The 142287-nt window shown below is 48.9% G+C and overlaps 2 protein-coding genes across 6 annotated transcripts in view; both read left to right on the forward strand.

Moving 5' to 3' along the window:
- Positions 1-29070: 29070 nt before the first annotated feature.
- On the forward strand, positions 29071-106587 carry Unc5b (unc-5 netrin receptor B). 4 transcript variants are annotated; one of them, XM_070020508.1, is made up of 17 exons: positions 29071-29203; positions 88240-88464; positions 90765-90908; positions 91243-91346; positions 91860-92040; positions 92708-92875; positions 93559-93723; positions 93864-93896; positions 95756-95950; positions 96108-96497; positions 97051-97138; positions 98160-98328; positions 98425-98658; positions 100446-100595; positions 101335-101499; positions 103201-103382; positions 104487-106587. In XM_070020508.1, exons 1-17 carry the CDS (start codon positions 29125-29127, stop codon positions 104650-104652), a joined length of 2838 nt encoding a protein of 945 aa, XP_069876609.1. In that variant the 5' UTR covers positions 29071-29124; the 3' UTR covers positions 104653-106587. The 4 variants fall into 4 exon arrangements, with proteins under 4 accessions (XP_069876609.1, XP_069876610.1, XP_069876613.1 ...); XM_070020512.1 differs by lacking the exon at positions 29071-29203 and adding an exon at positions 76786-76816; XM_070020510.1 differs by lacking the exon at positions 29071-29203 and adding an exon at positions 79060-79097.
- Positions 106588-116385: 9798 nt separating this feature from the next.
- Slc29a3 (solute carrier family 29 member 3) overlaps positions 116386-142287 on the forward strand; it is a 37080-nt gene continuing 11178 nt past the window's right edge. Inside the window, exons 1-3 of one of the 2 annotated variants that reach the window (XM_070020513.1) lie at positions 116386-116422; positions 119442-119740; positions 137764-137846. In XM_070020513.1, coding sequence (XP_069876614.1) covers position 116422; positions 119442-119740; positions 137764-137846 — 383 coding nt within the window. In that variant the 5' untranslated portion in view covers positions 116386-116421. Of the gene's footprint in view, positions 116423-119441; positions 119741-137260; positions 137389-137763; positions 137847-142287 lie in introns of those variants that run through there. The other variant, XM_070020514.1, reaches the window with a different exon arrangement.

A 142287-nucleotide genomic window follows, 5' to 3' on the forward strand; every position in this document is an offset into this window, starting at 1 on the left:
ATCTAATCATAAGGCTTCATAATGTTTTTCATTCTCCCACATCTGGCCAGCAAAATTGGGTACAACAAAGGATTGCAACAGAGAAGCTCCAGGACAATGGCTATTAAGAGTTCTTAAGGAAATCCAAAGAAAGGCCGCCAAAGCCTCTGTCCCTTACAGCTACCACTGTATTTAACCCATTGCTAACCAAAGGAACATACATCCTTCTACAAAATTCAAACACCATCAGCTCCTACTATCTATCCAACAGTTGATGTCTAGCTTTCACCAAAGTCAATGCTAGAAGAAAAATCAACTCCAAAGAGAATCAGCAACATAATTAGCTACAGATCTTCAGATTTGTCAGACAATATAAAACAGAGGCTTTATTTGTAAATCTCTAGTAAATAGACACACCATGAGAGAACAGATAGATGATATAAGGGAAAAGGTGGGGCTTCAAAAAGCACTCCATGTCTTAGTAACAGAGGACCAGAATAATTGAGTTTGAAGCTATGTTAATAGAAGATTCCCAAGCTAAAATGCAAAGAATACACAGTTGCTCAGGACATCTGACTGTGCAGCACTCAGCATCCCCACATTGAGATATATACACTTTCCCAGAGTGGAAAAGAGGTGCCTGGACTACCTGTGTGCCTCCCAGAGGCATTCCCAAGTCCTGTCTGTGGCCAAGAGGCAGAGCTCTAGAGCCTTCTCATGTTCTACACACTGCTACCTTTCATGCTGCTGTGGTGTTCCTTCTGAGCCTTTGCCATTCATCTGGGATTTTGCTATCTTTTCTGCTGGCCTTTGTTCCTTTTCTTGGTAGGGGAAATCAGGAGTTTGGATTCACATCCAAAGCACTGAAATAGTAAATATTTGTTTGCAGTACTAGTGTTTGAACTGAGGGCTTTTTGCTTGCTAGGTGGGTACTCTACTATTTTTAGCCCCCCAAACAGTAATTTTGGTAGATAAGAAAGCAGTCTCCCAGAATCCTAGAGATATTTTTAGATTTCCAGAATGTCCTGGTTTACCCCGCCCCTACCCCACCCCGCAGCAAAGTTCTTGACAGAGGGAGCTATTACAATCCAGAGATATACTATTCTCCTTTGTTAAAAAATATTTTACACACACACACACACACGCATATTCATGCCATTCCCTGTGAAGATTTCCTCTCTGCGAGGAGAAATAGGAAAGGATCAGCTGGCTTCTATAAGGAAAAGCAGGTTATCAAGTAAATTGTATATTCTTTCAGGGTGGATTCAGACCAAGATACCTAACAATACTTCCATAGCAGGCCTAGGTGGTCAAGAGCCACCAAGAATTCAAGACCCCAGTATTTGTTTATCCTTCATATGTGAATACACTTAAGTCCCATATCTCCAAGAAATAAGTAGCCAGAGACAGAATATTTTCCCTATGCAGAGGAAAGGAAATGAAGCCAGAGTTCTGCTTCAGATGTTAAGGTTGTAAAGCTGTGAGACACCAACAGACTACTACTGAGCCAGAAATGGGGGGGAAAGAGATCAGGAAGGAATGAACAACAGAATGATTAAAGTCAGGAGAGAATGGAGATTCAGAGAAAGTTGTTCATGCCCATGAAAAACTAAGAGAAAACCTAGGTTAGACCTACCAAGTCCTGCTGAAGGCTGAGCAACTCCATCTTCCATAGCCAGTTACCTCAGTGTTACCCTAGTAACCCTGATATCCTTCAGAATAATCTCTAGCCTCACCTATCCAAGATGGCACTAAACACACTTTACACTTTATACTTCCCATAGTCCACAGTGGTCTAGTCAGTCAAGGACCACAAAAAAAAAGCACAATCATTGCCAAGAATCTTATCTGGTAGACTGAAACCTGGCTTCTGTACCCAAGGAATAGTGTGTCCTATGAAATAGTCATATGTCCTAGTAAGGAGGGCAGCAGCATCTTTACTCCGCTACCACTTGACTTAAGAGCTAGGGATTCTAGGAGGAGGACTCAATTACAGAACAAAAAAGCTAGAGTTTTTTTTTAAGTGCTAAAGTAAAAATTTTACACAAGACCATTTACTACTTTTCCTTCTCCACAAGTACTGAAAACAAAGGTGAGTGTGCAGGTAGTCTTTGGAGAGCTTACCCCCAGCATAACTGGAGCCCAAACTAAACTGGAGTAAAACCATCTGTTATATTTGGTATGGATTCCAAGACAGGGGCTCTCAGCACTTCCATTTTCTTAATACAGGTAAGCTGTGGGCTGATCTAAGATCTCTTTTTCCAATCTTAGGCTGTCTCCTTCCCACAGAGGCATGGAAATATGCTATCCTGAAGATCTGGTTCAATCTGGACTGGATCCTTTTCTCTTCATTAAGATGCTATGTCCACCAGACACACAAATTTCTGTTCTCCCCATTATTTAGGAAGCAAGAAGACAGGCAGACACAACCCATTCTGTGTGGTCGCCAAAGTAATCGGAGCCTGGATTTAAACCTTGTGTCCTTTTCCTTCAGGACCTCCAAGTAGAATACATGAGCTTGCTGTGTCCCCTTTCAGCTGCCTGGCAGATCCCTGAGCTCAAGTTTAAGATTCTGTGCTATCCCTAGAACTGGTCCTCAGCCTCAGCAGGAGGCAATCACCTTATCCTCAGAGTTACTGGGTAAAGAGTCAAGGTCAGATCCTGCTCTCATCAGGCTCCTTGAATTGAGCAAGGACTATTAGGATCACCAAACACTTAGCTCAGTTGAGAGTTGCAGGGAAGAAAACAAAACCAAAGTTTGGAAACTTTGGCCCCACCAGTAAGGCAAAGGAAATTTTCTTGGGAACAGGGCTAGAAGTCAGTACAGAACAGCTGCATAGATTTATGTACTTCACGACAGGACTTTTAGTCCACATTACTGAGCATTTGATTTGCTTCTCTTTACTGGGACTTACCAAAGCAGGGCAAAGTCATTGCTCAGTAAGTCAGTACTTTCCTCACTAAATTCTTCAGCCCAAGATTAGACCTGGTTTTAGCCCTGAAGATTTTTGGCATAGTTGCCAAGCTCCCACTACCAGGGTCAGAACTAAAAAACTGGGAGGGAAAAGAAAAAGCCTCCAGATAAAGCGCTGCTTTGACCTGAAAGAGGGTGGCTCTTTCTAGCCCAAGCTGGAGGTAGTTTGGCACAGCAGAGGAGAAAGGACCAAGCCAAATTCAATTCCTGCTCCTCCCCAGATAGACCAGGATCTAGCTTGCTTCCTATCTGCAGGAACTGGTACCTCTGGGTGAGGATTTTTCAGGAAGACAATCAGTCAGAAAGCCTCGAGCTAAGGAAAAACACAGGTGAGAAATTCCCACATCATTTCTTGACAAGAAAGCTCTTCTAACCACATTACCACCCTTGTTAATACCACTCTCAAGGCCAGTGAGTTGCTGTATATTCCATCTTGGCTTCTAGTGACCCTCTGTCAGGTAGCCAAGAAAAACTCTGCTCAAGAAGTCATTTGACCTGTTTTCAGGATGTTCTGTCCCAAGACTCATCCCTCTCTACTTCTGTTCCCTGAGGATGGAAAATGCTTCAAGGGCTGAGGTCTGGCCCTCCTCAGATGTTGCAGGACAAGAGAAAAGCTCTCCAGGAGAAATGAGCTCAAACCAAAGTGAAACAGACTGGTTCAGGATAATTAACTAGATCACCTGCCAGAGGTGATCTAAGATAGGCCAATGCACTCAAGGCTATAAGCCAATACTAAATGAGGCCTGAAAATTCAAATATGGTATGAAAGGCTCTGCAAGACAAATTGATCCAACTGAAAAACAAGTGATCTTGTTTTTGGATTAACAAAAAGAGACAGAAGTATGTCTGAAGGGAATATTCTAAGGTTGAGAGAGATGAAGAGAGCACAAAGGCCCACAGCTCAGGCCAGCTAGCTGGTTCTGGTGTGCACTTTACTGTGCAGAAGATCAGAAGTTTGAAAGCAGGTGACTGACATCAATAGGCCCCTGGAGAGTGGGAGACCAGGCTCTTTGGAGGCAGCACCCTTACAGAGAACCAAATGCCTGCTGTCAGTATCATATAGGAAGTTTCCCCAGCCTGGGGATGCCACTTCCTGAGGAGACCATAGAGAAAAGAGTGGGCTAGAACATATACTCTAGTTCCCTGGAGCAGTGCAGCCTAGCCCATGAGCCCTAGGGCAGGAAAGATGCCAGGAGGGCCAGGGAATCCCACCTGGACTCTCCACACCCACTGGGAGCAGGCATTTGGCAAACACCCGATTTCGTTTACCCAGCTGCCTACACTTAGCTTGTTGCTAGCTTTACTCAGCCCTCTTGGTAACTGGGCTCATCTGTTCTCCTTGCCCTTGGTTTCTTGTTTCAAAGAAGTGTCAGCCTGGTCACCACTTTCATGTCCACACCACAGCCTGATTGGCGTCTTTCGATAAGGTATCAGTATCCTCAACTTGAGTCAGAGAGAGGCCCTACATGTTCTTCCCCCTCCTTGCTCCTGAAGCCATTTGTGCCTTCCCTCTCCAAGCACTCTGCCAGTGTTAGGTCTCCCCTCTTCACAAGAGCTAGAAACCTGTCATGCTACAGTAGAGACCTCAGAGCCAAAGTGGAGCTCTGACCATGCTTATATCAGGAGACCTGTCATGAACTCTGGTTAGCTATCTTCAGTGGTCCAGCTTAGGGAGTGCAAGTGGGGCAATTCACCCATCTAGGGAGCCCTTCAAGTTCTGGGCCCTGGCTCTCTCCCCGTCATTGCTGGGCAGCAGCTCGCAAATGCCAAATAAGATAGGAGGCACAGACAGTTCAGGTTGTCCACACTCAAAGCCTTGGGCTCAGTGCCTCCCTGAGCCACCAGGCAAGCCAGACTCCAGCACCAGAGCTAGATGGCTGCAATGGTTCAGAAGTAAACAAGATTTCCTGGCACCTAACAGCCAGCTCCCCAACTAGTAAAGCCTCCGTTTATAAGCCCCAAAGTCCTTTCCAAAGCCCAACCATGTTTAAAAAAAAAATGAAAACAACAAAAAACAACCTTGTTTCCAGGCCCAAAGCACCCAAGCCTGGGCTAGGAGAGGCCTTTTCCAGGCCCCTGCCTAGGACATTTCCTCAACAACTAGAGTAGCATTCAGCCCTTCTGGGAGCTAGACAGGGTTAAAGGACCACTCTTCAGGAACTGAGGCCCACATTCTTTCTCCCCATCCCATCTCCCAACTGCCAAAGCAAACCAGGCAAACAAGGCAGCCTCAGAAAGCCTCTTGTCCCATTGCCTGATGTCAGATCTGAACAGAAGCAATGGTAGCAGCCCCTCCCTAGGCTCCCTTTCTAGCCAATCCAGTAGCCAAAAGACCAGAAACTGCTAGATTTCCTTCTCCCTCTTCTTCTTTCACGTTTCACCAGGAAGGAGCCTACACTACAACTCACGCTCTGAAGGTATTTTGACCCCCAACCCCCAATTCTTTCTCCTTAAGTGACTGCTTAGCTGAGGACTGTCAGAATCAAACCCCACACACCCTGCTTCAGGCCTGTGCCCATAATCCCATGTTGAAGCCAGGCTGAGTATTCCCACACAATAGGCACAACTGGTCATCTAGCCACTTGTCTTCTCCCTGCCTAGAGAAAGTCTGTCTCCTGGAGAAGCAGGCCCAGACCCTTCGGAGGAGACAGGCCCCACTGATCCTCAGCATGCATTTGTTCATGGCTTCCCTGAAAGCTAGGAATCCCCTCTAGACCCAGCCAGGTAGGTCCATTCCCAGTCCAATCACTTCTTCTAGTTCATGGAAAGAGGTCTAAGAGACCCACTGGTTCAGTCGGACAAAGATAACTTCAGCTTCCACTGGAGACCTGCTTTGGCCTAGAGAATGGCTGGCTGGATTGAGTTGTAGGCAGCTGAGGTGGGGCCCTGCAGGAAGGTTTTTATAGACCTGCTTGGGCTCCTTCTTCTAGATCATCTGTTCTCAACACTGCAGCCTGCAGTAGAATCACCTGGAGAGCTTGTTAAAACACACTCACTGGGCCCCATCCCCAGAGTCCTGGATTCATTAGACCTGGGCTAGAATTGGAGAGTTTTCCTCCAAATGTGATTGGTTTCCAGGTGGTACTAGTATTACTATTCTATTGTCTCCACATTGAGATCCACTGTTCTCAAGTCTCCAGAGTCAACGGGCCAGTGGAGGACCATCTGCCGGGAACTGTATGGATAGAATGAATAGCTTCAGGATTTGGGGAATGGATAAGAATAATCCATTGGTTTTTCTGGGTGTCTTAATGTTTCCTATTTTTCTGGTTGTGGTGGTAGTAGTGTTGGTGATTGTGTGTGTGCCAGTCCTGGCCTTGAACTCAAGGTCTGGAAATGTCCTTGAGCTTTTTTGCTGAAGGCTAGAGCTCTACCATAGCTCTGCCATAGCTTCACTCCAGGTTTTTGGTGGTTTATTAGAGATAGGAGTCTCACAGATTTTCCTGCCTGGGCTGGCTTCAAATTGTGATCTTTATATCTTAGCCTCCTGAATAACTAGGATTACAGGTGTGAGCCACCAGTGCCCAGCTTGCTTTCGCTTTTGATTGACAACATACCTATTTGTTGGATACATAAGACTGTTTGATACATTATATAGATTATACAAAATATACATTACATATTTTGATGTTAAATATATATATTGTAATGAACAAATTCAAATATTTAGCATACCTGTACTTAAGATAAATGTACCATTTCTTGTTGCTAAGAACTCTCAAAAATCCTTTCTCCTAGTTATTTTGAAACTGACTCTCTATTTCATCCAATAGAACTGCAGAACTGATTTTGAACCCATTGTGATTTGGGGCTCATTGACAGATAAGCTTCCCAGCCTCATGGGTACTGCTGGGAATGGGAAGGCCATCTGGGTGCTTCCTGAGACCAGATACAGCCTGGACTGAAGAAAAGAAAAGCAGACAGTAGGGTAGGCTGCTGCAGCCATTATGAAGCAGGCGATCCACCCAGCTTTGGGAGATCACACACCAGCTCTCAGAGACAGAAGTGATGCTCAGATTGAATGCAAAAACAACCTTTGAAAACATCTATCTCTGGCACCCCAGGCTCACTCCGAGGTAGACTGGGAGCCTCAGCGAGCCCCACTGTTTCTGTTGTTTTTACCAATTTGTTAGTTTGCTCAGCATGGCAAGGAAGAAGATGCAGATACATCCCAAACAGTTAAGCAGAATTTCTGGAAGGGAAACCAGGCAGCAGGAAATTCTGTACAGAATCCTTAGATGCTAGAGAAATGGTTGGTGCAGTTCAGAAAGGAAACAGATTTCAACAAAGCAACTTGAGCAGGGGACCCTGGGAAGTAGAGCACCCCATAAACTGCTAGAAAGGAAGTAGTAAGAGACAGGATGGGTCTGGGAAGGTAGCTCAGTGGTAGAGTGCATGCCTTGCATGCATGAGGCCTGGGGTTCAATTCCTCAGCACCATGTAAGTAGAAAAAGCCGGAAGTGGCACTGTTGCTCAAGTGGTAGAGTACTAGCCTTGAGCTGAAGAGCTGAGGGACAGTGCCTGGGCCCAGAGTTCAGGCCCCATGAATGACACAAAAGAAAAAAGAGAGAGAGAGGAAGGGAAGCTGGGTAAACCAGACTTGCAAACTTCAGTTATAAAACTGAAGGAGTAGGTAGGCTCTTCTTCAAGGACAATGGGTAACCATGGAAGTCTTAGAGGAGAGGCATGATGTAAAAAAATTGGTAATAACTACAGCAGTCTCTGCCTGCTCCTGCTGTCACTTCTACACATAGACTTTATTATATTATTTTAAAATATTTATATTTGTGTCTGTCCTGGGGTTTGAACTCAGGACCTAGGTGCTGTCCGTGAACATTTTTGCTCAAGGCTGGCACTCTACCACTTGAGCCATATCTCTACCTCCAGTTAACTGGAGATAATAATCTCATAGACTTACTACTTTATGATGAAGGCTCTGGAAAAATTATGAATTAGTGGAACATTCCTCAACACAATAAAGGCTATTTATGACAAACCTACCACCAGCAATATACTTAATGGTAAAGCCATTTCCTCTAAACTCAGGAATGAGACAGGATGTCCACTTTCTTCACTTCTCTTCAATTTAGTATTAGAATACCTAGCTACACCAATAAGACAAGATGCAAACATAAAGGGGATCCAAATAGGGAAAGATGAAGTAAAACTCTCCCTCTTGGCAGATGACATGATCTTGTATTAAAAGAATTGCTCGGACTCCACTCCCAAATTACTCAAGCTGATTGGAAACTTTGGCAAAGTAGCAGGGTATAAAATTAACCCTCAAAAATCAATGGCTTTTCTGTATGCCAACAATGAGAAGAGCATGGCTAAAATCAGGAAAGCAACTCCTTTTGTAATAGCCTCACAAAAAATAAAATACCTAGGAATTAACTAAAGAAGTGAAGAACCTCTATGATGAAAACTTTAAAAACCTGAAAAAGGAAATCAAAGCAGAGCTTTAAAAGTGGCAAAACCTCCTATGCCTCTAGATTGGAAGGGTCAACATCATGAAAATGGCAATACTTCCCAAGGCTATCTTCAAATTCAATGCCATACCTATCAATATTCCAACCTCATTCTTCCTTCAAGAAAATAGAAGAGGCAACCCAAAAATTCATATGAAACAATAAAAGACCCTGAATAGCAAAAACGATCCTTAACAGAGAGAACAGTGCTGGAGGAATATCAATACCACATTTCAAACTCTACTACAAAACCATAGTAATCAAAACAGCTTGGTACTGGCACAAGAACAGACCTCAGGACCAATGGAATACAATTGAACACCTAGAAATGAACCCACAGACCTAAAGCCACCTAATCTTTGATAAGGGAGCTGAAAAATAGAATGGAAGAAAGACAGCCTCTTCAGTAAATGGTGCTGGCAAAATTGGTTAATCACGTGTAGAAAACTAAAGCTAGATCCTTATATATCACCCTGCACCAGAATCAACACCAAATGGACCAAAGACCTTGGAGTCAAAGCAGACACCCTGAAAACATTACAGGACGGAATAGGAGAAAGCCGAGGTCTCCTTGGCACAGACCGAAATTTTCTTAATAGAGACCCAGAAACACAACAAATCAAAGAAAGGTTGGACAAATGGGATTGCATGAAGTTAGAGTGCTTCTGCATGGCAAAGGATATAACTAGCAAGCTCAATAGAAAGCCCACGGATTGGGAGAAGATCTTCACTAGCCATACAATAGATAAGGGTCTCATATCTAAAATAGACTTGGAACTCAAAAAATTAAATCCCCCAACAACAAATCCTCGAAGAAACAACTGCCCAATAAATAAGTAGGTTAAAGACTTAAAGAGAAACTTCTCTGAAGAGGAAATAAGAATGGTCAATAGACACATGAAGAAATTCTCAACCTCTCTAGCCATAAAAGAAATGCAAATCAAAACAACATTGAGATATCACCTCACCCCAGTTAGAATGGCTATAATCAAAAACTCTAATAACAACAGATTCTGGAAGGGTGTGGCCAGAAGGGAACCCTACTATATTGTTGGTGGGAGTGTAAACTTGTTCAACCACTTTGGAAAGTAGTATGGAAGGACCCTCAAAAGACTCTACATAGAATTCCCCTATGACCCAGCAATCCCATTTTTGGGTATTTACCCAAATGATCACAAACAAGACCATACTCAAGCTACCAGCACAACTATGTTTATTGCAGCATTATTTACTGTAGCTAAGATATGGAAACAACCCAGATGCCCCTCAGTAGATGAATGGATCAAGAAAATGTGGTATGTGTATATATATATATATATATATATATATATATATATATATATATATATATATGAATTCTATGCCTCCATCAGAAAGAATGACATTGCCCCATTTGTTAGGAAATGGAAAGACTTGGAAAAAATTATATTAAGTGAAGTAAGCCAGGCCCAAAGAAACATAGGTCCTATGGTTTCTCTTATTTGCAATAACTAGCATATGTCTGGGACAAGCAGAAAAGGTCAAAAGCTATGTACATATGACCAGGTAAGATGATGTTAAGTGAAATGAACTCCAAGATAGGGACACAGTGGTTTATTTTTTCTTTCTTGATATTGTTTCTAACATATTTATAAAGTACCATGTGATTTTTTTTTTGGTTGATTTATATGTCCCTACCCCACGGTATAACCCCTGTTTTCACTGTATTTGATGTCGGTATAATTTGGGGAGGGGATAGGAAAAAACAAAATGTTTAAATAGGGATACAGGTTGACCCATTGTAACAATGAGATGTACAAGATAACCCAGATGCCCCTCAGTAGATGAATGGATCAAGAAAATATGGTATATATACACAATGGAATTCTATGCCTCCATCGGAAAGAATGGCATTGCCCCATTTGTTAGGAAATGGAAAGACTTGAAACATCGGTCCCATGGTTTCCCTTATTTGCAATAACTAGTATATGTCTGAGACAAGCAGAAACGGTCAGATAAGTGGACATTAGGCGAAATAAACCCCAAGATAAGGACTCAACTGGTTTTTCTTTCTTGCTATTGTTTCTAACTTATTTATACGATGATTTCTTTGTGCTTTGTATGTCTCTCCCCCATGGTATAACCCCTATTTTCACTGTATTTGATGTTGGAATAATTTGTGGAGGGGAAGGAAAAAAACAAATTGCTTAAATAGGGATACAGGTGGGCCCACTGCAACAGTGAGATGTACAAGACATTATGTTGAAAAACAAACTTTACAACTTTGGTGGGGGTGGGGTGGGGGGTTGGGGGGAGATGGGAAGGGATGGGAAGGGGAAATAAAGGAGGAGGCAACAATGTACTCATTACCTTGCTCATGTAATTGTAACCCCTCCATAAGGTATTTTCACAATAAAAAAATTAATTAAAAAAAAGACTGTTGAACAACGAACTTTACAATTTAGGGGGGGTGAGGGATGGTAGGGGAAAAACAAGGGAGGAGGTAACAAAGCTTGATAGGAAATGTACTCATTACCTTGCTCATGTAACTGTAACCCCTCTATACAGCACTTTTACAGCAAAACACACACACACACACACACACATATATATATATATATATAAAGAATTTCATAGACTTTCTTGCCTGCGATGGCTTTGAACTATGATCCTCAGATCTGAGCCTCCTCAATAGCTAGGATTACAGGCATGAACCACTGGCACCCTGCCTAGACTTTATTTTTATCATGTGATATAAAGAAAGGGGCTGGGGCTTCAGAACCTATTCTGCAGGAGAATGCAACTTTAGACAACATTAGAGAGATGGAGGGTACAGATAATCCAAACTAAGAGATTAGGGAATTGTCAGAGCCAACTCCTGCTCCTTCATAACATTAACCTATTCCTATGTGGCCTCTGGACAGGTAGGTTAGCATCTCTAAGCCCCAGTAGTCAAGCAAGGCTCTTTCCTTGCTTGGGAAGGGAATACACAGATTATGCTAACATATGCTTGGAATGAATGAAAGCCCTACCTAGAAAAAAGGTGCATTTTAGCATCCTTTGCTGAGCCTAGCAGGTAGTGCTAAGGGGGCCAGAGAATTGGATGGTTGGAAGAACATTTGAACAAGACACTTCCTGTTAAGTCCCAAACCTGAACAAAAGCACAAAGGCAGGTGGAGTAAACCCATCTATTTTTCATGCTCCTGATCTCAAACCCAAGAAGTTAGTAGCAGGGGTAATGTGGAATAGAAAACAGATAAAACATTGATAAGAACTGGATTAATATTGCAGGAGGGGCCAGGACCCAAGTGAGTGTTGGAAGAGAGAAAAGGCCTTTCAGGCAGCTCTCCCAGGTGTGGCCCATCTGGAAAGATGCAATGGACCTACAGGCTTTAAGGGATTGGTGGGGCTCTGGGCAGGGCTCTGGGTAGAGCTCCAGGGCTGCCTGAGAACTAGAGGAGCAGGATGAGGGTGAAGGTTAAGAGGAGATTCCTTTTCTGAATTCAGGCCCCAGTTTTGCTGTGTGACCTGGACACCTGTAGCTGTTTCTCTGGGCCTCATAAGGGTTCATGTACCTGTTCTCCCAAGTAAGACTAAATCAGGTCATTACCACATTGCCATGATCAGGCTGGGATGTAAAGTGGGGAGGCAAGCTAAGGAGAGGTGAGACATAAAAGCAGTTTTAGATAGCTCACTTCAGCCCCTGACCTGCCCCTCCGCCTCCTTTATTTTTTGTGGCCCTATCTTGAGTAGTGGTTGGTCCTGTTCCACTCCAATCCCCCTGGAACCCATGTTCTGAAAACTAGCTGTCCCCTTGGGTTCAGGAAGGGATCCCTAGAGACTACAAGATCAGGAGAGACTCTGCAGCCATACTCGAGGCTCAGTCTACAAAGCTTGCATCTCCAAGGTGTGGACACAGGGGTGTCCACACCTCAGTGTTCTGGCAGGACATCTGGAAACCAAGGCCTCTACTCAGTTCTTGCTGCTTTTACGTTTTCAAGCTTGATTTGCAAACCAGCATGTCCTACTAAAATGTAATCACATCAATGCCATCAGGCATTCCCTTCATTTTAACAATTGCTAACCAAGACCCAAGGAGATGGAGTGGTGATGGAGAAGTCAGCTGTGTTTTCCTCTTTTTCACGCATGTGTTTTTTGAGTGTACAGATGCCAGACCTGCTACACAAGCCATGAACAAAGCAGGAGCAAAGCAGGGAGTGACTTCCCTAGGGCCACAGTGCTACAGAGCCAGGAGCCCAGCATCATCAAGGCTAAGCTATGCTTGGATCCCCAAATCTCCTGAATAATGGGTGGGGTTTTGCTCTGATCTACCCATCATGGGTTGATGGAAAGCTCAGGAGGAAAACCTGAGAATCTCACTGGGTTCTTTACAATTCCATCCCAGCTCTGCAGATGAGACAGATGTCCCCCATAGCATGGGAGCAAGTCCCACAGCCTGTAGAGAGCCACATGCCAGGGCTTTCTACAACCCACTTTGGAGCGGTTCAGTAGCATTTGAGATTTGAAGTGCCATATGCTTAGGTTTGAATTACAATTCCCACATTCATTGGCTGGGTGACTTTAGGCAAGTTGCTTAACCTTTCTGAATCTTTGTGGGTTTTTTTTTTCCTCAAATGAAGCTAATACTATTTCCTGGGGTTGTTGAGAGGCCTAACCAGTGGACCAAACTGCTTAAGATCAAATAGACTCTTGGTTCCAAGGTCTCACTGTGAGAAGCTTTCTTAAAATGAACACAGGACTATAGTCTGTAGACCTGGTGGGGCTTCATCTTTTAGTTCTAGGGGTGGTCTGACTTAGGCTGCCGATTCCTCTTATGTTCCAAGCTTCCTGACCTGTGACATAGGTTGAAAGCTAAGCTCCCAGATGAGAGAATGTCTCTACCCACACTGGGAGCTAACAGGAGGCTCACTGTCTACCTCATCTAGCACTTCAGCTGCCAGTACACAGTCTCATGCCACAGCTGGAAGTACATGGACAGGACCACACCCTCAAGGAGTGACTCCAGGCCTGACTCCAGGCCAAACCACCTGCTTGCTGGAAATGTCTTTTCCTGGAAAACCACAGAAAAAACTATCTAAATGTAAGTCAAACTGATGGCTGGGTCAGGTAACCCATCAATGGAATTTCTTTTACCAGAACCCCAAAAAGACATATTTTCAGTGTTTCAATTATTTTTTGCCAGTCCTGGGGCTTGAACTTAGGGACTTAGGCGCTGTCCCTGAACTTCTTTTGCTCAAGGCTAGAACTCTACCACTTGAGCCACAGCACCACTTCTGGCTTCTTCTCTTTATGTGGTACTGAGGAATCGAACCTAGGGCTTCATGCATGCTAGGTACACTCTCTACCACTAAGCCACATTCCCAGCCCAATATTTTAACCCCTGTTTAAACATCAGCATCTTACTAGGCTCTGCTGGCTCACACCTATAATCCTTCCTAGCTACTCAGGAGGCTGAGATCTGAGGATTGTGGTTTGAAGCCAGCCTGGGCAGGAAAGCCCATGAGACTCTTATCTCTAGTTAACTATTTAAAAAGCCATATGTGGAGCTGTAACTCGTGTGGTAAAGTGCTAGCTTTGAGCACAAAAGCTCAGGGATAGCCCCAGGCCCTGAATTCAAGTCCCAGGACCAGCATGTGCATGTGCATGTGCATGCATATGAACACACACACACACACACACACACACACACACACACACACACACACACACACACAAATATACAAATAAATATCAGGATCTTTTGCATAGAAAAATCACATTTCCAGTTCTTCTTGATAGGTAAGTGAGTGGGACAGGTACCTACTTAGTGGTCTCTGCTAATGTCCACTGGCCATTCCCTATTCTAGGTAGGATACAGTCCCCTCAGCCTCCCATCCAGCTGGCTCCATTCACAGTATATTACTTACCTGTCTACAAAAGCCATGCAGGCACAGGTGCACCCTGTGTTCCCTCCCCTTTCTGCCTGCTTAGACACTGCTTGGAAGGCATGAATGACCTTCACCCTGCTCCAGCTCTTTGTGTGGTCTGTGATGGCCTCAGAGTACTCTAAGCCCTCTGTCAGCTTCCTAAACAGGTTCCTACCTACTTCCTGGCTGCTGTGGTGTAGCATGGTGTGGCAGGTATAAGTGGGCACTAGCAGTCACTTTACAGACAGACCACTAGCTCGCAGCTTGGGTGGTGGAGTTGGGACGAACCACACAAAAAGCTGCTTGGTTAGGCTTTGGGGTAGAGACACTAAGTAAGAACTAAGGTCTATTCCTGCTTGGTGGGTGGAAGGAAGCAACTAGGCAAGGTGAGCAGAGCTAATGACACCCTACACTCTTTCCTTGGCCAGCCCAGTGCTCCTCCTGAGCCCTGGAAATCCTGTTTTGGGGAAATGGGTCGTGGGAGACGAGCAGGACCCAGCCTTGCACACATGAGTAGTAACAACTGTATGGAGATCTGTAGAACATTATTGCCTGTGCATTATTGATAGTTATTATACCCTGAGGTCTATGAATTATTGAGAGGATAGCAAGGTGAGCTGAGGCTGGGCCTAGGGACAATGCTGGAGGGGTAGGGTGGGGGGCTACTTTGGGAAGGTAGACTCTAGGCAGGGAGGAGGGTAAACCTGAGTTTTTTCTTCCCCTCCTGCAACACCTCTATCTTTTCACCCACTTCCCCTTTCCTGGCACTGCCTCTTCCCTACCCTTCCCTTCTCTTTCCTAGTGTCCCCCTTATATCTTCCTCATCCTATTGGACCTAAAAGAGGATGTTAGTGAATTGATGAACAGCCAACAGAAGACTGAAGGGCAACTCCACATGCTTAGATACCAAGGGCTGGGCACCTCATTTCCTGAGACAGAAGAAGACTAGTAGACAAATATTTGTGGGGACAACTGGACAAAAACCCCTGCTCAGCCAAATTAAATCTGAAGGCATTGTCAGACACCCAGTGGCCAGATGGCCAAGAGGTCAAAGGTCACAACCATGGCATGCATTCACTGGACACTTTCTATGTAACAAGAATGTAGGGATCCTTACTTGGTCTTCCCCCCACAAGGCCAGAACACACACTATCTTCATTCTATGAAGTGCTTAGGGTTAAGTGCTCATTTCTGGTCCCACAGCTTTGGCAGAAACAGGATTCCAGCTCAGGGAGTCTGGCCAAGCCTGTGTTCCTGACCAACACATTGGATGTACAAATGTCTGCCTCTGTGTGGGGAGATTAGGAGGCAGTTTTATTTGCTTTTTGTGCGCTTATCTCTATTTTCCAAATTTTCTACAATGAATATGCATTGCTTTTATAATCAGAAAAGGCACATATAACAAATTACATTTTTAATAGCATCTCCCCTCCTTCCCAGTCCCTAGGTGCCTCTAAACTCCTCCCACCCCCTCCAGCAGGGTGGGGAGGAGGGGATGTGTCCTCTCTCACAGGGTATGGGGGTGACAACGTGGTGTCCTCTCTTCTCTCTACCTCATCCAAGTCCTGAGCTGTAACCTTGGGTGTTGAGGCCAAGGCCCCCTCCAGCCTCTTAAAGGCCTAGCAGCTTCCCAGATCTGGGGTTTCACCTCACCTCCATCTGTCCACAGCAGCTGGGCTGGCAGCTGGGTCAAGGCCAGGCCCTCACCAATACCCACTGTGTCACCCTGAGTTCCACCTCCATCTCTTGGTGCTCATATGGTATTTAGTACACTGACTGGGCCCACAGGGATGCTGTTTGTTCCTCACATTCACAGCTCCAGATGAGGAATTTTCCCAGGACCTCATGAAAGGCTATTCTGGAAATACGGAAGGAAAGTCAGGAGGGAGCCAGCAGCGGGGAGGGAGGACACAGTCTGAGGGCCCTACGCCTATTCACAAGGCTGGTAGCAGTAATACCAAGGACTGCCAAGGGGTGGCATTGCTTGTCCTATGAAACCAATTGATTTAGGTGACCTGGAAGGACTCTTTTACATACAACTCACAAACACACATTTAGGAGCAACTCAAATGCTTCTTGAAGAATACCTAGCACCACAATTTATGCTATAATAAGAAGCCCCAGGTGTGGCTGAGTGAGTACTCCTGGAGTTATGAGCCAGGTGTACCCAGCCAGGTGTGTGCTGCGTTGGACAACACTACTGTCCTCTCAAAGGTCACCATCTTCAAAGAACTAGAAGATTCCATTGGACTGATGGGAAAACTGAGGCTCAGAAAGCTTGAGGGCCAGGGCCTAGAGGATAATTACTTTCCCATCTAGAAGAGCCTTCCTTGGTGAACTTTAGTCTACATTCCTGGGACATCCTAGCAACACCCCAGACCCTGAGCAGCTCATCTCTGAAGAGGGGAGCAAGGCTGAGGGAAGCTCCCTTCCATTACCCCCACAGGCCTAGACAGTCCAGAGAAGGAACCAGTAAGCACAGTTGCTTCAGATTCTGAACACCTGCACTAGCAGACTAGACAGGGCACCTAGAAGATGGGAACTGAGTCTTGGCCCTGCCAGCTTCTCATGTGGTGGCAATTGTGCTGGATAGGTCAGAAGCCATGGACAGTCAAACCATCAGGGTATGGTGTGCAAGCCCACCCTCTCCTGTAGTCATGAAAACCCAGGTTTGGAACTGGGAATAGAGGAAGAAGACCCTTTCCTAGCCCTTTAACCAGGCTTTCTGAAAGAGATGGGGTCTGCCAGTCATACCACTTCTAGGCATCTACCCTGAACAACAGGAACCAATATACAAGGACATGTGCACCTCATGTTTATTGCAGCACTGTTCACAATAGCTAGGATATGGAGACAACCCAGATGCCCCACCACAGATGAATGGATCCAAAAATTGTGGTATCTATACACAATGGAATATTATGCAGCCATTAGAAATGACAAAATAATGGCATTTGCAGGGAAATGGATGGAGCTAGAAGGAATCATGTTGAGCAAGGTAAGCCAAGAACGAAGAGACAAAAGGTACATGGTCTCCCTGATAAGTGGATGCTAAATCCAAAATGTTAGGTGATATGACAAAACTAACAGGACTTAAGAAACAAAGAACTCCCACTCATCTGGTTGAACCACTACTAAATATCCCCATGCTGCTGATCACATATATGGTATATAACATGTGAACACCGTTATATGTTACAGACTGTGATAGACAATTTGCTCCAGGAAAGTTAGAATGAACTTGTGACTTTAAATGAGCATCATTATTCCACAATACTGTGAAATTCCGGAAATTATGTAATCATTTAATCACAAAAAAAAAAAAAAAAGAACCTCGGGGAAGGGAGGGAGGGAGGGGATGGTAGGGGGAAAACAATGGAGGGGGTAACAATGTTCAAGAGGAAGTGTACTCATTATCTCACTCATGTAACTGTAACCCTCTGTATAGTATCTTTACAATAAAAAAAAAAGAAAAGAAAAGAAAAGAAATAACTTAAAAAAAAAAAGAGGTGGGGTCTGGACATGGGGAGTAGCCTAGGAAGGGCAGGGTAACCTGGGGAGAAATCTGTGTAAAGGGACCCAAGAAGGTAGGAAGGCCCAGTCCAGAAAGCTCAGCAGAGGCTGGGGGGTGGCAGAGGAGGGGGAGGAGTATCTGCTGTTGGGGCCAGGGCCACCTGAGCTTCAACCAACTTTTAATTCCCTGTTTTTTCTCTTTCTCTCATCTACGTATGTATTTATTTTGGGGTACTGGAGTCAAACTCAGGCCCCTTTGCATGTTAGGCTAGTGCTCAATCATTTAAGCCATAACCCCTTCCCTGCCATTTTTGTTTGTTTGTTTGGTGTGTGTGTGTATATGTTTGGGTGTGTGTGTGTGTGTGTGTGTGTGTGTGTGTGTGTGCCAGTCCTGGGCACTGTCCCTGAGCTGCTTTTGCTCAAGGTTAGTAGTCTACCACTTGAACCACAGTTCTACTTCCAGCTTTTTTTGTAATTTATTGGAAATAAGAGTCTCGTGGATTTTTCTGTCCAAGCTGGCTTTGAACTGTGATCCTCAGATCTCAGCCTCCTGAGTAGCTAGGATTACATACATGAGCCATTGGCACCTGATATGGTTATTACTCTCCCACTTGAGCTACACTTCCAGGTTGACTTTTTTTCTGGTCAATGGGAGATGGAATTGCATAGACTCATCTGCCTGGCCTGGCCTGGCCTAATCCGCCATGTCCCAGCCTCCTGAGTAGCTAAGGATTATAGGTATCAATCACTACCAGCCAGCTTGCATTTTGTTTTTGATATACAGTCTTGCTACTTTTGCCTGGGTTTATGTCAATTCTCCATCTTTTCCCAGTAGCTGGAATTTACAAGTATGTACTACCACATCTGACTTCTATTTTATTTTAGTTCATTTATATTTAAAAATTGATTCACTTGATTACTTATTAGAAAACTTGATTACTTGATTCACTTTTTAGGAACATTTTTTTATATTAGAAACCATGTGAGTACTTCCTTGCTGTAATTTTATGAAATTTCAACACCATGGTCAAATAATTCCAATGAAACTTTAGTGCTCAAATTGAGATGAAGTTTCCAAAACTTAGCATAAACAGAATGTAATAACTATGAATAATTTTATATTGATTACCTGTTATAATGATAATATTTTGGGGCATATTGAGTAAAATAAGACAACTAAAATTAATTCTACCATAATTATTTTTACTTTTTTTTTAAGTAGCCACTAGAAAATTTAAAACCACACATAAGATTTGTTTTAGGAATTGTAAAACTTGCATTGGGGTATGTTACTTTTCTTTAATCAGTGCAGCTATGTGTTTGACATTTTCAAAGAGGCAGCTTTTTAACTCTGTGAGTTCTATTTTGTTGGTGGTCTGGCTTTGATTTTGTTATTATTTTCTACCTTTTTTTCCCCAATGATGTTTCTTTTGCTCCATATGTAGTGAAGGGACTTAGTGAAGGAACTTAGGACTTAGAAATTCTAAGTTCAGCCAAGCATGAAAAGAAAGCATTGCTACCCTTCCTACCTCCTTTCTATCAACTGATCTCCACCTGGGCAGATAGCACAGACCAGACTGTTTGCCAGCCTCCTGCATCTGGATTCTAGTGACAGATCCCAGGGGAGCATCAGACCTATCAGCTCTCATGCTGCCAGCCAGTTTAAAAAAAGAAAGAAAAAGAAAAAGAAAGGAAGACAAAGAAAATAGAAAATAAGAAAATAAATAAAAAATCAACCCCAATTCATACTGGAAATAGTTGGGTCAGTCACCAGTGTATGGGGCCCTTCTTAGGCAGTAAGATCTGCCTAGCACAACATAGATCTGCCCAGGGGTAAGGTTGCTGGAGCCATAGCCTCTCTAAGGTGAGAGAGGAGCCAGAACAGCTTCTCTCTAGAAACTTTTCTTGGGGCAAGTTTTTACCAGTCCTTGAAAACACCTTTGATCTGATTCTTGGCATAGGGAAATAACCTAGAGTTCTGAATTCTGGACAAAGCAGTTTCCAGGGACTGTGCTGTTGGACTGGATTGCTGTGTGGCCTTGGGGCAATCATTCTGCTTCTCTGTGCTTGTTTTCCCAAATAGATTCTCTGGGAGTGCTCTCTTAGGTCCCACATCTGATATCCATCAGATATCTATGGGGAGAAACAAAGAAAAATAAAGAAAGGAAGAGGAAGGAAGGAAGGGAGGAAGGAAGGAAGGGAGAAAGAAGGAAGGAAGGAAGGAAGGAAGGAAGGAAGGAAGGAAGGAAGGAAGGAAGGAAGGAAGGGAAAAGAAAAGAAAAAATAGGAAGAAAGAAAACCCCATGTTCTGCCATGACAGCATGGGAAGCTCGGGGCTGGTGGCTAGAGTGCAGACCGGGCAAGGAAAAGGCTACTGGGTGGAGAGTTGGGTTTGCATACCCACATCAAGTAAAGGCCATCAATATCCTGCTTCCTGTTTCCTGTTCATTTATTTCTCCATTCAACAAACATTTATCATGAAAAATGTTTGGCACAAAGCCTGAAACACACTAAAATTTTTCCTCCTCCTCATCATTTGATACCAGATGCTGAGGATGCTCTGCCCAAATTCTTTCCTAGGATGAGCACCCATTAGTCCCTCCCTGGACCATACTGACCTGGAAACAAGGGGCTTCTTCTCACCTCTACCTCCTCTACCTCTCCAGAGCCTCCATCCACTCATGTCCCTGGTCCGGGCTCATTGTGCTTTGCAAACTTTATTCTTTTAATGGTGGAACCCTTTCCTTTAACAGGTCTCACTATTGATGTATAGTGGGTTGTCTGAGGAAGGTGGAGAGTTTGGAATGGCCTTCCAAATCCTGTCCCCTTCAGCCATTTTGAGTATTGCAGGGGAACTCTGGGGCTCCTTGGAACACAGCTGAAAAATACTGAGGTGCCTGGCACTGGTGGCTTATGCCTGTAATTCTAACTACTCTCTGGAAGGTGAGATCAAGAATCATGTTTTGAAGCCAGCTTGGGAAGGAAAGTCTATGAGATTCTTTTCTCCAATTCACCAACAAAAACAAAAACAGAAATGGAGCTGTGGTTCAAGTAGTAGAGCTACCGCCTTGAGTAACAAAAGCTAAGGGACAGTGCCCAGAACTGAGTTCAAAGAAGAATAACATTGAGGTGTACCCCCCAAAAAGTCTTAGAGTCAAAATTGAGCTATAAAGCGCAGGTTATTTGTCTTGCTGTGTGCCTTTAACCAAGTGAATAACCTCTCAGGGCTGTGGCTGGGTTGGGATAACTGAGTCTTAAGTGCTGATCCCAATCTTGCACACAGGGGACAAGGGAACTGCCCTGAAAAAAAAAAAAAGAGAGAGAGACAGCTGCCCTACTCCTCCCCAAACAGCTGGAGTGGCCATCCCTCCAGGTGGCTGTCCTGCATTCCAGGATGGCTGTTTGGTCCTGCTTAGATACTAACTGTCCTCAAATGCCACTAGGGTTTCACAATGTCTAACTTGTACCCAGAGTCCCACATGTTCTGCTTTGATCTGTGAATATATAGGTATGTAACTATGAGCCTTCAAGCCAGTACATCAAGTAAGAACTTGCTGAAAAGAAGCCCGCATTCATACTTGAGCCACAGGTGACAATAGAGGCCTAAGAGGCAAAGAGCAACTTGATCACTGCTTAAAGCTAACCTCAAGCAGGACCATCCCAGAGCCACCAAGCTTCCTCCTTTCTGATGTCCCATCCCTGCTGCTCACCCAGTCACCCCATTGAGATTCAGCCCATCCACAACCAGCCACAACCAGCCATAATGAGCCACATCCACCTCTGTGCTGAACACAACTGGAGGAGAAAGACAAGAAATATATTCACAAGCAAGCAAAGTCTTTGCTGAGGTTGACACTTTTGTCACTGGCAACTGGATGGAAAAAGAAATGTTAAGGATATTAAAGGAGGCAGAGCCAAGCCAGTTTTGTGTGTTTTGTTTGTGAGTTTGACTTTTACCCTGGAGGTGTGTGTGTGTGTGTGTGTGTGTGTGTGTGTGTGTGTGTGTGAGGTGTGTGTGTGTGTGTGTGTGTGTGTGTGTGTGTGTGTGTGTGTGTGTGTGTGTGTGTGTGTGTGTGTGTGTGTGTGTGTGTGGCTGGTACTTGGGACTTGAACTCAGGGTCTGAGCACATCCCTGAAGTTTTTCTCTCAAGGCTGATACTCTTGAGCCACTTGAGCCACATCTTCACATCCTGATTTTTAGTGGTTAGTTCGAGATAAAGAATTGCACAGAACTTTCCTTCCTCAGTCTGGCTTTGAACTGTGATCCTCAGATTTCAGTTCCTAAGTAGCTAAGATTACAGATATAAGCCCCCAGGAGCCTGCTGTCCTGAAGGTTTAGAAAGGACCAAAGAGCCACCTCCCATCCCTTACTCACGGTTAGAGAAACCGAGGTCCAAATGTGGGGTGGAACAATAATATAGTGCAGAGCTAACAACTTGGTGAGCCCACCTCTGCTTAGACCCTTGATCGCATGTCTACCCATTAAGTGGTCCCAGTGGACTGCCTCAGGCACAGGAGTTTCTCCTTTAGAAGTGGAGCCAGCCTGCCTATAGAGGCCTGTGACAGGGGAGACAGGAGCCCAGCACCCAGTAAACAGTGAATCCACACAGGGAGAATGAGAATTAGTCCCAAGCCTCTACCCGGCTCTGTTCTCCCCCACCAAGATCTAGGCAGCTTACAGCAGAGTTTCCAGGTCAGATAGGGAAGAGAGAAAACCATTAATAAGATGCTACACAATCTCCAACACCAGATGATCTATACCACAGAGAAGCATCTGAGGCCCTGCTGTCTTCCTGCACTGTAGCCCCATCCCCTGCGTGTTTTTCCCAGGTGCAAGCTTTGAAACGGAACCCAAGAGCATGCATGCAGTTCCTCAGCCTATGGGCAGGCCTGTGTGGCTCCATGTTCAGCCAGCACAGAAGCAGGAGCCAGGGGCAGGAAAACAGCCAGGCTTTGGGTCACCCTATGCCTGATTCAAGACCTGGATATCTGGCTTCAGGCAGGTCACTCAACCTCTACATATACAGAAAGTCTTGGAGACTTTCTTGCCAAGGCTGGCTTGGAACTTTGATCCTCAGATCTCAGCCTCCTCCTGAACAGCTAGGATTACAGGCATGAGCCACCAACACCTGGCTTCTCTCTGGTTTTGTAAGACAAAGTGTTATTATTTAGTCTAGCCTAGCTTCTAGCTTGTGGTGATAATCCTGCTTTAGCCTCCCAAGGGCTGGGATTACAAGTGTTCACACCTGGCTCGATTATCTCTCATATTTGGTTTAAAGAAATGGCTATAACTTCAGTCATTAGACTTGTGTCTAAATGAAAGCTTTACAGAAGTATAATTCAAGATAATGTTTTGTAAATAAAGTTGATTTACATATGCAATTTCCTGGAGTGAATTGCATGATTTATCTAACACTCACTGGACAAGTACAGATATTTTGTTTAATTTCATTAACTGTCATTATTACATGAGCAATATTGGCAGAATCACATGTAACACCAAAATTTGGTATTTGTAATATTTTTCTGTAAATCCGAAATCATTATGATATTATAAGTTACTTTTATAAATTAACATCAATAAAAGAAACTTGAGCCAGGCACAGTGGCTCATGCCTATTATTCCAGCTATTTGAGAGGCTGAGGCTTGTGAGGATTGTGAGCCTGAGGCCAGTCTGGGCAACTCTGTGTGTGTGTGTGTGTGTGTGTGTGTGTGTGTGTGTGTGTGTGTGTGTGTGTGTGTGTGTGTGTCTGGGCAACTCTGTGTGTGTGTGTGTGTGTGTGTGTGTGTCTGCTTTTACTGGAGCTTAAACTCTGGACCTGAGCACAGTCTCTTATCTTTTTTTGCTCAAGGCTAGTGCTCCATCACTTAAACCACAGCTCCACTTTCCCCTTATTGGTGATTAGTTGGAGTTCTGAGTCTCAGGGATTTTCTTCCTTGGGCTGGCTTCAGTGCACACAACCATACTCAAATCTCAGCCTTCTAAGTCAGTGACACCCAGCTCAAGTCTGGACAACTTAGTGTAGTGAGTCTCCTTATCTATATTTAAAAAAAAAGACTAGGGCTGGGAAGGTGGCTCCGTAGTAGAGTGCTTGCCTTGCATGCATGAAGCCCTGGGTTCCATTCCTCAGCACCACATAAGCAGAAAAAGCCAGAAGTGGCGCTGTGGCTCAAGTGGTAGAGCGCTAGCCTTGAGCTGAAAAGCTGAGGGACAGCATCCATGCCCAGAGTTCAAGCCCCATAACTGACCAAGAAAAAAAAAGAAAGAAAGAAAGAAAAAAGAATATAATGGAATTTTGAGAAGGCAACAGCAGACATGATAAGTAAATTGTCTAAGATGGAGTTAGGATTTGAACCTGGATCTGTCTGACCCCAAGAATTTTGTGACTAACTGCTTCTATAGTATGGTGCAAGGCTTTCTTTCTCTTGGGGGAAAGAAAAAGATAGAGGAGTAGGATGAAAGTGGAAGGTTGTTCCACAACTTAGCAGAGGTTAAGAATCCAGGTTTAATGATTCAGGCCACTTGCTGTATAATTCATTTCTATGAGATGTCCAGAATAGACAAATCCATGGAGACTCAATGTAGATTAACTGGTTTCCAGGAGCTGGGGGAGGGAAGGAGAGCTGTGACTGCTGAATAGTACAAGGTTTCTTTGGGGGTGATGAAAATCTTTTCAAATTAGATAGTGGTGATGGTTGCACCACATCATGAATATACTAAAAATCATTTACTTGTGCACTTTCAAGTGGCTAAGAGTCAGATGCTACACTTTACGTTATGTACATTCTGTCTCTGTCTGTGTCTGCCTGCCTGCCTGTCTGTCTGTCTGTCTGTCTGTCTGTCTCTCTCTCTGGCTATCTCCCCATCCCTTTGCTGAGTTTGAACCCAGATGTGCCTTTGCACTTGCTCAGCTTGCTTGGCTGGCACTCTAATACTTGAGCCATGCTCCAGCCTGGCTTTTTGCTGTTTATTTTGGAAACAGAATTTGGCACACTATCTCCAAAGTAACACCAAGCTTATGTTGAACTGCAATCCTCCCAAGCTCAGCCTCCAGAGTAGCTAGAAATACCGGAGTGAACCACTGAACTCAGATCTGCTTGTCTCAATTAAAAAAAAAAAGAGAGAGAGAGAGAATACTGTTTACCTGGTTGCAATTCTCTACTATACCCTCTACTAGCTGGTTATGACCTTGGGCAAGTTACCTCTCTGTGTCTCAGTTCCTTCACATGGTGTCAAGGTAACCACAGTACCCATCACATAAATTCTTAGCACCTAAAGGATTTAAGACAGTAGCTGGCACACAGCCTCCACATTAGCCCCCTTTTGGACTTGGGTGACTTAGGATATTAATTTCCAAAGTCCTCACCTCCCCATCTACTACTTGAACAACCACCCAAGCATCCCCCTGGCTAATAATACCCCAGGCTAGGTTCCTAAAGGAGCCTGGCCCCAGCCCTGGGTAGTTAATGCTGCAGCATGCCCCCTGGTGGCAACTGCAGGCACAAGGCACCACCCGGGAAGGAGGTGCTAAGTGGAAGCCCCCTGCAGCTGCTTTTAATCATAACTGTTATAAGTAAGAGAGGATGTGTGCATATTCTTTTACTCCTTGTGAGGTAGTTATTATTTCCATATCAGTGAGTGACCCAAAGATCTCCCAGCAGGCTAAATGCTGCCCCTTCCCCCACCTCCTAGTCTGGGACTATGTCTATCAGCTGGACGCCAGCATCCAGGGCTCTGTCCTACACTCTCAGGAGAAATGAGGATGAGCTGCAGAAGCCTCTGCAGATGGTCAGAACCAAGTTTGGGACTGATTTCAAAGCAGCAATATTATGCAAGAGGCTGCAAAGACCCCCAAGAAATGGAGGGGGTCTTTTTTTAAGGCTCTTTACTTGACCAAACTGGGCCCCAGTTGACCAATGACCTGTCTTCCTTTTAACTCACAAATGCATCCCCTAGACCAATATCAAATTGCATCTCTTAAGTCCTAGGCAGAGTGCCATCTCAGGGCTGGGTGGGGAAGGGGTTTGCCGGGCCTTCTGACTCTGGGTGGACCCATTGTCTGGCCTCAGGCTAGCACCTGCACTCAAGTATCTGGACAGGGAGGAGCCACAGCTGCCAACTGCAGAGGGTTGCCCAGCTGCAGGTGGCTAGGGGAGGGCCTCTCTCTGAGACTGGGTACAGGAGAGACACAAGGGAATTATAGATTCCCAAGGAGCTAAGGTCCCTACCCGGGTATTAGAGTCCCAGAGGGAGAATAGGACCTAGGACCTCCCACAAGCAGATGTCATGACTGGGAGAGTTTTCAGCTGCAGGAAGTGGGTCAAGGCTTGGCCAGAGATGGAGGAAAATGTCTATCTTCCTTTTGTCTGTCTCACCCCCAACTCTCTTTTCCCAGGTATGAATTAAACAAAGCACTGAAACCTGATATTTGGGCTAGCTGGGCCTGCTGGGTACTAGACACTACCTAAACAGCAAGGTTCCTAAAGTTGGAACTTTTTTTTTTTTTAAGTCACCCAGGATACCACTGACTGAGGCTGGAGTCCTCCCAAGGTCAGGTCTCAGTGAGATCCATAGTGACCTTGACCTTGTATCCTGGGTAAGACCATCAGGCATGATGGTCTTGATACACGTGTGCCTGTATTTGTTTCCTGGTGGCAGTTAAAGTCTTGAAATGCCTATTTGTCTTTAGTCATCTGCCTCTGTGTTTTTAGAAGTGTGTGGCTGTGTATGTTTGCTTTTTTCATGTGTCTTTGGTCTGTGGGTGCCTTTATGGTTCGATGCCTGTTTGTACACCTGAAGTTTAGGGGAGGATCATTTCACACCTGTGTGTCTCTGTTGCACATTTACTTATGTATACTTGTGTAGGTTTGTGTGGGAGGGTCCTGTAATTGACTAGGGTGTGTGTGTGTAGGGATGGGTGGAGCTGGCTGGGTGTGATCCACTATGGACTCTCAACTCTCAATGTTGTTCCAGTCTAGGCTAAAAATAACCCTCTATTTTACCTACAGAGGCCTTTCTCAGTTGGCCAAAGTCCTTCCCCAGATAATCTTAAGCCATTTGTATCCACCCTCCTCATCCTGGGTAGATAAGAAGGCTGGGGTGCTTGCTTCAGTAGCACATATACTAAAATACGAAGGCTGGGGGGAGGGGGCCTGCTGGTACAGAAGCTCCAGTCCCTAACCTGAGGGAGCAGGTATGGGGATTCTAGGCAGTTCTGTTTTTATTATTTTTCTGGGGACACAGCTAGGATCAGGCCTGTTTTGCTTCTCTGCCTTCACCCTATCAACCTGGTCCCTTTCTAGCCAGTAGGTCTGCTCCTAACCCCAACTCCTTCTCTTTCAATCTCTGGGGATACCTGATCCTATGGTAGGCCTCTCTCCCCCAGCTCCTGGTCCTGGCTAGACCTCTTTCTGACTTCCCTTACATCACCCCAAAACAGCAGGCTTCTCCTGGTTTTTGAAAAGTGACTTGAGATCCCAGCTCCAAAAACAAGGAAAATCCTAAGTAGTCAACAAGGGAGTTGGGGTGAGGAGGAGCAATGTGGTCTAGATATTCTTGCTACCCAATCTAGGTATTCTCACATCCAATCTAGTCCCAGGGAAGGTGTCTAAGAAGAGCCCCACCCCCACTCCCAGCTCAGAGAGTATCTTTCTTCTGTGGTCCATTCACTCAGTCACTCATGCACTCAAAGCTCTTCTGGAATCTTGGACAAATGGCTTTACATCTCTGTGCCTTAGTTCTGGAATCTGTAAAACAGGTATATAAATGGTCAGAGTGAGGTGGAAAGGAGCAGAGACTATGCATTCAAAGTGCTTAAACATGGAACTACCACACTAGATCTGTTAATGTTAGCTGCTCCACTCTAGTATTCTCTGGATTTCAGATGGAGGACACCACTCAACCTTCAAGCCTCCCCTTGGCCCACCCTGGGGTGGTCAGAACTTCATCCCTCATACTGGCTTGGAGGGGAGAATTTTGGAAATAGGAATTACTGTCATTCTTGCTATGGCTTCCAAGTATATTTTTTCCACACAATTCTACATTCTTTTATGAAGCAGTTAATATTAACTATTATGATTCTCCATTTTGGGATAATGAGACAGTTAAGTAACTCATTGAAGGACACACATAGACAAGGAACATAGCCTAAGTATACATCGAGCCAAACAGGGAACCTTTCCCCCTTAGTCCCACTGTGACTTGGGGTCTGGCTGGTTCTGCTATGGGAGAGCTCCAAGGGTCTTGCAAACAGATGCCGCCCTGGTTCTGCAGACAAGTAGAAGCCTACAGTAAGATCCTAATCTAATCGATACTCATAGTCACACGTTGTAAACCCTTCTTAATCAGAACTCGAAAGCTTGAGATTTTCTTTTAGGGAGCTTTATATTTTTAGAGATCCTCCAATCCTACCTCCAACCTCTGTGAAAAGCAGAGCATGGCAGAAGTGAAGGTTTTGCATTGAGTCAGAGGCGCTGGCTGACAAAGCCAAGTCAAGAGGACTCCAAGGTCCATTTTCTTTGTTTTTGGAAAGAAAAATGGGTGAAACTAGGTTTCTGCTACTCTCCAGCGGCCAGGTTTTCCAAGGCGCCGAGCTCAGCGTCCCTCGAGGAACCCCTACTGAGAGGCGCCCCCCCCACCTCCCGTTCTCCTGTGGCCACGCCCCGATGGCCAACAAGTCCCCCCCCTCCTTCAAAAGGCCCCTAGGCCCCGCCCCCTGCTGCGGGCCCTGCCCCTGCCGCCGGGCTCCGCCCCATCCTCGCGCGGTCCTACCAGCTCAGGCTGGCGGACTCAGGCGAGCGCTCAGTGGCGCTCGGCACTGTGGCGGGTGGCGGCGCCGGCGAGGGCGCCGGAGCCGCGGCGAAGCGGGGGAGCGCGGAGAGGCGCGTACCTGGGACTTTTACGGCACGGCGTGGCGTGGCGCGGCACGAGCGTCCGCGAGCATCGTTGCGCTCACTCGGTTTTGGTAGCTCAACTTCAGGTCCCGGGCGAGAGAATCCGGGGAGCGCTTTTGCGTGGAGCCCCCGGCGCCTCAGGGAGCGCGAAGAGGGGGCGCGTCGGAGCCTGGCTCCGGAGCGGGGCGCCAGGCACCCACCGTGCTCCGAGTGCCGGGGGGCCCTCCGCGCAGCGTGGCTGCCGCTGCCCTCACAGAGGGCACGGGCTGGCGCGGCCGGGCGCCGGGGAGGACGGCGAGGCGGCGGCGGCGGCGGAGGAGGCGGCGGCGGCGAGGCTGGGGCCAGGGAGAGAGCCCCGGGGGAGAGGCGCCCGAGCCGGGCCGCGGGAGCATGTGGACCCGGAGCGGGGCGCGGGGTGCGTTGCTGCTGACGCTGCTGCTGTGCTGGGACCCATCGCTGAGCCGAGCAGGTAGGAAGCGGCCAGGGACGGGGCGGGGGTCCCGGGAGGGGAGGGGGACCCTTACACTTCTCCTTGCCCCCCTCCCCGTAGCCGGCCTCGAAGTTGAGGTGGTTCTTCCCGGAATAGGCGGTCGCCGGCAAAGCAGGCAGGAGCGCCCCAAGTTACCAGACATTTTCCCCGCGCCACCAAAGTGGGCGATGGCGCAGCCACCTCACTGGGTGTGGGGGGGGGCGCCGACCCACCCGGGACGTGGAGGAAGCCAGAAGCTTCCTTTTGTGCCCCCTCCCCTACTCATTCGAGGGTCTGAGCCTGAGAGAGGACACCTGGCTCTCAGACGGCCCGGCGATGGCGCCGAAGAACTGTCGCGACGCGGGTCAGGTATGCGCGCTGCTGCTGTTCGGCTGCAACTTCCTAGTCCGAGTCCCGGCTCGCCCAGGCTCCCCGGCGCGTGCTCGGACAGGAATCTGCAGACCGGAGGGCGGGAGGAAACACCAAGATGGGTGGGGAGAGAGAGAGAGACCTGCAAGGCACCGAGATGGGTGGGCGTACTGTTCCGCCTGGGAGGAGGTCGGGTAGAAGGGCTTAGGTTATTGAAGGGGGAGGAGCCGAACTCTGTACCCACAGCTTTCCCAAGATCGCAGATTTGCAAGTTGTTTTTTCTTCGTGTGTGTGTGTGTGTGTGTGTGTGTGTGTGTGTGTGTGTGTGTGTGTGTGTGTGTGTGTGTGTGTGTGTGTGTGTGTGTGTGGTAGGTGGAGGTACGTGTACATAGTGCTTCTGCCGAGTTTCCTATTTTACATGGGTCACAGACATTCTCCCTGTCCGAGAGAAATAGACCAGGTGCACTCTTCTTCAAGGCCTTCAGGGGGTTGATGGCTCCTACTTTTTTTTTTTTTCTTATCAAGTCCCTAACGTCTCCCGCTTCTGTGTGTGTGTTGCTTGTTCACCCGCTTCTGTGTCTTGCAACTGAACTAGTCACTAACTGAGCTGAGTCCTTAAGGGGAGCCAGCCTTTCTAATGGTGCTTTAACCCGAGAAGGCAGACCAGCCGGCAGGGCATCTTGACTGATCAGGACAAGAGAATGTCCAAGCAGCATCCTGCATAGAGTCCTCTGAGTTCAGGCTGAGAATCAGATAGAATATTGGATCGGAAAGTGGATGAGATGATGGCCCTCCCCTGCCTGGCCCATCTTTGGTGGGAATGTAGGCTTCCGATCCTCGATCCTCGTTATCTTCCTGTCCCCCTTCCCCCAACCCCAGCCGAAGATCTCTGGCTCTGGAATTAATGATTCTCACGATCAGGAGTGAGCTTGGTTTTAGCACATCCCCCACTTTTTTTTTCCAAGCCCTGTGCTATAAAGTTACGACACTCAATCATTTGATCCAAGTTAATTATGATTTCTACAGACTCTGCTATTTAAAACAGTGTTTTGAAGTTGGAAGGTAATGATGGGCAAGGGGAAGGAAGGCTGTAGAATGACCAACCTTGTTTAAAAGGTGCAGTTAGATGTGGGAGGTGCTGGATTGGGTGTTGGTTTCTGGTTTGAAGGTGTCTGAGAAGGTGATTGAAGTATTGTAAAAGAGCCTGTGGTTGCATCTTGGGAAGCTTTTTTTGTACTCACAGAGCAATGGGATCAGGAATAAATTCAAGGCTAAAGCAGGGTGGGGAGGGCTCTTGGCTAGGAAGAAAAACAACCCAAAACCAAGACTGGTGGGTCTGTATTTCTCTGGGTGGGTGGGCTGAGCCAGGAAGGCCAGGGGTGGCCTGCTTTTCCTACTGAACAAAGCCACCAACCTCCACCTTCCCCAGAAGAAACCCCAGGCCCAGGGCTTTGATGGATCTGGGCATGAACAGTGCCCAGCCAGAAATGGCCTCTAATATCCATCTTTGATTTCTCACGAGTGAGCAGAAGCCGTGTTGGAATTGTGCTCATTACTTAGCACCACAGGGGCTGCCTGCCCACCAGTCTGGAGAGGGGCCAAGTGGTAGGGTCGGCTTTGCCTTCCTTTGCCTGGAATGTGCTGCCCTTAAAAAACTGCCTTCAGGAGGGAGAGCATGCCCCTTCTTCCCACACAACCTGTTTTTCTCCCATGTCAAAGGCACAGAGCATCTTTCTTTTAGAATACTCTTTAGCTTTTTTTCAATGAACTCTTTGTGAATCCCATTGCACAGATGTGGAAAGCAAAGGCTAGAATGTGGGATTTTTCCAAATCAGCAAGTGATTGGCGAGAGGCAGCACTTCAGAAACTCTGGTTGGCCCTAAGAGTTTTCTCCCATCCTATCCTACCACCCAAAGTCTTTCCTTTAATGAGTCTTTCCTTGGCCTCTGGCTGAGATGGTTGAGAAGAAACTGAAGTAGTTTGATAATGTTCATTTTAAGGTGCAATTAAAATTGGAGTTTTCTTAGTGTTTTTGCTGTGTGTGTGTGTGTGTGTGTGTGTGTGTGTGTGTGTGTGTGTGTGTGTGTGTGTGTGTGTGGTGGTGGTGGTGGTGGTGGCTTGTGTGTGTGTGTGTGTGTGTGTGTGTGTGTGTGGTGGTGGTGGTGGTGGTGGTGGTGGTGGTGGTGGCTTGTCCTCAGCTCAGTTTACACTATAGCAAGTACCCATTTCACTTAAGCAAATGGAAAATCAAGTGTCTTAATGGGTTTTCTCATTAAAAAGAAAGTACCACTGCAGGGGAGGAATTTCTCCTGTAATCTATCTCCTTCCTTCCACTCCTCCCCACCTCCCCAAGGAGATTCTGCAGGACCAAACAATTCCCCTGTTTCAATCTGCTTATTTAACTGCTGGAGCTTTGGGACAGGCTCTTTGACTTACCCAAAGTAACAATGGGGCCCAGGGGTAAAGTCAGGATTTGAACACAGTCCTCAAACCCCTCAGCCTAATGCTTCTGGCTCCTCCTTCTGATCTGGAGACCCTGCATTGTGGGTCTGAATCTAAAGCTAGGACTGCTTTGATAGCTATGTTAAGAATACAACTTGGAATAGAACAGGGAAAAGAGGGTCAGTTTGGGATCAAGGATCCAGGTCAGAGCCTGAGGTCAGGAGTGTGGTCCTGTGACCAGGCAAGTGTTAGCTGATCTTCTTAGCAACTGCCCTGATCTGAGGGAAAATAAGACAGGTCACAAACCACGCCCCCTGGGCTGCCTAGCTAAGTGGCAGCAGTAGAGCCCTGTGCAAACTGGTAGAGCTTGGGATCCTTTAGCAGCCCATGCTGTTGGAGTTTCTTCCAGACTGAAAATCTAATGACCCTCTGTCAGACCTGAGATGAGATCTGTCCTTCCCTGCACAGACGTATCTGGGACTTGGGATGAGCATGAGGCAAGCTGTATCCTGTCCATCCCAGTGCTTAGAGAGCAAGGTGGGCAAGTGATTGTGCATGGACAGTCCTGGAGCCTCCAGGCCTGCTGGCCACAGCTCTGTCTTCAAACCTCAGGGATGGGGTGGGACAGACAGGAGACAACTTGGAACCCACTGAAACATACAGGAACAGGCAATGAAGCCAGGTCCTAGACTGGCATATGGGTTGGGTCCTGGGTCCAAGGAAGCAGCTACGAAGCAGCTACCTAGGCAGATGATCCCCAGAGAAGGAAGGAGAAAGGCAGCTGCCCAGGCTTGAGCTGGCCTCCCTATCCTCTTCTCCTCATAAGTTTCCTAAACAACCTGTGAAGACAAAATGAAACCAGACAAATGTGCTTTAGGCTTTTGTCTCCTCCCCACTCCCGCTTTTTTTTGTTTGTTTGTTTTAAGGAAATTAAAATCACCACAATTAAAATCATGTAAGGAGAGGGCCAAGGCCTTGATGACCCTATGCTCTGTTGGCTCCTGAAGTTGGATCTGGAACACCACCTCTGTCCCCCTTTGAAACTGCCCTCTTCTGCACCTTGGGGAAATCCCGTGCCAGAGGCATTTTGGGGGAGCCCTGCCAGCAAGGAAGCCCTTCCTAGGGCTTTTGAGAACACTAGTACCCCAGAGAAGCCTATTTTGCTAGCCCAGGCAGAGTGAACTATGACATGAGTCCCTGGGGCTCCCGCTCCTCTGGCTTCCGGTCTTCCCTTATGCTTATGGCAGCAAAATCATTTGCTGAAGTGCAGGCATAAATTAGACAATCCCCCTCCACCCCCATTCCAACTTCCTTTTGTTCCCTCTTCTCTCCAAAGTGCTGGGCTGCTAGAAGCTTCTCCAAATGTACCCCTCTCCTCTTGACAAAACCACCTGATTAGCATCTCTGCAGCTTGGTTAGTTGTATTCAGTGTCACTGTCACCTGGTATTGCATCAGGACTCTCTTGCTCCCAGCCCCCCATTTCCTTCTTCCCCCTAACCCCCCTCAACTGAGCTAAATCCGTCTGTCCCAGCCCTTGGGAGCTTCTTACCACCATTTCCTTCTCACCTTGAACAGGCTGCCCCCAGCACCTCACACCTTCCTCAGTTCTGCCTGCACAGAGCTGAGCTCTGTGTGTGTGTGTGTGTGTGTGTGTGCGTGTGCGTGCGTGTGCGCGCGTGTGTGTGCGCGCGCGCGTGTGTGTAGGGGATGAGAGTGGGTATTGAGGAGATGGGATAGAAGGCAGCAGGAGTGTGCAGTGGGAGGGGAGGGGAGATAGTGCATCACATTGGGGCGTTAGGTATGTGTGGAGGTGAAGAGTGCGGGAGGAGTATGTGTGTGTGTGTGTGTGTGTGTGTGTGTGTGTGTGTGTAGGTGTAGGTTTGCACCTTTTGTGGAAGAGGTGTATGATGCATATAGCTCTTTGGGTATGTGGGGCTGCTGTGTATGGATGTGGTCACTGTTTGGTTGGGTATGAATAGGTAACTAATGTGAGTTGGGGGATTTCTCTTTTGGGTGGGACTCGTCATTTGTCCTCCAGTGCTGTGGAGACCCTGCTGCTGTTGCCCTGCCTCTGGACTATAAGCAGAAGGTCAAGTTCTGTTGTTAGAAGGCAGAACTACCTTCCCCTGCTAAGTGCCAATGGGACAGGTAATCTGGAGGGTAGGTCTAGAAGAGACCAAGGCAGGCTTGGCTGGCGGTAGGTCTAAGCCAGCTTGTAGAACTGGGGCTGCTACTGCTTGTTGAGAGACCCACCTGACTCAGAGCAGTGGGAGGTGTGAAAGTGGGGGTCTTTCTCTCACCTGTATCCCATCGTCTCTCTTGGGAAAGTCTCCTGGAATTTGCTGGAGAAGGAGCTGGCAATGTGGCTGCCCCTTGGGGCTGACATAGATTCTTGGGGAACTGCCTCCTGACCATATTCTCTTGTCTTTTATTTGTGTGTGGGGGTGCGTGTGCTTGCAGTTTGGAGTTTGAACTTAGGGCCTAGGCACTGTCTCTAAGTTTCTTTTGCTCAAGGTTAGCACTCCACTACTTGAGCCACATAGCTCCCATTTCTGGATTTTTGTAGTGTATTGTAGATTAGAGGCTCAAGAACTTTTCTGTCTAGGCTGACTTCAAACTGTGATCCTCAGATCTCAGTCTCCTAAATATCTAGGATTACAGGCATGAGTTACTGGCACCTGGCTGTGGCCACATTTTCATTCCCCTTCATCTGGTCTCATCTGGATTGCTGTGTCTTGGAGACCCTTCCCCACCCTCTTAGCTCCCTCTAATGGCCATTGTAGGGTCTGGGTGAGAGTTTTGAAACAAAAGGCTTTCTTGTATTTCTGTGGTCTATGAGAGAGACAGCAACTACTTTATAAGCAGTTTTGGATTCTGTCTTAGGAAGGGGGTTGTTTTCTGCTCAGCCCTGCTCCACCAGTGCAGTGTAGGTAAGAAGGAAGGAAGGGACCTCCCCTCCCATCTTCCCCTGACCCCGCATTCTATGGCCAGTCAGAAGAGGCTTGTCATCACCTCTCTGAGCCCCAGTCTCTACACACACCCTCTTCATAGAGGCTCCTCCCAGAGCCTTAAATTTGGGATAAGGGTATGGTATGGCCTGCTGGAATTCTGAGATCCACATAGTTTCCCAACAATTCAGTAGCCTGGGCCAATCACCTCACTGTGCCACAGTTTCCTGATCTGCAAATTGAGGGTGATGTGTCATCTTCATAGCCCTTAACATGACACCCAGCACATGTGTCTGGTCATTCAGTCTGTTAGCACACCCCTGCTCAGGGTCTCCTTCCTCCAGGGGAGACAGAAAGGGGAAGGGAGAAAGCAAGGAGGTTCAGAGCATGGAGACTCAGTAGTTCCTGGCCTAATAGTTATCGGGTCCTTTCTCTGTTGTGACCTTGGGCAAAAACCTTTCCCTCTCTGGGTCCCAGAAGGTTTATTGGTCTCCTTTCCTGGCTGTAAGTTTGGAGTGGGGGAGAGATGGAGGCTGATGGTTAACGACTGTAGGGTTTTCTGTCTGGCTCTATGTTAAAAGGCCTAAGCAGCTAATGAGAGACAGAGGTAGCTGAGGTCCAGAGCCACTTGTGTTTGCAGAGGCCCTTCCGTAAAGTCAATATATTGACTGGAGTGCCCTTGTGTGCATTATGTGGCCCTGAGTGTGTGTTCCCACCCTCTCTCTCTCTCTCTCTCTCTCTCTCTCTCTCTCTCTCTCTCTCTCTCTCTCTCTCCTCTCTGTTCTCTCTCTGTCTCTTTCTTCTCTCTGTCTCTCTCTGTCCCTCTGTCTCTGTTTTGGTCTCTCTGTCTCTTTCTGTCTGTTTGTCTGTCTCTCTCCTCTCAAGCTGTAAATTACCATTCAGGACTTCATTCCTTTTCTCTTGCTCTGTGAACATCTCCTACCTCAAAGGCCAAGAGCTCCAGGAGACAGAGGAAGACCCTAAATTTTAAGGTCTTAAGAAGAGTGTAACAGGATAACCTATTACAGGTCCAGTCCCTGTCCCTGTGCCTGTATTTCTACTTCTTAGGGATGAAGGGATGCTGATTTGGGGGTGGGTTTGGGAAATCCTGCCTCACATTAGCCCAGTCCTAAACCTGATGCATATACATAGTCATTCATTCATTCTTACTCTACACAAGTGCTGGGCTCTGGGGTCAGAGATGAACCAAGTTTTGGTTGGACATTAGAAGAGTGTCTGGGCTTGAGGTCACTTCTAGAAGCCTGTTCCAGGTCTGTCATACTTGGGTGCCAGGGGAACATGTGATGGTACAGCCAAGAGGAATTAAGGAATGACCCAAGAAAAATGTTCTTACAGTGGTCTAGTGCCATGTTTAGAGGGCAAGTTTGGTTTTTCATCTGTGAAATGAGGTAGCATTAATAGCACCAATCTTACCATTGTTGTAGGGCCAAATGAGATAATGCATAGAATGTGCTTTATGTGTTCTAAAGTGTTTGGTGACATTGGCTGCCATCCTTATCATCTTCATCCTCATCAGTGCATAGGATTAGGTAGAAGAAGAAATCCCTGTGATGTTGAAAAAGGCTTTTAGGAAATGGGGTGGTCAGGGAAGGCTTCCTGGAGGAGGGAAGGATGGAGCTTGATTGGCCCCTAGTGTGGGCAGAGTGTGGGCTAGGTATGGGAGGTGTTAAGTAGGAAATCCTGCATCCCAACCCAGGAAACAAATTCTGCTCTCAGCTCTGGACTGCTGTCTGATCATCTGTTGGAACAAGATTTCTGGGGCACAATCTGAGGAGATGTCCTTTTCAGTGTAGCAGAATGAGCCCAAGGCTTTAGAATGAGAAGATGTGAATCCTACCCCATACTTAGGCCAGACGGCTGCTATGCCTCCATACTCCCTGTACCCTAGGTACCCCCAATAAGAAACAGGTCTGCCCTTCCAGGGGTCATGTAACACATGAGCAGGGCTCTCCTCCTCCTCCTCCTCCTCTTCTTCCTCCTTCTCCTTTTTCCTTCCTTCTTTCTTTGTTTCTTTCTTTATTTTTGGTGCTGGTTCTGGGGCTTAAACTCAAGGCCTGGGTGCTCAAGTCTAGTGCTTTACCACTTGTGATTAATTAGAACTAATAGTCTCATAGACTTTCCTGCCCAGGCTGGTTTCAAATCTCAATCCTCAAATCTCAGCTTCTTGAGTAGCTAAGATTACAGGTGTGAGCCACCAGCATGTGGCCAGCAGGGCTTTTCTGATGCCCATTGCCCTTCATTTTTCTGTCCCTCTCAGGGCATATGAGCGTGTCTCAGCCAGGGCTGGGGCCTGGCTTGTCCCCCTAGGAGTAGAATTGGGCTGTAGAACAAGAAGCTGTCTTTTCTGCTTCCTGATGCCCAGTCTGCCATCCAGCAACCCAGAGGCTTCACCAAGCCTGCCATCACCCACCAGCCTGCAACCCCCAGAGGCCCCAAGTGGTGTCTGGAGGCATTACTGGCGTCAGGAGACAGAGACGAAGGGAAGCCGCCTTGTAATATGATCAGAGGCGCCATCTGCCAGGCCTAGGGCCTGGGCACCTATGTGAGATGCTGAGTTTATAAGAAGTTGAGTCAGAAATTCCAGGAACGTTGTTCCTGGCTTCTCCCCTACCTCACCTCTGGTCATTCTGTGACACAACTGGGCAGAAAAAGCAGCGACCGAGGGTGGGATGGGGTCTGTCATGCAGGACAGCCTCATACCTGTTCCTTTTCCTTGTCATATTTCAGGGCCCTGGGTATGGGAGAGCAGGGTCAAGAGGGCTGGTGTGAAGGGTTAAATTGACTAGATGACAGGGATAACAGAGACATAAAGTGAACTGGGAGGACTTAATGTTTGTCCCTGGCAGCCACATGGTGCCAAGCACATAAATGCAGAGTGGATGAGTAAAGAACCTTTGTACAAAACCTTTGTTCCTTGCCTAGGAGGGAACTGCAATGGGTCCCTACTATGCACAGAATTGCTACTGCAAATGAGTCATGAAAGAGTAAGAGATGCCAAGTCCTTAGCTTATGGCCTGTCCTCTTGCTTGCCTGCTTCCCTGCTGGTTTTCTCTGAGCTCTCATTCCTACCAGGCACAGTGAAAGTTAGAGCCAAGTCCTTAGTGGTCAGAACCCAAGGATAGCAAAGAATTCGTTGCCTAAACTGAACAGAGCCACAAAGAAGGAACCAAATTTTTGCCATCAGGCACTCTCAGAGCCCCTTTGCATGGCCAGAACAGATGGTGACACTTGCTGGCCTGATACACTCTGACCTCAACCACCAAGGTAGCCTTGCCAGGCACAGCTAGGCAAGGGCTCTAAAATATTTCTTCTAACTTGCATAGTGGCCCACTCCCTTGAATGCTTCTTGTGGCTCCTGGAATGCCCCTTGTATGGCTACTGACTCTGCAGCCTACAAGATGTATATGTAAAAGTCCAGGCCCAGGTTTGAGTCAAGACCCCAGACCTTCATAGCAACTGCCACCTGTTTCCTGGAGAGAGCTGGGCTTGGTGGGAGAACAGTCTGGCTTCAAGATCTGCAGGTTCTCCATGTACCACACCCAACACTAACACTTATCAGCCATTCCTGAGAGATTGACTTCCCCCAAGCCTTTGGCTTAGGCAGTGCTAAGCCAGGCCCAGCCATGTTTTAGCCGGATGCCCACTGGTCCTTGCCAGGAGTCCTAACCACAAGCTGATCTGGAATCTCTAGCTGGCACCCAGGAGGACCAGGGCTGAGCTGAGCACAGTGACCCTGTTGAGGATTTGGCCCCCATATTTTCTGGCTGGTTCATCTTACATACACACTCTCTCTCTCTCTTCCTCTCACTCCCTCTCTCTCTCCCTCTCTCTCTCTCTTCTGAGCTGAGAGAAGCTTATATTCTAATCACAGCCACATAATCTACTGGGTGACACTGGGCTAGTTCCTTCCCCTCTCTGTGCTTCATCTGATGAAATAAACAGACTCAATCAACCCTGGAATCTAAACACCAGAGTTCAAGGCACAGCTCCATCTCAAACTGAAGTTCTTGGAGCCTCCATCTTCTCTCCATAAAGCAGGGCCCTCAACTGCTTGTTGGGGAGAAGAGCTGAGGTGGACATGATTGGGGAAGCTAATTTCCTTTTCTCCTTGCTGAGAAGGGAACCTACATACATCACCCATCACACTCTTTTCTTCTTTCTCCTGTCCCTGCTTGGCTTGTGGAATATTAGACACAGGTAGGCCAAGTCATCCAGGGTTCTCTGAAATGCTTTCTAGCCATTCAAGTTTCCCTGATTGCCCCAAAGGGGTGGAGAATTTAGGATTGCCCAGGAGGTCACTTGATGATGGCCTAGAGGTCACCAGTGAGGGAAGAGGCTGTATTACGTAGTGAATTTGTAAACAACTCTGAAAGCTTTAGTATTAAGGCCAAGTCTGTCTTTGTATGACAGGTAAACCACAACTCCTCCCTGCCTCAGTTTACTTGTCAGCACAAGGAGCATAAGTAGTTGAATACCAGGCAAGGCCTAGTGAGAAAAACACCAAGAGAGGTGCTTTGGAAACTGTCTTCCAGCTCTCCTGGGGTTGTAGATAGATCTGAGGTGGAAGGAGGCTGGCAGTCAGGGGCTGTGACCCTAGGGACTATGATACAGTCCAAAGTGGTAGCTGTGAGGCAGGAAGGAGGGGCTCCAGCTCCCCTTGGCTGGACTGGGACCTGCCTGCTGGTAGGTAGGCTCTGGCCTCTCCATGTACCTGGCCTGGCCACGGCCACTGAGCTGAAAGATAAGAGTTGGGGCCATTTCCCATGCCTCTCAGTGCCTCTATCCCCTGCCAAGTGCCCATGCTCCAGAACAGAGGAGACCAGGCAACCTGTCAGGGAAGGTCATTGTCAACATGCGCTTGGATGCTACCTGAGCCAGGGTGCCATCTGCCATGCCGGTTAGAAGTTACGTAAGCCTCATCTAGCTACCCGTTCTTAGAAAACGGGGCGAGCAGGAGCAGTGGGGTGCAGACTTTTCTTCTCTGCATTTCCTTCCTGGCCTACCATGGTCCTGGGCCAAACTACATGTTCCAAGCTGCTTACACAGAGCCTGAGATGTAAAGGCCAAAGGAGGAGTCAGGCTGAGGTTGGAAGGGGCTGTCTGCCATCCTGCCATGTGGACTCAGGATGTCCTGCAGACCCAGCTTGCTGACCCAGCAGCTGGCCCGCAGCACCTCACTGACCTACTCACACAGTCTCTCTGGGCTGGTGAGTGAGGACCATTCAAACTTCTCAGGAGTCAGTGTGGGACCCCATTCTTATCCCTATTTCCTGTAGACACTCCGATCGGATGAGATGGATTTGAAATGATTAGATCAGACAACTAGTGCTACCCACATCAATCACACTAGAGTGTTTGGAATCAGAGGCGGAGGATCCAATGCTGATCCTTTCATTGCCTTTTTTATTTTCTTTTTAATTATCTTTAAATAGTTACACAGAGGAATTGTCATTTAAGAAAGCAATCTGTGAATACAGTATATCTTGATCAGTGTCACTCTTTTCAACATCCTTACCCATGCATGCCTCCCCTACCTCCCCCTTCCCTCTGACCCCTTCATTTCTTAGCAATGTGTTGCTGGCCTCTGTTTCCTCATCTGAGAAATGGGACAAGTGAAGCTTGCTCCACACAGCAATCTCAGGACTGAGATCATTCTGTAGAAATAATGGTGGCTATGTTCATGGTCCACTTCTACACTGTCTCTTTTAAAAATAATCCGTTCCTATCATACCTGACTTGATCCAGGTATGCAGGATTGGCTCAAAAACCCATTAATATTGATAACATGGGCCAAATTAATATTATACACCATCCATAAGGAACCTAAAGAAACAACAGTCATGTAATCATTTCTGTAGAAGCCGAAAACACCTTGGACAAAATCCATTCATGGTATAAGCACTCAGAAAACTAGGAATCAGGGAATAGGTTTAGGATGAGATGTGAACTGTAGTCACAGTCAGTGCTTTTCCACTAAGATCAGTAAAGGGAAAGAGACTCAACACCATCTCAGCTAGGGTTCAACAATATGTTAGAAGGATTGGACAAGGTTGAAGAGCAGGTAAAGCTGTCCTGACCAGAGTGAAACATCATAAAGCCTCTGCAAAGCTCATGCCTGCAATCCTAGTTACTCAGGAGGCTGTGCTGTATGATGGTTCAAAGTAAGCCTGGGCAGGAAAGTTTGTGAGACTCTTATTTCCAATTAATCACCAAAAAGCCAGAATTGGCTTAAATGGTAGAGCACTAACCTTGAGAGAAAAACCTAAGAGACAGCACCCAAGCTCTGAGTTCAAGCTTTAGTAACTGCACACAATAAAATAAAATATAAAGCCTCTGGAAACTAAATCATGTGGCATGTGTAAGCCAATAGAACAAGGATAATAGAAAGTCCAGGATTGACTCCAGTGTGTAGAGCAGTGCAGTATATGGCAAAAGAGGTGTAGGTCAGATCACTGATGGAAGGATGGATGAACTTCTTCATAAATGCTACCTGGAAAACTGGCCATGAGGAAGAAAGAAAATCTTGATGTATACCTGAGAAGAATAGCCTCTTAATGGGTTGGGGTCTAACTGGAAACTGATAGGATACTAAGTCAAACATGGCTGACTTTCTCCTTAACCTTGGGTGAGGAGAGGCATCAGAATTCAGACTCAGTAAAAGATTAATCTTTTGTTGTTGTTGTTGGTTGTGGGGCTTGAACTCAGGGCCTGGGCACTGTCCCTGAGCCTTTTTGCTCAAGGCTATGGCTCTACCACTTGAACCATAGCACCAACAGCACAACTTCTGGTTTCTGAGTGGTTAATTGGAGATAAGAGGCTCATGAAGACTTTTCTGTGCCCGGGTAGCTTCCAACTGCTATCCTCAGGTCTCAGCCTCCTGAGTAGCTTGGATTACAAGTGTGAGCCACTGGTACCTGGCAGATTAATCATTTTTATTACATACTATTCCATTTTAATCTCTTATTTTATTGGCAGTTATGAGGTTAGAACTCAGGGCCTTGCACTTGCTCATCTTGCTTAACACTCTACTACTTGAACTCTATCTTTAGCCCTACTTTTTTCTGGTTAATTGGAGATGAGTCTCAGACTTTCTGCCCAGCCTGGCCTTTAACATCCTTCAGATCTCAGCCTCCTGAGTAGCTAGGATTATACATGTGAGCCACTGGCATCTTGTTAATTTTTGAGTGGGGCCCAGGGTGGGAAGTGTCTGAAGAAGAAAGAGTGCAAGACTGACCTGGGTGTGTGGCTTAGTGATAGAGCTTGAATTTAGCATATTTGAGGCCCTGGGTTCATTCCCCTGTGCACAATGGGATTCTTAGTGGTGCTCTGGGAAGTGAAAAGGACTTCTTAATCTCCCAGCTTTAATGCCAGAGTCCAGTGTATGCCAACTCTGCTGTTTGGACTCCAAACCCAGTGCTCTTCCTGTGAGTCCATTGACAATGTCTTCCCCATTCCCTCCCAAGGCAAGATCAGGCCCCCCCCCCCCCCCCCGCATCTCCCTTGATGTCCAAAGAAGTACTGACTGTTCAGTAATTATTTGGTTGTTAAGTGAACTGAAGCACTTGCAAATGTAAAAGGCAGACTGGCCCTGCAATGTGATTGAGGTCTTAGTAAAGAGCTTCTGCCACTTGATGGACAGACAGGGCTACCAGGCAGCCCTTCGCCATCTTAATGTCAGAGAGTTTATTCATGGAGGTGCCGGGTGGGGGGGGCAATATTAGCAGCCCTAAGGGTGGGTTATTGTGGCCTGGGGGCCCAGGCTGAGTTGGGAGTTGAGAGGACAGGACATGGCAGGCAGGAGAGGGGTATGATTGCCGGAAGGTCAGGCTCCAGGCCTGAGAACTCTGCTCTCCAGTCAATAAGCTGTTTATTACACTCTTGACAGTAGCTTCTACCCTGCCCTGGATCCTGTGGGCTTGCAGAGGAGGGGGGCAGAGCCACCTGAGCAGCTTCCCTCCCTCCCTTCCTCCCTCCCTTCTTCCCATGCTAGCCAGCTGGGAAGAGTGGTAAAGAAATCCCCTGGCTCAGTCCCTGGACTCCCTTTTTGCCAAGGCTCCTTCTAGGGAATTCTAGGAGCTTATGTGTGTACAGTCCCAGAGCTGTTTCGAACCTTAGTTACAGACCCAAGAAGGGGTTCAACCACAGCCCCAGGAAGGGGTGTATAAGGCCCCAGTGCTCCCAGGTGTGGGTGAGAGCTGGACTGGGAATCTGTCCCTGCTACCTAGGTCATCTGTGGGTATTTTCATTCCCCCTTATAGACTGAGACAGAGCCCACCTATCCAAGTTACTGCCTAGGCTTGTGCTGCCTGACTTGCCACCTCACCAGTACTCACTCAGGGCAGACTGGTTGAAAGATTAAGAAGCATTAGACTATTCTAGATCATCCTGGAGGGTTTCTTATTTTACTACAAGTAACTCAGTGGGAGCCTAATAGGAGTCCCAGGCTTTAGCTCCAAGTGATCTTTGACAGAACTGTGTCTGTTAGGAGAGCTGGACCGTATTCTAGGCCCAGAGAGGGAGGCTGCTGGTGTCCTAGCTTTCAGTGGATTGATTGCAGACCAAGCAAGCTGGTCTGGCAGCCCCCTGTAGTCTGTATTTCAAAGGTGAAAACAAAGGGAAACCCCTCACAAGAATTCCTCACGTAACCCTTGTTGGCCAAATAAAGAGACTTGGAGAAAGGGGATTTATTATGTTTTGCTGAGCAGCCACTGGAAGACTGAACTTTGAGTGCATCTTCTGTGATCTTCTGGGGTACAGATACTGGCTTTTAGATTAAGTAGGGAGAGTTGGGGGCTAAGGATGTGAAGGTATGCATAGGTAATACTTTCCCAAATCACATGCAAATTCAGAGGTAATCTGAGGATTGGCCAGGTGCTGCCTTGTTACAATAACAGTCATTGACGCCTGGCGGTTGGTCCAGCTTCTTTAATCAAAGATGGCTGCAGCAGAGAATAGCTCAGGATAAAGGACATAGATTTAAAGTGGAGGAACACCCAGTCTTCATCCTGTTTCCAGTTAACTCATAGGCCCAAATAAGGAGTCAGCGTTTCTCTGCACATGCAGCTTTTAGGCATCTCTTACATATGCCCCAAGTCAGCAGATAACCCATCCTGCCTCTCCTGCCATGACAGTTCAAAGAGAACCAAACCTTATCTCTGCCCTCAGTGTACATCAGGCCTCTGACCCTGGGTACCATTCTCCCCCTTTGGACACTGACTGTGGATAGACACATTGGATCAGCATTCCCCAAAAGGGAAATTCCAGACCCTAACACCCCCCCCCCCGAATTCCAGGGCCTTATCTGGCACCATTCTGTCTAGCCTTTGATAGGCCTCCTGGTGTGAGAGGAAAAGCCTCACTGGGAAAGCAGTGGGGAGTCCTCTGTCTCTGGCTGCTTTAGCTCCCTGGGTTGTAGTGCAACCTTATACCTTCGCTGGACACAGGTTGTTTACACCCTGAGCTAGGAGCCATAATGATTTGGGGTGGGTGGGATTTTCAAGACTAAGACACCAGATAATGGGCTGCCCCACTCCCTTTTGTAAGTTCCACAACCCTTTCTGTTTGTAAGTTCGATTCACACCTTGCACATTTAACCCTGAGATGCCACATCAAAATAAAAATGCTTCCTCTCGCTCAGCCTCAGTTTCCCAGCTTGTTAGAGGAAGGAGTAGGAGAGTGGACTCATTCCTTACAGCTTTCAGCTGGCATTTTATAAAGTCTCCTTCACTTACAGCCTATAGAACTTCCCTAGGGACAGAATGCACCTGTGATGCCCATTGGCCTCTTCCAGGCATTTCCAGTCCAGACAGGTGCCCTATGAACATAGCAGGGGAGGTAGAGTTGGCCAAAGTATGGGATCTACCCTCATGGAGAAGAGCTTGCATTCCCACATCAATCAATCAGCTCCTCTCCCACTGAATGTGGTATGGCTGGCTGCTTGTCCAGGTCTCTGTTCAAATGTCCCCTTCTCAGAGAGTACCCTCCTGATGCCCCTCCTGGTTTACTTATTGCCATCGGAAATGACCACATGTGCTATGCATTTATGTTTGCTGGCATTTATGTATGCATTTATGTATGTCTGCCTCTATGGTTCCAGAGGGTTGGGCCATGCCATTCAGCATTGTGCTGTCATGCCAGAACAATGTCCATCCAGCACAGTATGGGCCATGATGAGCAAGTGCTTGATGGATGACTAGCCAGTGTTGTATGTAAAATCTTTTAGAATTTGCTTTAAATTCACATGCCTGCCATGCTTGGTAGGGCATGCCTGTATTCCCAGCTTCTTGGGAACATTGGCAACATTGTGAGTTCCAGCTTAGGCTTATGTGCTGGGATCCTTCAAAGTGCCTCCAATGCAGCTAAGGCATTGGACCCAGAATCAGGTGATCAAGTTGTGCCATTCTTGCAGAACGCTTTTTATTCCATCAGGCAAATAGAATTCCTCAATGGGGATAACGTCCTCACCAACCTCCTGGGAAACTGAGACCTTGTTTCACCCTCACAGATGATTTCAGAGTGTTGGTCAGGGCTGTTCAGCCCCTCTCTGAGGACCTCTCATGAACTCTGGTGGCTCTGGGCACAGGCGACTCCAGCACTTCCTTTTCCTGGCAAGATGGCTGAGCTGTGTTGGAACCTGTCTCTTCTCCTCCCCTGATAGCACAGTTTTAAATCAGATCTTTATTTACCAGAAGTTCACACCACAGCTTTTGTGTTAGTTGAGAAGCTGCAATCTCACATTCATGCGGGAGTGCTGTTCTGAGATGCAACTAGCAGGGCTGGAGGAGAAGCTATTTCAGAGGGGGTGCATGAGGAAGGAGAAACCCATGGAATCTGAGCTGGTGGCCCTAGCCCTGGCAGTGCCAGGCTCTTCTTGGCTCAGCGTGGAGCTGGTGGGGGAGGTGCTCTGTGAGCTGACCTCAGGCTGCTAGGAGTCTTGGAGCCAGATGGGTGAATGATGTCACCCCAGTTCTGCCGTTGGCACCCAATGTTACTCTGGGTCATTTGTGTGTTGTTAGTCAGTTAGGAAGGGGCTGTTGTTGATTTATTAGTTGTTTCCTGCCTTCCTTAAAAACTGCAATAAGGAAGGCCATAGACAGCAGTCCCCTCCTTTCTCTCTTCTTCCCAGTCTGGCTATAAAGCATATAAACAATAAGCAAATTCCAGTTACTTCACTGTTTCCTGCAGTCTCTCAACCAGGTTGAGAGGAAACTGAGGTATGTGAGTTTTCCTACAGAAAGTTGTGATCTTTTACCCTGGTTTCTGCTAGTTCTGCCTGTGCTCGGTGAGTTGAGACTTATGTGACATGCGATACTTTTATTCCCAGGACATTTTGTCTCTCCCAATGTAATCAAAAGTCGAGTGATCAGTGATCAAGTGCCAGTATGCCCCGTGACCTTGAGAGAGGGTGTTGTTGTCTTAGGCCTCAGTTTCCCCAAAGGAAAACCAAGCTGGCTGTGGTTACCTTTGCAAAGGGAAAGACCCTCAGCATTTCCTGGCAGGCTTTCAAGTACATCCTGGTACTGAGAAGATGGAGAAAGGGTCTTGCGGCAGTCCCATCACAGAGTGATGTGTCTGTAATAAATACCAAACTGACATATGCTAAGCCACATTCCCAACCTCTGAATAAATAAAAAGTTACCCAGAATAACAGCCGGAAAATAGCGAGCTCTCACCTTTGCCCCTCCCAGTGGCCAAGCCTTTTACCCCCCACCCTTACCTCTCTTCCTCTCCCAGCAGGCTAAGTCTATTCTGAAGCTCCAGAGGTAGCCATTGGCCTGGCCTGGCTTTAGTTCCTAATTCTGCAGCCTACACAGTGCCATCCCCCCTCAGTTGCCATAGCAGCTAATAAGGACCCATCCCTGACAGCTGACAGCTGGGGGATAGGCTAGTCAGGCCCTCCCAAAGCTGGGGTTGGGACACAGGGGGACAGGACTTTAATCCCAACCTAGCCAACTTCTTTCTCAGGATCCCCCTGGCCTATGGTCCTCAAGCTCCATGACATGAACTAGCCGCTGGTCTTGTCTGAGGCACCAGAATATCCCAGGATGCAGAGCAAGGCACATACCACTGTTTCTTTGATGATGAGTGAGTGGATGGTTTTCAGATTCTGCTGTGGCTAGGTTAGTACAAGTTTCTCCAAGGCAGAGCCCCACTGGTAGGTAGGGAGAATACAGAAAGTGACAGACCCAATGTTAGAGCAGAAAAGACATCTTTCCTGTTTTATAGATGGGTAAACCAAGGCTCAGGGTGGTGAGGAGTTCACACTTGCCCCCTGACACACGGAAGCAGATCCCAGATTTGAACAGGAACTGGGGTCTATGCCCTTGACCCCAGCTTAACAATGCTGACCCCTACGAACAAAAAAACTAGAGCATACTAGGGATTCAGGCCCAGTGTTTATAGAACACTGTGGGGAAATGTTCCTGAGAAGAACCTCTAGCATCCGTGGGTTTCCCTGACAATGTCTTGGGGTTCAGGACCTGTGACCTGGCCTTGCTAGGGATTCTCCAATGGTGGGAGAACCAGCAGGGGACAACCAGCAGAGGTGGGAGGCTAGAGTCTCAGGCAGAACAGCCCTCCTTTGGCCTGCTATTTTCTAAATGGTTTGTACAGCACCAGCATGGGGTTTACCCTCCCTCCCCCACTCTGCAGGTAGAGCACATGGGGTGAGGAGTTGAAGCTAGTCCAAGAATCTGGCCAGTTTGATGGCTTGGTGGCTCTGGCCAGCTTAGGATTGCACAGTCTGGATGTCCTTGCTGCCCTGTTGGAAATATGGCCCACTTGGGAACCTTGTCCCCTTCCCTGTTCTTCCCTGTTTTGTGTGTGACACTCAGAGACCCTTTCTGGGAGTTGGGCCAAGGGACTGGACAGGATCTGGCATCCAGAACCCTCCCTAACAGACCACAATTCTCCCCTCTCCCCCACACTCAAGTCTGCCTCCCTTCCCCCTCCCGTGTTCCCCAGGGCCCTAGGCCCCCTTAGTGCTCACTGGCTGCAGATGTGGGACTCTGTGTGGCTGCCTCTGACATTCCGCCCTGAAGATAAGGATCCTGTCTGGCGCCTAGAACACTTTTTTCCTCCTTCTTTCCAAATCTGTGCCCTGATTATCTGCAGACAGCCCCTCTCCTGGGGGGGGGCACTTGGAGGGGAAGACTTCAGAGAAAGACAGGAGGGGTTGGACCCAAAGGTTCTATAGCCACCAACTGGCCTCACAGACCAGACCACCTATAAACCCTTACTCTGCATCTGTGTCTTGACTAAGCCCAGAGCCAGCTTGGACCAGTCTCCCTGGGTCTGGCTGATCCCCTTCAGTGGGAAGAAGGGTTGGAGACTAGGGGCCCAGGCTAGAGTGGCTGGGATGGGGACAGAGGGTGGGGTCACTTCCGTGGTCAGCGTTCCTCAGTACTGGGCCTGGACAGGGACCAGAGGGGATGTGGTGGGGGCTGCAGCCAGCCAGACAGCCACATCCTGTGGGGGATGCTGGCCCTTCCCAGCCCAGACAGGATTGAGGACACTTGGGGATGGGGAAGGAGTAATGGAAAGACTCTGAGAGCCCACTCTGAGCTCTGGGTATGGAGCTAGAGGATAGCCAGGGCTGCCAGACTGAAAGTGAGGAGCTGTTCCCTGCCTTCTAGTCATGGGACCTGGCACAGCCAAAATCTCAGCCTTATAACCCCAGAGTTGCTAGAGCTCTTGAGAGTGTCTGGCCTCACCCAAGCAGTGTACAGTGTGGCCAGTTTAGAACAGGAGGAAGCACCATCCTCTACCTCACCCACTGCCATGTCAGCAGACATCTTTGCTGCCTGCTGGACCCTGCCACTCTGGGACTTGGGAGCCTTAGACTCCTTCCTACCTCACCCTGCTGCTAACATGCTGTGCAACTTTGAGAAAGTTGTTTGCTTCTGGTGAAGGCAGAAGGGAACAGTGTATCCCTGACCTTCTAGACACCACCCTTTCCAATCTGTTCAATTTCCTGAATGATTGACTGAGATAGCTCAATCACAGTTAAATGATATACTGGGGAGAGGAGTTTGAGGATACTCTGAATAGATGCCCCATAAATGCAAGTGCACTGGCAATAGCAGCTTAAACCAGGGGCCATAGAATGAGGCAAAACCTGCTGCTGCAGGAGCCTGAGCAGTCACCGGGAGGAAGCTGAGGGTCAGCAGTTTCCCCCTTGAGTACTTAAAGTCTGCTGGCTTTGAAAAAGACTCTACACTTTCCCTACTCCCAGCCTTCACTACCCCCCTCCTCCTGCCCCTAAAAAAAATGGCTGGGGGAAGGGAAGCAGTATAAGATCTTTTTTATGGCTTCCTGGCCCTAGAGCTAGGGGACTAAGGATCTGGTGGTATGGGCTAGATTCCTGAGCCTCCCCCTCCCAGCCTTTCAGCTCATAAATACAAAGCCTGGGGCTGGGAGGAGCTGTCCTTAAGCTGTCAGCAGAGAACCCACTTAGAAAGTCGTAAAGTAGTAAAGTGCTCCTGGAGCCCCTCCTACCTGGCTTCAGGCTCTCCCACCCCACCTGGTTCAGCAGTGGTCTCCTCACCAGTGGGTGCTGGGCCTCTCTGCCTAAGTCCCTACTGGGATCATCCATTACTTAGGCATACCCCTGGGTTTTCTGCATCAGGCTGTGCCTTGATTTCCTATCCATGTGAAGCAACCCTCCTTTCTTCTTCTGGGGGAAGGGGGTGAAGGTGATGGTGATATATGAGGAAGCTCAGGCTCAGGAGTTCCTGAGGTAAGAGTGAACCACTATAATTCACATTTTATTCTTTGTGCCCAAACTACCCCCAAGCAGCAGACAGAATTCTGCTTAGGCATGAGACAGAGCACATTTTCTCAAGTTTAGAAGAGGGGTCCAAAGGCTTTCTGGTAGAAGGGTGGATATGGGAAAGTTAAGGGGGCTTCAGAGATTTGAAGGGAAGGAAGGCAATGTGGGAGGTGAATGGCTTAGGAGGGACCTGCCCCTAGTGAAGCAAGGTTGGAGCCCTGGGTGGGTGTGGAGGAATAGAGGCCACTTGGGCTTCAAAGTACTCTTTCCATGAGGCCCCTCTTTGTCTCAGTCACAAGATCTGGCAATAGGCTGGGTTAAAAATCACTCTTCCCACTTCTGAGGCACTTGTCCTTGGACAAGTTATTTAGCCAACTGGAGTCTTATCTTCAACCACAAAATGGAATTAAGAGCAACCTGCCCCACAGTATGGTCATGACCTTTAAATAAAGTTATTGAGAGAATGCAATTCTGCTCTGGGCTGGTGGGGGGGGCACTTTGGCATTAGTAGTCTGGATGTGAAACTTGAATTCGGCTTTTTACTGCCCTTGGGTAATTACTGGAGACCTCAGGTGTCCCATCTTTAAAATGGGTGTAAGAGCAGGGAGACTTCAGTGAGTACCTGGAAGCCCTTAGCACAGAGCCTGTACATTCTGAATTCCAGTTACCTCTGAGTCAGAGGTTATATGGTAGGTATGAAATTCAGCCTCTCTTCAGCCTTGCTGGAAGCCATAGCCTTATTGGAAATAGGACTGTGCTTAAGTAAAAACAATACAAGACCAGCCCCATTCTTTTTCTTCATCTGTGACCAGTGGTAGGCCTGGGGAGGAGATCTGCCTCATTAACTTCACCACCAACAGCCACTGCCTGGAACTCCCCTAGGCCACAGTCTGGGGCATTTAGAACTAAATAAATAGGACTGTGACATTGAAAACAGGAAGGCCCCTATGGCCCTCCAGCCCAGGTGGGGCACCTGCTCCCTATTGGGGATGGAGGTGATGGTGGAATAGAATATCCTGGCACAGCCCCCCCCTCCCCACACCCTGGGGCTGGCTTGGTCAGGACTGTAGGTGACAGAACAGGTTGAGGTCATTTACCAGAGCTGCCTGTTTTGTGCATTCCCTCTGACATTTGTCCCCCATTTGGAATATTGTCATTTCATCTTGGCATTGACCTTGTAGAAGGCACGAGACTCTTCCCCACCTTGTTTGTCCTCTTGCCTTGGCTGGCCAGGCTCTTGCACCTCTGGCTTTGGGGGGATTGTTGGCTTGCCTGGGGCTGCCTTGCAACTCCTGGCCTGCTAAAGTCTTGCCCATCTCTCCCTGGAGCTGCCCTTGTAAGGTGGAGTGGGGAGGTCAGGTTTGAGTAACCTAGTGAAGACCAAAAGCTCTCCTCCCTCAAAGGGCTGCCCAAGGCTACACTCCTTAGTAGACTTAAAGAAGCGGACTGCTATGAGGTGGCTTTGGGGAGGGCATTGTTTTCAGTATTTGCTGCAAGAGGAGGAGACATTTCCCATAAAGAAGTGGACGTCGGCCAATAACCTGGCTCCCAAAAGAGCTGGTCACCAGGAAGGAGCTCCTACAGTTCAGTGCAGGTACAGTGAATAATGAGGTGGAAAGGGAGGGACCAGCAGCAGAGCAACAGGCTGTGGTCTGAACAGTTAGAGATCTTTGTGTGGTCACCAGCAGGTCTCTTAACCTCATGGTCCCTGTTTATGCATCCCTACTTCATAGAAGGTTGTGAAAGTCAGCGAAAGGGCCCACACCATTTCCCAGTGCCTACTGTGGTGTTTGGTGCTTAATTGGACGTGGTGCAGCCAGAGAAGACCCCTCCATTAGTGAGGGCAGGGATCATCCATGGGTGAGCAAATGGATCCTATGTGGTAAGTTAGTGCCTCAGGGCCCCTTCAGACTAAACCTTTCTTTTTCCCTGTGGTTTCCATGGGAATATGCATGGAGCTGAGCTGGTGTCCGTGTGAACCCTGGTCATGGAAGCCACCAGCCACCAGGGAGGTGCCCATCTATGGGGACTGGCTTTGAGCTGTGGGAAAAGGAAGAGGTGCTCTCTGTGGCCTTGTGGCAGCTGGAAGAGGGGTCTCCTTCATGCTTCCTCCTCCCCTTATACCCCAAGATCTTCACAACTAGAAGTTCTGTCCCAACAAGAAGCTATGAAGATTGTGAGCCACACTTATCACATGCTACCCTCTGTTCCCTGTGGCATGGACAGTTATTGGTGTCCAACCAAATTGTTTGTTTTGGCTTGTACTCTACTACCACACACACACACATACACATACACACATACACACACACCAGCACACACACCAGCACACACACACACACACACACACACACACACACACACACACACACACACCAGCTGCTTGTCATCAGGACCTCTTCCTCTAGGATGTAACTTCCTTTTGCCTTAATTGTACCTCCTAAGATCTCCAGGAAAGAAGGAAAGGAGACTTTCAGGGGAGGGTGGTCATTGCTCATTCCTGAGATCTAACTGCCTGGCTGAGTAGTCTAGCTCTTGCTAGGCCAGCAGGGTGGGCATAGGTGGTAAAGACTGAAAGGTCCAATGTCTATGTCCTTCTGCTTTTTGCTCCCTCAGACTCCAGCCTCCCAAGGGGGCCTTCTCAATTGTTTCCCCTTAGGGTCACAGCCAACCAGAGGCCAGCACCAGTGATTTCCTCCATGCCCAGCAGACACTGCCTCCTGCCACTGCCCTGCCTCTCCACTCTTCCAACTCATTTCTAGGAAACAAAAGGGAGGACAGGGGCCAGGAGAAAAACAGAGACATGTTTCATATTTCCTATTGGCCATCCATCCAGCCTGAGAAAGCTGGTGGCTGAGAACACGAATTTTTCTTTCTTTCTTTCTTTTTTTTTTGGGGGGGGGGGGAGGTCCGGTCGTGGGGCCTGAACTCTGGGCCTGGGTGCTGTCCCTCAGCTCTTCAGCTCAAGGCTAGTGCTCTACCACTTGAGCCACAGCGCCACTTCCAGCTTTTTTCTTTTTGCTTATGTGGTACTGAGGAATCGAACCCAGGGCCTCATGCATGCAAGGCAAGCGCTCTACCACTGAGCCACCTTCCCAGCCCCAGAGAACACGAATTTTTCTTAGTCCCTGGAAGAAAGATATGGGCTGCTCAGTACATGTCCCCAAACACTAAGAAGAAGGCTTTGATGGGGATTTATGCCTAAATGGTAGCTTGGAGAAGGGTCTCAACGCCTCCTTTTTTTTTGTTGTGTTGTTGTTGTTGTTGTTGTTGTTGGCCGTGGGACTTAAACTCTGGGCTTGGGCACTGTTCCTCAGCTCTTCAGCTTAAGACCAATGCTCTACCACTTGAGCCACAGAGCCACTTCCGGTTTTCCGAGTGGTTTATTGTAGATAAGAGTCTCAGGGACGTTCATGCCCAGGCTGGCTTTGAACCTCTATCCTCAGATCTCAGTCTCCTGAGTAGCTAGGATTACAGGCAAGAGCCATCAGCACCTGGCTCAAAGCCTCTTTTAATTTAGTAGCCCAAGTCCAACTAAGATCCTGTGATTTGTTCTGCTCAGTTTTTTGTTGATCATGGGGTTTGAATTAAAGGCCTGGGTACTGTCCTTGAGCTTTTTCACTCAAGGCTAGTGTTCTACCACTTTGAGTCACAGCTCCACTTCTAGCTTTCTGATGGTTAATTAGAGAAGACTTTCCTTCCTTGGGCTAGCTTTGAACTGCAATCCTGAGATCTCAGCCTCCTGAGTAGCTAGGATTACAGCATGAGCCATTGGCACTCAGCTTCTGCTCAGTTTTAAACATGATGCTTTTCAGAGCCTATCACTGAAAGAGCCCACATGTTTGCCAAAGGATATCCTAGGCATTCTGTTCATATCAGCTCTACTAATCTTCAAAGCCACAGTGGGCAGGAACAATATCCCATTATACAGATGAGGAAACCAAAGGCCAGATAAGTAGACTAGTTGGTTGGGGTTTCACATCCTGGCTCCTGGTTCACTTCAGCTAGAGGGAAGGCTGGCAAACTTGGTGGGCCGCTGATGCCAAAGAGACCCCTGGAGGGACTGTGACTTGGCAGCTTCTACAAGAGCCTCCTTAAAGGAGCAGTCATCTTAAAAGGCAAGTGCTTCACAAAGGCTTTGAAAGGCTGTACCTCTGCCCTGAAGCTCAGCTCTGACTTCTCAGAGGCCTGCTTATGTCACTGAACTTGGTGGCTACTCATATCCGCTCAGAAATGAGCTGGAGCCATAGTGAGTACCAGAGCTAAGAGCTGGACCTTGGGACTAGCCTTGCTGTCCTTTCCCTCAGAGAAAAGCCCAGGGAGCTCAGTGCCCCTGCATTGTCTGTGAGGGGGAAATACACTCAGCAAGCTTATCTTTTTCTATCTCTGGGAGGAGGACTATTAACCAGATCTCTCTGACAGCAAGACCACAGGCCAGTCCTCTCCTTGGCCTAGTGTCTTACCAGAAGATATCTCTAAATCACAGCAAGAGGAGCTGTAATTGCATGTTACCATGCCCAAGGCAAGGCCCAAGGCCATACTGAACTCTGCAGTCCAAGGACTGGTATCATAGTGGTCCCTTGGGCCTCATTTGGTGGGTGAAGGCCAGGTTTATAATCTGCTAACAGTAGGCATTCTATTGCCCAATGCAACATAGTAGATGTGATCCTAGCCTGAAGAGATTTTGCAGCTGGCTTGGAAGCCCTGGGCAGAGGGAAAGTCACACTCCTAGTACTGAGAGACTGCAGAGGCCCAATACACCCATCTTGACTTAAGGCCACTTAGCCGGGTTTGGTTCCCTTCCTTGTTCCCCAGGAGCCCCCTCCTCACAGAACGGCCTACCCTGAATGGTTATGGTTGCAAAGACCAGATAGATAGTCCAGAGGTCACAGGAAGGCCTCCCTGCTTGTCCTAAGAACACCACCTTCTAGTGGTACTCACTAGTCACTATGTTGAAAATGAGCTATACAACTTGTGGGTTGGGATGGGAGGGAAAAACTGGGAGAGAGCGAGGGAAGAGGTGAAATTGTCCAAAAAGAAATGTACTCTTTATCTGACTTACATAACTGTAACCCCTCTGTACTGCACCTTTATAATAACAATAAAAACAACTATCGTTTTTAAAAAGGCCACCTTCAACCTGGAGGGAAGTGGCATGTCCAACAGTAGTGATCACTTGAAGTCAGGGTAGGGGCTACTTTTAAAATTTGGCCTCATATTAATAACATTTGTTGAGTGCTAACCACGCATCAGAGAAAGGATTCTCCATGTCATGCTGCTAACCCTTGGGGCTAAGCATTGTTCTTCTCATTTGATAGTTGAGGACACTTGAGATTCAGACAGGTGAAGCAACTTGCCTGTGGTCACACTGAGAGTACAGCACTACCAGGGTCTGCACCTGTATGTCTGATAGCAGAAGCTGTGCTCTTTTTTGTAAACCTATATTTACAAACCTCTGTTTATTTGTCCACCCCTATCCTGCTGGGTCCCATTGAACTAGATCTCTTGAGAGGCTGTGACCCAAGATCCCTGCCTTCCAGGTTCCCTCAGAGGAACCTCTTCTTCACTAGCTCACTATACAGGGATGGTGATGCACAGTCAGCAAGTGCTCCATAAGGCACTGGCAGTTAGCCATCCTCAGGCACCTGCAACATGTATCTGTTGGATCCAGTGAGCATGTGTGCTCTGTCTGGGAAGCCAGATAGGAGCATCATATCCCATTTTACAGAGAAGGAAACTGAGGCTGGGAAGAGTCTGTAGATGGGCCTTAAGTCTGACCCTGATCAAGATGACCCAATTCTCTGATGCCTTCACATCCTGCACTTCTTTCTGCTGCTTTTCTAGTATCACCAGAAAACAGGTGGAGGGAAAACACTTAGGGAGGCAAGTCATAAATACTACAGTCTCTAAGAGAAGAAGGAGGAGGGAAGAATGCTACGTGCAAGGATGTCCGCTTGCCACAATGCCCATTCTTTGGCCTGCTGTGCACTAGTCCCCCTGGGCCCTGGTGACTGCTGTGTATACTCATGCATTCATGCCTGTTACAAACTTTGCTGAGTGAGGTGGGGGGCGGGGCGTTCTTACGTGGCAGTGTATAACTGTGAGTGACCATGGCATGCAGACATCTCAGGCTCCCGTTGGCCCTCCCCAACCTGCTTCCCAGTTCGCCAGCGGCCAGATGTTTCCCAGATGTTTCTCACTTCCTGCCTGGCTCCATGCAGTGCATGTGTATGTTTATTTTGGACAGCTCACTAAATAATAACCATTTTAAGAAAAGCTTTTCATAACCTCTTTCCCACGAGGAGTCAGAGTTCAGGAAATAATCCCAACTCTATTCACTATTGTCCTTCAGGCTCCCTTCTCTCTGACCTCCATCTTTCCCAGCCTCTTGGACTACTGTTGAAAAGATTTCTTTTATTGTACATGATATATGTTCCGGCCATGACTTTGACTCTGTGGATAGTTGAGCTGATGTTTTGAAGAGTAGGAGACTCACAGGAACCCTTAAGAGCTTTCCTCCCAGCTTCATCTAGAAGCTTGTTTGGAATGAGGAGTCCCAGGGCTAGCCAGACCTGAACCAGAGCCGTCAGTTTGACAAGGGATTTCTACCTGCCTTCAGGACTCTGCTCTTCCTGTGAATGGAAGCCTAGTCCAATAGGGCCCCACCTTAGGCTTTTGGCAGAACCCAGGGAGAGCCTGATGGTAAGAACTGAGGCCCTAACTACACAGAAGTTGGAGTGTACATTGCTTTTCTGAGTGGTCAAGGGAAATGGGAAGTGGCAGTATATTAGTGTCTTATGCCTTCCCACCACTTGAATGGACTCCTATATGTCTCTGGTCAGCCTCAGCAACCCTCTGAGATTGTTCTGGCTATCTCTAGCTATAAGTCTCTGAGTATATCCCTGCAGTGGTGCCTCAAAGTTTATAATTCATCCTTATATGACCCGGCTGGTGATGCTGTCTCCTGTGGACTCTGCTTGCTTCATGGGGAACCCCAGCAGTGACTGTTCTGTAAATAGTACAAGGCCCTGCACATGCCTTCTGTATAGAGATGGCCTTACTGAGGATGTAGCCAATAGTTGTCCTGAGAAGACAGAGCCCCAGACTTGATCTCAGCTAACTGGTAACTTAACTGGGGAAACAAGGCTCCCATCTGTGCTAGGTTAAATAATAGCCAGACCCCAAGTTGGGTGTGGTAGCATATACCTGTAATTCCAGCAGTGGGGAGGAACATGAGTTCCTGGCCAGTTAGGCTACATAGGGAGATTGCCTTTTTTTTTTTTTTTTTTGGTTGGTTGTGGGGCCTGAACTCTGGGCCTGGGCGCTGTCCCACAGCTCTTTAGCTCAAGGCTAGCCCTCTACCACTTGGGCCACAGCGCCACTTCTGGCTTTTTCTATGTGGTCCTGAGAAATCGAACCCAGGGCCTCACGCATGCAAGGCAAACACTCTACCACTGTGCCACCTTCCCAGCCCAGGGAGATTGTCTTTTAAAACAAAAATGGAAAACATACCTTAGCTCAGGGTACTGCAGGGAGTAAGGCTATACTCCCATAAGAGCAGAGTTGAGAGGACATTCTTGGGCAAATGAGGACAGGGCACTAAATCTCTAATGATGGGAATGAGAGGAGGACCCAGGGGAGGCCATTCATGACAGCCCTTTTGGAAGGAAAGCTTTGTGGCGGTCTAACCTAGGGAAGGGTAGACCACACTGGGATGGGAGCTCAGGGTAGTAGGAGGGGACATCTCCTGAGGGCAGTAGGCTGACCAGTGGTTCCCAAAGCTCCTTCCTGCAGATGGCAAAGTGACATGTCAGAAGTATCCATTCACCTGGTCACTGGATGAACAGTTGGGTGGCTGGCTGGGGAGGGAAGAATGGAGGGACAGCTGGGGATAGCTGGATGGACAGTTTGATGCCACCCTCACCCTCTGAGGAGGAGAAAGCCAGGTTGGTGTCCATTCTAGGACAAGACTAAAGGATGAGGTCCTCAGAAGGGCAGCCAAGCAGTGGGCAACCTTCTTCCCCCCTCACACTTCAGCTCTGCTGTGCTTCCTTCACTGGGTGGGGCTTACCTAAGTCAGTCACACCTGATTGCCTGCTCCGTGTGTGACCTAGACCACACCCTGTGGGCCATCTTGGACCCATCTGATTCTCTCCCTGTGGCTTAGAGCCTCGGTGCCAATAGCCCCAACCTTTGCCCGGATTCTATCACAGACCTACTGTGCATGCGCGCATGTGCATGTCAATGGCGCTGACTGTTCACTGGAGGCATGTCCAGCCAGGCCCAGCAGGTTGTCTAGGAAACTTGCCACTGAACAGTAATTGGGCACCAGCTGTTTGGCAGAGGCTCCTGGAACAACAGGATAGTGAAGGTCCATCCCTCTCCACTGTCTGAAAACAGAGAGGTCACAGATAATCACAGCAGCTCAGCTCAGGCTGCAGAGCAAACATTTCTGGAACACCAGAGACACACCTGGAAGCAGGTGTGTGCAGTGAGCAATGTGTGAGTAAAGGTGTAGTTGTGGAGAAGACACTATTCCATATGGTCTACCCTCAACATCCCTCACCTGCCCTGGATGTGAGGGAGAAGAGAAGTGCAGCCAGCCAGCCTTGTTTCCTTCCGGCTCGCTGCTCTCCTGAGAGCTGATCTGCCCTCTGCCCTGGCACTGACTCTTTAACCAGTAAGGCTGTTCCAGGGACCAGAGTTGGAGCTCTCCTTTCCTTTATGCTCTCCAGGCTCTGGCCTGGATGTGTGCAGTAACCATGCCCCATACATACTGAACCTTTGTGTGGTCAGTTCTGTGCCATAGAACTACGAGAAACTATCTAGGCAGCTGTTCCATAGAAATCAGACTGCAACCTAAATGTTGTCAGGTTTTCTATTCTGGTTTCCCTCCAGATAACGTGACCCAGTTGAAGTAAGGCTCCCTAATGGCTTAGGTGACTTGTGTTCTGGCAATCCTCAGAATCCTCCCTTAAGATGGAAAGGAAGGGCTGGGAATGTGGCTTAGTGGGAGAGTTCTTGCCTTGCATGCATGAAGCCTTGGGAAAAAAAGAAAAAGAAACAGAAACAGAAAAAGCCAGAAGTGGCCCTGTGGCTCAAGTGGTAGAGTACTACTAGCCTTGAGCAAAAGAAGCTCAATGCCTAAGCCCTGGGTTAAAGCCACAGGACTGCCCCTCCCCCCCAAAAAAAGAAAGATGGAAAGGAAGCCAGGTGCTGGTGGCTCATGCCTGTAATCCTAGCTACTCAGGAGGCTGAGATCTGGGAAGCATGGTAAAGTCTGTGAGACTCTTATCTCCAATTAAGCACCAGAAAACTGGAAGTGGTGCTGTGGCTCAAAGTGGTAGAGTGGTAGCCTTGAGTGAAAAAGTTCAGCGATAGTACCCAGGTCCTGAGTTCAAACCCCATGACGGACAAAAAAAAAAGATGGAAAGGAAGAGTGGATGCTACTTCCTCCTAGTGGCCTTTCCTTCTGTGTAAAGGGAGTGGACTGACACCACTACCTCCCCATTTTTAGCACTGCCCTGCCAGACTCATGACATCTCAGGAAAAAGGATGCTTCCTTAATCTTCCTTCTCCCCTGTCATCCAGACACCCCAGCCCTTGGTCCTAGGTAGTAAGAGCAGAGGCCTAAGAGTAAGTGCCCCCACCACTCTGCCCCTTGGGGGTCAGCAGCCTTGTCTCTAGCCTAGTAGTGCTTACCAAGCAGCAAGGCCCACTTGGGAGGTTATGCAGCCAGGAAGGAGGCTGCACAGACCCAGCCCAGCAAGAATTTCCCAAGCAGGAGGCAGGAAGAGGGGGCCCTACATGCAGGTAGAGTGGCTGCCTTCCCCTGAGCTGACACTTTTTTCTCTGGTGTTAAACTCAGCTCTTCCTCCTTTTTCCTCTTACTCCTGAATACCTGCTAAATAATTTAAATATTTGGGCCTAAAGGGCTTCAATTATCCTTTAATTTACATTAGTAATTTATATATTAGGCAGAATGGATGCATGGTTAGTGTAACAGCCCCCAGTGGACCTGCCGTACTCAGTGGTCCTTGAGAAGCTCAGCATTTTTCTCTACAACCTGAAGGCTTTTGTTTTCAAAGTGACTTCTGTCTGTGTATTTGCACAGATGTTTGTACACAGAAGTGCACATGAGAGGATGTCTGTACTTATGGCTGACACTGACACACAGGTAAGCACATGAGAAGCAACAATAACAGATCCCATCCACACAAATATGGACGCACAGAGAACAATGGAAAGCTTTCACCCATCAGATCTCTCCATGGCCACATGTGCCACACCCCTTCCACATCCCCACAGGCATTGGGTACCCATTGGTCTACTGTTCTAGTGGTCTCAGACTTAGCTCTCACTGGCAGAAATCAGTGGACCCCTACACAACATTTACTTGGGCCATTCTGTGTCTGGATTTTCAGCACACAGCATATGTCCCAGAGCTAAACACACCAGGGGAACAGGACACTGGCCACATGTCCAGCCTGCTCACGTGCCAAAGGCCAGCACTACCTGCAAACTCCTCCTGAGCTTCTCAAGCAAGATGTCCACCTGGGCATTGGCACTGAGCCTCACAGCCTGGCACTAGGACTTGGCATAGTCTGAGCTCTTGTCCTGACACAGCCCCACTGTCAAGGGGACTGCATTTGGGATGGCCAGCTTCTGGTAGCTCCCAGACTCTTGGCGAGGTTGCCCCTGTAACCAGCTTGCAGGGTTGCAGGGCTTCCCAGAGCATAGGGACATAGTGACAGAGTGATGGTGTGTGTGTGTGTGTGTGTGTGTGTGTGTGTGTGTGTGTGTGTGTGTGTGTGTGTGTGTGTGTGTGTGTGTGTGTGTGTGTGTGTGTGTGTGTGTGTGTGTGTGTGTGTGTGTGTGTGTGTGTGTGTGTGTGTGTGTGTGTGTGTGTGTGTACACACATGAGTTGGGGCTCTGGCCCTAAAGGCAGGCAAATCAAATCCATGCTGTCCACTCCAGGCCTGTTGACAGCTTCCTGTCTGACATTCCTCAGCCCAAGAGTGCCTCTGGAACCATCCCCAGCTCTTCCTGCCTTTCCTGTCCTTCGCTGTCCACAGAGAATGAGGAAGGTAGAGGCAGGTAGCCCAGTTGGCAGTGCAGACACAGGTTGGTGGGGAAAGCTGCTATATTGAGGGAAGTCAGTTGCAGCTTAGGTCATGGGCACACTTAGGAATCTAATGGCAAAGTCTCTCAGTACTAGAGACAGATCTGTACAGGGGGGTGGGGGAGGGCATTTGGAGCCCAGATTTCCTTTCTCACTCTGGTGTTCAGATTCTGATTCTGCTGCCTGGATAGAGTGGAGAAGCTGCCCAGGAGAACAGTTTCCCCTAGGGAAACTTCCACTGCAGTAGCTTCAGGAATCCCATCATGCCTGAGCAGGGGAGGGAATGCTATCGTAGATATTGTTGGTCTTGAGCCCATTTGCTGAAGGACTCTTGCCATGCTGGGCCTCCAGCCCTGCTCCCCAGATGCCTCTAGTGAGGGCAGTACCAGTTGGATAGACTCAGAACCTTAACTCCAAAGGGTGGCCTTGAGTCCTAGCTGTTTAGCTTCATCCAAACAAGGTGCATTTTGGTTAGCTACATTTCTCCCCCTGACCAGGAGCCAGTCCCCACTTACTATTCCCATGTATCCTTGGCTGCCTCATTTTCTTCATCTGGCTGGCCTAGCTTAAGTGTTTAGGTGCTTTCTCAAGGCTCCATTTCATTCCTGACTTTCCATGATAACCCCAGTCTTCTCAGACCTGCATAGTTGGACAGATAGGGTGGCAGCAGCAGAAACAGCTCATCTCAGGCAGATGGTAGGAGCTCAAAGGTGCTCCCTGGTGCATCCTACTGAGAAGAATTTTAGAGCCACATAGACTCATTTTCAAAGGTCAGCATCAATGAGGTGCTATGATTTGGGATGACATTCAGGTTAGGTATTGCCTTCACAGATCTAGGGCCAAATGACTAAGACTTATTACTTAGCTCCCAGTACCCCAAAGTAGATTATGGCTTTTCTTATGAGCAGGAATGTTCTCTAGTGCCATGGATTCCAGCATATGTCTGAAGACTTATGAAGAGGATACCTAAGAAGAGGATACTTAGGCTAACAGTAGAAGAAACTCCAGAGGTTCCTGAGGGCAGGGATGGCAAATAGGGGTCCTCTTTCCCACTTTTATGACTTCTAGAAATGATACTGATTCTGAGACTAGGATCATCAATTGATTATTGGTATGTGTCATGATCTTGGCCAGTTTAGTAGTTTTACCCTGATAATTCTGCCATTGCTTTATTTTATTCTTCTAAACATTATGGAAAGAAAACTTGGATCCAGAGAGAGAGAGTGTGATGTCAAAGGGCACCCTGCAATGTTGATTGAGTGATTACAGAATCCTAACCTTGACAAAGAATCCTTCTGTGTATATATGGGAAGGGGGGAATCAAGATAAGGAAGGCAGAAGTGTCTGCTGCTCATTTGTAAGTGTTCACCTGTGCCTAAGTACAGTAGTTCCCCTTTACCCATGGGGATACAGTCCAATCAATACCCCTAATGCATGACTGAAACTAATATTGAGCCTTTATAGTCCATTTTTCCTGTGCATGCATACCTATGATAAAGTTTAATTTATGCATTTGTCACAGTAAGAGATTAACAGCAGTAGTTTACTAAAGAGCTGAGGATCTTCAGCCAATGGTTATATCTTTCACTTATGGGAAGCACTTTAAAGCTTCTCTTTGGCTCATCTGGATGACCAGCACCACTCTTTGGGGGGCCATTTATTATGTAAAATAAGTTAGTTGAACCTAGGCATTGAGACACTGGGGCAGCCATCTGATAACTGAAATGGCTTCTCGGTGGCTAATGGGTAGCACATACTATGTGGATATATACTGGACAGAGGATGGTCCATCCTGGACAGGATTTCATTGTATAACATGGAATTTTCCCCATGCCTCCAGTCCACTGCCCACTTCTGTCACAGGGGGTCCCATCCAGTTCTTTTTCCCTCATCTCCTTCACATCTCACAATCACCCTGTGAAAGCGGGGCTGGCATTACAGATTCAGAGGGATTTCTGATAATGACAGCCATTAACAGTTTTTTGCTGTTACATATCAGGTACTATGTTGAACTTGTCAGATTCTTTAACTCATTTGCTTCCCAGAAGGACCTGATAAGGTAGGTATGGTCACTGTTTCCATTTTGGTTTGTTTTTTTTTTTTTCATCAAACAATTCACAGCATGGAAAATATATTTTTCTTAAGAAAAATGATAAAGAAAATACAAATCAAATTCTGTTTATTCCTGAAAATTCACCACACTAATCCATCACAGGCCAAATAAGGAATCACTAAAGCCTTATTTAGTGATAAAGTTGCAGCTACCTTGAATTACAGGGACATCTCTGACCAAAGAACTGTTTCCATTTTGGAATGAAGGACATAGGATCAGAGAGGTCTGTTGCCCAGGGCCAGACCCTTACGTGGGATGTGTTTCATTGGACAGCACTAAGAACTCTGAGTGGATCTGGGAATAGGAAACAGTGAAGTCCATTCCAGAAAGACCTTCAGCAACCAGGGCCCAGAAATCTGTCCTGAGGGCATAGAGGAGGCTAGGGTCCTGGGCTGGGGAGAGGGCCTTATAGGAGAGCTCAAGGACCAAAGAGGAGAAGGCTGGTCCTATTGCTTAGGCTCTAAAGTGGCATTTGTTCTGTTTAGCTCTTTGCTCTTTTGCTGCTCAGTCATTTGCTATTCTTCCCTTATACCTACTAATCTACCCCTCATCAGTTAGGGATGCCAAATGCCTACTACTTCTCACCTACCACTTTTTTTTGGTCAGTTGTGAGGCTTGAACCTGGCGCTGTCCCTGAGCTTCTGTGCTTAAGGCTATTGCTCTACCACTTGAGCCATAGCACCACTTCTGGTTTTTGAATGGTTAATTGGAGATAAGAGTTTCATGGAGACTCTTCTTCCTGGGCTGGCTTTAAACCACAATCCTCAGATCTTGGCCTCCTGAGTAGGTAGGATTACAGGCTCGAGCCACTGGTGCCTGGCTTCACCCACCACTCTTCTGTCTGCTCTCAAAGGCCCAGATGGAGTATAAGTGCCTCACCCTTGCCACTAAGCTGGCCCTGCCACCCCTCTCTCTCCTTGTACCTTGGCCTTGGCCATACTAGCCACCTGACCTGGAGGCTCTGGCCCCAATGCCCACAGTGTAAAGTGTGGAGCCCTGCCCTTCCCCTGACACCATGCCCCAGAGATCCTGACGCAAGTTGCTGCAAGAGCCAAGCTCCTCAGGAATGAGGCTTTCTTTCCACCTTCTTCCCACTGCCCAGTAGGCTCTGCCACAGTGAGTGGGAAGGCCTGCTAGGAAGGCCAGGTGACAGATGTCAGTGTGGTGTTTTTATACTCCACTGGGAGTAGAGGTGGTTGGTCTATGCTACTACAGTTGTGGTTATGTATATGTGGGTATGAGTGTTTGGAGCCCACTCAGTCCCAGGACAACTTGAGAACCTGCCAGGCTCCTTGGCTCCTGGCTGAAAGTATTTCTAGGGTGTCAGAGCTACTGGCTTCCCCAAGGCTTCTGAGCCTAGAGGGAAGGAGAGCCAGGTGGAGCACTATTACTCTTTCCCCAGAGATAGGCACCCCACTAATAGACATATGAGGTGAGTGTGCCCAGGTCAGAGAAGCTAGCTCATGGCTGTCTCCCAGGAAGTGTTCAGCAAACACTTGCCCCCAATTCCAGGTACATCTTCCTGCTCCCACATCCCACCAGCTCCATCTATCCTGCAGCCAGGTCAACTTACAGACTATTGTGCTAGTTCCCCAGTTCAGCAGGTAGTGCCTAGAGAGCAGAAATTTGCTCAGGATGGTAGCCTAGACTGCCACATCTGATTCTTGGTTTGGTGCTCTTTGCTGTCTAGCAGGTAGCTATGCAAATTGATGCAAATTACATGCAAAGGTGCATAGCTCCCTGCAATTAGCTTGGTGCTATGGTAGAGCCGATGGAGAGGTCTCTTCACAGACTATGAGATTCCAAAGGGCGGTGGTGATTACCTTAGCTACTACCTCAGTAAGGCGTGGGACCCAATAGTCTGTAGTGATGGGGAAGGATTATAAAGTGGCTCTAGGACTGTGGCTCCTGGTGTCCTGCTGCAGTGGGGGCACAGGGCTGAAAATGCCAGGAAACAGCCAGCTCCTGGGATGGCCTCAGAGTCTACAAGACTGCATGGCCTAGCCCTAGGAACTTTCCTCACAGAGTCCTGGGAAGGAAGCTTGCTGTCCCCTGGGCCCCTGAGTCCCTATCAATAAGCAGACCTGAATGGAGACACTGGGCTGGGGAAAAGATTTATTTCCTGGCTTAGGAACCAGCCATTCTCCCTATCCCACCTCCCCACCCCCACCTTCCTCCTGGCCAGAGAACAATGAAACATCCCCAGAGAAGACTTCCTGTGGTGGCAGGTGCACTGAGCAGGGTGGAAGGCCCCAGGCTATCGTGCACTTTGATAAGTCTAGGCTTGTTCTGCTGCCCCCACTGCAGCCTAAGGGCCACTTTGTCAGAATCCCAGCACCAGGCCTGGTCCCCTCCCCAGCAGCTGTAATTCAAGAAGGGGTTTGTCTTTTTGCCTGTTTCTTATACAGTCCAGATAATGTTGCCCTATTTTCCCCAAACATGAGAAGTGAAGTCCTGGGAACTTAGTCACTCATAATCCCACAAAACTCAGCCACCATTTATTTGCATATTAGTATGTCTCCTTTTAGGCACTTGCCCAGATTTGTTTTATGGTGTAATTACATGCTTTCATGTTTCATTTCATGCTCTGGGCACCTCACTTAACATGATTCCATGAGCTTTCCTTACATAATTACATAGACTTCTTTTTTTGGGGGGGGGGTCCGGTCCTGGAGCCTGAACTCTGGGCCTGGGCGCTGTCCCTCAGCTCTTCAGCTCAAGGCTAGTGCTCTACTCTACCACTTGAGCCACAACGCCACTTCTGGCTTTTTTCTTTTTGCTTATGTGGTGCTGAGGAATCGAACTCAGGGCCTCGAGCATGCAAGGCAAGCGTTCTACCACTGAGCCACCTTCCCAGCCCCTACATAGACTTCTTATTTCCACTATTAAACCTGAGAATAATCCACTCTTGATGTATTTTATTCTACCAGTTTATTTCTTTTGGATATTTTGCTATGGTAACTAACACTGAAATGGACATCTTTATATTCACAGTTCGGTTGTCTTTTGGCTGTTTTGTTGTTTTGTTTTTGGCAGTACTAGGGTTTGAACTCATGCCTCTAGCCCCAGTTAAGTCCCTTGGGAGAGGTTCCCAGAAGAGGAATTCTAGGTAAAAAGTCCTGCCCTACTTTAGATAGATTGACACATTGCTTTGTACATCTGGAGCAAGAGTCCTGCCCTGAGTCTCACTCTCACAAGGCTCTGCAGATGTGCACAGAGAAAGAGTAAAATGCATCATCCACACAGTAGCAGCTCCCACTCTTCTCCCCATTACACTGGCTGGACAGGAAGGAAATGGGAGACAGAAGGAACTTGGTTCTCTCCTCTGGAGTCCCTGACGTACAAATACTTGTACCTCAGGGACCTGCTTCATTGAGCATAGGGCTACTCTTGGCTCATAATTAGTGCCATCCATCTGCAGTCAGATCTAGAATGGGCAGAAGCCCTTTAAAGTAATTTGCTCTTTTAATATCACCCTTGTGATCTCATTTAATTTTCTCAACTAAACTTTGTGTATGAAGCCAAAGGCTCTACACTCAGCTAGCCCAGGCCAAATTCTCACTCTTCCTTAGTTCCTAAAAAGAAAAAAGAAAAAAAAAGTTTATTTCTGTCTAGATACCAAAGGGGGAGAGTATAAGGCAGCAGATGTGGCTGTAAACATAAGCAAGCAGGCTCTATTCTGAGTCCACAGGGGAAGGTGAACCATAGCTCCCTAGGTTTTGATGTTTGGCGAGCTTTTTTTGTTGGGGAGGAGAGAGAGTCTAAGGTAATACACCCATGAGACCTGTGAGCTTGGTGTGAACACTCCATAGGAAACTGAGGTTCTGAGGGTCAATGACTTACCATGGTCCTTTCTTCTTGATGGTCATGTGACACTGTTCAGTAACTGGGATGCTGTTGTCATACCCAGGTGAGAGTATATGCTTGCCACACATCTGCACTTACCCTTTACACAGCCACCCCCACAAACTGGTCCTGGGTCCTCCAGGAAGGTAGGCTAGGCTGAGCCAGCAGTGTTCTTGAGCTGCAGGCACCGGCTGGAGGAAAGCTATGTGATTTATGGCTGTCTTGTTCCCCGGTGCCCTGCCTGGACCTGGTGTACTTACTGACTAATGGAAGCTTGAATGGAGGGAAGTTATTCTGCCAGGAGTAGGTCCAGTGACAGGGGCGCCAGAACTCTGTTGGTGAGGATGGGACAGAGAGCAGAGAGAATGCAAGCAGAGGTCAGAAAGACAAGGCTTCTAGAGAACAAATGCTCCATGACTCATACCTATGATCCTAGCTACGTGGGTGATGGAGATCAGGGGATCACATTTAGAAGCCAGCCCCTGTATGGGGGAAGTCCGCCAGACTCCATCTTAATCAAAGACTGGCCATGGTGGCACACACCTGTTATCCACATCAACATAGCACATGGATCAACCCTACCTTGAAAATAACTAATAAAAAACAAGGGGCTGGAAGTGAGGCTTACATGGTACAGCTTTTGCCTCACAAGCACAGGCCCTATGTTTAATCCCAATTCTGCAAAAAAAAATAATAAAATAAAAATGAACAGGTGAAGTCCAGCAGGGACGTGGGAATGAGGGGTGGCACTGACTGGCAGCCCAGTCCTAGGATTAGTTCTTTCAGGACTTCAGTGGGGAGTTGGGAGGTAAGCCAAAAACCTGAGGAGGTTCTGGTGAATGTGCTTTGATACTTATACAGGAGATGTGGAATTGGGGCAGGTCTTTGAAAAGAATCACCAAGGAAGGGGATTTGGATAGTCCCCTAGCAAGCCTGGGAACTGACCTAATCAGGGTCCAGTATAGGGCATCCTGGTAGGGGCTGGGTAAGGGGATGGCCCATCTGCTAGCAGCAGGAGGGGAGTCATTTCACCTTGATTTCACTGCTTCCTTTTCTTGGTGTCCTCTCATGGTGGGAAGAGGAACTCTGGGTCCTGCCCAGCCCCTCAACTCTCCCAGCCTCTTTTTCTTCTTCTTGAATGGTGCCATTGTGCCACCTGGCAGGGTCACTGGAAGGTACACAGAGTTAGATGGGAAGTTAGGGCTGATACTTCAGGTCTAAGTGAAGAACTGTTCTCCCCACAGGCTCCAGGCCAATCACACAGCATTGAGTACCCCAGTGAAATGGGCAGAACCAAGGTCTCTTCCCCAGGTTCAGGCTATCCTCCCAGCCCCTAGCAGAAGGACACCTTGGCTATGCACTGTACTTCCCTCTTCTTCATGCCAGGTGCTCCTGGGAGGTGTGTGTGGGCTTGGGAAGGTGTTGCTCCTGGCTGAGACCCAGCAACCCATCTGGGCCTGACAACAACCTGTGTCCCCTCATGGGAATTAGGCAGGCTTTATCCAGGTGTGCAGGGAAGGTCTGCCAGGTCACCTGGCCTCGGTGGCTTCCACAAACACTTAGAGCAGCTGCTATGAGTGGGTGAAATGCCTATGGTCCCACGGAGGTAAGATGTGTGCTGATACCTGATTGATGGATGAGGAAACAGGACAAAGATTTGGAGGATGTGTGCCAGGAAGATGCTTCTGTCCTTAGCATTGTTTTTGTTTCCTTATACCAGTGGCCTGACTAAGGCTGCTTCTTTTCTCTCACCCTCAAGTCATGACAGTTAGCTCAGGTTACAGGGAAAGAAACAGGTCCAGAGAGACCAAATCACCTGCTTAAAATTCCACTGCTGTGGACTGGGAAGGTGGATCAGTGGTAGAGTGCTTGCCTTGCATGCATGAGGCCCTGGTTTGATTCCTCAGCACCACATAAGCAGAAAAAGCCAGAAGTGGTGCTGTGGCTCAAGTGGCAGAGCGCTCGCCTTGAGCTGAAGAGCTGAGGGACAGCGCCCAGGCTCAGAGTTCAGGCCCCACGACCAACAAAACCACTGCTGAGATTCTCTTTTCATCAAGAGCAAGGCTACCTGGGGTCTCAGCATAAGGCATAAGCCCTGTGTTCTCAGCCCCAGGCAGTGCAGGTCAGGGCCCTACCTAGTCCCTAGGCTGGAGGGGTCTGGGTAGGTGCTCTGTGGTCAGAGTGGGAGAAGAGGGGCCTGGCATATCAGCAAATTATCCTTTTTGTTGTTGTCATCAGTCATGGGGCCTGAACTCTGGGCCTAGGCGCTCAGCTCTTCAGCTCAAGGCTAGCACTCCACCACGTGAGCCACAGGCACTACTTCCGGCTTTTTCTGCTTATGTGGTACTGAGGTCCTGAGGAACTGAATCCAGGGCCTCATGTATGCAAGGCAAGCACTCTACCACTGAGCCACCTTCCCAGCCCCAGAAATCACCCATTTTTATTATTGAGGGTTACTGCTTTCTCTCCAAATCCAGTCCCAGACAGCCAGACCTCTTATGGAGCTATAATCTCCATTCCAAGCACCCCAGGGCAGCAGGACAAGCTGTAAACATAGACCGCATCCTTTCCTTGTAAGGAGGTTCAGAGAGGAGAAAGATCTTGTCAAAAGTCACACTGCATTGGCATCTCAGGTATTCTCAGGCCACATGTCACTAGAGTACCATAGGATGAGCTGGATAAAAATGACCCAGCCTTTCCCTCATAGGCAGGATGGAAGGAGGTGAAATGTAATAGATTGTTCATTAGAAAAATTACCATGACTTGAGCAGCCCTTAACAGTTCACAAGGTTCTGCATCCATAAAAAGAGTATCACATTCACCCATCCAGAGACCAAGAAGAGAGCTGGAGGCATGGCCCAAGTGGTAGAGTGCCAGCTTGTTCAGCAAGCAAGATGAGCAAGCACTAGGCTCTGGCCAAAAAACACAAACAAAAACAAACAGTCAAAGACCAAGAAAGTAACACTGAGGGAGGCGAAGTGGCATAGCCAGCTGTACTCTGTTAGGGAGGCCTGAACTTGAAGTTTAGTATGTGTTTCCTGAGCATGCAGCTCAAACCTTGTGCCGATTACTGTCACATTGTGACTTTGTTTACCTTAACAACAGGTCTGGGAGATTCGCGTAGACTGTGCCCCCATGTTCTTTTTTTTTTTTTGGTCGTGAGGCCTGAACTCTGGGCCTGGGTGCTGTCCATCAGCTCTTCAGCTCAAGGCTAGCACTCTACCACTTGAGCCTCAGCCCCACTTCCGGCTTTTTCTGCTTATGTGGTGCTGAAGAATCGAACCCAGGGCCCCATGCATGCAAGGCACTCTACCACTGAGCCAACTTCCCAGCCCTGTGCCCCCATGTTATACAGAAGAGAATTAGGGCACAGAGACCTGTGCCTGGCCAGAGTCTACAGGGCTTCAGCCACAGCCCCCAACTCAGCCTTGTCTGGCCCTTCCTGACATTTAAGGGCAGCTCTGAGTCTGTCCCTTTTGATGTAGGAATACATGGTCTGCTGGGATAACACCCAGCACCACACAGTTTAAGTAGGAGCCTCTGGGAGACAATTAAGCTACCAGTAAGGACTTTTGCCACTGTCCCTTCTGGTGAAGACAAAGGAGGGCACACTGGTGCCCATTGGCTTCTTCAGCCTAGCATGGGGGTACTGCCGCCCCCATCCCTGCTCAGAAGTGGCTTCTCTGCAGAATTTCCAGCACCTTGTCTCTACATTTGAAATCTAACGAGATTGCACTATGCTCCTTGCCAGGGGTCTTCTCATAGGGGCAGCTCAAGGAAGGCGGCAGTGTGTGGAGATGACAGAGGCAGGTTAGGCCTAGAGTCTAGAACCTCTTATGGCACTGGGTTTGGCCCCTAGCCTGGTTGGCTGCCTGCCCTGTTTCCTAATTAAAGTGGCTTTCTGAAAATGCCCTAGGTCCTGGCCCAGCACAGAGGATAAGGCAGGTACCTCCTGAGGTTCCTTGCTGGGCCTGTGGGCCGGGGACCTTGGCCATGCAAGGGAATCTGGGGATGTTAGGGCTGTGTCCACCCCATCCTGCCCACACATACTTGCTGAAGGCAGCAGCAGCCTTGTTAAAGGCCTTGAGCTGGGATCAAAGGCACTATTGAAGAGGCTTCTGAGAGCCCAGGGCAAAAGAGAGAGGAGGGGGAGGAGGAAGCAGCCACACAGGACTGAGTCACCACAGGCCAGTTTGGTGAGTGGGCAGTAGGTGGCTGGAGCCAGGATTTCGGGCTCCAGGGAAGGGAGGGTAGGTGGGTGGCTTGGAACAGTGTAGAGAGGTGCTTGTGCTGTACCAGGACACCCCCAGTGAGCTGTTCCCCACAGCCTCTTGCAAAAGCCATATTCAGGCCAGGGCAGCAAAGCAGACAGTACTTGAGGCCTGAGCTGGGCACATGTTTAGGTCTAAATTTTCTCAGTCTGGAAGCCCAGCATTGACAAGATTGGGGTGGCAGACTATGAAGTCTGAGAGATAATAGTTTCCTCCTGAGATCTCCCAGCTCTGGACACCATTTTCCCCTGAGATGAATGAGGGCAAGTTGGGAACATTAGAGATGGTGGTATCCCTTTTTCATCACTTCATAAGTTATCGATGGTATAGTCCTATGGCAAGGGCCTCCAGGCCCTGTTCAGATGTACCACCATTGATTAGTAATGTCTGCCATAGCCAGATCCCAAGCCAGGGGGCTTTGAATTAGCCTGTGGGACGAGGCTTTCTCTGTAACACTTTCACACTAACACCCTGTGCTTTGAGGATGATAAATGTGGGATTGAAAAGTCCCATATCCTCCTATGCTAACTCTGTCTCTGGATCCTAAGAAACTAGGAGAAACTGAGCCTCAGGTTCCTCATCTCCCCTTCTGTCTTTCTCCCCCTCTCCCTGAGTGCAGGGGATGAAACTGGGGCCTTGTTCATGCTCTGTCACTGAACTACACCCCCAGTCCAAGTTTTATATCCCTAAAAGGGAAGAGAGACTGCTTGGCTCTCAGATATCACCTTGTAAACCTTATCACTCTCAGGATTACCTGAACCCTGCTTTTTCCCTGCCCCGTGCAGATATAATACAGAGTGAAGCCCTCAGTGTTGCCTGAGTTCTAGGTGTGCCCCTTTCTGGCTTAGTGAATGGAGATGACAGTGTCTTCTTATGGGGTGGCTGTGTGTGTGAAGCCTAGTTGGCGTCCTTGCCTGTCTGACCCGGGCTTGGATGGGAGGTAGTGGGTGTGGATAGGAGGAAGAAGGGAGAATAATTCAGAGCAGCTCAGGCTCAAGACTGTCAGCTCTCAACTCTCCCAAGACCACAGCCCCAGCCTGAGCTGGCTTCTCCATTAACTCCTGGTCCCTCCCTATAACCAGCCCCATAAAAAGGGAACGGGCAGGAGGGAGTCCGGCTGTAGACTTTGTAATTTGGCTTGGAGGCGGCTCTGTGCGTTTTAACTAGGCTGTAATTATGGCTGGCACTGGACACCCCCTCATTACCAGGGCCTGGAAGGAGCTCTCTAATTATAGCATGCTGGGTCCCAGCTTGAATAGTTGCAGGGGGAGGTTTCTGAAGAGGCCTGGGGAGGGACCCTGGGCTGGCTAGGGAGTTGTGTAAATCTGGGGGTGGTGGGCATCTGGGCCTCAGGCAACTTCCTCCCAAAGGCACCGTTTTGCCGGGTGCTGTTGGCTCACGCCTGTAATACTAGTTACTAAGGAGGCTGAGATCTGAGGATCGCAGTTCAAAGCCAGCCGGGGCAGGAAAGTCTGTGAGACTCTTATCTCCAATTAACCACCAGAAAACCAGAAGCGATGCTATGGCTCAAGTGGTAGAGTGCTCACCTTGAACTGAAGAGCTGAGGGACCGCACCCAGGCCCAGAGTTTAAGCCCCATAACCAACCAAAAAAAGAAGAAGAAGAAAGGGCATAACTAAATTAGGGTCAATACCTCCAGAAGAAGAGGACTTAGAGGAGTCCAGGAAGTTTATTCACTTACATAAGAAGCACTTACTATGTGTCAGGCTGGCACAGGTATAACAGTGGGCAGACAGGTACCTCCTGGCCAGGGGTGTATAGGCAGAAAGCACCACAAAGCTGCTTTGCTAGTAAATACTTGAGGGCGCTCATATTGGGTGGCACATATTGGGTGACCCTCTCTTGCTCATTCCCCCACCAGGACCCCAAACTCAGGACCCCTAGACTTAGTTGGCACAATGAGAACAACAGCCCCTGTCCTGAAGCCCTGTTAGGTTGTGCAGAGTCCTCATGTGTGGTTAAATGTGTAACTCTTGCTGAGCATCTGCTGTCTAGAACTCCAAACTCTGCAGGGGGCCAAGACATGAAACTAGGAATCAACTCCCAATTTAGGAAGGTGAGTAGGGCAATAAGGAAAGAACTACCAGAAGAGCTGGGCCTTGCTAGATGACAGGGCAGCAGGGCTAGACTTCTTTCTGAAGAGATGACTTTAAAAAAACAAAACAAAACAAACCCAGGGGTTAAACTCAGCATCCTGTTCTCTCCCTTAGCTTTTTTTTCAAGTCTGGCATTACCATTTGAGCCACAGCTCCACTTCTGGCTTTTTATTGGCTAATTGTATATAATAGTCTCAGACTGGTTTTGAATTGTGATCCTCAGATCTCTGTCTCCTCCTGAGTAGCTGGGATTACTGGTGTGAGCCACTGGTGGCTAGCTGAGGAGGTGGTGACCTTTAAGGGGAGACCCAAGGGAGGAACAGGATGTAGCCAGACAAGGGCAGGTGTTCTGAGGGGAGGCTTCTAGCCCTGGCAAATTATGCTCTAAGATGGCCCTATACCAGAGAAGCAGGGGAATTCTTTCTTCAGCTCATCACATGGAGTGAGCCTGGGGCTCTGGACTGGAAGGTCAGGCCCAGCTCTGCCAGTGTGCCATGTGACCTTAAGTCTCCCCAACTTGCAGCCACAGCTTCCACATCTTTCCCAAAGGTGCTCCTTTCAGGCCACCAGACCTTGCCCTCAGCCTTGACCCTGAGAATTTGAGGAAGCTAGCAAGTCCTGTAATCATTAAATGCTACTTTTCAGGCTTCTCCTGTAAATCCAGGAGGCTTTGTGGCTAGGACAGCAGGTGGGGGCTTGAGGGAGGCTGGAACATTCAGGCTGAGAACTCAGGGCTGTTTCTGAGTTATTAAGAGCCACCCGGAAGCAGACACAAAGAGAATTGTCCTGAGCTCGAGTAAGCCTCAACCCCCAGCCGAGAACAATCAGGGAGGAAAACCAAGGCCATTTGTCCAGCGCCATGCGGCAGTGACGCTGCTGGGAAAATGCCGAGTGTTTCTCAGCTAAAATTAGCCATCTTCTAAACCCTTACATCAAGGGCAACCTGAAGCCTCTATTGTTTTGAACTTGAGGTCCCAGGGGACTTGGGGGCAGGGCATCAGAAACTGTGACCATGCCTTCTCCCAGAGGCTGGCCACCTGAGGCTGAGCCATATTCTACCAGCCTTTTGGGTGTCCTGTAAGGGGCCAGAGGGCAGATGGACAAGACAGACAGAGACAGGAGTCTAGTTGTGCAAGGTTACAGCCTTAGAATCCCCCATTCAACACATTCTCCCTTCACTAATGACTGCCCTGGAGGCAAGGAGTTGAACTGGAAGGAATTACTGGGACTGTTTATCACAAAATAGTCCTTCCTTTTGAGGGGAGGCAGCTAGAGTCCAGGTGTTCTGCACCCTTGGGTGACATCACTTCATACTTGTCTTAGAATCTATCCTCTGCCACTTGGTTGCTACTTGGTGACTAGGTAAAAAACAGAGGTGGCTCTTGGTACCCACCTCTCATTATTAAATGAGATAATATAGATGATGTGGCTAGGTACTTAAAACTATTGAGAATAATGCAATATAATGTGGATTATATTCACAAAACCTTTGTCTTGCCTAGAGATGCTGGTCTGAGATGTTTATGTATATTAATATGTTTAATCCTTACTAGAAATCCTACAATGTGACCCCAGTTTTTGTAGATGAGGTGTGGAGGCAGAGACAGGAAAAGTAACTTGCAAAAAAATAGGTGATGGCTGTCATTATCATGCATGGGTCCTGACTGGGACTCAGGTAGTGTAGACACGGACCATGAGATCATCTCATTCCTTTAGTTCCTTTAGAAGTCTCCAGCCCAGTCTCACAGGCACTATGGATAAGAGCTGGTGTCCATGAAGTATGATGTGTACTAAGTATTGGGTATTTCTGTTGGGGGTTAAAGAGCATAGCTTTAGGCTCTGGAAACTCAGATTTGAAGACTGACAATCCTGCTCTGATCTGGCAAAGCCACTGAACTGCCTGTGCCTCACCTGCAAACTGGGATAATTATAAGGATAGCCATCTACAAGGGCAGTGGAGGACTCAGTTGGATAATGGTGCCAAACATTGACATAATGCTGGGATCTGGTTAGCGTACTGAATGTGGCTGTTATGGTTTTACCTGTACCATTTACTTGCTGTGGCAGGACTGAAGGAAAAGGTACCTCAGGACTTTTGAGGCCCTTAATCCTAATCAGATAGAAGCTCTCCCTTCAAGACAACCTGGGAGGGCTTGGAGGGGGGCGGGGACAGCTGGCTAAAGTATCTAGAGGGTTGGGGACAGCCAAAGAGGACCTCCTCTCCATCTGACTAGTGTTGTCTAGCAGAGGTTTGCTGTCTTCCAGGAGCCTAAGTCAGTGCCAAGCAGGGAGACTGTGACCTGAGTCTTATCTTCTCCCTCACCAGAAACAAGCAAAGGTAACATTGGAAAAGCTAGCTTTGAGAGCAGTAGTTGGAGGCACAGCCACATGCCTGTGGTCTTTGATTTCTAGAAGCATCTTTGCTCTCCTCCTCACCATGCTTGAATTTCTTCATCGCTCGTTGGAGGCTTTGGGTATTGTAGACCCTTCTCATGCTTCCTCTCCATGGGGAGGCAGAGTACACTGACAGCTTCCTCCTCTATGACCAGCCTTTGGGAGAGAACTGCTCCCCTCAGTTGTCTCCAGGTCCCCCCAGACATCTTTTTTTTTTTTTTGGTCGGTCGTGGGGCTTGAACTCTGGGCCTGGGTGCTGTCCCTCAGCTCTTCAGCTCAAGGCTAGTGCTCTACCACTTGAGCCACAGCGCCACTTTCAGTTTTTGAGTGGTTTATTGGAGATGAGAGTCTCACAGACTTTTCCTGCCTGGGCTGGCTTTGAACCGTGATCCTCAGATCTCAGCCTCCTGAGTAGCTAGGATTACAGGCATGAGCCACCGGCACCTGGCACCCCCTACATATCTTACCTTCTGTAGTGTCTTGGCACAGTAGCATCATACCCATTCTGGAGATAAGCAGACTAAGACCCCAGGAGTTAGTGCAACTAGTCCAGAGTTACCTGGTGAGTAGCCACTGGTCCAGCACTGCCCCATGAATGTAGCTTACATCCCTGCCCCCACAAAATCCATGGAATGGAACTGGCAAATGGAGTGACTTATGTACCTTGTTCAGAGACAGGACAGCCCTCCTGAAGTGACAGTGGTACCCTCTGACCCCAGAGTGTCTGCTCCTAGAATAACTGCATGCAGATGCTCAAGGCTAACTTGCTCTGTCTTTCCTGGGTCCAGCCACACACCTCTTGTGATGTAGGTGCCGGTACCCCTGTCCTCCTGCCCTTGTACCTTTCCTCTGGCTGCTTGCTCAGAGGTTAGCAGGCCTGCCCTGAGCCAAGGAGGCCCTGTGATTACATCAGGTGCAGGCGGGAGCAGGGCCTAGTGTCCCTCAGGGCTGGCGATGGGAGCAACTGAGTGCCATTGGCCCCACGTGAGTCTGTTTCATTCCCTCCTTCCAGCTTGCATCAGCCTTTTGCAGCTCTGTGTCATCACAGATTGGGCCTAGCAGTGGCTGGGAAACTGGGGTGAGGAGTGGGGCCTTGAACTCAGAGGACTACCTTGGAGCTATCAGTCAAGAGGTCTGACAGCCAGCACCCTTGCAGCTCCAGGAGATAATCACCTCAAGACAAAATGTGTGAACAGGAAAGTAAGTACTTTCTTCCTTTCATACTTAATGAACCCAGCAGCCCTGAGAGGCAAAGCAAGCAAAAAATGGTTCCATTTTCCAGAAGGGAAAATTGAGACCCCCCAAGATAGATCTCCTTGTAAATCAGCTATGGTAGCAATACGTTTCAGGCCAAGAAGTGTGTGGGAAGTACATAGGAGCCTGGAGAATGAGAAAATCCTGTCAGTAAGACAGGAATAGTCAAAGCCTACTGCCTGGGGAGTACTGAGAAGCTCTAAGTGGATTTCTGTCAGCAGGCAGAGGGACAGATCTGGATGGTGGGCCCAGGCCAGGCCAGTGACAAAGTCATCACTTGTCCGAGAGTCAGGATATCTGGATTCTTAACTGTGAACTTTTATTGTGAGCCTCCCATAGGCGCGACAGAAACTTCATCATTGCTTTGGCTCCTACCATAGGCATGGTCAAGAGGAGGCACTCAAAGCCAGAAATCCTAGCTACTCAGGAGGCAGCGCATCAAGAGGATTGAAGGTCAAGGCCAGCCCCAGCAGTGCCCCCATCTTAACAAAAAAGTTGGGCAAGTGTGGTGCATACTTGTCATCCTAACTACAAAGAGGCCTAAGTAGAAAAACTTCAGTCCAAGAAAAAAAATTTTTTTGAAATCCTATCTCAAAAATAATTAAGCAGTTGGGTGCTCGTGTTTCACACTTGTAAATCCTCGCTATTCATATGAGGAATGCTGTTCAAAGCCAGCCCAAGAAAGTCTGTGAGACTTTTATTTCTAATAACCACCAGAAAACCAGAAGTGGAGCTGTGGCTTAAAGTAGTAGAACACTAGCTTTGAGCAACAGAATTCAGGGACAGCAAAAAGGGCTGAGGTATGGCTCAAGTGATCAAAGTGCCAGCCTAATAAGCATGAGGTCCAGAGTTCAAATCCTGGCATCACCAAAGAAAAAAGAGACATTGCCAGGTGCTGGTGGCTCATGCCTGTAATCCTAGTTACTCAGGAGGCTGAGGTCTGAGGATCTCGGTTCAAAGCCAACCTGTTGCAGGAAAGACCATGTGACTCTTATTTCCAATAAACCACCAGAAAACCGGAAGTGGAGCTGTGCTCAAGTGGTAGAGTGCTAGCCTTGAGCTGAAGGGCTAAGGGACAGTGCCCAGGTCCAGAGTTCAAGCCCCAGTACTGACCAAAAAAAAAAAAAAGAAGCATTGAAGGAATATCTGGTGAATGAATAAGATGAACCCCTGTCTACATCTCACCTGCTACCACCCAGGCACAGGCCTTCCCCTGAGCCAGTGCCACCTGTCTACTGGCTGAGAGCTTATCACTCACCTATCATGTCCTGGGCCAAGATCTTCCACAGGGCAAGGACTTTGGACTGGGTGCCAAGATGCCCACATTCCAGTCCTAGCTTTGCCTCCAACCTGCTGTGTGACATGAGGCAAGTTATTCTTCCCCTCTGGTCTCAAATATCCCTGGGAGTATGTATCTGTAATAAAGACCTGCCCTCCTTGGGCCTAGGGGACTTCAGGCCCTGTCTCTGCCTTGTGGAAAAAGACCAGGGCTGGTGCCTTCTCCCTTTGCCCCTGGGACCTGAGCAGGAATCTGTGGAAAACTAGAGCAGCCCCTGCCCTGCTCAGAGACCCCCTCCACTCACTTGCTGTCTGGTCAGTCACCACTCCTGCTTGTCCTCCACTCATAGCCAGGTACTTTCTTCTCCCTTTCTGTGACTTTTGGCACCCAGGTAGCAGGGGCACTGCAGCAACAGTCTGACTGCTTGCTCTTGGAGAGGTCATAGCCCCTCTCTGGGCCTTAGGGCCCCATCTGGAAGTAAAGAGGTTGCCCTTAGGGTTGGGGGCCTGCAGCCCTGCTGTGCTGGCAGTAGCAGGCTGTAGGGATAGTGGGTTTTCCACTTGGCAGTGTTTCTGGCTGTTGCCTGTTTTTGCAAGGCTAGGCTCTTCAGTCTTAGAGCATGATTCTGAGGAGGGCACCTTGAGGTGCTTGGAGCAGACCTGACTGACTTCCCAGAGCATCATGGGACAGAACCACTGCACTATCCAGCCCTGCCAGGAAACCCCTAGACCAGAGGCCATATCCATGGGTGTTTTTTGCCTTTTCCAGGACAAAGGGGCAGGACATTTGGCCACTTCCTGTCCAACATTCAAACCTTCACTGCCAATGTGATGTCATCCCTGGAGACACTCTCTTCCCCCTGCTCCCCCAATTCCTGCCTGTTCTGCAGCCTGTAGCTCCACTGGTAACTTCAGGGCCATGCCACAGGCATGGGCCCAGCTAACCCAGGTACCCACCTATTTTGTTTTCAGTGTCTTCAATGATCAGCCACGAAAGCAAAACAAACTTAGAGTTCAAATTACATATCAAAATATGGGGGCTGGGAAGGTGGCTCAGTGGTAGAGCTCTTGCCTTGCATGCCTGAGGTCCTGGGTTCGATTCCTCAGCACCATATAAGCAAAAAGAAAAAAGCCGGAAGTGGCGCTGTGGCTCAAGTGGTAGAGCGCTAGCCTTGAGCTGAAGAGCTGAGGGACAGCACCCAGGCCCAGAGTTCAGGCCCCACGACAGGACTCAAAATATGTATGCACCTCAAAACTAGTCAGAGAATGTTAATTCAACTATGATGTGAATGGTGTGATCTTTATTTTCATTTGTATTTTTGCTATATTACTTACAATACAGAACCATTACTTCTGTGTTCAGAGAGAAATATGCTTTCATTAGAAGCAAAAGAAGCACTGTTTTTTCTTTTTCTTTTCTTTCTTTTTTTTTTTGTCGGTTGTGGGGCTTGGGTGCTGCCGTCCCTGAGCTTTTCCTGTCTTTTTGTTGTTGTTGGGGTGCTGTCTCTGAGCCTCTTTGTGCTCAAGGCTAATACTCTTACCACTTGAGCCATAGTGCCACTTCCAGTTATTGAGTGGTTAATTGGAGATAACAGTTTCATGGGTACATTTCTGCCCTGGCTGGCTTTGAACCACGATCCTCAGATCTCAGCCTCCTAAATAGCTAGGATTACAGGCAGAGTCACCAGCGCCCAGCTCCTGAGCCTTTTCACTCAAGACTAGTACTCTACCAGTTTGAACCACAGCAACACTTCCAGTTTTCTGGTAGTTAATTGGAGATAAGGGTCTCAAGGACTTCCCTGCTCAGGCTGGCTTTGAACTGTGATCCTCAGATCTCAGTCTCCTGAGTAGCCAGTATTGGTATCTGGCAAGGACTGTTAAATGAGGCCCTTCTCCCTCTCCCAGGAACTTAGTGCCCAGTTTTCTGGTTTTGCTGTGCTGTTTGATCTGAGGTCAATCATGCTTTGTCTGGTCTTTGTCTTACAGGGCAGATTGGGTGATCTCTGAGCTTGTGTTGGTGGGTGGCATTTTGCAGGATAGAATTTTCAACAGGATCAGTTTCTGTAACAGTAGCAGATGCCCCTCCCATCTCTGCCTGGGCAGCCCAGTTGGAGAAAGATCCTGTGGCCCTAGTGGACCCAGAACACAAGCAAACAGGATTCTAGTCCCTCAAGGAGCTTGCCTTCTGGTGGGGTGGGGATGGGTGTGGGGAGGAACTATTGGACAGCAAACAGTGAGATACAAATGAAAAACAAGGAGTATAGACACAGTTCTGGAGGAGGAGAGAGGATGGCGTGGGATGGTCAGGGAAGGCCTAGGGACAAAGCATTTATTTGAGCTGAGGTGGCAATGATATGACAGTCATGAGTATGAGAGGGTAGCAGAAGACATTCCAAAGGAAGAGACCAGCAGAAGACCTGTGGCTGGAATTCGGAAGATCTGGCTATCCCTTAGCAGGAAGCAGGCCTGGTGGCTGCAACACAGGAATGATGTGTTAGGTGTCTGAAGTTTGAGGATCTGGAGGAGATGGTTTAGACTTCACACAACTACTCAGGCTGCCGGGAGGAGGATAGATTTTCAGGGGCAAAGGAAAAGCAGCACAGTGGGGAAGCTTTAGGAAGGAGAGTGGTGGTGGGTGGAGGATGCTGCACATGGGGTCTGGCACTCTGTTGTTGCTCATTGTGGAACTTGAACTTGAGGCCTGGGCACTGTCCTTGAGCTTTTATGTGCCAGGCTAGTGTTGTACCACTTTTTTTCTTTTTTGGGTGGCTCCATTTGTGGACCTGAACTCTGGGCCTGGACGCTGTCCCTCAGCTCTTCAGCTTACTTGAGCCACAGCACCACTTCTGGATTTTTCTGCTTATGTGGTGCTGAGGAATTAAACCCAGGGCCTTATGCATGCAAGGCAAGCGCTCTACCACTGAGCCACCTTCCCAGCCCGTGTTGTACCACTTTGAGCCACAACTCCACTTCTAGTTATTAGATGATTGATTGGAGATAAGAGTCTAACAGACTTTCCTGCCTGGGCTAGCTTCAAACTGCAATCCTTGGCTCTCAGCCTCCTGGGTAGCTAGGATTATAGGTATGAGCCACTATTGTCTGGGTGGGTCTGGCACTCTTGAAGGTTTATGGACAGTGTCTGGGCCTCTCCTGGATTGTGAGCCAGCTGCCAGGTGAAGGAAGCTTGACACCAGAAGACCTCCACTCATCTCTGGATGGAGGAGAGGTGACCAAGCAGGTCTTTGAGCCTTGGGCGGGGAGTCCGCCTCTGCTCCGACGTAGCAGCCTAAAGGAGTAGTCTTGGTACCAGGGAGCAAGGGCTCCACGGATGTCTGAAAAGATACTGTTGATGTGACTTTGGATAGTAGTGAGGGCCCATGGATGGGGTAAGTGACCCAGTAAGGTACAATCTTGGGGTGGCATCAGGCTTTCCTTGGCTGAAGTGCTCCCTGTCAGGCCTGGTGCTTGGGAGTGTCAGGCTCAAGAAGAAGATAAACTAAGGACTGACACTGGCAAGCTGAGACCCAGTGTTTTCCAGGATGCTTGCCAGTTCCAGAGAGAACAGAAATGTGGCTGCCCCTACTGTCTCTCAGGAAGTTGTGATTCAGTGGCAAGAGCTTCAGTTTCCTTGGTAACTTTGACCTTGAGTGTGTCCTTTGACCTCTCTGAGTCCTAAAATGGAAGGAGAGCAGGGTTGTCACAAGGATGGCATGTGTTATCCCATTAAGAATTGCCTGGTACAGGGCAGATAGCTGGTCATTTTCTGGAGTGGATGAAGGGGCTATGAGCACCTCATCAAGCTCTGACCTCTCAGCAGTGACCTCACCATAACTAGAATTGAAGTTAGCCTAGAGTGAGGGAGGGCCTGCGCCCCAGGAGAGAGGAATGGATGGGGTACAGCCTCCCCAGATGCCACTATAAGTCTGGTGCAGTCTCATGATACAAGGACTATATGTCTCCCCCACTTTGTAAGTAAACTATACTTCTCTCATGCAACACTTAAGGTCCCCAGCCCCCCACTAACTTCCTCATGCATCTCTCAGTCCTTGGAAGGAGAAACTTCACAGGACCCTCTGGATCCCCAGCTCCTTCCCCAGCTGGGCACCTTGTCAAAGCCACTTCCTGTGGCCAGGGCAGAAAGTGACGTCATGTACATGGATGGCTCTGTAGAGGATGTGGGAAAAGGGCTGAGCTTCTTTGTTAGGAAGAACTCAACATCCCCCAAGCTCACCAGCCCCCATTTGTCACTGGTAACGATCATTGTGACCGCCTCCAAGGGGGTGCCCCAGGCTGAACCCCACAGCTGCCAGGAGTCAGGGCCAGATGGAGGAAGGGCTTTGTGTCCATGGAGCAGTTTGGCCATGTGGGGTTTGTGTTTTTAAAATATAATAATAAATTGACTCCTTTCCCCCAGTTTTCTTCACTCCCCACCAGGCACAGCAGCCACAGTGAATGGGAGAGATTTTCCATGCCATGGGAGGTTAAGTCTGGAGAGAATTAGCCAGGGTAGGAGCTGGGGAACCATTGGAACTGCTGATGATAAATGTGCCCAGCATGGGGTGTTACTGCCTGTGCTCTAGCCCATCCCCTTTCCGCTCCATCCAGTGCCAGCCAGAGCTGGAGGCACACAGCCCTTCTCTGCCTCATATCCAGGCTGAGCCTCTGGCACAAAAAGCCATCTGCGGAAGTGTCAAGATACTCCCAGCACACCACTGCAGCCTTACTGAGGTCTCCACCACCAGGCCACAGGGCCGATGAACTCAGCTGAGATGAATGGCAGTGAGCCCGGATCATAGTATGGGAAATAGACTATATCCACAGTCCTGCCATACTGGGCTCAGATATGGCCATGCCGTTAACTCATTGTGATGGTAGTCACTCCTTGAGCTGGTAAAAAACAGCCCCAGAGCTTCAGGCCTTGTCAACATCCACACTGTGCTTCTGGCATGCAGGGGCCCAGGTAACAGTAGGCCAAGGAGCCTACCAGTGTGGGGTGTGTGGGCTCCCCACACAGCTCAGCTGGAATATAGGTCCTACCTCTTGTTGCACATTTGCTTCTCATTTGTCTGCTGACCCTCACAACACCACCTCAAAGTTGACAGGACAGCCACTGTTATTCCCTTTTTTTGGTAAGTAGGAAAACTGAGTCTCCAGAAGGCAAAACACCTTTCCAAGATCTGTTTGTACAAGATCTACTTGTAGAACCAGTGGTTCTACAGGGTATCCAGCCTGGGGACCTGGTGTCAAAGCCACTGGAAGGAAAGCTAAACTCCTGGTCACTCTTAGGAACAGTAAGAGTCTCCCATTCAGGAATGGTAGCTATGCATGGTGGTGCATCCCTGTAATCCCAGCACTCAGGAGACTGAGGCAGGAGGATCGAGAGTTCAAGGCCAATCTGGGCAATAATTTAGCTAGCCCCTTGTCTTGGGGTTAGGGAATGCTTGGATGCTCAGGATGAAAAAGTTCTTCACATTGTGCCACAACTGACCCACTGCCTTGTGCTTGTTCTGCTGGCTTTGATTTGAGCACTTCTTAAGTATGTGTCTGTCTGTAGCTGTCCTGGCCTAGTCCTAGGAAGAAGCCTGCAGCCTGCAATACTCCTGCTGCTGTTTATCTGTATCTTTTTTTTTAAATCATCTCTATCATCTGTCTTGCTATCCTATCTGTCTGTCTGTCTGTCTGTCTGTCTATCTAGCTAGCTATCTTACCTACCTGTCAGTCTTCTCTACTTATCTACCTGTCATCTGTTGTGTGTGTGTGTGTGTGTGTGTGTGTGTGTGTGTGTGTGTGTGTGTGTGTGTTGCTTGGAATTCAATCTGTGGCCTTGTATATATACCATGCAACTATTACCACTTGGGCCACATCTACAAACCTCAATATACATTGGTTTTCACCAGGCCCACTGTGGCCACACCTCCATATCAAGTGGCTGTGAGCAAAATGCAAAGGAGGGTGGGCTGCACCCCCAGAACCTAGGAGGCCACCAGGGAAGAGGAGCTACACAGCATGGTACAACCTCAGAGGTTAGAACTGTGGCAGTGACTAGACCTCAGACAGCAAATTGCACTCTGAGGGAACTGTTCGGGCTGTCTAGAGGGGAGCCTGGCTAAAAGGCAGTGGGGAGGTCCCATCTATGGAGGTGTATAGGCTATAGTCAGGAGAGGAGCTGATGGCAAGAATGGGAGGAGCTAGCCTTTAAGTAACCTCCATAGAGACTATGTACAAGGAGTAGTGACAGTTGAGTGACACACACAGGGGGCCATGGGGGCAAACATTTTGAACAGAGGCTCAGGTGGTTGGCAGGGGCATGGCTAGGAGTACCCAACATCAGATGACTCCTCAGCCTCCTTCTTGGCTCAACCCTGCTACCTGCATCCTTCCTTAGGACCATGGAATTGGGGTAAAGTGTGGCCAGACTTAGTAATACCAAAAAGATGATTGTACACATTTTAGGCATATTTGCTTTCTGAAGGAAAAGTGGCTTGAAAAGTCTGAGGCTAGCCCCAGGAAAAACCTTGAAAAATAACTAAAGCAAAAAAGAAGCTGGGGGTGTGGCTCAGGTAAAAGAGGTCCTGCCTGACTAGCAGTAGGCCCTGAGTTCAGTATTTAGATATTAATATTTCAGTATTTAGAAACAGAGGAAGAAAGACACACATGCATCAGGACATTTGCACACAGGATTTTAAGTATCAGCCTGTTAGCACCTGAGCAGGTTGGATAGAGTGACCTGACTTATTTTGTAGCTGAGGTCTCCAAGGTCCTGGAGAAAGGCTGCCTAGCAGTACAATTCCCCAGAAAGCAGGACTCTTGCCTCTGTGGCTGCCTGCTTGGGGTTCACTGCCCCTGGCTTCATCTTCAGACAAATGTCCTCTTTCCTACCTCATCTGTGGGCATCTGACCTTCATGTGTGGCTTTAAAGATGACTTGCATCTCTGAAGCTTGGGCCTAAGTGACTTCTTGGTTGTGGGAGGTTTTCCTGGAAGCAGGAAGTCATGGATGCCAGCTTCCAGATGACAGACTGATGTCTCATGTGTTGACCTTATTCCCACCTCTGCTATTCACCGGCTCTACAGCCCTATGCCAGTTACCCAAACAATACTGGCCTCAGTTTACCCATTTGTTACATAGGGACAATCACATCCCCTAGTTCCCCAGGTGTATGTTAAGCCAGGTGTTGGTAACTTTCAAGATATCATGTCAGCTACTAGCAAAGGTAGCTCAGTTTTTCAAACATTTCGTCACTCAATTCTCTTTAGTTAGTGCCATAGTTTTGCAAAGCTGGGATCTGGGCCCTTGGGAGAACTGGGTTGCAAATAATGAAATCAGTGGCTATGTCCACTGATTACATGATTTGAAGAGTTGTGTAGGATCCAACCAGAGCACAGGTCCCTGTTAGTTATTGTGGCTCTCTTTACACATGATATTTTAAATCTTTTTTGTTTGTTTCACTTTACGCTAAGGATTTTTTTTCCAAGTGGCTAGTAAGTTTCTAGGATATAAATACAGAGTTATTTGGAAAATAACTACTTAATGTATTCCTAACTATTGGGAATTCTTTTAGGAGCTTGAGATACTGTAAAAATAACACTGGGATATTAAAAAACCAGATATTAAAAAAACACTGAGATAGTAAAAAAAAAAAAAAACCTCTGTCTAATGCTATTATTGGGTATACTGAAAGAATGGAGGTATCTCTGAACAGGACCTGGCAAAAGGACCCCCACAGACATTTAGAGGCTGATGCCCTAGGGCCTGCCCCAATCCAGACCATCTGCTGAGCTTCCCTTGGCTCTTGGGGCCCAGCCAGGGCTGGCTCCATATTTGTAGTATCCACTGCACACCTACTATGTGCTGGCCAGTACAGTCCCTGTAGTTCAGTCCCTCTGTGAAGAAACAACCTTAGGTGGCTTTTTTTTTCTGCCTCTTGGTCTCCCATAGTATCTCCCTGGGGTATGGGGACGCAGACCATCCAGGGTCACATAGAGAAGCACTGATGGGATATTCAGCCTTATTCCTGCCTGGGTGGGCCAGCCAGGCAGCTGCATGTGTCTGGTGTTTGCTTGCTGTGGCTATGGCTATGGTTCACAAATAGGTGGCATTAGGATTGCAAAACAAAATGGAAATGCAGTCTGCAGTGCCTAGAAGATGGAGTAAGCATGTGCTGTGCACTCTAGAAGGCCAGTTTCCCTCATTTCCCATATGGGCTGCCTGGGACACAGAGGGGCTGCTTATATCCCATGTGTCATAGACGTCCAACCAAGTGTGGCCCTGCTGACTTCCTCAGACAGTGGCCACAGGGAGTGCTGGCACTGAGGCAGACAGCAGCCAGGAGCCTGACTGGCTCTGTTATATATACCTGGCTCCAGGGTCCAGCCCCTGTGGTCCTCTCATTATGTTGTCTGTCTCTACCAGCTTCCCAGGCAACCAGACCTTTAAGGCTGCATATGTACCTGTAGATTGTCTCCTGCTACAGAGCAGACGGAGGTGGGAAACTCTGGCAACTCTGGCCTGGCCAGTTCGGGTTACCTGCCCCCTGACAAGGAGGCCCCAGGCAAGTCACTGGCCCCAATTGGATGGCCTTCTGTTTCCTCAGCTGTGAGATGAAAACACTAGCCCCAGATTTGTGGGCTCTTCAATGAGAGCCCTGACCAATGCCAGATGCTGCTAGGGTTCTGCTGTTGGGAGCAGCTTCTGTGTGCCAGAACTAAGTCAGCTATGGCCCAGAGACATCCCAAGTGTGCAAGTCTTGGGGCATCGTGCTTAAACTAACTCTCAGATCCTCAGTTTCCTCATCTGTGAAGCAGGAACTAACAGAACATAATCTTAGAGGGCTGTGGGAAGTTAGCTATCTAAAGTATTGAAGACAAGGCCCTTTGTCTTTGGAGAGCATTGGATGGAATTTCAGCACAGTAGTAGGTGCTTACTGTGTGCCCTCTGGGCCTTCATGTCCTTCTCAAAGCAGCCCAGAGAAGGGAAGAGGGAAAGGGCTCTCTTCCCTGATGTCTTCTTCATAATGAGGAGCAAAGCACAGGCTGGGCTTACATCCTATCTGCTGTTTTCCTGGCACACATACACCAGGAAGCCACCTCAGTCAGCGAGGTATCCTGGCCCACACAGAGCAAACATGTGCTATTCATTCTGCTTTTGGGAAACTAAATGTCCCAGCCCTTTTGCTTCCTTGGGGCCACACAGTCTCCTGCATTGGAGAACAAGGGCATAGTCCCTGTTTGAGCTTCTTGGGACCAGGTCCCTGACATCTCAGGGTTGGTGGGAAGGGCCCACACAGATGTGGCTGCCCCCTCCTCTTCTTTTTTCATGGCAGTTAGCAGAGGAGGACAAGCCCCCCTGCTGCTCGTTCCCAGCCATCTGATTGTTCTGCCTCTGGTGATGGAGATCCAATTTTCCTAAGCGAGCTGTAAACCAATCGCCTGCCTGGCCTGGTTTCCTCCCTTCCTGTTTGTCTCACCTCCTGAGGTGTCTGTTCTTTCCAGAGACATAGGTGTTCCACTGCCCCTGTGGAGGAGATTACCACAGCCTCCCCTGTTCCCTGAAGTTTCCTCACTCCTGCCAAGGGTGTGGAGCTGGAAAAGGCTGCTAGAGCAAGGGCAGAGCCCCTTGGAGGTGAGGCACCATGTGGGGAGCCAGGCCTACCACACTGCCCACCCTCAGTGTGCTCCATGCCCCCTGGCTGCCTTCATATCGGCAGTCTTATGGCAAAAGGCCAGTGGAGGATTCTAGGCAGAGCTGACTGGTTGTGTGTTGAGGGAGATAGGAATGAGATTGGGCAAGGCCAGATTAGGGAGCACTGTGAGGTCCCCCAAGGTGCCCTCACTCTGACAATTGGATATACCATTCTAGACCTCTCTGGCTTCTCCCTGTGAAAAAGAGCAGTATCCCAGGGATAAACTGGCCCTAAAGCTCAGTTTCTTTAAAATGGGGCAAGATAGAGAAATTAAGGCCTCAATTGTTATAGACCTCACTCAGGTATTGGAGTGGGTTGTTGGCTGCTCTCTGCAGCAGGTCTCCAGGGTGGTCAAGACATATCCCAGGTCCCCAGCCTGCGGCTCATGGATGTCCATCCTGTTCCACAGGCTCTGACTTGGGCGGTGTGGTGCTTCCAGACTCCCTCCCCTCTGTGCCAGCGGATCCACTGCCCCACTTCCTGCAGGAGCCGCAGGACGCCTACATTGTGAAGAATAAGCCTGTGGAGCTGCGCTGCCATGCCTTCCCAGCCACACAGATCTACTTCAAGTGCAACGGCGAGTGGGTCAGCCAGAATGACCACATCACACAGGAGAGCCTGGACAAAGCCACTGGTGAGGCCACCCCACCCAGGCACCCCTGGACATCACAGACTGGAGGCAGGCACAGGAGTCAAACAGCCCTGCACTGGTTCAGCTCTGGGCTCTGTGTTGATATCACACAGCTAGGATGCAAAGCTGAGCCTCAGTTTCCCCTTGGAGGTTCACCAGAATTTTCCCAAGCACTGGCTTCCAGTGCTTCCAGTCCTAGCCTAGCTTTGGGGGACCATCACCGACACTCAGTAGCATCAAATCCCTGTGGAGCCCTTGTTCTGTTGCCATCTCTGGGTTCTCTCCTTCCTTAGTTCCTTCCAAAGCTGATTGCCCTGCATCCTCTATAGCAGCCTAACACCCAGCTTATCAATAGAGAAGCAATCTCTGTCTCACAACCCCACAGCCACCAAACCGGAATTTCCCACCATCTTACTTTCACAGATCCTTTTGTATTTGCATAGAGCCATACTGTTTATATTCATAATGATGATGATGCATTTCCTTTACTGAAATAAATTATTTTGGCGTGCACACACACACACAGGCTACTTCAGGTAGCAATATCCTTGGAACCAGATGTGTTTCAGATTTCAGAGTTTTTCAGATTTGGGATTTTATGGACTTTATTAATTGAGCATCCCTAATCCAAAATACAAAATTCAACTGTTCCAAAATCTGAGCATTTTGGAGCATCCCTTTGGCTTTTAAACTCTCCATTTTTGGAGCATTTGGGGTTTGGAACTCAGGGTGCCTAACCCTGTGATACTATATAAATAATGATTCAAATGGTGCTAGACTGTGGCTCAAACCATGAGTGACTGAAACCTGGGGACCAAAAGAGGGACTGTCCCTTTCATTCAAATGTGTGGCTGGCTCTGGTACCCAAGGATAGGCAAAGTGGCTCCTTACATCTCCCTAGGGCTCAGCGAGGGCTGCCTGTCACCAACCAATCCCAGGCCTGGGGCTGCTCCAAGCCCCAGCTGTCTTCTATAGTTTGTTTTATTTTTACCAGGTTTTTCTTGATTGTCTTCTTTCTCAGCTTTTCTTTCCCTCTGTCTTACTCTTCCCTCCTTTTTTGCATCTTGTCTTTCTCTCTTTCTGTTTCTGTATCTGTCTCTTTCATTCTTTTTCTCTATGTTCCTTGACATCCCTCACTCTCTCCCTCTTTCTCCCCCCTCTGAGTTCTGTTTTGCCATGAAAAGCTTAGATATCAGACCCATCTAGGCTGATCCAAGTGTACATAACACTGTAAAACTGCCTACTTGAGAATGGTTCAGTCAAGTTGTATGTTATGTTTGCCTCACCCCACAATTTTAAAATAATTTTAAAAATAGACTTGGAGTCCTATCCTTACCCAAAATCTAAAAATAAGAAACAGGAATTTCTAAAATGCAAAAACAAAGCCAAACCTCCAGCCAAGCATGGTGGTACACATCTATGATCCCAGTAACCAAAAGATGGAGGCAGGAGGCTCATGAGTTCAAGGTCAGCCTGAGCTGACATACCTCAGAAGAATAAAAGGGAAGAAGGAAGAGAACAAAGCTCCATGAAACAAACCCAGGCCTCCTCCCCATGATCTCACTCTGATCTATGATTTTTAGAAAAGTCACAAAGTGTCTCTGAGCCCCAGGCCTTTCCTTTTTTTAGCAGAGGGGCCCACTGTGGATGGAGTAAGGTAGGCATGTGAACAGCTGAGAAGAGAGCCCAGACCCCACAGGACTCCCACAGACACCATATCATATCTTCTGGGGTTTCTTTTGGCTTTCTCTTTCTCCCACAACCAGTCCTACTTCTCTGTCCCTTGAGTCCACCTAGGGTGGCTAGCCACCTGTCACTTGTAGCAGCTAGGAGAGGAGATGCAGAGGGGATTAGCAAGGAGGCCTCTAAGCTCCCAGTACACCAGGACTGGGCTTCCCACCATTGTTCCTGTCCTGTCCATGATTACCCTCTCTGTGTCCCAGGGCCACACCAGGCACCAGCGAGGACCTGGTTATAGGGAAGGAGGCTGAGGCACAGCCGAGGAATGGCCCGTGGGACCTCTGTTACTATGTGCAGCTAATGGAGACAACAGTTGCCCAGTGTCTAGGGCTGGGGGCCTTGTGTGCCTAGCAGCACAGCTGTCACTGGGACTAGCAGGCCACAGTCACCTTTGAGAGCCCCAGGAGGCATGCTGTCCCCTGCCATTGAGGGGCTCAAAAGATGGACAGAAGAGGCTCTTCTGTGGAAGAGCCAGCAGGGCTCAGAATGGAAGGAAGTAAGCTGTTCCTTGTCACCTCCTCTCATCCTGCTCTTCCCTGACAGCTCCCTTCTCCTCCTCCCAGGCCTACGAGTGCGAGAGGTGCAGATTGAGGTGTCACGGCAGCAGGTGGAGGAGCTTTTTGGACTGGAGGATTACTGGTGTCAGTGTGTCGCCTGGAGCTCTGCAGGCACCACCAAGAGTCGCCGGGCCTACGTCCGCATTGCCTGTATGCCACCTCGACCTCCTGGCCCTTCTTCCCCATCTCATCCTTGCCTTGTCCCATTGGTACAGATCAGTGCCCACTATAGAGATAGGGGACATGTAGGTGCCACTGTCAGCATTTCTAATGGTTTTCACCTATAAAAGCTAGTTAGCTTCTGCTTGCATGCTAGGCCACTCTGCCGGTGGGATCCCAGGGTCAGGGAGGCACCTAGTGAGAAGAGAAACCACCCCAGGTAAAAGCAGGTGTGCCTACACTGCCCCCTAGTGGCCACAGCAAGCACTTCAGCGTCCCATCCACTCACCTTGCCTATGCCTCAGGAACCTCTTCCTCTCCCCAGACCTTCGCAAGAACTTTGACCAGGAGCCTCTGGCCAAGGAAGTACCCCTGGATCACGAGGTCCTCCTGCAGTGCCGCCCACCGGAGGGCGTGCCTGTGGCAGAGGTGAGTGGGACACAATGGGTGCCACCAGTACTCTATGTGGCAGTTGCCACCTGTTGGACTCCCATGCAAGCTAAGAACACTGATGCTCACAGCAGCCCTGTGGGATAGATCACCTTTTATGGCTGGGAAACAGCACTGGGATGGGGGACTGGCCACCAAGGTGTTGCTGCTTAGTGACAGCTGGGATTTGAACCCAGGGAACAATCACTGCTGGAGCTGATTTGTGGGGTTAATGACGAGGGGAAGAGGAAGTACTGCCAGCTAACACCTGATCCATGTGTGTCACCCTCACCATGGCCCTGGGAATAAGTGCTATTAGTTTCCCATCTTAGAATTGATAAAATTGAAGGCCTAACTGGTAAATCTGCTCCCCAAACCACCCAGCTGGTAGGGTCCAGCCTCGCTGGGTAGAAACCTGGTGAACACAGGTAGAAATACTGTTCTATTCATGCTCAGACCCCTCCCCCATCTGCAAGGGGTCTACCCCCAGTACAGGCTTGTCCTCCTTCTCAGGTGGAATGGCTGAAGAATGAAGACGTTATTGACCCCACCCATGACACCAACTTCCTGCTCACCATCGACCACAACCTCATCATTCGGCAGGCCCGTCTATCCGACACAGCCAACTATACCTGTGTGGCCAAAAACATTGTGGCCAAGCGCCGGAGCACCACAGCCACCGTCATCGTCTATGGTGTGGCCACTTGCTAGGCCTGGGAGAGAGGAAGGGGCTTTCAGTTCCATATCCCACCCCACCCTACCCAGAAGGCCAGCAGGACCCCTGAACAGTAGGGAGGTGTGGTCTTTAGAGGGGACAATGAAGCAATCCAAGTCACATTGCAAAATAAGTGGCCAAGTCAGGCACTCCAGGGTCCCCAGCCAGGTGTCTCCATATTTCTCAAGGCTCCTTAGCTGTCTAATTGTTCTGGGGTCAAGGGTGCTGGCAGATCCCCAGGGGATAGTCTGAGCAGAGTGAAGATTCTCCTCACTCCTCCAGGGAGCATGTTGCCCGCATACTGCTCTTCTGTTTCCTTAGGGCACAGGTGAGGTGATTGTAGAATGTTGTAGAAAGAGTGCTGTCCTGGGATCCAGCCCCAGGTCACATGGTAGGTCCCCTATATCACACTGGGTGACCCTGGGTAAGCAATGGAGACTCTGCCCCTTCATTTGTCTCTGCATGATAGATCAGGGAGGCAACAGAGAGCTCAGGTTCTCTGGAGTGTCTGCTGGTGTTAGGGTGCCCAGCTCTGCAGATGAGATGGCCTTAGCAGGGTGGCCGTGGTCTTGGGGCCAGGAATTCTCAGAGCCAGGCCAACCAAACAGTATTCAGGCCAACCAAACAGTGTCTCTCATCCCTACAGTGAATGGCGGCTGGTCCAGCTGGGCAGAGTGGTCACCCTGCTCCAACCGCTGTGGCCGGGGCTGGCAGAAGCGCACACGGACTTGTACCAACCCAGCCCCGCTCAATGGGGGTGCTTTCTGCGAGGGACAGGCCTTCCAGAAGACTGCCTGTACAACTGTGTGTCCAGGTAGGTGAGCTTGTGAGGTGGTACCTTGCTTGTGCTCAGCCTGTCCCTCCTGTTTGCTGTATGCTGAGTCTGAACAGCATTGCTGTGGCCTGGGCAGGGCAAGGGCTCATGCCAGACCCTCATTCAGCTGCTCAGGCTGGCCTAGGTACATTGTCTTCTAACTTCTGCTTCTGCTTGGGGCTGCTGGGAGGTAAGCTCTGAGCTGCTTCCTAGGGGCAGGCTCTTCTTTTAACACCTCCAACCTGGGTTTGAGCTGCCAAAGTCCTGGCATCTCCTGCATATAACTGTCAGGGTGCACTTTGTCCCCAGCTCCTAGTTCTGTTAAGTCTCCTTTTCTCTGTTCTCTTTGTTTATGTGTTCTTTCTGTTCCTCTGTCCTTGCCCATACAGCCATACTCTCTCCCATTAGTTGTGCTTATGTGAGTGTGGTGTGTTTTACCCTGGGTTTGTGTCTATCTGTACATTCGTGCAGTGGGCTATGTCTGTGCCAGTGACCTCGTGCATAGATAATCTGTGTTCTCCTTGTCCCCTGGGGACATCTGACTGTTCATGGGTGTGGAGGTGCCTGGATGTGTATGAACTTTTCTCTAGTGACACACATGTGTCCTGGGGCCCTTTTTCCCTGCCATGTGTGTGTACGATGTGCATTGCAGTGTTCTGCACACTAACTGTATGCCCCTGCAGTGGACGGAGCATGGACAGAGTGGAGCAAGTGGTCAGCCTGTAGCACTGAGTGTGCCCACTGGCGCAGCCGTGAGTGCATGGCACCCCCTCCCCAGAACGGAGGCCGAGACTGCAGTGGGACACTGCTTGACTCCAAGAACTGCACGGATGGGCTATGCATGCAGAGTGAGTTCTCGGGCACATGCAGCCTTTGGGAGGGGATTCTGGAGCCAAGTGAGGGTCCCTCCTCACCCCCACATCTGCCATCTCATCTCACCTTGTCTCTATCATCTGTGTCATTGTCTTCCCTTTATTTCCCTCAACAGATAAGAGAACGCTAAGCGAACCTAAAAGCCACCGTAAGTTCCATTTCATAGCTGTCCTTTCCTGGGGGGTGGGGCACAGGGCAGGGAGTGATGATGATGGATCCTCTACCAGTTTCCCTTGGACCGTCTTCCCCTCTCCCCCTCACACACACACCCTGCGCCCCACACTGCCATCTTGGAATACTGACAAGACCCCTGGCCAGCAGAAAGGGCCTAGGTTACCCCCTGACATGTTACAAGGCAGGAAATTGAGTCTCTGGGAGAAGGAAAGACTTGCCCAAGGCAGTGAGCCAAGATGGATTTGAACCTAAATAGTGTTATGGCCAAAGTTGGTGGTTTTAACATTATACTCTTGGCCTTTCTCTCTGGGACAGTTCGGGGGCATTGCCACGCCTGGCTATCTAATGTCCCACACTGGACCCCCCTGTAGATAGGCCTTGTCTCCCACGTCATCTGTAATGCTCACTGCCCTGTGTCAGCTCTCAAGAGGCTCATCTTCCAGCCCCAAGGGGCCAAGTTGCTGCTGCAGTTAATAGCAAAGTAATAAGGCCTCTCCAGCAGATTGGCCTGTGGTAATTAAAGCACAATTTCTAAATAATTCCAGAATCAAAATCAGCAGTGAGGTCCTCAGCCCAGCTCACTAGGCTGGTGGCTGATTGGAGAGCATTAATCACTAGACAAGAGCCCTCTATCTTCTCCCCGTGTGACTGGACATTAATATGCAGAGCCAGGCCTAGGGTCTGCTGGGGCAGTGCCTCCAGAAGCCCAGCCCTAGGAAATAGAGGAGGGTGCTTCTCTGCTCCTGGATTCCAGGGTCCTCTGAAGAGCCCAAAGGACAGATGGAAGGACAGGCAGGCATCAGTACTGAGAAGACCGACATCCAGGGCAGGAAGCCATGACTTTCCATGCTGAGGCTCAGGCTGACCCCTCCAAGGGAGTGGAAGATCCCAGGCAGAGAGAGCAGGCCTATCTCTCAGAGCTCCTAGAACAGGAGAGGTAGACAAGTGCTTCCTAGAGCTCCCAAAAGAAGCAAGGAGGAAGAGTAGCTGTCTTGGTGGCTACCATCTTGGCTGTCTCTGAGCTAGCCAGTATGGTAGCCACTACCCATGTGTGGCTAAGTAAACTCTTTTTATCTTAGTTAAAACTAAATCCAGGGCTGGGAAGGTGACTCAGTGGTAGAGTGCTTGCCTTGCATGCATGAGGCCCTGGGTTCGATTCCTCAGCACCACATAAACAGAAAAAGCCGGAAGTGGCGTTGTGGCTTAAGCAGTAGAGTGCTCGCCTTGAGCTGAAGAGCTGAGGGACAGCGCCTAGGCCCAGAGTTCAGGTCCACGACTGGCAAAAAAAATAACAAAAAGCTAAATCCACTTAAAAATTTAACTCCTCAGTTGCCCCAGCCACACCTTTTAGTTGTTTAGGAGACACACAGAACTGGTGGCTGCATACAGGACAGCACAGAACATTATGGAGAAATCTATTATCTTAGACTTGGACCTTGACCCCTTCCTGCCTGACCATGGGCAGTTATTTCCAATGGCACCCTTCTGTAGGGTAGTGGGGCTTGTAGCCATGGGTGATCACCTCCATTCCTATTCTCCACCTACCTGTTTACCACCTTTACCCATTCATTGCCTACTTGTCATCTCCACTTCCTCCTCCCCACAAGCTCAGAATGTCTACTTAGCAAGATTCCAGGGAACTAGGACCTTTGGTTCTGTGGAAATGGCTGCAGGCTTGGGGTGTAGTTCTGTTATCTAGTCTTAGCACTGGGGTTTAGGGTGTGGCTTGCCTAGCAAGCACAAGGCCCTGGGTTCTGTCCCCAGTACATCCCAAATAATAGTCATAGGAAAGAATAGTAAGTGATAGCTGACATAGCCCTCCTGTCCCTGCAGTCCTGGAGACCTCTGGGGACGTGGCGCTGTATGCGGGCGTGGTGGTGTCCATCTTTGTGGTGGTGGCAGTCCTTATGGCTGTGGGCGTGGTGGTGTATCGTCGCAACTGCCGAGACTTTGACAATGACATCACCGACTCCTCCGCGGCCCTCACTGGTGGCTTTCACCCCATCAACTTCAAGACTGCCAGGCCTGGTAAGGACACAAGGACACCAGGGGTGGTGGGTAGTGACAGGGGCACAGGGCTCCTTTTCCCTCTCAAGGCAGAGGGATTGAGGAGGTCTCTCCAGTTTGTCCAAAGCCTCCTGTAGCTGTGGCAAGGGGGTCTGACCATTACCCTTCACCTCTACAGGTAACCCACAGCTCTTGCACCCATCTGTGCCTCCCGACTTGACAGCCAGTGCTGGCATCTACCGTGGGCCTGTATATGCCCTGCAGGACTCAGCTGACAAGATTCCCATGACCACCTCACCATTGCTGGACCCCCTGCCCAGCCTCAAGATCAAAGTCTACAACTCTAGCACCACTAGCTCAGTGCCTGGCCTGTCAGATGGGACTGACCTGATAGGAGTTCTGCCACCCGGCACATACCCAGGCGATTTCCCTCGGGACACCCACTTCCTACACCTGCGCAGTGCCAGCCTTGGCTCCCAGCAGCTCCTAGGTCTGCCCAGAGACCCAGGAAGCAGCGTCAGTGGCACCTTCGGCTGCCTGGGAGGAAGGCTAAGCATCCCTGGCACAGGTAGGCCCATGCTCTGTGCCTATCAGATTGGCCTCAGAATGCTCCCTCTGGACAGCCCAGGACCCTCCTAGTAAAGACAGGGCATTCTAATCCCATCACTGAGAGACAAAAGAAGCTGGAGGGCCAGAGGACTACAAGATAGACAGGCTCAGCAGTGCCTCCTTAGGACAAGAGAACCCTGGACTAGCCAGCCACTCTGAAGGCCCCAGTTTCTCTGTTAAGTGGTGAAGAATAGCCTGACAATAGCCAACAATCATAGAGAGTGGTCCTACTTCTAACATCAAGAAAGGCAGAGATATCCATGTCAGATTATAAAACTAGCCATTAGCACCAGGAGTGGAGCCAACACCAGGACCTTCCATCCCCATAGCAATGTTGAAAGACCCCTGTGTTCCTGGACAGGCCAGCTTGGTCAAAGGCGAGACGCCCTACCCCTAACCCAGAGAAAGTCTTTCTCTTTTTGCCTTAAGCTGGGACCAACCCCTATCCCCTGTTCTTCTCAGCTCCCCAACTCCTTCCAGCCCCGCCCTGCTGACTTCCCTCTCTCCACCAGGGGTCAGCCTGCTGGTGCCCAATGGAGCCATTCCTCAGGGCAAATTCTATGAGATGTACCTACTTATCAACAAGGCAGAAAACACCATGTGAGTAGAGACCCCAGCCCTGGCCTAGTTTCCCCTCTTCTTTTCCCTGCTTCTGACACATATGGAGTTCAAATGTCACCTCACTCCCACCCCCCTATACCAAGCCTGGTTCTGAGTCTAGAGATCATCTTCTGGGGACAACATTGATCTTATTGTGGCTGTACTTAAAACATGAAAAGTTAACAGTGTAAGTTGTAAAGCAATGGTAGTTCACCAACTGTCTGAATGTGGGCTGGCATCCTCACAATGTGCAAAGGTTTCATAGCTAATAGGAAACACTGAACATCTCAGTATAAAGATGTACAGAGGACCTCTGATTTCCACACACATCTGTATATACAGTAGCTAGCAGGTCAGTCAATGAGAATGCAGTCTGTCTTATTTGTAGTCAGTGAAAACAACTGAGATATTGGAGGATTTTTTTTTCTTAAAGAATTTTCAAGATATTTCCCCCCAAATGTTAATACCTTCTAACCTCAACATGGGTACATGGCCCCATTCTCCCAAGCACACTGGCAGGAGTATCAATTGGTACCAGCTCCCTGGAGGAAACTTTAGCAACATTTATCAAAAGCAGTTTGGCTGTGAGAATGTCACCATGGAAAAGCAATAGCTCAGCTAGGCGCTGGTGGCTTACATCTGTAATCTAACTACATAGAAGGCTGAGATCTGAGGATCATGGTTCAAAGCCATCTTGGGCAGAAAAGTCCATGAGACTCTTTTCTCCAGTTAACAACTAGAAAACCAGAAGTGGCCTTGTGGCTCAAAGTGGTAGAGCACTAGCCTTGAGTGAAAGAGCTCAGGGACAGAGTCCAAGCCCTGAGTTCAGGCCCCAAGACCCATAAAAAAAGAAAAAGAAAAGCAACTTCAAGATTTATGCCATTTTCCCAGCCCTACTCCCCATCCCCATGATACCTTGGGTTCTGGGGCTCTGAGCCAGAAAGCCAGGCTTGGTATGGAGTTGAGAGAGAGCGGTCCTCTTGCAGCCTCCCCTCACTGCCTCCCTCTACCCTGCTCCCAGCCCACTTGCGGAAGGAACTCAGACAGTATTGAGCCCCTCAGTGACCTGCGGGCCCACAGGCCTCCTGCTGTGCCGCCCTGTCATCCTCACCATGCCCCACTGTGCTGAAGTCCGTGCTGGCGACTGGATCTTCCAGCTGAAAGCCCAGGCCCACCAGGGTCACTGGGAGGTGAGGAGCCTAGGCTGGAGGCCAGTCAAATCTTATAACCTGCCTCTCTCCTCCTGGTTCATCCCAGGTGAGAACCAACCCTCCTCTCTTTTGCAGGAGGTAGTAACCCTGGATGAGGAGACTCTGAACACCCCATGCTACTGCCAGCTGGAGGCCAGGTCCTGCCACATCCTGCTGGACCAGCTGGGCACATATGTGTTTACAGGGGAGTCTTACTCCCGTTCGGCAGTAAAGCGGCTCCAGCTGGCCATTTTTGCCCCAGCCCTTTGCACCTCCCTGGAATACAGCCTCAGGGTCTACTGCCTGGAAGACACACCAGTAGCACTGAAGGTAGGGCTGGCCACAGAGCCACACAGCTCTGACATCCTGAAGTTGTATGGTTCCTTCTGGCATCCTCTCCCCGGAGTCCCTATCATCCATAGCTAGGCAGCTGCATGGTCCCTTCCAGCAGTTCTCCTCAGGGCCCCTGAGGTCTTAATCACCCTAACATTTCTGAAATATTCACATGGCTCTGGACTCTCAGGACAGGGATGAAGGCCATGGCTCTCACCTCACCAGATACTGGGTTCGAAATAGAGAGAAATCTCTGGAGACCACCGATAGGGAAGACTGTTTGTGAGGGCAAGAGAGATGGAGCTGGACATAGATGGAGGACTTAGTCTCCCAGGAGACATAGGGCCATACCAAAGAATTGGAAACTATCTAGTGAGAAGGTGGCTAGACCTAGTAAGTGCCCTTTCTTTTTTCCATTTTTATTGTTTTTGCATGCATGTGTATGTGCATGCATTGTGTGTGTATGCACAAGTGTGCTGGTCTTGAGGCTTGAATTCAGGGCCTAGGTTTGAGCCATTGGTGCCCAGTTTGTTGGTTTTTGTTGTTTATTTTTTTTTTTTTTGAGACAAGAGCTCTCGTTGTAGGCCAGGGTAGTTTTGAACTTTCAGTTCCCCTGCCTTAGCCTCCCAAGTTGTAGGATTGCAGGTGTGCACCACCATGGCCAACATAAAAAAGTGATCTTTAAAAAGTCCTCTGGCTGCACTACAAGGGTGGATAGATGAGAGTCAGAGAGGCCAGTTGGAAAGCTGGGACAAGTGGAGGGGGCTTAACTATTTAGTCAGTAGAATGGCAGGCTTGTCAAGGGGAGGAGGTTAAATCAGGCTTCTACCAGGTGCAGAAGAAGGGCAGTGGTGTCCCTTAAGTGAGGGAGGGGTGTGGCCAGTAAGAAGCCATTGAGACAGAGGGAGGGAGGGAAGAAGGGAGAAGAGGGGCCTGGATCAGTAGCACCCCAAGCCTGGTGATGGCAGATGTGGAGCTGTGTGTAGGCATCACCCACCTCACCAGCCTCAAAGGCCCTGTCTCTTAAGTACTGTCCCTTCATCCTTTTATCCACCCCTCCTCCACAAGCCTCCTCCCTGCCCTGGGCTGTGTCCTTCCCTACTCTTTTATCTCCCAATCTTCTATGACTTGTCTCAGGCTTCATGCTGTGGACTGATACAATCTGGCTGAAAGGGGCCCCAAGGAAGAGTAAGCCCTGAAGGGTGAGAGGCCAAGGTAAAGTTTTTCAGTCCACACCTCAATGCTTGGCCTTTGATGTTGGGCCTTCATGAGTGTTCACCTTGGCTAAAAGAGTGATGGAGATCAAGAGGGAAGTTGATGGCATTCTTGAATTTTTCAGCTCCCTTCTGTCCATCCATCCATGCATCTTTCTGTTAATCTGTCTATATATATAATCTGTCGGCAGCCCACATGACCATCCAGATATCACACATCCATTCATCCAGTTACCTTTCCTTCCAAATATCTTTGAGTGCCTACAGATGTCCATCAATACATCCTTCTATGTATCTGTTTTTCCAAACATACATCCATATATCTAATTATCCATTCATCCATCTGCCATTCCATCTACAAATCCATTCATCTGCCCTGTTGTTTATTTGTCCATCTGTTTTCTGGTTATCCACCTATTCATTTACCTAACTAAAGCACCTTCTAAATGGATCAAATGAGTCCTATGCTCTGTGTTCAGATGGCCTAGCCTTCACCTCCCAATTTACAGCAGAAAGGGCCCATGGAGCCAGGTGTGATATATTTCCCCCTTTCTACTGCCCTGCCCACAGGAGGTGCTAGAACTGGAGCGAACTCTGGGTGGCTACTTGGTGGAGGAGCCCAAGCCCCTGCTATTCAAGGACAGTTATCACAACCTGCGCCTCTCCCTTCATGACCTCCCTCATGCCCACTGGAAGAGCAAGCTGCTGGCCAAGTACCAGGTGAGGGTCGTCTTGGAGAGAAGCACCTCCTAGAGGTGCCCAGGGAAGTCCAGCCCTTACTAGGCCCTACCTCTGCATACAACCTCCCCACTGCCATATATGCCAGGTCATCCTCAGGCTCACCTCTAGACTACCAGGCGCGCGCATGTGCGTGCGCGCACACACACACACACACCCTCACACACACACACCCCTGCTATTCAAGGACAGTTATCACAACCTGCGCCTCTCCCTTCATGACCTCCCTCATACCCACTGGAAGAGCAAGCTGGCAAGTACCAGGTGAGGGTTGTCTTGGAGAGAAGCACCTCCTAGGGGTGCCCAGGGAAGTCCAGCCCCTACTAGGCCCTACCTCTGCATACAACCTCCCCACTGCCATATATGCCAGGTCATCCTCAGGCTCACCTCTAGACTACCAGGCATACACACACACACACACCCCTACCCCTAGACTACCAGGCACACACACACACAACACACACACACCTAGACTACCAGGCACACACACATACACACCTGTACTGTACACACACACACACACACACACCTAGACTATCAGGCACACACACATACACACCTGTACTGTCTTTTGTCTCTCCTATGCCTCTTTATCATCTTTCTAAAACCAAGACCTGACATGACCCAGTCCTCTTGAGCCTGGACCTCACCCACTGTGTCACCCTCTCGGGGGAGACAAGCAGCTAGCCTTGCTTTCAATGCTGACTCCCCCTTCCTGCAGGAGATCCCCTTCTGCCACATCTGGAGTGGCAGCCAGAAAGCCCTGCACTGCACTTTCACCCTGGAGAGACATAGCCTGGCCTCCACGGAATTCACCTGCAAGATCTGCGTGCGGCAGGTGGAAGGGGAAGGCCAGATATTCCAGCTGCACACCACGCTGGCTGAGGTGAGGGCCAGGTCTCCCCTGTGGGACTGCAGCATGCAAACCCCACATTCCCACACATCTGGGTGAAGATAAGATTTTAGGGAGGGCAAATATGTGCACACAGGCAAGACTGGATTTGAACCCAGGTCAGTGCCAGGGCCAAGTTGTGGGTCTTAGCTACCATAAATCCAGACTGGGCTATAAAACCCCAGGCCACCCAAGGTGCCAATGCTAGGTAGTGCTTCTCCTTCAAGATAAAGAACACTGGGGAGCTGGCTGTGCTACTCGCTAGCAGTTAACCCTGATCAAGTCACTTCCCTTCAATAGACTTCATTTTCCATGGGTATAAAAATGAGTCTATCTGAAATGACAAAATAATGGCATTTGCAGGGAAATGGATGGAACTAGAAGAAATCATGTTGAGCGAGGTAAGCCAAGAGCAAAGAGACAAACGGTACATGGTCTCCCTGATAAGTGGATGTTAAATCCAAAATGTTAGGTGATACGACAAAATTAACAGGACTTAAGAAACAAAGAACTTCCACTCATCTGGTCGAACCACTAAATAACCCCATGCTGCTGATCACGCGTATGGTGTATATGTGTACGCCGTTATGTTTTTTTTTTTAATTTTTTATTTTTTTTATTGTGAAAATACTGTACAGAGGGGTTACAATTACATGGACAAGATAATGAGTACATTTCTTATCAAGCATTGTAGCCTCCTCCTTTGTTTCCCCTTCCCATCCCTTGCCATCCTCCTCTCGCCCCCCCCCACCCAATCTTCCCCGCCACACCCCCCCCCCCCCACGCCGCTGTATGTTATAGACCGTGATAGACAGTTTGCTCCAGGAAAGTTAGAATGAGTTTGTGACTTTAAATGAGCATCACTATCCCACAATACTGTAAAATTTGGGAAATTATGTAATCACTTAATCACAATTTTAAAAAAAACACCAGAAAACTAGAAGTGGCGCTATGGCTCAAGTGGTAGAGCATGAGCCTTGAGCTGAATTGCTCAGGGACAGCTCCCAGATCTAGAGCTCAAGCCCCACGACTGACAAAAAAAAAAGAGAAATCTTTCATGCGATTTTCTAATATATTTATAAGATTATGTCTTTGTTGCTTTGTATGTCCCTCCCCCGTGGTATAACCCCTGCTTTCACTGTATTTGATGTTGTTATATGTGGAGGGGAAGGGAAAAAACAAATCGTTAAAACAGGGATACAGGAAGACCCATTGCAACAATAAGATGTACAAGTCATTATGTCGAAAAACGAACTTTACAACTTTGGTGGGGGGTTGGGACCGGGGGGGGGGGGGAGGATGGGAAGGGATGGGAAGGGGAAACAAAGGAGGAGGCTACAATGCTTGATAAGAAATGTACTCATTATCTTGCCCATGTAATTGTAACCCCTCTGTACGGTATTTTCACAATAAAAAAAAATACGTTTATAAAAAAAAAATTTTTTAATGGGTCTAACTGGACGGAACTGTGGCTGGAGCTCCTCAGCTTCTTAATTCGAAGTCTGCATCAGTATTGAGGGGGTCTCTGCACAAGCAGAGCACTGAGACAGCCCTTGGCCTTGGCCTTGATCAGTGAGCAGCACACCGACCAAAAGGAGAGAGGAACTTGAGCCTCCATGCTCTTGGAGACCCAGCAAAGCTGTAGGGGTATGTGGCCAATGATGACACGGCTCATTTTTGCCCCTGTGCTTCCAGACACCTGCTAGCTCCCTGGATGTCCTCTGCTCTGCCCCTGGCAGTGCTGTCACCACCCAGCTGGGTCCCTACGCCTTCAAGATCCCTCTGTCCATCCGCCAGAAGATCTGTAGCAGCCTTGATGCCCCCAGCTCACGGGGCAATGACTGGAGGCTGTTGGCACAGAAGCTGTCTGTGGACCGGTGAGTGTCCCGAACCACATTCCAGCCTCCTTCATCCTCAAGGTCTTACAGGGCAGGTGGGCAGGCAGGGATCCTATCAATCCAGAACCAGCTCCTAGCTTGGCTATGCAAGGGCCACCATTCCTGGCAGATCAGGGGCTGGTTTCTGTGTGTTGGGTCTGAGAATTCATTTATGGATGTCAGGCTCAGTCCTGGCCTGTGGATCAGGTAGGCTCTAGAAATAGGTGGGGCTTCAAAGATGGCTGAGCTGAGTTCCTACTGTAGGGGAGTTAGCAGGACATGGAAGACTAGGAAAAAGTATGGCGTGCTGGGCACCAACTTGGCAACCAATGCCAACCTGGCACCAATTCCAGTGATAATTATAGCAATGATAAGAAAATAAGAGAGACTGCTAGGCCCTGGCTTTATATGATCTTGGGTTTTATCTGCTAGATTTTTCATTGCTATGATGAATACCCAAGACAAAGTTTAAAGAGATAAGGGCTTATTTTGGCTCACGATTTCGGAGGCTTTAGTCCATGGTTGGCTGGTTCCATTGCTGTGGGTCCAAGCTGCTTGCTTGTGGCTAGGAGCCTGTGTGGAGCTGAGCTGCTCACCTTATGGCAGACAGGAAGCAAGAGTATAGACAGAAAAGGGCCAGGGCAAGGCCTCTATAATCACATATAATCCCTGTAAGTGATCCACTTCCTTCAAGCCCCACTTTCCACAGTTCCACCACCTCCTAATAGTCCCCATCCATGGGGATTTGATCCATGGGTAAAGTAGCAAAGTGTCATGATGCAGTCACTCTTCTAAAAGTCCCACCTTGGAACACAGCTTGCATCAGAGACCAAACCTTCAATTGTAAACTTTTGGGAAAGAAGTGGGGCAGATACTTTATATCTATCAACAGTAACAGGAGGTAACTGAGGCTCAGAGAAGTATATTGACTTACTAGGATTACACAGCCTACAAGCAGAGATGGTGGAATTCAGACCCAGGACTCTGAGCTGCTGGTAGTGCACAGTAGACCCACTCTGTTTCCACCTTTACCCTCCCTTTCTAGGCTCCTGGGAGGTGCTGAACGCATCAGAGGAACCAATTCCCTTCTCCTTCCTTCCCCAGGTACCTGAACTACTTTGCCACCAAAGCAAGCCCCACTGGTGTGATCCTGGACCTCTGGGAAGCTTTGCAGCAGGATGATGGGGACCTCAACAGCCTGGCCTGTGCCTTGGAGGAGATGGGCAAAAGCGAGATGCTGGTGGCCATGGCCACAGATGGAGACTGTTGAGCACCTGCAACAGAGGTGCTTGGAAGAGACAGACAGGAGGTGGTGCAGGGAGGCCAAGAAAGTCTCCCCATGGGGGTGTCCAACTCTTCTGTCCTCTAGCTGACAGTTGGAGTTGCCCCTCACTTCCTCCTCCACCCCTTCCCCCTGCCTCAACCCTCAGACCACAACCAGCCTTAGCAAACCTATGTGTTCTGTTGTTGAGAGGCCTGCTGTCCCCTGGTTGGCACTGGGGAGAGGCTGAGGTCCCTGGAGCCAGTTCAGGACCAGGAGGGTGGTCTCCCTCTATGCCTGCTTCTGCCCCTCCTCACACCCTGCCCTCAGCCCTGCAACTTCTGTCGTCCTGGGAGAGGGAGATGGTTCTGTGCTCACTTCCTCTTCCATTGTGGACCCCCACTCCCCACTCCAGCTTTTATACCCCTTCCCTCAATTGAAGAGTCAAGTACAAGTCAGACAACTGCTTCTCCAGTCCACAAGCAAAAAGAGGAAGAAGAAAGAAGAAGGAAGGAAGGAAGGGAGCTACAGACACTAGTGAGGTTCAGACAACACCAAAACCATAAGGGAAAAAAACCCAGTTTCTTAGGAAACGCAAATGATTTATTATCCAGATATTTGGATAAGTCCTTTTTAAGAAAAAGAAGAAAAAAAAGAAAATGAAAAACAACAACAAAAAAGAAAACATTTTTCTTGAGTATGAGTGAATGTGCTTGGGGTTCAGGGTATGTGTTTTGTGTGTGTGTGTGTGTGTGTGAGAGAGAGAGAGAGAGAGAGAGAGAGAGAGAGAGAGAGAGAGAGAGAGAGAGAGAGAGAGAGAGAGAGAGAGAGAGAGAGAGAGAGAGAGAAAGGAATTCTTTGCTGCTAATGGCTAATGATCTCCGAGAAATCCAGAAACTGCCCTGCCCCATTTCTCCTATCCAAGGACCTGCATGCCCCTCCCTGGGGTGGGCCTCAGAGCGCCTTAGCAACCAGCCTTGTAGCATGTATGCTCCACTATGAGCCAGAGATGGAGCAGTGTTTCTATCTGATGTGCTTGGGCCTCTCCGTCAGCCCTCAGTAGTTCACCTTCCTTCTGTGGTCTGGGAGGTTTGAAGGGGCTTTTCTGTGTGTGTGTGGAGGAGCAGCACTCACTGTCACCCAGCGTGTCCTGGGGTGAAAGAACAGGATGAATTCTGTCTTTTGAGCTGGCTGGGGGTGGCTGGGGCCAGAATCCCACTGTAGGCACCGGGACCTCCTTAAAGGGTGCGAGGGCAAATGTCAACTTTCTTCTAGCTCAAGGTGCTGACTCCTGGCTTGTCTGGCAAGCCCTGACCAGCCAGGACATATCCTGACCTTTGAAAGTCTGGTCTCCTGATGTGGGAAAAAGTTTTAGGGCTGTAGACACAGCCACCATTTCCTGCTGTGGCCTCGGCTCATGGGGCTTTTCACTAGCCACTGTGGCCTGCGGTGGGGTTGGCTAGGCAGGTAAGGCCCCTCCTGGACAATGGAGAGGTTCCTTCCACTTGGGCTGCTGAGTTGCCTGCAAAAAGCCAACAGTCCTCTGTGGGCTCAGCCCAGCTGGCCACTGGTAGCACAACTGTAGGGGAGAAGTTCTATCTGACTATGGGGAAGCCTGGCCAAGCTGGAACAGGCCTTTGTGGCAGTGGGCTTTGCTGGCCCCCACCTCCATCACAAGCTCGAAAATGCCCACTTGCAGCCTGGGATCCAAAGACAAGGAACTGAGTTCTAGCTGTGCCAACACACTGCCTTGTGATCTCAGCCCTATCACTGCGTTCTCTGGGCCACCATGTCTTTTCTATGTCTGCCACGCAATACCATCCTATGTCTACCCTCAAGCATATCTGGCTGTGCTCAGGACAGGACAGTTTCCAATGTAACTTCCAGAAACTCAGGACCTGAGCAGAGAGCCACTGGACTGGAGTCCTAGGGGGAGGGGAACACCCAGCTTGATAAGAAGAAGCTAATCCCATCACCCAGGCTGCAGGGGACCGCACCTCAGTGTCCTGAGTGGATAGAAGTCCCTTGTATCATCTGGGGAGCAGCAGCCATTTTTGGCCAGTAGCAGCAAAGGTGCCATGAGACTGCTCTGTGTGTGTGTGTGTGTGTGTGTGTGTGTGTGTGTGTGTGTGTGTGTGTGTGTTTTGCCTCATGTACACCTGTGCTTTCCTCCTTGGGCATGAGACTGCTCTGTGTGTGTGTGTGTGTGTGTGTGTGTGTGTGTGTGTGTGTGTTTGCCTCATGTACACCTGTGCTTTCCTCCTTGGGCATGTGTCCCCATCTGGGTGTGGGGGTATAGACTCCTCTGTGCCAGGTTTGCACACCTGCCCTCCCTGAGGCCACAGGGTCAGTCAGTGTATCTCCTACGTGCCTCTCCTGCCTTCTCTTGGTGCCCAGGCTTTGGAACCCCAGCCCTGCCTGGAACAGCCAAGGACATGGGGCTCCTCATCCCTGCACAGTCCGGGGTCCTCTGGTCCCTGTCCCCCAGCTCCCAGGCAGTTGAGCCAGGCTCTGTGGGGTCAGGTGCTGGGGAGCTGGACCATGCATATGATTATATGTCCAGGGGCTACAGAACTCTAGAGATGGCCTCAAGCCCACCTCTGTTCATTCTGTAAACTACAACCTGTAAATACCATTTAGCATTCCTATTGTAACAAGATTAATTTTTATGAAATAAATTATATTTCCTAGTCTAATAAAAAAAATTCCATGTTGTAGCCTGTTGTCTTGGCTCATAATGGCCATTGAGAATGACTGTCCTGCATACTCCAGGTGCCTGGGCATCACTCATCCAGTGGTCTCATAGCTTGACAGCCTCACTCCACAAAAAGGAAAAGCAGCCCAGAGAGGGAGACAGATTTCCTTGTAGTCATATAACAAGGGAAGGGCTAGGCTGAGTCTGGATCTGCTCATGAACCAGTGCTCTCCCGGCATGAGTGTGTATGCAATTGAATCCTGTGTTCAGGAGGCCAGCCTGCCAGCCTCCAAGGTAGGATGGGTGTGTCCCATAGGAGCTGAGGCTGGGGGAGGGGAGGGGTCTTTCAGAACCCTCTTCTAGGCCGTGGGAATGTCATGTAGGCATAAAGAGGAACAATGAACCAGGTCTACCAGGCATGGTTGTGCAGGTTTCCTGCTGAGCAATTACATGCAAGGAGGAGGGTGGCAACATTCCCATGGGTATCATAGACATGTATTCACTATGAGCTGTTTCCAGCAGGCAGTAATAAATAGTCTTGTTCTAATTAACAGCAATATTGCTGATAATTTTCCCACAGATGCAAGTACCTAAGGGTGGGGTGTGCCTAATAGGACTGTGCCTATTAAACAAGAAGGTACTGTATAACTTGAAGTAACCCCTTGTGCCTTATGGTCCCCTCTACTCTGTGGGCCTCGGGCCTCCTAGTATATAGTCTGAGTTTGAACTACATCTCCCAGCATGCATTGCTGGTATATGCCTCCCAGGATGAACTGAGTGTGGATTACATCTTGCCTGCTGAGAGTTTTGGTTGCCAGTAAGCTTGCTGGAAGGCTCTGGCAACTCCCTCTTAAGGAAGACCACATTAATTGGGGTGCCTGAAGAAATCTGTGGTGCTAGCAGCCCTGCCAGTTCTGACTTCCTGGGACCTAGAGTAGCTATCACCCAGCCATCCTCTGGGGAAACAGGCTGGACAGGAAGGCAGCTGTGTTGCCAGGGATGCTTCAGTGGTCCCTAGTCCTATTCAGAGGTGTGTATAATTTGATGACCCTAACTTAGATTGGGGACAGTGTGAAGAGGGAGCACTTTTGAGTCCTTGCTATTCCAGCAGCCCTAAGAAGCTGTTCACCCATAGCATCATTGTGGGTGGCCTGAATGTCTGCCTATTCCAGTGCCTTAGCCCAAGAAATTTCCCCAAAAGAGGGCCTGTGGTCACTGGAAATCCACCAGTATTTATTGATTTGACTCAGTGATAGCATGTTGGGGTGGGGAAGGCGGGAGCAGGCTGGATTTAGCTCTGAGCAGCTAAGGTGAAATAAAAACTGAGGTCCCACTGTGACCTATCAGGACAAACGGCTGTCAACAGAGACAGCAAAACAGGAAGGGAGAAGGAGGGCCTTTCAACCACCCAGAAAGATGGCAGCCTTTGTGCAGGTGTGCAGGCAGTGTAAAGAGAGCAGCACCGTCACAAGTACTGAGCCACAAAGTCCAGTGTTAGATCAATGGCTGGTAGAGTCTGAAAGTGCATAGGTGTGCTCCCTGTGGTGGAGTTGGCCTACAAAAGCTGGGACTCAGAATTTTGTCCATAGGCTAAAGATCAAAACCACAAAGTCTCACCGCTCCAGGCTGCTGGTGACATGAGCAAGAAAAGCAGCTTCAGCATCCAATACAGAAGTGTGCCTCAAGTCTCAGCCCGCATTGACTCCCACAGCTCTTAGCAACTGGGGCCTCCACTTTAAGGAAATTTCACAAGGTTCCACTTGCCATAAGGCATTGGTTTTCATTTACAATGTCTGACATTCCGCCAAAACTTACTAGACATGTCAACATTCAGACTCAAAATAATAATAATTATAATTATAATAATAGTGAAAGAGGAAAGGTGAATCTGTAAGAGTTTTTGTTTTGTTTTATACCAGTCTTGAGGCATTGTCCCTTAGCTTTCTTTTCTCAAGGCTGGTGTTCTACAACTTGAACCACAGCTCCACTTCTAGCTTTTTGCTAGTTTGGAGATAAGAGTTTCATAGATTTTTTCCTGCTTATGCTGGCTTTGAGCTTCAGATCTCAACCTGGAGTAGCGAGGATTGCAGGTGCAAGCCACAGGCATTTGGATAATCTGTGAGTTTTAAAATAATGTAGTATTAAATTGTATGACAACAGGAAAACAAGGTGGAGCAGAGCGTATGGAACTGAACTGTTTGCAGCTGCCTAGGAGAGTGGGGAATCTGTAATTGATATTAGAGTCTAGTTGACCATGTATGGGAAAATTAGAATCTCTAGCAAATGTTAAGCATATTAATGTGAGAAATTAATGTTTTAAATTGATCAACTTAAAGCAATGAAAAAAAAAGGAGGGAAAAAAGGAACATAGACCAATGTGTTAATAGAGGAACAGGCAGTAGAGTTTATTCCATCATATCTACCAATAATTATATTGTTTAAATAGACAAAATATTCCAAGTAAAATGGATTTTTAATTTAAAAGAAAACATGTATATGCCACTTACAAGAAACACACCTTACATACAGGGATATTTGATGAAGTTACAGAACATAAATGGTAGATCAAAGCCAAGTGTGGGTGGGTGCTAGTAGCTTATACTTGTAATCCTAGCTACTCAGGATGCTGAGATCTGAGTATCACAGTTCAAAGCCAGCTCAGGCAAAAAAATCTCTCATCTCCAATTAATCAACAAAAAGTTGCAAGTGGAGCTGTGGCTTAAGTGGAAGAGCACTAGCCTTGTGCACAAAAGCTCAAGGACAGTGCCTAGGCCCTGAGTTCAAGCCCTAGAATTGGCACCAAAAAAAGAAAAAAAGAAAAGAATTGGTAATGAGAAAGAAGAGTTATGAAAGAGATGTACTTCCCAGGATAAATGTGCCTTTGGAACCCTTAAAAGAAAGACCGTAGCAAGGGAGCACAGCCCTGAACATGTGCAATGACTGGATTTGGCCACAAGATGGCACCATACACTTTGTTTTTTGAAAAGTACAAATTATCCTTTTGGGGCTTTCCTAAATAGAGGTTGATTATAAAATGTCAACCTCTAGAAAGTGCCAGGAAGATTTAAAGGCCTCCTTCTTTCTTCTGGACTTCCTTACCTTCGTCATTCTACCTCCTCTTCCTCCTCTTCTTTCCAGTGTGCTTAAATACTTAACCATTTACAGATGTGTGCCCTCCCCCTGACAGTGCCAGCTGCCTGTGGTGACTGTCATCCCCACTGCTCAACTACGATGTCCCATCTATCCCAGAGACAGAGAGGGACCCCAAGACATATGAATGCAGCCAGTTTACTCCGTGGCAATGATGGAGGTCAGGGCAGCCTATCTTAAACCGGGACTGCAGGATGCCTGAACATGCAACCCCCCACCCAAAAGCTCCCCTTTGGCATAAGAGATTGGTGAAAAACAGAAGATACAGGAAAGGCTTGGAAACGAGGTGTTGCCCTTTGTAAAGAAACTTTTTATCTGTAAAAGAAATCCTTTGTAAGGAGTCTGTCCTCTGACATAAGGGCCCAAAAGGGCCTTGTAAGGTCCATTCCTGGACGACGAACAGACCTCGCCCAGTACCTGCGTTACCTAGGCAACTGGGATACCTGGAAGAGGTCACGTCCGCATCTGCTGAGGTCACATCCTAACCTGATGTGGCCACACCTTTCTCCCACCTGATCCCACTTCCCTTTACCTGGACACACCCTTCCCCGCCCCCTACCCTATATAAGGCCTAAACCGCCGCCAGACCGCTCTCTTTTTTTCTTTTGCCAGCCGCGTGGAGTGCCAACCTTGCCTGGTCCCAGCAGGTCTACTGAATAAACCCCTTACCTGAATACCACGTGCGTGGTGCAGTTTCAGTTCTTACTCGGTCACCTCTTTTTAAAAACCTAACATAAATGGTGCCGTGCATGATTGGCATAGGGCCGGGTTGTCCCGGAGAGCAAAGAATGGCTGAATATGAATGACCTCAGACCATTTACCATTACGACGGCAAAAATCGTCTAAATCTCTGAGAATGACATAGTCCAAAGTCCCATCTCTGGGCCATCGAGAACGATTATCCAGTTGGTACTGTGGTCGTGGTGGGTGTAGATGGCCTACCTACCTGTCCCCCAACTACGGGACCAGTATCATGTAAAATAGAAGACTTTCCTTTTTCACACTCCTTCCTAATCCTACCTCACTGTCCTACCCCACTCCTAGGAAGGGACTTGCTCTCTAAATTTCAGGTCTCCCTTTCATTCCATATCCCCAAACAGCCCACACCTGTTCTACTTTTGTCTTTAGATGAACCTCCACCTGTAACTTCCCAACTAAATCCTTTCCCTTTACCTCCAGATCTTGTCAACCCTCTTATCTGGGATACTTCCACTCCTACTATGGCTAGACACCATACTCCTGTCCTCATTAAACTTAAAGACCCTACCCATTTCCCTGGTACTTCCCAATACCCCATTTCCCTTAGGCACAGGCAAGGTTTAAAACCCATCATCCTTCGCCTTCTTAAACAAGGACTTCTCAGACCCACTAACTCCCCCTTTAACACCCCTATCCTGCCAGTAGTTAAACCTGATGGGACCTATCGCCTAGTCCAGGACCTGCGCACTATTAATGCTGCAGTCCTTCCCATTCATCCTGTTGTGCCTAACCCATATACTCTCCTTTCACAGATACCTCCTGGTACCACCCACTTCTCGGTGCTGGACCTCAAGGATGCATTCTTCACAATCCCCCTGCATCCTGACTGCCAAGATTTCTTTGCTTTTACTTGGGTGGACCCAGACACTTCAAGGGCACAACAGCTGACCTGGACGGTCCTCCCTCAAGGGTTTCGAGACAGTCCCCATTTCTTTGGACAGGCTTTATCAAAGGATCTCCTCTCTCTTCAGGTGTCTCCTAGCATTGTTCTCCAGTATGTGGATGATCTTTTGCTTTGCAGCCCTTCCTTTGAGTTGGCTCGCCAACATACAGCTGACCTCCTCAACTTCCTGTTGACAAAAGGATATAGAGTCTCTCCTTCAAAGGCCCAGATAGCAAAGTCAGAGGTAACATACTTGGGTTTGTCCATAACTCCTACAGAGAGAAGAATTACCCTTGATAGACAAAACTCACTTTTGGCCAACCCACTACCATTCGCTCTCCCCACAGTTATTCAAAACCCTGACTTTTCACTGGAAAGCTGCTCCCCGCTCAATCCAGCCACCTTGCTTCCATCCAATTCTAACCCTCTTTCCCATTCCTGTACAGAGACCTTGGAGGAATTCACACCCCATTTTACAGGTATCTCGGAAACTCCTCTTCCTGACCCAGAAGACACCTGGTACATCGATGGCAGTTCCACATCTACCTCTTCAGGAAGCCGAGTTGCGGGCTATGCCATCGTTAATAACTCTACCATTCTTGAAAGCAGCCCTCTGCCCCCTAGCACTACCTCACAAAAGGCAGAACTTATAGCTTTAACTAGGGCCTTAATTCTAGCCAAGGGCCGGAAGATCAATATTTATACAGACTCAAAATATGCCTATCATATTCTCCATTCTCATGCAGCAATTTGGAAGGAACGTGGCTTCCTGACCACCAAAGGGACTCCCATAACTAATGCCTCACTTATTCTTAAACTATTAGAAGCTGCTTCCCTTCCCCAACAGGTTGCGGTCATCCACTGCAGAGGACACCAGACAGGATTGGATGCCATTACAGTCGGCAATTCAAAAGCAGACCGGGAGGCAAAGCTAGCAGCCCAGAGACAACTCCAGGGACAACTTCCAGCTCCCTTGCTTCTGGTATTGCCTTCAATTCAACCCTCTTATACCCCACAGGAGATCGAGGAACTTATGCACCAGGGAGCCTCCCAGGAAGCACAGGGATGGTGGTCTCTGGAAGGACGAGTTGTTCTTCCTGAGACACAAGCAGACAGCTTTCTTTCCCAGGTTCACCAGGCGCTGCATATTGGATACAAGCCTCTCTCCCACCTTCTTAAACCTTTAATCCATTGCCCTAGCCTAACTACTCGACTAAAGGCTATTACCCAAGCCTGCCCCACGTGTTCTCTTACTTCCTCACAGGGTGGTCTCCGACCAGCTGCATTCCCCACACACCAAGCACGGGGACACACCCCAGGGGAAGACTGGCAGATAGACTTCACTCACATGCCCAGATGTAAGCGGCTCAAATACCTTCTAACTATGGTTGATACCTTTTCAGGATGGATTGAAGCCTATCCCACAACGTCGGAGACAGCTGACACAGTTGCCTCTGTCCTTATTAAAGAAATTATTCCTAGGTTTGGCTTACCCAGGTCACTTCAATCTGACAATGGACCTGCTTTCATCTCCAAAGTGACCCAACAGGTGGCATCCTCTCTAAACATCCAGTGGAATCTTCACATTCCTTATAGGCCTCAGTCTTCTGGAAAGGTTGAAAGAGCTAATGCGCTCCTTAAGACACAACTTACTAAACTTTCTCTAGAGCTCCAACAATCCTGGCCAGAACTGTTACCCCTGGCGCTCACCCGCTTACGTGTTTCTCCCCGCAGCCCTACTTTCCTCAGCCCCTTTGAGTTAATGTATGGAAGACCTTTTCTCCTAGGTAATTTCCCTACTGACAATACCAAAACTCCACTAATAGACTACCTTCCCGTCCTAACCTTTCTTAGGCACATGCTGCGCCAACATGCTGACCAGTGTCTCCCTCAGCCTCATCAAGGCCCCTTTCCCACTCCCCCAATTTTGCCTGGTGATCAAGTGTTTCTCAAGACCCTTAATCCATCTGGTTTACACCCTAAGTGGACAGGCCCTCACCAGGTTCTGCTGACCACCCCCACAGCAGTCAAGCTCAAGGGACAGCCACAGTGGATTCACCTGTCAAGAATAAAAAGGTCTCCTGCTCCTGCCCCTTCTATGCCAACACTGACTTCGAGGTACACCTGTTCCCCCCTTGGGCCTACCAAGGTAAGGCTATCTCGCATCCCTGAAGATCCGGGTGAGTAACACTGAGCTAACTGCTCTCCTCCCCAAAGACCTCACTACCTCATCCCTTAGGTCACCTCCAAGCCATGGACATCCAATCTTTTCTTTCCAGTAATATATTTGCTTTTCATCTTTGTTCAGCCCCCTGCCTGAGAAGACTTCCTCCAGACTTCATCGAAGAGACTCACTTCTTGCAGACATCATGGAACTGGCAGACCAGGAAGCAGTCACCTCCTACTAGGTCACCTCTCTTCCCCCCCCTTTCCTTTTTCAGCCATGCTTCTCCACCATGCTGGGTGGGACTACAGTTCAGTAACTTCTTTTCCTGCCTGAATAGCGCATGGTGTTCTTTTCATCTACCCAATAACTACCCCTTTTGTGTGAACCAAAGTGCCTTGACACCATGCGAGATTTTTCACCAATACCGTTTCTGGCCTTCACATCCACGTCCACACCACTTCTCTACTCTGGTGAGTGAAACTACTCTACGGCTCTCTGTCACTCAGTCTCTGTCCAGACGTGGCGCCACGCCAGAGAGCTCCTACGGCCTTTAGCTGAAAGGCCGGTCACCTCTGAAGCCGAGGACGCTTGGCTTTGGGGGCTTGGCCATTTCTCTCTAGAGGGCTCTGGGGGAAGTCGGGACGCCGCTTCTGCCTGGTCAGCTCTTATTCACTCACCAGACTGACTCTACTTTTTGGCTTGTGCCCTGAAGAGTGTGACGCAGGCTGGGTCCCGGGGACCCTCCCCTCTAGGTTCCCTCTCAAAGGCTAGCCATTCTAGGTTTAAAAATTGTCAGAGTTTCCATTTGTTCAGGTTTCCGTCAATGCCTCATGAAACTTCTCCAGACTCCGTCCAACAGACTCGCCTCCTCCAGACTTCATCGAGGAATCAACACCCAAGTGACAGCTGCAGCCTGCTGCCTTCTCCCAGCATGGACCACATCCCAGCCTTTTACCCCTACGACGCCCCTTGCCAGCAGGAAGTAGCCAGAGAGAGTCTTCGCCCTTTTTCATAATTATCAAAAGGCTGGAATGTAAGGTCCATTCCTGGACGACGAACAGACCTCGCCCAGTACCTGCGTTACCTAGGCAACTGGGATACCTGGAAGAGGTCACGTCCGCATCTGCTGAGGTCACATCCTAACCTGATGTGGCCACACCTTTCTCCCACCTGATCCCACTTCCCTTTACCTGGACACACCCTTCCCCGCCCCCTACCCTATATAAGGCCTAAACCGCCGCCAGACCGCTCTCTTTTTTTCTTTTGCCAGCCGCGTGGAGTGCCAACCTTGCCTGGTCCCAGCAGGTCTACTGAATAAACCCCTTACCTGAATACCACGTGCGTGGTGCAGTTTCAGTTCTTACTCGGTCACCTCTTTTTAAAAACCTAACAGGCCTAATTAGAAGGGGCCATTGAAATATAACCAACAAACCAGGCCTTTCCTGGTCCTATGACAGGCTTCCCCCACACTCCGTGTGTGTGTGTGTGTGTGTGTGTGTGTGTGTGTGCGCGCGCGCGCGCGCGCACTTTCCTCCTTTGGAACATCGTTACAAGCTGTGTCTGAGTCTCCCCTTGCAATTCCTAGGACCCCCGATAAAGTCTTTTATCCTCCTGCAGGTCGAGTCTGCAGTGAGCCCATGCTCCTGCGAGCTGGGATCCACAGGGGGGCGGGGGGTGGCTGGGCTTGTTGGTTGCCACTAACGGTGCCTCAAGCTGAGTCTCCCTCCACCTTAGCCTGAAAATGGATCCTGCCCTGAGTTGTGGGGGCGGGAATCAAGGAGGGATGGGCTGCAGGTCGATGGCGCTGTTTAGCCGGTCTTGAGGGGAGAGGGGAGGGGAGTTTTCCTAGGCCTCGCGGCACAGTGGCGGCTGAGATCCGAGTCGGAGAGAGGGCGGGTCACTGCACCTGTGAGAAGAGCGCCTGCAGTTCCGGATATTCCCAGGAGGGGGCGCCCTCGAGTTCGCGGGGGAGAAGACCAAAGCGGAGAACCCGGAAGCGCTAGCGGGGCGGGGCGGAGCGGAGGGGGGCGGGGCGGGGCCCGGCCTGCGTTCTCCCCGCCCCCATCCGCCCCTTTAGCCCCAGTCGGGGAGGCCCGGAGGCGGCGGTGGTGGCTCGGCGGCGACAGTAAGTGCGGGCCGGGGCCGGGCAGCGGCCGGGCCTGGCGGAGGACCAGCTCTCCCGGCCTCCCCGGAGCCTCTCGCCGTTCTCCTCCCGCCGTTCCCCTCCCGCGTCCCGTCTCTCTTTCCCGGCGGGCCTCCCGCTTTTTTCCTGGGCTCCACTTTCTCTGAGCAGATTCCCGCCGTCCTGCTCTTCCTGGCCCTCCTCTCCCCTCCCCCCCGTTCTTCCTCTCCCTTTCCTCCTCCCCTTCCTCCTCTTTCTCCCTACCTCTCCTCGCCCACTGGAGGGGGAGGTCTTGGAGGAGGTGCTTCCTCCCCCATCCAGCCAGCGCCGGGGTGTGCGTCTAAACTGGGGAGGGGCGTCTATGACTGGGGAGTGCACTGCCGCACCCCTTAGCTTTGAAGCCCCCCAGACCACTCCCTCCCATGTTCCCCTGAGGACATTGGGACACCCAGGACCGTAGGGCACTTCCTGGGAGGCCCCCAAGGGGGTCTGCAGCACCTCTACTCCTAGGTCTGCCCCGCTGTGGAAGGTCGCCCCGCTCTCTGAGCCCTCGGGTAGGGGCGGGCCCGGCTGCCTCTTCTCTTTTCTTAGTCTTTCAGTTTTAATCCGAAGCTAACAGCCAGCTTTGATAAAGAGTAATAAGACTTGGCTCACTCCAGTGCCCTGGCCTGTGACCCGGGTTGAAGGAGATTCCTGTCACTTTCAGAAGCTTGGTCAAGGCTGACCGGTCTTCAGCAAATTGGTGGAGGAACGGGGATGGGCCCTCGCCCCCGCCCCCACCAGGGAGCCAGGACATCTGGGAACCCTCACTTGCTAGTGCTGTGGTGTCCTCTACGGATCGATTGTTTTTTTACCCATTTTTAGCTCCAGTTTGAAGTGTGGGGCGTGGACTGCTTAGATGGTTAAAGCTGTTCTCCGTGCTAATCAAGACTGAGAGACAGGCCAGGTATCTGTGACTCGTGCCTCTAATCCTAGCTACTTAGGGACTGAGGATCCAGCCCCAACAGGAAAGTCTGTGAGACTCTATCTCTAACCAGCAAAAAACTAGAAGTGGAGCTGTGGCTCAAGCGGAAAAGCATTAGCCTTAAGAGAAAAACCTAAGGGACAGAGCCCCTGAGTTTAAGCCCCAGTGCAGGCAAAACAAAAGGAAAAAGAAAAAGACTGGGGAGGGGCCTGTTAGCTAGGAAGTTTAAAATAGACTTGCTGATGGGATGTTCTGGGGGACAGGTTAGTCAGGGACATGGGGGGGGCAATCTTCTGGATGGACAGAGCCCATTCATTCAGCAAGTATTGATGAGGGTGCTGCTGTACACTGTCTTTGCCTGAGCTCACAGTTCCCTGGCTGCCAAGCCTGGAAGAAGGCAGGCCTGTCTGCCCTTGGCACCAGCAGACAGTGGATGAGGCCAGTGTGAGCCCCAAACTGCTTAGCCATGCAACTCCTGTTGTCTTCTGATAGCCATGTGACCTTGGGCAAGTGACTCAGCCTTTCCAAGCCTTGGACCACTCCTTTGTGAAAGTCGATTGTAGAGTAACTACCTAGCATGGTATGTTGTTGTCAAGTTCAGATGCAAAGGCATGAACACAGCTTGCATGAGCACTGGACTTGGTTCAAGCTACTGAATGAGAATCTTTGCTTGGATGTGCCATCAAAGCCTCAGTCTTCCCATCTACAGGAGGGAGCAATAGTTCCTGCCTTGCTTAATTACAAAGAATGTGCTTGTTCTCAGATTCTGAACCCAGGGTCCCTCAAGGCAGGTCAAGGCCTCATACTCCCTGTGCTGAGTCAGGCTTCACTGCCTGTTTGATCATTTACTTGTTGGGAGGAAACTGCTGAGGAAGGACTCCACATCCCCATAGTTCTCAGTTAAACAGCCACTGCATGTGGTGCCATCTAGAATATAGAGGTAGATTGCCAGCTTGCAGCCAGCCAGCTGACAAGTCCAACCAGTTGTGGCCGAGCATCATGTTGTATAGCCCCGCCTCTCTGCATTATAGATAGGGAAATAGAGACTCAGAAGCAGGTTAACTTGCCCATAGCTATTTGGGCAATAGTTATTAGTAGCCTAGAATTTTCCAGGTCTTAGGTGCCACCATAAATTGGCCATACCCAGGTGGGACCTGGTGGACAGATGGGGTCCCCAGGCAGCAGCTGTAAACCTTGGCCTAGCCAATTACCTACCTGTGACCTGCACATTGATCTGTCTTTTCACAAATGAATGGATTGGCTTACTAGAAGCAGCTCTAGGCACCTTGGATTTATATCAATTTTTTTTTATTTGAAAGCCTTATTGTTTATTTTTGAGCAGGTAATAAACCCATATAATTCAAAATTCAAAAGGCTCAAAGCCAGTAAGTAAGCCATGAAGTTCCTGTCTCCCCACTCCTTGACCATGTCCCACTCTAGAGACTACCACTGTTAAACCTTTCCTTTTTTTCTGGCTATACTGGGGTTTGACCACGTCAGTGGCACTTTGTGTTAGGAAGGCAGGTACTCTGCCACTTGAGCCACACTGCTAGTCCTAAATTTTCTATATTCTTCCTAAGACCCCTCTTTCACGTACAAGTTCATATATGTGTGTGTATTCTCTCCTGCATATACCTTCACAAATAGTACATTGTATACTGTTTTTTCCATAAGACAGGAAGAGAGTTTGGAGACTGTTTTTTGGTCAACCAGGGTCTTAATTCCAGTTTTGATGGCTGCATAGGAACATGAGAGCCCTTAGACCAGGTGTACCTTTTTGGATTGCTTACCACAGGCCCCACCATACTGCAGTGTTTAACACCCAGCCTTCTTGGTGGCTACCTGTGTGGTCCTTGCATGGTTAAGTGACCTCTGAGGCCACTCAGAATTCTGATTGCCTGTCCTGCCTAAAGTCTGACACTTAAACCTATAGCTCTCCAGTTAGGCTCTGGAGAATACATATGTAAGACCCACGTTGGGTACAGTTGTTTTGTAGGATAGGTAAGTCTCCATCTGTCCCCATCCTGAGTCTTTCTGCATCTCTCCCTGTTTCCACAGTGGCTGTGGGCTCCGAGGACACCATGTATCATACTTCTAACTCCACATACAGACTAGCAAGCGGCTCAATCCAAGCCAGCCAGGACACTCTGCCAGAGAAGCTGCTGGACCACCATACCCCCGGCCTGCCCAGGCCTGAGGACCACTTCAATGGCACCTACTTGATCTTTTTCAGCCTGGGCATTGGAAGCCTTCTGCCATGGAACTTCTTTATCACTGCCAAGGAGTACTGGGCATTCAAGTTCCGCAACTCTTCCAGCCTGACCTCAGGGAAGGACCCTGAGGACTCAGACATCCTGGTAAGAATGTGCTTCTCCTGTGGGGTGGGGCACCTTCCAGGGAGGTCAGGGGCATGCAGAGAATATGTGGGTTGGGAGCCATTTGGGCACATTAGAAAGAATTCTGTTTGGTCCTAGACATGCATTGTGTGCTGAAGCCTCTGGCCTCCCATGGCAGAGAAAGATAGAGATGGAGAGATATAATTCCTGCCTTCACATTGCATGCTTTTTAGTGAGGGATGGACCCAAGAATGCAGATCTCTGTTTCCAGCAGTGTCAAATAGCCCCAAGAGTAGCAGTTAAAACAAAATGGAAGGTCATTTTTTTCTCGAGACAGATGGTGAGCCTAAAACTTGTATGACACTCCACAGTACCAGGAGCCCATGTGTCAATTTCATGTTCAATGTTACCTCAGAGTTCAAGATGGTTAATGGAGATGGGCAAGTGGCTTGCATGTGTATTTCTATCCAGTTAGGAGGCTGAGACCTGGAGTATTGAGACTCTAAAAGCCAGCCTGGACAGAAACATCTGTGAGACTCAAAATCACCAGTAAAAAGCAGGGCTGGAGGTGTGGCTTAAATGGTAGAATGTCAGCTGAGCAAGCACAAAAGCTCTTAGTTCAACCCCTGGTACTAGCAAACAATAAATAAAATTTAAATTTAAAACATCACTATTGGGGCTGAGATGTGGCCTAGTGGTATAGTGCTTGCCTACCATGCATGAGGCCCTGGGTTCAATTCCTCAGCACCACATAAACGGAAAAAGCCAAAAGTGGAGCTGTGACTCAAATGGTAGAGTGCTAGCCTTGAGCAGAAGACTCTCAGGGATAATGCCCAGGCCCTGAGTTCAAGGCCCAAGACTGGCAAAACAAACAACAACAACAAAAACATCACTATTGGAACTCCTGCCTATAGGAAGAAGGAAGTAGGAAAGGAGGAAATGTCTGTGGCTTGTAAGACCACCTCCTAGAGGTAAAACTTTGCATCTATTTACATTGTGTTGGTCAAACTCAGACATGTGACTATGTTAGCTACAATGAATGCTGGGAAATGTAATTTCTTTGGTGCTATGGTTTGAATCCAAGGTTAAACATATGTTAAGCACATACTCTGCTATCACTGAGCTACATCCTCAGCCCTGAATTATTTTTTAATTTAATTTTATTGTAAAAATGCTGTACAGAGGGGTTACAGTTACATGAGTAAGGTAATGAGTACCTTTCTTGTCCAACATTGTTAACCCCTCCTTTGTTTCCCCCCCACTATCTCTTCCATCTGTTCTCCCCCACTTCCCCCACCCAAGTTGTAAAGATCATTTCTAACATAGTGTCCTGTGAGTATCATTGTTGCAATGATAAAAATAAGTCCTAGATTTATTCGCCAAGTACTCTAGCACTTGAGCTATACATGCCCTACCTCCCCACCCAGCCTTCTTATTTCATATTTTTTGTTACTGTTGTTGGTCATGGGGGCTGAACTCTGGGCCTGGGCACTGTCCCTCAGCTCTTCAGCTCAAGGCTAGCGCTCTACCACTTGAGCCACAGTGCCACTTCTGGCTTTTTTCTGCTTATGTGGTGCTGAGGAATCAAACCCAGGGTTTCATGCATGCAAGGCAAGCACTCTACCTCTGAGCCAACTTCCTAGCCCCATATTTTGTTTTTGAAATAGGGTCTAGACTACTTTCCCTGAGGTAGCCTCAAACTTGAGGCCCTCCTGAATCTGCGTCTTGAATAGCTAGGGTCACAGGCATGAGCCACCAGGCCTGGCCTCTGAGATGTACTCTTTAAGTGCAGATTTATGGCAAAGAACCACTGCTGATACAGGAGGTTGTTTAGCTAGGGAAGACAGGGTGTGTTTGTCTATATTCTGTGGCAGTAACAAAGCACCATAGCCCTGGTAAGTTATGAAGAAAGAAAATTTAGTTTGCCTCATGATTCTGGAGGTTCAAGGTCAAGATGCCATATCTGGCAATGGCTTTCTTGCTGACAAGAGTCCTGAGGTACATGGTGTATCATATGATGATAGACAGTGAACACACAGTATGTGAGTCTTCTCTTCTTGTCTTATAAAGCTATCAGGATTCTATCCTGAGGCTCTGCCTTTATGACCTTACTTAACCCTAATCACCCCAAAAGATGCCACCTCTAAGTGCCATTGCTGGTTTAAGTTTACCCTTCTTAGTTCTTCCTGTCAATATAGGAAGCCTTGGGGGCCCCGGAAGCCATACCCAGTCTATGCAGGGGAAGGGAACCTCGAGGACAGTAGACTGGTCCCCAAGACAGAGGCTGCTGGTGTCTGTGGATTTAAAGAAACATGCTGTAGGCAGAAGTCTGCCAGGATGAATGAGGGTCTCTATCCACCTCTCCGGGCTTCCCCAAGCCACACTGACCCCATCCCAGGATGAGCCCAACACAGTAGTAGGAGCATAGTAGTCTAGAGCTTTGCTGCTCCAGGTGCGGTCCTGGGGCCATGGCAGTCTAGGAACTTGCTGGTAGTATTGCCCTTGGCCCAACTCAGACCCGAGACAGGGTGCCTAAGTTCCCAGGTGACTGATGGGCACATTGGGCTTCAAGGAGCTCTGGCCAGGGCATAGGTTCGGGAACCAGATCCTACCTGTTGGCTCTGGAATCTGCCCCCTCCCGACTGCCTCATTTTCTGAGTATGTAAAGGCAGGTGCCACCTCTGATTCTTAGGCTTGTTACAATGATGTGTCCCAAGCCTGGAGGAGAGACCAGGCTTGGCACACTACTACAGGTGTTGTATAAACCTCAATGCCTCGGTCATTACTGGGAAGATGGCCACATGTCTGAGCTTTGTGTGGCCTGGGTCTATTTCAAGCAGAACTGGCTTAGCTGGGTTGCCCTGAGGTCCACTTTTAGGTACTGCTGACTCTAGCATCCCAGCTTCAAAGGCCCCTGGCTGGCAGAGCTGGGTTGTTTGTGCACCTGTCCCACCTCCCTCTGGCCCACCCCTGCCCCGGGGCTCAGGCACCTGGGAGGGTGAGCAAGTGCACAGCCACTCTGTTTGCTAGAGAGCCTCTGTAAGGACCATCCCTTCCCAGCTGCAGGCACTTAGCATTCCAGGCCCTGCTATGATGCTTTATTGTCTCTTTCTAAGAGCTGGCAGGTGCGGATGTAGTACCTGCTGCTGCCCACAGCTCCTGGCTCTTGGCATCAGAGATGAGAGACCTGTCACCCCTGGATTCATGTGCCAGGCTTGAGAAGCAGGCATGCTGGGGTATTTCTACATTCTGTGGGCCATTTTTCTTTGCCTCATTCCTCATTGTTGTCCCCACTTTCCCCCAGTCTTCCTGACTTCCTAGCAAGATGCTGCTCATCGTGTATCCTAAGGGCCACTCACAGGAAAGGAGGGAGAGGCAAAGGGGTTTGTTTCTCACTGCCAGCTGCCCTCAGTAGCTGAGGGTCTGCATGTTTGTCCCTTCCCATTCCTTTTAGTATTTCTCTGGGATGGATGTCAGTTGGTGGGGAATTTGGCTGGTGAGAATGTTTTGTGACCATATTCCATCTCAGGCTCATTTCTTCCTGCCTGGAACAGATTGGAGGATGGGTTACAACACATCCTGCTTGTCTTGTGGGCTCTATTCTCTGGAATGAGGACCTCAAACAAACCCACCACAGGCCTGAGTCAGCCCAGTGGCAAAACCATTACAGCATCAACAAGGAAGACTTGACATGAAAGACAGGCGGGTGAGCTGTAGATGAGCTGTAGGCTGTGGTTTTCTGGCCTACTGACTTCTGCCTGTGGGGCAGGCTGCTAGGGGTGGGTGGGATGTTGTAGATGTTTCTTGGTTCTTGGATGCAAATGGTTAGGTTTGGGATTCTGTCCTTGGCATGGGGGAAAGAACCATGAAGAGTGGAAAGATAGTGTGAGTGACTGGTTAGCACAAGTGCCCATTGGGGAAAGCTAGACAGTTGGATAAGGACTCACTGACTGCAAGCTGCTGGGGCTTGGGATTTTATCCAGTTTTGGGTGGGGTTACAAGGCATGGAACTAACCTCTTTGAGGCCCCTCCCAAATGCTTTGATGATTGTGTAATGACTGCTTAGGTGTGGGGAGACATCTAGCTGAACATCTCTCTCTGCCTTTCTCTGTCTTTCTCTCCCTCTCCCTCTCCCTCTCCCTCTCCCTTCCTCTCCCTCTCCCTTCCTCTTTTTCTCTCCCTCTCTCTCCCTCTCCCTCTCTCTCCCTCTCTCCCTCTTCCTCTTCCTCTCTCTCCCTCTCTCTCTTTCTCTGCTTCTCCCTCTCCCTCTCTCTCCCTTTCCTTCTCCCTCTCTCCCCCTTCCCCCCCCCCCCCATACTAGAGGTTAAACTGCTTGCTAGGCACTTGAGCCATGCCTCCAGCCCCTTTTTCCATTGATTGTTTTCAGGGAAGGGTTTTGCTTTATGCCTGGCCAGCCTGGACTGTGCTCCTCCTACTTATACTTCCCTGTATTGCTGGGGATGACAGGTTCATGCCACTGCACCCAGCCATGGAGTCTCTCAAATATCTTTTCCCTCCTGGTTGGCCTAGAACCACAAATCCCCTATCTCCACCTTGCAAATTCCTTGAGCCCCAGCTCCTGGCTTATTCTCTCAGCCTTTTTCATTTAGCTCTGCCAATGGGTAGACATATTAGTCCTTCTGCCCCCAAGTCCAATGTCTAACCTTGGTCAGAGGCCTGTGCTCCCTAAGGATCTGGGGCCATTATCTTAACAGTTGGGCCAGGATGCAGCCATCTCTGGGTTTTAGAATAGAGTCTTGTGGGCCAGGGTGTTTCCTCTTCTTCCTATTACCTAGCCAGTAGTCTTAGTAGTGTGTGTGTGTTTGTGTAAGTGTGTGTGTGTGTGTGTGTGTGAGTGTGTGTGAGATAGAAAGCCAGAGGCTCAGACAGGTTAAGCAACCTGTCTGTTTATGTAGAGAATTCATGGAGATGGTAGGTAGCAGATAGTAAAATTGGTCATCCTCAGTGTGGTGTATCCTGGAGATGGACGCCAGCTTACACCTTGACTCCCCAAACACAGTTTTGTAGACTTTTGAGACATTTGTCTCACTGTGTTGTTCAGGCTGACCTCAAACTTGTGATCCTCCTGTCTCCATCCCCTAAGGATGGGATGACAAGCATGCATCACTACACCCAGCCTCATTCTATGGAGAGCATGTCTTTGGTCTGGCCTCCTTTTCCAGCCTGAAACTCCCATGCTGGAACTCAGGTCCCTGGATCCCAAGCTGTCAGCAGTCTTCTGCTTTTGTGAGATTGTCTTGTCTCTGCCCTCCTGCATACTATCCCAGCAATCCTGGGCCAAGAACAGCACAAAGAGCCAGATTTCTTTTGCCAGGCATGTTTTTCATCCTCTTCATCTCTTCCTAGCCACAAAGAGTCCCAGATTTTTACTGTTTTAAAGAAAAAGGCAGGGGGCTGGGAAGGTGGCTCAGTGGTAGAGTGCTTGCCTCACAGGCATGAGGCCCTGGATTTGATTCCTCAGCACCACAGAAGCAGGAAAAAAAAAAAAAAAAACTGGACATGGCACTGTGACTAAATGGTAGAGTGCTAGCCTTGAGTTGAAGAGCTCAGGGACAGTACCAGGGCCCAAAGTTCAGGCCCCACAACCGACCAAAAAAAAAAAAAAAAAAAAGAACAAAACAAAAAGGCAGAATGAGAAAGCCAGCCGCTCTAAAGTCTCCTAATCTTGTAACTTTACATTAAAAAGGAGTTTTGTTGGGAAAGGAGCGTATCTGCTTTTTCAATTTACTTCCTGGGTTTAACTTCAGAGTCTGGCCCTCTTGACACTTGTTTAAAGTCCTCTAATTTCCCTGTTTCCTCATCTGTCTATCCTGCTTGAGGCTTCCCTGCCATGCTGTCAGCTCTTACTGAGCTTCCCTTTGCCCATCACATGGTGGCACATTGTATTTGTGGCACTGGATAGCCTATAACTGGGGAGGAAAGCCTCATTCATTATTCTAATCTAATCTGGGGTGTCACAATGCTCCTAGGAGTTTGCTATAGATATGAAGTGAGGTTCCAGCCCCAGGAAAGGAGGCCCTGTTGGCCTGATTCAGTGGTGGAGGCCTAAGCCATTCCTTATTTGATCCACTCAAAGAAACAAGCTAGCATTACTTGAGTGCCAGCTTTATAACTAAGGGGAGGGGCAGCTTCACTCAGAGAGGAAGGGTTTAAAGGAACCAGGATGAGTAGTCTTGAGAAGAGGAAACAAGAGTATGGGTTATCAGAGGTCCTGGCAGTGATCTGCTGAGTTCTCAAGTCCCAGCCACACAGCCCTCTACCCACCATGACCTTTTGTCTTCCTTAATCCTTATACGGGAGCTAGCACTGTTCTTTCCAGTTTTTGCTAGCAAGTCATTAGAGTTCGCACTTGTGACCAGCATGCTTTCTGACCTCTCCAGTCACCTCAGCATCCTCAGCCATGGCTACCTGTTGGAATCACCTGACAGACTTTAAAGCTGACTGTCCAAACTAGGTGATGTAGTACATGCCTATAATCCTAGCTATGAGAGAAGTGGGGATTAGGAGGACTGAGGTTCAAGGCCAATCTGGATAAAAAAATTAGCAAGACCCCTCTTTACCAACAAGCCAGGAATGGTGGCATGTGAGTATCATCCTAGCTATGAGGGAGACATAAATAGTAAAATCTTCCCTCGGGCTAGCCTAGCGAAAACATGAGACCCTATCAAAAAAAAAATACTTAGAAGGGTCGGGGGAGTGGCAGGGGGATTCTCAAGTAGTAGAGTGCTTGTCTAGCAAGTACAAAGTCCTGCATTCAAACCCTGGTACTACCACAAACAAAATTAAACAAAAAAAATCCCAACTAACTCCATGGACCTAATTCTGAATCAGTTGGACTGAGGATGGACCTGGATACAGCTGTGCTTAGCTTGCAAGTCCAAGGCACTCTTAGGGATGAAAAGTGGTTCTTACTAATAACCAGGCTACAGCAGCATTGTGAGAGACTTAGGCCAGCCTCCTTGAAGGTCAGGACCTGAAAGTTAGGTGGTCAAGTCTAGCAGTGGAGTAGGAGGATTTCCTTCTCTAAGACTTCTGGAAGGTGAAGGGATGAGTCTTGTCTTCAGTAGAGAGCCTGGGGTTCTCTACGGGGCCCCTTAAAGCCTGAGGCTTTGGACTTGGTTCATTCTTCAACATGGCGGTGCTGTCCCCAGGCCCACAGTCCTGCATCAGCCCTGTCTTGGGGACTTTGCTTTAAGCAAGAGCAGGCTGTGAGGCCAGAGCTGAAGGGACCCTGAGTCAGGTGGCTGTGCAGGTAGCAGGGAGTCTGTGTACTGCTTTGGGTGACCCAGAGAAGGGAGCAGGCTACGTGGAGCTCCCAAGCGGACCAAAGGAAAGAGTCCCAGAAACAGACAGCTAGCCTGTAACCAAAGAAATAGACAGAGAGATAAAGCTGAATAAAATACAGTCCTGAGCACTACCCATCATTTATGTTTCCTAACCAGTTTTGGGCAGCAGTCGATAATCAGAAAGGCCTGTTCCATCAGCTTGACTTTAGCTTCTGGGAGGAAGGGGCCATGCCCTTGTTCTACCAAGACAGTAAGTGCCCTGCTTATCCTGTGTTCAGACCAAAGTAGAGGACTGAGTCAGCTTGTGGTTTCTTGGGGTACTCAGTAGGCTAGGGAGCCTACCTTGCAGACTTGTCTCAGATGGGGGCCTTCTGGCAGGGGATCCGTGTTCAGGGTCTTTTCCTCTAGGGAGATGCATGGCTGGCACTTTAGGATAGTGCCACCCTTGTTAGCCGATCTTGGTGCCCTTCTCATTTCTCCCATCCAGAGGGATTCCAAGTTTGGCAGCCCTACCTTTAAGGGCAGAATGCCAAAGAATGGTTATGTTAGGCTCTTCTAGCCTTTCTCCTCAAGTGCATTGAGACATGTCACCCCAGGAGAGGAGATTGTTGAGGGCTAGGCACAATAGGAGGGGGCTCAGGAAGTGGGTGGGTGGCTGCCAGGCACAGAGGGAGGGCCACTGCCTCCCTCTCTGCCACCTGCCCGTTGTTTGGCTGGCGTGGATGGCTGCTCTACACCATTTTTAAAAATGAGAACCCAAAGTGACTTATTTTGTAAACTCCCTCCCCCACCAGCCATTCCTAACCAAAACTTGCAATGGCTTTTTCTTCTGCTTTTGGCTCTTGCCATGTAGAGGGAGAGAAAATGTCTGGCTTGAAATGCTGTCAGTCATGCTTTTGGTGGCAATGACTGCTCTAATTCTTTTTATTTTCTCCCTGCCTGCTCATGACAAACCCCAATCCCCCCACATCCCTTACGACTTGTCCCCCAGCCCACTCAGGCTAGCTAATGATTCCTCACTCTCTGCCTTCAACTTTACTTCTTCCTGCACACATCTGTAGAATCCAGAGATGATTTCCTGGACAAACTAGAAGATGGCCTGAGCCCTGAGTGCTCTGGTGTCCTTTTAATGTGATTGACCATTATGAGTGTCTGGAGAACAAGACCCTGATTAGTTTCCACATGAGATGCCAAGTGCCTTCGTGGGATGGGTCTGTGGTGATGGTGGTGCCTGGAGGCTTTGCTGGATTGCTGCTATTCTCTGTGTTTGTGTGTGTGTGTGCGTGCACGTGCATGTGCACACACATGTGCACATGTTCACATACATGCACCTGAGGGCTGTAGCATCCTGTGAGTCTGCCCCTCATGTTACTGGAGAAGAGAAACTGCCTCCTCACAGCAGAAGCAGCTGGTTGGGAGGAAGTATCTGTGGAGCTGGCAGTGGCCTCCCTCCTCCCACAGATAATGACCAGAGCACCCTCTAGCCACCTGCTGTTCTCCACCATACCACAGGCCTGGCCCTCATCCTTCACTGTCAGTCTATAACATGGATGCATGGGACTCCTCGGGGGCCGCAGCCGCTGCTCTGGTCAGACTAGCTGGGAAGATTGGGGAATTTTTCTTAGACGTTCTTCTCCCTTCTTTCCTGGGCCTTAGGCCACAGAGGAGGAGGGACAGGCTGTCCTTCTTGCCTGCTGGGACTGAGCTTTGAATCATTTGTCATCACCTGTGTGTGGGATTCCTAGGCTCCATCTCTCTGATCCTATCAGTCTCAAGCCATCTTCTGACCATTAACACCCTGGTTGGCCAGCGAGGGATTCAGGACTGAGGATGGAAATGTTATCTTATTTATTCATTTGTTTGCTTTACAAAGGGGTTTCATCAAGGGGTTTCCATTCAACATGTGAATTATGACCCTACAGGGTGGAAAGACCCAGGGATTCAGGGAATCGGGAGATGTTTCTGGCTGTTCCACCCTTGATGGGAAGCTCAGGGCTCTGAGGCGCTTTCTTTAAGAATGGAATTAGAGCCAGCTGTGGTAGCTCAAACCCGTAATCCTAGTTAATTTAGGAGGTGGAAACTGGGAATCACAGGCCAGCCTGGGTAGCGAGACTTCATCTCAGTGGATGGCTGGGTGCTATGGTGTGAGCCTGTCAACCCAGCTACTGGGGGAAGCACACTGGTGTGATATGCACCTTTTTTCCCCAGCAATTGACCAAGCATAAAGCTAGACCCTACCTCGAAAATAACCAACACAAAAAAGGGCTGGAGTCATGTCTGAACTGGTAGAGTGCCTGCTGAGCAGTAGTTTGTGTGTGTGTGTGGGGGGAAGTGGGGGAGAAAGAGGGAGGGAGGGCGGGAGGGAGGTTAGAGCTGGGTATGATAGCATATGTCTTTAATCCCCTGTAGTCTTGATACTTAAGAAGGCTGAAGCAGCAGGAAAGTTCTAGGCCAGGCTGGGCTAAGACCCTGCCTCAAAATAGCAAAACCAATGGATTTCTAATGATTTAGACTGGGACTGGCACACTCTGCAATAGCCTGAGGGTATAACTAGGTTTTGAGAGCCACCTGGCCTCTGCTGAGCTCCCCAGCTCTGCCTCAGTGCATAAGGGGAGAGAGCAGGCCCCAGGTTTTTCAGAAGTGGCCAGTTCAGCTCACTGCCTGTCTCTGGACTGGACACTCCCCTGTGGTTCTTTTTCATGTTGGAGATCCTTGATGGATCCCAAAGGGAACTTTTGGAATAATTTTTCTTCATAACACTTACCACCGTCTGACATGCTCTTTACCTGTTAATGCTCTTCCTGTCCTCTTAACTCCAAAGGGCATTTCCATAGAACATCCAGTGGGCTCAGTAAATGTGTATAAAGGGCTAGTCATTTGTCTGTATTGGAAGAAGGGGAGAGGGGCAGGAGGAAGTCCCAGCATCATTGCAGGCCTCTGTATCTTAGTCCTACCACATAGGACCCTCCAGGCTATCCTAAAAAAAAGGATGATGGCTCACAAACAGGAGCCACTGGGGCAGAGAAGTGTGGAGAGTCCAGTCAGGGACAGGGAAGAGAGAAGTGACTGCAAGGTGATGTGTGGGGAGATGGGTATATAGGTTTCTCAGAGTTAGAATGCAGGCTTTTTTTTTTTTGGTCAGTCATGGGACCTGAACTCTGAGTCTGGACGCTGTCGCTCAGCTCTTCAGCTCAAGGCTAGTGTTCTACTACTTGAGCCACAGTACCACTTCCAGCTTTCTGATGATTTATTGAAAATAAGAGTCTCATGCCTTTCCTGCCCAGGCTAGCTTTGAACTGTGATCTTCAGATCTCAGCCTCCTGAGTAGCTAGGATTACAGGTGTGAGCCACCAGCGCCTGCCTGAATGCAGGCTTCTTATGCTATGAAACAAAGTACCACATCCAGGCAGGAGTCAGTGACTTCTTATAGCCTCTCCTGTGTTCCAGGGTCCAAGGCCTTGTCACTTCAGTCTCTGCCTCTGTGGGCCCCCCATGCGTGCCTGTACACCTTCTTCTCTTACCATCTGCCAGGCACTGGTGGAAGGCCCGCACCAGTCCACTGTCACCTCATCTTAATCATATCTGCAGAGCCCTCTTTCCAAATCAAGTCTCATCCCAACTTTCTGAATAGACAGTGACTTAGTGGGAGTATTGTATGACCTACTTGGGAAGAGCAAGGACTCTGCTTTCTGAGAGTAGAAGGAAGAGAAGTAGAAGCCTGGTGGCTAGAGGGTCACCCAAGTTAAAGTGCATTTCTTTTTAGCCAAATGGAAGATTTAAGATTGGAGGTCTTCTTGGCTGGCAGGGAAGGAAGAGCTAGCCCTGAAGAAAGAAAGCTCAGGAACCAGCATGATGATCTTGACTGGAGGAAGCCTGGCTTCTTGTTGGGAGAGACAGCTGTGCTTCAGATGCCTTACACAGGCAGGGATTAGGAGTAGCTCCTTCTAGAGGCCTCAGGAACATAGCCAACCTGGCAGAAATTGAAAATGGATGGAGGACCAGGTATTGTATGCACACCTGTAATCCAAGGACTTGGAGGCTGAGGCAGGAGGGTCATGAGTTTGAAGCCAAACTAGGCTAACCAAGGAACTAAATAAAAACACAAAGATAAAGGATATAGAACCGTGTAGGCCTCTGAGCTCTTACCAAGTTTTCAGAGGCCTGGGTGCACCAGGGCCTGGTGAGTGCCTGAGACCAAGGGCCAGGGCACTGATGCTGGAACTGCATGCAGATATCTGGAACTGGATGCAGATAGACGATAGCTCAGTCTGTCTGGCCAGAGATTTTACATCCCTGGGATTTGGATCCCAGCTTCGTTCTTGGTCACCCCAGCCATGGTCTCAGGACCCAGGCTCCTGGCTGACTCCTGGGCTGGCGTGAGACCTTACACCATGCCCAGCTAGCCCTCCCAGTCCTCTACAACCACTCTTTCTTGGGCCAGTGCCTCAAACCCACAGGAATGATGCTGCCTCACCCTCCTGGACTTCTCCACTCACCTCAGTCTTACCTAGGAGTGAGGCGTGTATGCCAGGACACCTCCCCACAGCATTCCGGGCTGGGGACCCCAGGTCCCCAAAGGCAGCAAGTTTACAGCAGCAGACTGTGCTCAGCTCCATCCTGCTTACTGCTGCTAATTTCATGCCCCTGTGCTCCAGGTAACGCTCTGCTGCCCTGAGCTGCCACCCCCGGGCTGGAATAGCTTTTCTTGGCCCACAGGAGCCCAGCTGCCTCCTTGGCTGCCGTCTGGAGGTGGGAGCTGGGCACAGCTCAGAGCTGCCTGGCCACACCCTTCCTTTACTGGCATTGCGGGCTCGAGGCTGCTAAAGCTCATGACTTATTTGCTGCACTTATTTCAAAGTGCCCAAATGGCATTCAGAAGAGAAGAAGCTTAACCAGGGCCCGCCAGAGATAAACGGGCTCATTTCAGGGCCTCCCTGCCCAGAGACGCCTCTTTACCTGGACTCTGAGCCCAGAATGAGATTCTTCCAGAAGAGTGGCTTAGCACGGGGCCTCTCAGCATGGGAGAACAGACGAAAATGGCCTCACATCTGGCAGGCTGGCTCAGCTGACTTTTTAAATAGTATGTGCAGAGTGCCTCTCTCCAATTTTCATGGTCACACACTGGGCCAGAGTGTGGCAGATGAAATGACTTTTTGTTTAAAGCACCATCCCAAGTAAATTGAGAGCCCCCTGCCCTGGCCAAAAGCATCTGGTCCATACTTGTACCTGCCAGCTAGGTATTGGTGCATGGTACTCTTGGACTTGAGTTCGAGCCTGACCTCACCCTGAGGGTTTGCCCAGTCAGGAGAGGCCTGCCCAATGCCTCACTACACTGCCTTTTTTGCACCTCCTAGCCAGTATTAGCCTATCCCTGCTAAGCCACCAACTATGACTTAGTCTACTCAGCGATGGCTAGATGGGCAAAGGTTTTTCTCTTCACTTTCAGGTTCACAGGCCAGTGCAACTGCCCAGGGACAAAGGTGGTGAGGTTGGACAGAGGCAGCGATTCACAAGGGCCTCACTCTCCCTATAGCCTGTAGGCAGAGAAGAGAGAAATCTGAACACAGCATCTGCTGGCTTAGGCACCTTAAGGAACAGAGAGAAAGATGCTGCCACTCACATTGGTGCTCTGGTGTTGAGTGTCGGTCCTGCTCACTGCTGAGAAGGCACTAGCTCCTGGGGCAAACAAGTAACACACTATGGTCCTGTGATGGAGTCTGGGCGTTTGTGATTGGAGGTTTTTAGGTCTCTTTAGTGGTTCTTCAGTTTTCAATAAAGCCATGCAGGCACGCAGCCCAACTGGAAGCAGTTTTTCTTGGATGTTGTGCAGGCCCTCTGTCTCCCTGGGCATCAAAGGCTACTGCCAAAGGCTGAGGTAATTGTGGGGTACTCCAAGTAATTTGACTACTCCAAAGCCCCAGATAATAATAGGATGCAGACAACCTGGGGAGAGGGGAGAGGGCAGAGAGTCAGATCAAACATCCAAGGGGTAGATCTTTGCCCCTTAGCTCTCCAGGGCTGGGCCCCCACCCTAGGAGAGAAGCCTATTCAGTAGGCTTTAGAATTCAGAGCAGATCGAATGGGCTCTCTCTGACACTATAACCTACCTGGTACGATGACTGCATGGCCTCGGCCATTCCTACCTGAGTGCCCAACACACTGCAATGTGTGTGTCTTGACCCAACAGATCCCTGAATTGAGAGGGAGATCTGTGAGGTCAGCTCACAGGTGAACTTGAGCCTAAGTCCTGAGTGGCAAAAAGTTATCCCTCCGTGGCCTTGCCCAGGCAGGCTCCTGTGGGGATTCCTGCTTTTCTCTTTACCCCACCTACTATATGTGTGGATGTTTCCCTGATTTTTCTAGCCAATTCCATGAAGGCCCTGTGGGAAGTGCCTCCTCCCCAGGACACTCCCTCAGGAGAGGGGAGAAGAGAGGGAGGAAGAGAGGGGACAGGAAGTAAAGGAAGAGGCAAGGAGGGGAGGAAGAAAGTAAGGAAAGAGCTAAAATAGGAGGAGATGCTGATGGCTGCCCAGTCATGGCTGCGGGCCTAGAATTACCCACCAGCCTCAGCTCCTGCCTAGGACCCATAAGTTCCACTGCTCATAGAAATGGGAGCTCTGGGATTGTGCAAAGTGTGGCCTTTGCTCTCCTACATGATGGGCCCAATGCTATTGCCCTGGTGGTCTTGTCCCTCTACTCACGTGGCTACAGCTGGCCTGTGGTGTTCTTGAGTACAGATGTGAGGTAAATGTAGGTACAGGTCCCTGGGAGAGGTGGGTAGTAGAAACAGTCTTCTGTGGGAGCCCTGAAAAATCAGATCCTGTAGAGGTGAACTCTGCAGGAAAGACCCCAAAGCATTTCATCATATAAATCCCCTGTGAGAAAAACCAGTTCTATAAGGATACAGGTGGACCTGTTGCAACAATGAGAAGTACAAGTTGTCATGTCCAAAACGAGCTTTACAACGTCGGTGCGGGGTGGGAGGGGGGTGGGGGGGGAAGGAATAGGATTGGGATGGGGGGGAGGGGGAGGCTGGGAAGGGATGTGAAGGGTAAACAAAGGAGGAGGCTGCAATGCTTGGTAAGAAATGTACGCATTATCCTGCCCATGTAATTGTAACTCCTCTGTACAGTATGTTCACAAATAAAATAAAATTAAATTAAAAAAATAAAATAAAATAAATCCCCTGTGAGGAGTTCATTCAAGAGCACTTGAGAGAGGCAGGACTGTAAGCATCCCAGACACTGAGTATCTGGACCAGTATTCAAATGTCTTTCTATCCCCTGGAGGATAGAGGAGTCTAAGAGGGTGGTGTTACCTGCACACACCTGCAAAGTGCATCAAGAGCCTATTACTGGATAGTCCTAGAAAGGCTTTTTGAAGCCACACCTGTGGGGACACTATCAGGATTGGGATCCTAGAGCAGGAAGAGTTAGAGGGAAAGAAGACCAGGCTGGTATTAGCTGTGGGGTCCCTGAACTGGACCTAGCTTTGCAGCAGAACCCAGCTGCTGCTCAGGAATATGACATGTCTGCAGAGAAGCCCTGGGAGCTACCACATTTCAGAATAGTGATGAGAAGCACCGTTTATCTTCATAGCTCCCATCTCCTGCCTCTCATTGGTCAAAGCTGAGTATTGATCCCCACCTGGGTATTGATCTCCACCCTCTGGAAGGTTCCTTGGCCCCTCCCACAGCCACTGCATGCAGCCTGAAAATCAAGCAGTGCAGACATAGACTCTGGCAAATGGATCTGGGCCACACATAAACCAATTCCAGTTTCCTGAAATCAGCACATGCCATTTATAAAATGAATTTTCTCAGAATATTTGACAAGGGAAGGCTGACCAGGACCAGTATGTCCAGCAAGCATGGCCTTCTTGCCCTCATGGGTAGATGCATTGTTCCCTGTGTCCAGCAGGAAGTTGAGTAAGAAACCACTGCAAAGTTCGGTGGGCAGGGGGCAGGGATGTCATGAAATGACCTTAAACATCTTCCCACTACACCTTATTTTGCTAGGCCTCTGTACGCAGGCAAGAGCAACAAATAATTAAGAAAAAAAATCACATCTTTGAATTGTGATGAAGTTTAACAAAAAATTCCATAGGGGGGCTGGGAAGGTGGCTCAGTGGTAGAGCGCTTGCCTTGCATGCATGAGGCCCTGGGTTCAATTCCTCAGCACCACATAAGCAAAAAGAAAAAAGCCACAAGTGGCACTATGGCTTAAGTGGTAGAGTGCTAGCCTTGAGCTGAAGAACTGAGGGACAGCGCTCAGGCCCAGAGTTCAGGCCCTATGACCGGACCCCCCCCCAAAAAAAAAAATTCCATAGGATGCTCCTACCCAACCCTCATGGCCCCTGTCACTTCCCATTGGTACTGACAGAAGAGTGGCCTACTGCTGGGTCTGTGCTCCCTACCTTACACATTCTTTGTGAAGCAGAGCACTGGTCTCCATCAGCAGAGAAAAGGACAGGGAGTCCTTTTCAGTTGTCAATATTTAAAAAGCTTTCTAACTTTAAAGGACTGCCTCTGCTTGACTGTTAACAAACTGGAACATTCAGTTACCTGGAAAATCCCCATCCCTAAAATATTTAGGGAACCTGAGCCTGCTCTAGAAAATAAAAATTGATTTTCTATCCCACAGGTCTTGTCACCGAGTGTACAACCCCTGGAGGAAGGGAGCTGCCCAGGAGTCTGGGTCCAGGGAGTCCCAGCTCCCCTCTGCAGCCCTCACTTCCTGGTGGCTGGTCTCTGTCACTCTCTGGTGCCTCACGTGGGTCCAGCTACTGTATCAGGATGTAATTCACTGGCTGCCCCACAAGTCTAGGCTCTGCTGAGCCCATCAGGACAGGGACAATAAGGTGGCAGCTCAAAGGCTATTTCTAAGGCTCATGGTCGATGGACCGCACCAGCCATGATTATCATTTTAATTACCATGCCTTGGAGTCCTTACATTCAAGGTACAGATTTCAAAGAGCACAAAGCCCTCTTGGGCTCCAAAGGGACTGTGCCACAGACCAGCAGGGGCCCATAACCACAGCATTCTTTTTTTTTTTTTTTTAATATTATTTTATTTTATTTGAGAACATACTGTACAGAGGGGCTACAATTACATGGGCAGGATAATGCATACATTTCTTACCAAGCATTGCAGCCTCCTCCTTTGTTTACCCTTCACCTCCCTTCCCAGCCTCCCCCCTCCCCCCACCCAATTATACCCCCCTCCCCCCCCCACCGACATTGTAAAGCTGGTTTTGACATGACATTTTGTACTTCTCATTGTTGCAACAGGTCCACCTGAATCCTTAAACGACTTGTTTGCCCCCATCTCCTCCACATGTTATACTGACATCAAATATAGTGAAAGCGGGGGTTACACTGAACCACAGCATTCTTGCTTGCTCTAGCTAACAGATTTACCTAGAAAGGAGAATTCTGATGCTTCCAAGATCTGGCTATGGTCCCACCTCCTCTGGTACCTTCACTTGAGCCCACACTTGGTCCCCTTTTGTCAAGGACTCTTCCCACTATCCTTCCTAGAACTCCTTAGCACCTCATGATTTTCCTCCCCTTGGTTTGCTGTCTCATGGTGTTGGGAACTGTTAAAGACCTCCTGCTCTGTCTTGCTTCCATTAGGACATGATGCAGTCTTAGTGAACAGGAGGCATGTCTGACTCTTTACCAAGTCCTACGATTAGCAAGTGCTTGACATACATTCTTTGCACAGGTTATGCCTGTCCTGGAAATCTGTCCTAATTCATGCTATCTTTTTCTGGCTTTCCAGAGTGGAATACTCTTTGCGTATTTAAAGTTACATGATATAATTCACATAAAATTGATTGTATTTATTATTCAGTAAATATTCAATATGTATAAACTCAACACAGCTTAAAATTTATCGTTAGTCATGTGGGGTTCATGGTTTGACCCACAGTGACTAAAGCCAAGAGAGTCAACCCTTGCAGTACTGGGGATATGCGGGAGGACCTTGCCCATGCTAGACACGTGCTATACCAATGGAGCTCAATCCTGGCCCCTCCAGTGGACTAGGGGTTCGTGGTAATGAGAGGGCAGCACTGAGGTGCTGACAAACATGCCTGGTTCGCATGCTGAGACCTGAGCTTCAGGGTTATCAGACCATAATCAAGAATTCCTCATTAGAGTTCCAAACTGCTGCCTGCAAAATGCCCTTTGTCCTCATCCAGGCCACTCTAAAAGCCACTTTCCCCTAAGCAGCTTTTGCCTTCTGGAGAAGCTCTGCCAGAGGGAGTGAGTCTGGAGCCAGAATGGAACTCAGCATTCCTAGAAGCTCTGGCCTGGTCCTGAGTCACAGCAAAACAGAGGCAGTTTGCTGCATTGTGACGGTGAGCCAAGAGAAGGCTAATTGTACAAAGCTTTTCCCTTCCTTATACTCAGTTTGTGCAGTATTGGTGTACAGATACAGGAGGTGTGACTATGGGCCTCCCTAAGGACAGGAGCAATGTCAGATTCCTCCCTAGAACCCAGTGTGAGCACAGCTAACATCAGTTGCTGTTGCCTGAGTGACTGAGTAGGGGTTTGGAGTTAGAGGTGGGGTAGGCCAGGACATGTGAGCTGGGTTGGACTTAGCCAAGGCTCCTAGGTGTATCTGGGGACAGTGGGAGCAGCCGGCTCCTGAGATGCCCTGTGTTTACCCCGGGGTGGCCCCTTATCTCCACCCCTGAGTGACTGCAGCAGCCTCCCCACTCCTGTGCTTCCAGAACTATTTTGAGAGCTACCTGGCCATCGCCTGCACCGTGCCCTCCCTGCTGTGCCTCATGGCCAACTTCCTGCTTGTTAACAGGTAGGCTACCTTCCCCATTCTCTGACCTCCACCCTTGTCTCCTCCCTCCCCTTCCCTCTCATCTCTGACTGCTTTTTATTGTGCTTAGGTGACAGCCGCCCAAGTAAGAGTAGCTCAGCCTTGGCTTCACAGCTCATATGTGAGGTCAGGTGCCTGGGGTGCCAGGGCAGGAGCCAGAGGTTCTCCAGCCCTGCTTGGGGACATGTGATCAGCAGCTCGCAGGAGGTATGTGGGGACACATACCTCCCTTCAAGTTAAAAGAACATCGAGTTGACATGGCCTGTAGACACCCCTCTCACTTCCTGTACCCCTACTCCCATGATCCTCACCATCCTCAATTTGAGCTTAGGAAGGTAGTAGCTATAGCCCCTTTGCCTGCATTTTCCCAAAGCTTCCACAAAATGATAATGGTGGCTTCTCTTTGGCCTTCAATTGGGCAGAGCATCTTGAAACCTTAGATCACAGATGCACATCTGTTTTACTCATCTCTGACCAATTTGAGACAATTTCCAGTTCCATGGTTGAACATGTTTCTAAAGCAGATCTTGGCCTCAAGGTGTATGCTGTGCTCGATTAGTGATGTCTGCTTTGGGTATAGCGGAGAAAGGGCAGCATGAGTACATGAATGCTAAGTTTGAATACGTTTAGTAAATGTATCATGCTATAGGGCTGCAGTGATCCCTTCTGTATGTAATATATGCTCAAAGCATAATGGCTTAGAAGCAGGAGCAGTAATTAGATTCTCTCATGCGGGTGGGAAAGGCAGGTCGGTTATGTACCTCATGCAGGTGCAGTCAGAGCAGGTAGAGCTGGAAGCCATTCATTCCCTCTCATCTTTTGTCTTTCCTCCTCTTCCCTCACCTGTGGGCAACAGGGTAACAGGAGGTAACATTGTCACTGAAGAGCAATTGCTTCAAGAGAGCCAGGGAAATCCCTGGCAGATTTTGCAACTGGACCAGCCAAGTCACATTGTGTCACTTTAACCCCAATTGACAGGTCAGAGCCATTACCATGCCCACTCCATTTCCAGGGGACCTCCTCCCCCACCTCTCCATAGGAAGAGAGAATTTGCACCCCTTTGAAACTCAAGTACAATCTAGAAGAGACGAAAGAATTCAGACAGGCCTGCAGGCTTCATATCCCCAACAAATCATCTGGCCTCTGATCCCACCTTTGGCCCCCAGGACTATAGTTAGTGTCCTCCCAGGGGAGGCACAGCCTACTGAGAACCCATCCCCAGGAGGAGGAGGAAAGAGTGTTGCCAAGATCACCTGGGTATGTGACCATCACCACCAGCAGAGCAGTATCCTTGGAGGTATCTGGAAGGAAGGAGGAGAGCAAGGGCATGGCAGACAAGGTTTGAGGAGGAGAAGGGCAGCCACAATGTGAGGAAACACCAGCCATTTCTCCTCTGGGCTTCTTATGGATCTCCACTTGCTGATTGCCTCAGGGATGAGGTGTGGGTCCAGCTGTGATTGCCCAGGCTCTCATGAATGAACTCTCTTGCCCTTTGTAGCTCCCCATCTGAAGGGTACAAGGTGCAATGCCCCAGTTACCCACTTTCATGCCCATCAGGATATGTGGGGACCCTGAAGGGAGGAGTGACATCACCCTGTCTTTCAAATTGAAGGTGGGCGGAGACCCAGGGCCACGACAGGATGGCCCAGCTGTGTCTCCCCTGGTCTCTCCCTCAGTGGTCATGGAGGTCCAGCAGGCTGGAAGTCAGCCTAGGACTAAGGTTAGCAGCAGCACAAAGGCCCAGCCTCAGGGCCCAGTAGAATAAGCTCCAGTGAGACCCATCAGCATATCTGAGCAGCTGTCCTGCAGGTACGGCATGGTGGCACCTGTCAGCAGGAAGCTCTCTTGACTCTGCTTGAGGGTAGGAGAACAGCCAATGGAGGTGACCAGTCTAGGTCACCTGGCCATTCAGGGTGGAGTCAGGATTTGTTCCAGCTGGACCTCTGGACACCTGCTTCCCTGTCCCCGGCTTTATCCCTACCTCCATACTCCAGACTTCAGGCTACTGAGCAGGAAGGAGGCCTTGAGGAAGGGGCTGGTGGGGAGCTGGTCCACCAGCCAGGAGCCTGCCCTTGCCCTTGCCCTTGCCCAGGAGGACCGAGGGCCATGTTGGGAAACACTCCTACCCTCCACCTGTTTCCAGGCTGTGGGAAGATGTTTTGGGCTAAGCTGTTTTTTATTTCATGTGCGAAAATTGAAATGTCTCTTTTTCTGCCCCCTGGAGCACCCTGGCTTTCTCTGACTGGCTCATCTATAATCGCCAAGTGTTTTATTATGTTAAATCTGGAGTATCATAAATACTTATGAGGAGGATTTACATTTTGGAGACTTATGAAGAAATCAGTCCCCTGGGGTCCTAAGCCCTCACTGGCAAGTGAGGTAGGGACTAGCAGCCCTCCCTACGGATCTCCACAGTCCCCAACGTGGCCTGCCCTGGCATTGTGGGACATAGCTGGCATTGTGACCATGCTTTGTTCCCAAGTTGAAGAACTCTGACACCCAGCAGCACCTACCTGGCCTTTACTGTTCCCCAAAACATTATCATCCTGGGCTACTTTCCCTGCCAGGAATGAGAGGCAGAGTGGGGGTTAGTGTGGCTCATGATGCCCATGGGGTGAGTTTTGAAAAAGCCCCAGGTGGCTCCAAGGCCTGGAGCCTGCAGATGGAGGGCAGCTGGACCGAAGGAAATGGGCAAATGCTGAGGCCCCTGGGCAGCTGTGAGAATTATGGGGAGGGGCAAAGGCAGCCATGCTTTTGTGGTACAATTGGCATATACTCCCACATCCCACTCCTCCCTTCTTTACTGCCCTGAAACAGCCTGAATAAGATGTTCTCCAGTTTTCTGCAAAGCTACCTTCATGTTCAAGCAACGACAAGTTCCTGGGGAGGACATTTTAGCCCATCAGAATCCGATGGGAGTGTGGGACAATTTCCTGTCTCTGAGGGGGTGGAAAAGATGATGGAAGCTGGGAGATTTAGAACAGTGTGGAAATCCCCCACTCTTCTCTGCTGCCCTGCTAGTCATTTACACCCTGCTAGTCATTTTGGACATCCAGCCAGTATTTACCAGGTGCGTCTGTCTCCTTTTGAATTTCTTCAGATTTAGAATTGCCACTATTAGGAACCTTCATTTTATTTAGTCCAACTTCTTTTTTAAAATGAGACAGGGAAGTCAGTTGTTTGCCTAAGGTTATACAGTGAGTCCTGGCAGACTGTTGCTGGTTTATAACTTGGGTGTGATTGGGGCAGTCCAACTACCAAGAGAAGGTGGCCTTGTGTGACAGGGTTGAATGTGTAGGGTCACCCTGAATGTCAGGACTAAGGCTTAGCCATGAGCACCTAGTGTAGACTTACAATGGACAGTCTAACCTCCAGGCATCCATCTGTTCCACCTGATTTCCTCCACAACCCCATCCTGGCTGGAACCCCTTTAAGGCCTGGGCAGATATATCTTAGGTTGGGGCCTTATTAGCCATTATGATGTGAGGGTTCCCAGAAACAGATTCTGGGATGAGGGTTCAATGAGTAGCTAATTTGGGACTGAAGGTAGGAAAGAAGGGAAAGAAAGGGAGCCAGGGGAGAATGCTTGTCAACTCAGTCCCCACACAGTACCACTAGAGCTCAGTCTTGCCTAAATCTCAGGGAACCAGGGTAGAACACATACCTGAGAGGGAGGGAGGGAGCTGGGGGTGATGGGAGCATTGGATGAAGGCTGATCTTTCAAGGTGTTAACTGCCTGTCTCTTCCAGCCTGGTTCTGGACCAATGTACCCTAAAGTTTAGGTTTAGAGGGAGAGCATGTGGGCAGGATACCTGCTGTATCTCTGGGGAGTTTCTGTGTTGTTCCCTAAAACTCTGATGGACCTCTTTGTGTTCATGGGTTCAAAAACACAAAAAGATTTACTCATTCTTTAATGGGAAGTTTGAGTCAGAGTTCCCTTCAGGCATTATTGGATGTAGGAGATCTTTGCATTATCCCTGGCTCTGTGGGTCCTTGCAAGACTCCATTTCATGTGCAGTTTTGCCCCACACAGCTGACAAGGTGACAGCAGCCTAGACATCCACCAGCATTCGCAGATCAGTGCCACGGTAGACTGATGTGCCTGTGTGCAGATCCCTGACCCAGTCCCAATGGGAAAGGACATCCAGCCAAGTCTTGTATCCATTGTTTGAGGCTGGTCTGGTGCGGGCTATGAAACCAGCCATCTCCCTAGACCAGCTTGGCATGGAGGAGCATTCTCAGGTGGGATATGGGGACAGGTAGATAAACACCACAGCCTCTTTGACCTCACTCTGAGGATCAAGTCCTGGACTTGTAGCAACGTCAGCAAACTGGACTCTCACTGGAGTGCTTAATGACACAGCACCTCTTGCTGCTCTGCCCTGGGTCCCACATCCACAGTTCTGCACAGTAATTGTTCATT

Source organism: Dipodomys merriami, unplaced genomic scaffold, assembly GCF_024711535.1.
Source record: "Dipodomys merriami isolate MVZ:Mamm:240054 unplaced genomic scaffold, mDipMer1.0.p SCAF_14, whole genome shotgun sequence".
Taxonomy (NCBI): domain Eukaryota; kingdom Metazoa; phylum Chordata; class Mammalia; order Rodentia; family Heteromyidae; genus Dipodomys; species Dipodomys merriami.

Coding starts and splice junctions, on each gene's coding strand:
- Unc5b (XM_070020508.1), top strand. CDS start 29,125: ATGTGGACCCGGAGCGGGGCGCGGGGTGCGTTGCTGCTGACGCTGCTG. Junction 91,347..91,859: donor AGGGCGTGCCTGTGGCAGAG/GTGAGTGGGACA, acceptor CCTCCTTCTCAG/GTGGAATGGCTGAAGAATGA. Junction 93,724..93,863: donor GGATGGGCTATGCATGCAGA/GTGAGTTCTCGG, acceptor TTCCCTCAACAG/ATAAGAGAACGCTAAGCGAA.